At 34.1% G+C, this 144,179-nt stretch overlaps 1 protein-coding gene across 1 annotated transcript; it reads right to left on the bottom strand.

Annotated features, from left to right (window-relative positions):
* Positions 1 to 45,497: 45,497 nt before the first annotated feature.
* On the bottom strand, positions 45,498 to 133,339 carry LOC129806725 (protein dachsous-like). Its single transcript, XM_055855497.1, has 3 exons — positions 133,285 to 133,339; positions 119,558 to 121,395; positions 45,498 to 47,237 (listed from the first exon to the last, which is right to left on the bottom strand). Exons 1-3 carry the CDS (start codon positions 133,337 to 133,339, stop codon positions 47,196 to 47,198), a joined length of 1,935 nt encoding a protein of 644 aa, XP_055711472.1. The 3' UTR covers positions 45,498 to 47,195.
* Positions 133,340 to 144,179: the final 10,840 nt, after the last annotated feature.

Here is a 144,179-nt window from a genome sequence, read left to right as displayed (position 1 = left end):
AAATCACAGAGATTGAGAATATGGTCAGAGGATACGGAAATATTGACAACACCTGCAATCATTTCAATTAGCTCTTCTTTGCAGAACTTCTCCATCATTCTGATTATCCATTGATGTTTTGTCTCACTTCGTGGGGGTAAAAGGGTAAGAAAGACTTCTAAAGTACTTCCTTCTTTTAGCCTTTGTTGCTGATTTTCTCATTAAGATTTAATTATTTGGTTAACAGTAATGTCAGCCCATAAAAATACAGGAAATTTGAGATTATAATAGAAACAGATAAATTATGGTATTGCAAGGAATTGCTCAAGATAGTAGAGTTTTTAATCACTAAATTTTAATGGATTTTTTTTAAATTTTATACTTAGAAAATGTTTTATATGGAAAATAAAATTTACTTTATTAAATTAAATAGGGGTTTGGTTTTTCATCGTAAAAAACGTCTTTACGAAATACCTACTAATGAAACAATTAGTGTACTCAAAGAGCTAAGGTCCCTACTTAAGGTTGAAATCTCAAACCGTTTAATATGAACTAACATACCAAATAAACAATAAGTAAAACAAAAAAGAAATACGACTAAACATCGGGATGTATTTTCTATTAAGTAAAATCCTCAATATTTTGCCGTTCCTTTATTTTTCCGTGATCCTCAATATTATCAAAATTTGCAAGGACCGTTTTACTATATACTCCAACTTTTTTTCTTGTATTTTTTGTCCTGAAATGTTTTAAAACTCGATATGATCTTTTCAAAAAGGTTAATTTTGTTTGAAGCACAACTAAACCATAATGAATAAATTCTAAAACAAATTAAACCATAAAATCGAAAAAAGCATGTACGACATCGATCAATGCAAGAGACGACATTTTTATTAATATATCATAGAGTTACCAAATAGGAGAAAGTACTCTCCCTTCGAACATTCATAGCTTCGAATAATGTCAATTTTCTTTTATTTTTCCTAAGAGACTTACACATTTCCATTAATTATTAATTAGCTCATTTATTTATTGATAATTACGTGATAATTAAGTATAAAAGTCTTGGGGAAGATATAAGAAAATCACATTATTCAAAGGCATGAACGTTCGAAAGAAGAGTACTTTCCCCTAGTACATCCTGTGCTTAAAGTTTACCTATGTATGATATAAAGTTTAACCTTTATGGGATTTTAAGTATATGATACATCCGTAATCAAATACTATCTGTTTCATGCAAATTAACTTAAAATTGGATTATTGAAGATAAATGATCTATTAAGTTCTCAAAAAGCATTAAAATTGCTCACTGTTTAAGATTTTGAGACCCTCAGGAACTGGACTTAACCTCTAGTCTGAAGACTGCTTTAGGGATGTTTATCCTTACAGGTCAAGAAAACATAAAATTATTATTTTATTTCGACTTTCATCTCAGTTCTTCAGGTGCATTTTTATTAAGAATAGAAGAGTTTTTTGTTAAACAAATTTCTGAGACAATGCAAAATTTCGCCAATTGAGAAAGACCCATTGTAGCTTCGAAAACTTTAAAGAACATCTAGAAGGACTTTAACTCCTTAAATTCTCTTAGATTCTTATTCGGTCACAGTTAGAGGTATTATGTCAAGTAGAACACATGGAGACGTAGACCAAATGGGCCCACGATTTAGAATTATCTGGGACAGAATCTCGCTCTGGTCAAAGAAATAAAAATTAAAAAAAATTGTGTGATAATAATATTTAGACAAATAGTAAAGTAATAATAAACAAATTTTGTTGAAACTTTTGCGTAATGTATTTCCCTCTAAATTCGAAATATCTCAGAATATTCAGGTAATTTGATATTTCATTGTCGCAAGGGGGCTATAAAAAATTGTTAATAATCTTTCTGGCAAATAAAAAAAAGATTATCAAAAAAAACTTTAAATTTAAATAATTTATGTAGTCTTTTCAATGAGACGCCTTCCTGTAATTTCGAAAACGAGACATGACTTTCGAAATATGGCGAGTAAAATAATACAGGCTGTACTCGGACCTATTCTATGATTTCTAGATTAAGACCCTTTTAGACTTGCTTGAGAATTTAAACCCTAAATTTGTGATGTAAGCCATATAAACCCGGAAAACCGTATAAACGTAAAGACTTTTAAAAACTAAGTCAGTTATAATACCTTAAAAGTTTTGGTTCTGTTATTTATATTACTCAATTTAATTTTTAGAAAACAACCAAGTCAAATTTCTGATCTATTTATTTATTTGAGATTACGAAAAAGCTTGTGAAAATGCCTTATACGCGCCTGTGTTATTTGGGCAAGGCGAAAAGTAAATAAAATTATCCCTCAGGTTTTCTACAGTCTAATGGAAAGTCAGCTCATTTATAGAAAGATAATGAAGTTCATAATTTTGTAATGAACTTTTTTTACAACCACTTCACTTTCCAGTATAATTAGTGTCTGATTTCTAGGGTCGTGCTATTAATTTCCATCGGTTCTTTTATTTTATTCGTCAGTTGTAAATTCCTAAGAGATTAATAACCATCATTAAGCATAAATTGCGATTTCAGCGAGAAATTGCAGAGAAATGTATTTGATTTCCAGTGTAATGCCGCAAAAGGAGGTGTAACAATCCTCCCGCATTAACACCCCTTAGCCCTCCTTTTGGAATTAATTGAGAAATAGAGTGGCAATTTGAGCACATTTCCAGCGACTTTTATATAATTATTCAATTTGACCAATATTGTGTGGTCGTTTGAGGGCACCGCGAGACACGAGAGCGAACCCAAAGAGATTTCTCAAGTGGCAAATAAATGCGCAAAACTCCTTAAATGGTGGTTCATAGTATCAAAGGGTCATTTGATTTGGTACAGCAGAGTGTCTTGCATCTCAACTTCCTGGTGGGACATGTGAGAACAAAAACAGAGGTCCAAATTAAAATAAAATATATAGAAGAAAAGAGAGAAATCGTGAATTTCCTTATTCTTTGACCCAAGAAAGAGTTATATATTTGAAATTTAAAACCACAACAATACTCTTTCTTCTTGGCGTTTGCAATTGGCATTGAATGAATTATTTTGTACTGATATTGGGTTTTGAGAAGGAGGATACATATACCATTTGATTATATTCAGTAGCACTTTCATGTTCACCTCTAATTACCCTTGATTTACCGCCCTCCGTGTAAGAATCTTTGTGCCATCTTGAGCAACTGGTCAGTAAATAGATGATGACCAGGGAATAAAAGAGCCTAAAGTAGCACAGAGCGCCAGAAACAATTAAATATTTAATACATCTTGTCCGGACTGAAAATGGAGGCCTGGGCACAGACCATGTGCGTCCACTGAGACCATAATCCCAAAGTTATGCCAAATTTATTTAAATAATGAAGCATTCATCATGTAACATGAGTCGAAATGTGGTGTAACTTTTTATTTTTCTTCTCTCGATTTTAAAATTCTTTTCCCCCAGGCCGAGCTCATCTTTTTCTTATCCTCCAAAGAGATTCCAGTGTAGATCTTGAGCTTCAAATGTAATTTTATTGCACCTCTTTTATCTCTGTGACAAAACCACTTCACAGAGAGAACGGCCACCAAATCGCGGGGTCGTCCAATAAGATGGAGATTCTAAAGATATATTCACGAGAAATTGCTAAAGAATCGTTGCTAAAACGGCCTATAAATTCAAGTGAGGCAGCTAAATCCGGGGGCTGCTAACACGATATTTTAGTTGAAATTCTCTTAAAAGGTCCTTATTTAGGACCAAAATAGACTCAACTGATCCTTGAGATAATTTAACCTACAAAAATTTGGCAGTGAAGATTTATCCCAAAAATGCCATACACTGAGGATTTAGGATGATCGATTACAGGTACTTTGCATCTTCTAATCTTTTGCTGCCAAATATTACAGACTAAATACAGACTAATTACAGACTTAGTCCATTTCGCCCAAGATAAATAGAAAGAAGTTTCGAATAGTTTTAAAAACTGAAAAAAGCTTTTACGTAACCGTATCGTAGGAGTAGGGAAGGAAAAGCTTTCAGGCTTCGCACACACTTTAGCTTCTAACATTTAATATTGTCCATATTTATTTTATGAATATGACCTATATGGCAATATATTTTAAAAGGTAACCTTAAGTAAGACATTTCTTGAAAAAAAAAAAAAATAGATTCATTAAAAAAAGTATAGGAAGAGTGTGAGTTTTCAAAGCCAGAGTGTATGCGAAGCCTGAAAGCCTTTTACTAATCATAAATTCTCAAAAAATAAGTCTATTTGTATTAAAAACTAATTATGAAAAATTGCTTCATAATTATTTAAAATAGTTTCAAACATTTAGAATTCAGTTTTGATTTTAGAAAAATTGTTTTAGGGTTAAATATGCACTGTAGTCAGTTTGAATAACATCGTAAGTTTAAAAGTATTTTGAGTTTGCAAACTTGAAAAAAGTATTATTTTAATAAATTGTATTAATATCTCTTATTTAATTAAAATTACGTTAGAAACAAGTAACAAAAATATTAAAATATAGGGGGAGGCTTTGAACTTTCGCATACAAAAATGATGTTCAAGTTCAGTGATTTTTTCTGACTACCATGCAAACTGTATGGATTCTCCAACTATGCCAAAAAAATGTCTTACTTATAAGGTTTATAATCCCACCAAACAAAATTCCAGGAAATCCTTAGATTTTCCTCCAGAGGAAAATGAAAATTTAATGGCGATTTATCCGATAGATGAATCAAGTTTCTATTATCGCACACGATTCACGCCATCATTGAACACCCCATTTTCACCGTAAATTTTGCACCGGACACTAAAAGTTGCACATCATTGTTTAAAGGGAACTCTAATCTACTTGATTAAACCATTTTTATATAGAATAAAACATTTTAATATCACTTTTTTGGAACTTTTCTGAGAGATGTTTTATTGACATTAAAAACCATTTTTTTGATTGGTTCTACGAGAATTTCACTCCGGAAACGGTTAAATCTGATGAATACTTTCTTAAAAAGTCCAAATATCACCAAATTTACACGAATCAATAAGTTTTTAAAGCTAAAAATTGACTAAAACTCTGCAAGCGAGAAGACCACACAAGATTCCACCATTCCTCCACGGAGCCGGATATGCACAAAAACGTTTGAATGCGCATCATTGAAGATTTCTCTGTTCCTGCAGCTGCAGGAATCGGGATTTAGCACAGATATTGAGCTTCAGCAGGTGAACAAGCTAAAATTTTCACAAAACAGCTTCTCACGGACAATTTCTTTTCTTTGTCATGCAAAACAACACAATAGTGAGGTTATGTCAAAGATTGTCAAAAAACCAGTTGTAAACTGTATGAGCTTATTGCAGATGTGATTCTTTCATTGCACATTCAGTTTGTGCAAGCTTGAAAAATATTTTTATATCAAAGAAATGCAAAATTGCTTAATAATTACTCAACTGCAGCCTATTTGAGTCAAATTACTTCTTGTTTATCAACTTTACGATTTTTAAGTTTTCCTTTTTAGTGGTGGATCAAATCGGCAGATTACAATAGATGTGAATATGAGGGATCGTATCTAAAATGAAGTTTCCTGGAAAATATCTGAAAGAAGCAGTCTTCTATGTGCGATCGATGAATCTGAGTCAAGTTTGTGAATTTTGTTCCACCCACAAAAAGTGCCTGTTCAGCCTAAAAGATTTTTACATAAATCTGATTCCTAATAACCCTTCTACCCTTTGTGATAGTAGTTTTTCAGAAAAGTGATATTAATTCTGCACAATCGTATGAAATATTGCACAGCAACATTACAGTTTTGGACCTGTTTTTATTTTTTGTTTCCTGAAACTAGGAAAAAAGGATTAGACTCTCAATTTTTTCAGGAAAGATGGGATTTAAGGTTAGCTATTACAATATATAGCCATATGTGAGATTCATAAAGGAATATGGGAGAAATATGAAGTGTCTGAAGGTAGCGTATGTGCGAACGATCAAAGCCTCCCCCTACATGATTAAAAGAGCATTTTTTTCCAATTGTATACTCAAAAAATGTTAATGAATCTATGTTCCCTACACTACTGGTAAAAATGAAAGAGTCAAATTGATCCTTTTCCGAAAAAATGACTCATATTTGATCCTTTGAAAGATTCACTCTTGATGAAAGGTATCTCTTGAAATTTTGTATGAATATTTATCACGATAGATTATGTTTTATCGTAAACTTATTATTCAATTCATATTTCTGTCATCTGAGCGAGAACCAAAAATGACTTTTTCAATGTTTTTATTCGTTTATCCCGTTTACAAATAGGTGTCAAAACAGTGACCCTTTCAAAGGATCCTCGGTGACCTTTTTATTTTTACCAGTGGATATCAGCTGAAATACACAACATTTACATCGAGTTTTGAATTTACCAGAAAAACATTAGCAAGATATTCAGTGTGAATTTTGCCAAATTACAAGTATCTGTGGAGGTGCAAACCCCTCGACTTTGCCTCTCGTGTCTCAGGAAAAAAGAACAAGAAGTGGAGTAAATAACTCCAAATAGACAATTCTCAGGAGATGCTCAGAAGAACATGTTGTGTGAATCATGAAAAAAGAGTCACAATTCTACATTTTGATGTCATTTGAAGGAGATATAATTAACCCAACACGCACAGTAAAAAAAAACTTTAACATTCGACAATGGCAAGATCATCAAACTCTCGATGGCAAACGGAAGCACCTCAAAATTTCCTCTTACTCTCCACCCTTTTTTTAATTGGATCATTTAACTTCAATTTTTGCATGTCTTGCATCACTGAGGACCACAAAAACCCAAGCCAAGAACACCAAAAAGTCCACCTACACTTACAGATGAATTTGTGCAGCTTGTCGTGCCAGAGGGAACAGCAAAAGTAACGCCAGAAGGTAATTAGTGGAACTAAATAGTTCGGGTTGTTCACTAAATCTTATAACATTTTTTTTTTTAAATCAATTTTTGCCCATTCTTTTCGCAGCATCACCTCTTGGTTGCCACACAGAAATCGCTTCCCGTGTATCGAGAAAATTACTATTCTAACCATATCGTTGGGATTTTTATATGTTTTCAATGGTGAACCAGCGTCAATATAGCATTAATTTTGCTTAATTAATTAATACACTCCTGTCTGATGATCTTCTCTGGGAACAACTGTGTGCACATTTGACCAAAAGAAAATCAATTAATACACCAAAATCGAAGTTCTGAAGTGAGAGTTCCAATGAAGATCTGGGTGTGAGGGGCTATATTGTCTAAGAAAAATTCTTAATTTATTCAAGATCACATTTTGTAGGTGGATGAGATAAATTCTCTTTTAATTCTGGAATTGCTCCAGAACTGAAGTTATTTTTTGGTGATTTGTGTTATATCTTCAATAACAAGGATATTTTTTTACATATTAAAAAATAATTATACATGATATTAATTCCTTAGATAGAATCTTTATCAGAATTGGAATTGAAATTGTCAATTTTGCAGTTCATTCTTACAATTTCAATACAAATTTATTAAACTCAAAAACTTTTAAAACCGTCTGGAAAGGCCAATTAGTATTTTTTGTTGAAACTAATCATTATAATTATTATTAAATCAGTAAGCACCATATTACCTTATGCTTATTTTTTTTTAATCTTTTATTTATTAATATCATTCAAATATTCTTAACAATGTATTAAAGTTGAAGCAAATCAATGATTTGGAACACTTACAATGTAATTATTTTGTAAATGTACAAAAAGTAGTTCAATAAAATATTCTATAATAAAAATAAACTAAGTCTAAACACTACAAATTCTCAATAACTTTGTTAAACTTGATAGATAAAAAACTAAGATATTTTAAACTTTTAATAAAATCAAGATGATTTTTTAAAAGAATTTTATAAGAGAGATCGGGGATATTTAAAGCTATTTTTGCAGTTTAGCTTAAGGGCACTATTTTTGAAAAAACAATATACAATATTTACATGGTCTTTGGTATTCCATTGGGTAGTAGAAATAAATAAAATAATATATTTTTTAGTCATTATTACTATTATTTAATTACAATAATTTTTTTAATCGCTTTTTAAGGCTAATTTCTTAAGAGTTTTCATAAAGATTGGATTTGTTTCAAATTAATTTAAAGACATTCTAAATAATAAAAAATCGTCAAAAAACATCACCAAGATAAAAAATTTGTAGTATATTAGATCTTACAATTTTAAAATTGTCGCAAATCTATAGAAAACTCCTTCAAAAATTAGGCAAAAATTTCAAAAAATTCAAAACCTGACAATTTATATTGATTTTAAGAGAATTTACACAGAAAGCATTTTGTTTCAGGTTTTAGCCTCTTTTGCTCTTAGTAATAAATTCTTCCGTAATGCGTAATAAATGATCGTTCGATGTAATTTAACACCACATGAGTGAAAGACGAAGTCTATTGAAAAAATTCTTTCCACTCTTTTATTCTTTCATCCGCCAGAGATTTATGACATTTTCACAGGTTGGTTTAAAAGTTCTTGATCTCTCGTGTGGGTCTTCTTCTTTCAATGAAAAAAAGAAGAAGAGAATCTCTTGTAGATTGTACAAATTAAATCCCATTAGGTGTATCTCTTAATGGTTGATTAGAAACCCAATCGACAGTGACACAATCATCTTAATTTAATTAAGAGATTGCAATCAAATTTTCAAATATACCGCAGGAAGCAAATTCTTCATATTGTTCTACTCAAGGACTCTCTTTAGGGAGACTTATTTGCATGTAGCAGGGTGAGGTGTTTTATTTATTTATTTTTTTCTTTTTGGGGGTAACACGATTGGGCCTCCCAATCGAAACCTGTTAGTGTCAATTAGTGTCAAGACCACAAAGAGTTAAGCAGCAGTTCACCAATCAATAAGTTTCATCAACCCATTCATGATTGGATGAATAAGAAAATGAGAAAAAAGGGGGCAATTTGGTATTCCTTTACCTTTGGTGCCCCGTTTTTTTTTCGTTGTCGTAATTCTTAAACTTGCATCCGACACAGAATTTTTCTTGGGAACTACAGCCAATGCAGGAAGATCGAATTTCATGTGAAGGCACCATCATTGGCATGTCTTTTTGTCCCATTGGGGTTTTCTTGGCAAGAAATGCATGCGGAGTTTTGCATAAAAGAGGAGACAACGAAATGACAAGACTCGGGACGACGCGATGGATGGTGAACCTGAGATAAACTGTCGTCCTTCTTGTATTTAATGATTAAAAAGAATCAATTGTTTCAAACATATTTTACCTTCTTGGCAAAAGTGCTCTTGACTCTTTGGCCAATTATGCGATCTCGCCCAAGCACAATTGTGATCCCCCAGGTGACTTGTCCCTTCTTCAAATCGGAAATGGACAAAGAAGTGCAGGGTGGCCAGAGATTGGGTATTTGAATACTCCGAAACACCCACGTGAAAATTGCGAATGGGTCATATGGGCTCATAGAAGAGGTGTATTATACCAGGAAAGTTGTCTCTAATCTCACCAAATAGATCTCTTTTAGCATTGGCAAGAAGTCAATGGTGTGCATCGGAGGTGGCATTCTGGGATGGAAATCCAATGCCATGTACCTTGGGGGGATTCACTCGGGGAGATTGTATATAAACCTTCTCTTCTGGGCACTAAGAACATGCATTTGACGAAGATTGGTGCGCAGAATGCTGGAATAACCGAAAAGGAGTGCTTAATCAAGAAAATACGGAATTCGCGACTTCTAATTAAAGAAGGAAAAAGGCAGTTTTGCTGCGCGGGAGAGAAAATGAAATCCCCCCTGTTTAGTCACCAGCAAACAGAAATAACATCCACAAAATAGCTCATCCCACGATTTTGCTATTTTGTCTGCTCTTGCCCTCACGAGGAGCACCTCATTCCCCGTATCCTCACAATAGTTCTTTTTTTTGCTGCTTGATCTCAATAAACAAATCCATCCGTGATTTCAATTGCTGTTCACTTCTCTGCATTTTGTAGGCAAAAACAAAAAAAAAACAAGAACCATCAAGTCTCCAAGTCTTGTGAGAATTTGTCCTCTTTGTTAACGCAAATGAATTACTGAAGATTTCTTGCTCTTAACCATGTTGCTCTAAGAAGGATTAGTCATTCACACACTTTGCAATTGATCTTGGCAATTGCAAAAGAAATTCCACATTTTGTGTTAAATGTAGATGATTGAAAGGGGGTTCTTTGAATTGCATTCGAATAAAGATTTGATGAATATTTATGAGATGCCATTACTTATAAAAATTCTTAGGTAATTTACCTAGATTTTGCAACAATTCAGTTTGAAATATACAAAAAAGAAAACATATGCAATATGGCATAACCAAGATTTTTAAAAATACTTCAGAATTATTTGAATTTCAAGAAATCCTAATGAGATTGCTCTACCTACAAAGATTACTTATGAAAAGAAATCTTTGATCGGTAGGAATCAAATATTAAAAGTTAAATGCAATGAAGAAAATATGATTTTTCAACCTTTGAAAATAATGTTACCCTTAAACATTAAAATTATTTAAAAAAAATGAAAAAATATGTAATAACTTTATCCAGGTTTCGAAATTACTTAAAAAAAAGTCCTGGAAAACATAAGAACTTCAATATATATTAGAAATAAAGGTTTGCAACAGAAAATTGGTTATGCATTAATCGCTTTGATAAAGATATATCGGAATGAATGAATTTTATCTTTTTTAAAAGTTGTTTTTTAATTTTTTATTATATTTATGTGCGCCTATTTAAAATTATTTGAAATATTTTTCAATATTTGCGTAAAATCGATTTCGTAGTAACGTTAATATATAATTAAATTTCGGAATATCCATCTATTACCAATTTATTATCTATATAAATTTGTTCAGCCTTGTCCAGTATTCAAACCCTTCCAAAGTATCCAAAATAGATTTAGGGAAAGTGCCCATGGTTTGCACGGTCCTTGCTTCATAATGACTAATTTTTTCCTATGTTTCTGAATAAATGTGACTTCACAATGTATTTTCAAAACAGGACACTTTCCCCTGGTTTTTAAAATATTGGTGCGATGAGTCACATTTATTGAAAAACATAGGAAAAATTTAGTCATTATGAAGCTTGGAACCGTGCAAAGTATAGGCACTTTCTCCTAATTGCCTTAGATATAGACTTTCTATATAGTCTGTTTCATATCTTAACGTAAAGTAGACATTAACAGTCTTTGAAACTTTGTAACCCTGGCCCAGGGATAGCCTAGAACACGAAGAACGCTGCTCCCTTTTCTGTGGTTTGACCAAGACTGTATCGCTCTCCACACGAACGCTCTCTCTTCGATCCCATTCAGGTGAGGAGAATTAACTCGTCAATTCCAAAATTATGACCGTTACAACTTTATAGAAGAATTGACTACTTCCAATAAAATGTATTTTTGGAAGAGAAAATGAATAGGAAACAGCGTTCAGGCTTCGTTACATACTCTGCTTTCGAACACTTCATACTTTCTCATATTTTTTTTAATAAATCTGACTTAATTTTTGATTTTAAAGAAATGTATGACTTAATACAGCTATTAAAATATACTGGCATAGACCAGATCCATTAAAAAAAATATGGGAAAAAATAGCAAAGGTTTGAAGCCAGAGTGTATGCGAAGCTTGAAAACCTTCCCCTATAGTAGGGGAAAGTACTCTCCCTTCGAACGTTCATGCCTTCGAATAATGTGAATTTTCTTTTATTTTTCCTAAGACACTTACACATTTCTATTGACTATTAGTTAGCTTGTCATCAATTATTGATAATTATGTGACAGTCATGAGAAAATCTCTTAAGAAACGTAACAGAAATTCACATTATTCGAAGGCATGAACGTTCGGAAGGAGAGTACTTTCCCCTAATATCTTTTTCCTCAGATTTCGATTAGTAAATTGAATTGCATTACGTATAATTTTTTTTAAATAAATCACATTACTTTCTTAAAACCATTTCAACTTCTTTGTGACAATCTAAATTTAAAAAAAAATAGAATTTGAATAACTGTCTCTGTTAATAAGGAACTGCTTCGTACCTAAATTGAACCCCTTATCTTGCAAGGTCTGACCCTTCTTTGCATTTCCTAATGATCCAAATTGGAGAATTGTGGAAAGAAAGCTGCCCTCTGATACTTTCGAATGTCAATTACATTGACAATGGCATTGTCAACTGGGAGGAGAGTGTTTGACGCCAAATCTGCATGCAGCTTTTGGAATGAGGTAACGAACCAAAATATAGCATTTGACTTAAAATATATCTGCTATGCATATAAAATGGGCCACTATCTTTGTCTGGTATCTTCCACCGTGTGTTTTTGTGCTGAAGAGGCACAATTCATTTTGGAGGAGGACTTTCAGAGCAGATTGAAACAGGTCTCTCTTCTCGTCTTTTTGCAGGTGAGATATTTCTGCAGAAAATTGTAACATCGTGAAGAGTGTCGAAAAGAGAACTTTTGCCGTGTGTCATCCGCCATAAGAGGACGGGTTGAATGCTGTGAGAATTTGTGGATCTTATCGAAATCCTTTCTGTTTGGTTCAGTGTCATGTTAACCAGTTAATTAGGGGACACTCAATCCGACCAACTGGGTAGAAAACTACTCTTGGAGTAGGTGCTAAGAAAAAAAGCTTCACAATACTCATCAGGGAAATTGGAAGGAAGCCACTGTAAGAGATCTTTTTATTCTAGATTTAATGGACCTTAACCAAGAAGTGATTAAATTAATTCACAAAATTCCTCTTCCTGCTGTTTGGAATCTAATTAGAGGTGGTCTTTTTTTTTAGTATGAAGAGATAGCACAAAGTACAGTTACTGAGCATTACTTAGGTCTTGTTCTTTGAGAGTCTTAAATCTCATGTGTGGAGACACTGAGATAGTGCAAGCACCAACAAAAATTGGAGGGTAAAAAAAAGACCATTTAAATTAATTCCAATGTTCCCTCGACACGATAATAGGTGAATATTGTTGAATGCACCACGACTATCGGCAAGAAGAGTGTTCAGAAACATCCGATTAAGATTTGTAATGACTGTAGGAGTCACTCGAAAGTAATCACGATAATGCAAATTTAACTCTTTTCTCAACTTCTTTCACTGCGTGTTTGACACTATAGAGCAAAAAGCCTTCTATAGAGGCAATTTCCATCTTTCTTTACTTTGTCTCTCCCATTGGTTTTCCTTTTATATTGCTGTATTGGGTCCAATGGAAAATGCCATAATGTAATACCTTTAGGGGATATATACATTTGTGCTTCTGTTTTCTCTTAAGTGCAGAAATTTAACCGCCTTGGCCTATAGGAGAAAAGATGTTTCTTGTACGAACACAATGGTTTAAATCAAATGTTTCAATTTAAAACCGTTAAATGCCGGTACATTCAAAATTTTGAAATTCTTTTACATAGCTTTATACCCAAATTCAGATTTTAGGCAATCTTGTTATACAAAGTGTTATGCACAGTTTAAATGATTTTACGGTTAGTTAATATTTGACTTTGCAATCTTTATGATTAATTTTGAAATAAAAATTTCTAATATGATTTATTAAGAATGTTAAGGGTAAGTGGGGCACCTTCGAATTGGGGAACTTTTAAAATTAAACTTTTTCCCCTATATTTAAATGGAAATGGGTATCATTAGAATGTAATTTAGCTTCGCAATTGATTTGTGTAGCTAGATTATATCATAAGCTCCAGTTTAGTTTAAAAATAGGAGAAAAAGTTCAATTTTAAAAAAGGCCCCAATTCAAAGATGCTCCACTTCCCCCTATTTGAAGCAAATCACATCTTGAACGTCTAACATAATAGCAAGCAGACACACAAACTCTAGAATTATTAAGATTCAGTAGGGGGAAGCTCGCTGTCTTTGGACGACTCAAACTTCGAACAATTCAATTTTTTTGTCTATTTTCCTTACGGATTTCACCCATAGCTCTCTTTTTTAGAAAATTTGAGGCATTGGACTAGCTATTAAAATATAACATTATAATGGGCCAAATTCATTTATAACAAATTGAAAAAAATGACTTCTTCAAACCATATCGTCTGAAAATAATGTGCTTAGGTGTTTTTATCACTTCATTAAAAATTATAATAAAAGGGAGCAAATAGAGATTAAAATTACTAAAATTACATAGAATTGAGTAATACAAAAGATACTCTGTATTGTGTTATACTTTCTTATCAATTTTATATTTTGATTTATAGTGTGTCTAGAATCAAACTTAAGGGGTTACATGGGTCTAAAGACGACTAAAAGAAATATTACATTTTCTTTATTTTTTTCACTATATTTAAAAATTTAAATGATTGGAATAAAATTTATTCAAAGTAGTTCAAGCTTTAGTTTTAATCATTTGCTTAAGGAAATATTTAGTTTTTGGATTTCACATAAACAAATTCCGAACAATCTCGTCTACAGAAAAGTATGTTTTTGTTTTTCAAAAACGTCTCAGAAAATCAAATCACAGAAGCAAAAACTTTTCAATTTATAAATCAAAATTTCAGAAAATATAGTTTTAATGTTGTTCATTTATGTGTCTAAAAGCTTGATTTTTTTTTAAAATTCATACTGAAGAAAAATTACAGAAAAATATGCTGTTTTTCTTGTCTATTTTGACAAACGTTACCCCGTAAGCAGGGGCCCCTCGGCATTTCATTTTCCCATAAGTTTTTTCATACAGGCACTGAAGACTATTGGAAAGTTTTTTTTTAAAGAGAATTGATTTATCAGTCTGATATATTTCGAAATTGTGCATTGAAAACTATCTAAAAATACATATTTCATAATGTTCACCAAAATAATACAGGAACTACGAGCAAATTTGTTTAAGTCGCGGTGCAATATGAAAAATAGCGTCACTTTTTATTAGGCTTAATGGGCCCCTACCGTAAGCAATGAAAATGATTTCTCATTTATTTTCGACGTCATTGTTTTTCGTATTTAAGGGGTTACCTGTTGTTACGAATATTAAAACAGCATATAATTTCCCTGTTTTTGCAATATTAATAAAAATTTTATTTAATTTAAGCGCTTAAGCACATAAAAGTACAACATTTGAACATTTTTTTTCCGAAATATTTATTCAAAATTTTTAAAAAATTCTGCCATTGGAACCTGATTTTTGGGAACCTTTCTCGATAAAACTTTCTTTGTGGTAGTCACGATAACATATAGTTACACAAACTTCTACTTCTTTATGTTACTGTTATAGTAACATAAAGTATATTTATATCTCCATTTTTTCTTGGTCTGAGATTTAAGGGAAATGTCAAGTAAAACTCTTTTAATTTTTTTTAATTCTTTCACGAGCTCTGAGAAAACTTAAACGTTTTATAATGAGCGTATTCTTATAGGAAATTTACTGTTCTACAACATTGCAGAAGACTATTTTCCTCTATCTCGAAAGAAATGTGATTTTCGAATCATTTTCTAAAAGTCGATTTTGTGGAGATTCTCAAAATTGCTGGGGTAAATTTTGCCAGTCTTCGGATAATTTGTGACGTTTTACTTTCGCAAAAGTTAAAAATATCAGGTAGACATATTTTTATAGGAAATTTATTCCTCTACAACTTTGTCAAAGATAATTTTTCTCTATCTTAACGAGAAATGTGCTTAAATTGAGCTAATCAGTATTTATATTTTCTGTAAGCCAAATATTCCAAAAATAGGCTTCAAAATTTCATTATTTTTTATTTTACATAATGCTTTCGCGAATCCCTTGAAACTTTGTGATTTTATGAAGGTTCATGAAGGCTATCTATATTAAAAATTTCAAGCCTCAGGCTCTTTTATTTTAGAAAATAGTGAATATTGAAATTTTCGTTTTGACAAATTTTGCCCCAGTCTTCCCTACAATTGTTTTATCTATCCAAATTACGTTACTTAAATTAAACTTCATAATCGTTATGTGGAATGTGTGTCAGCTAAAATGAGTAAAAATAGAAAATGTCTATGATTGAAACATCCTAGATTTTATAGGTATCCTCGGTATCCTAATATCTATATTTCAATATTGCAAACTTCAAATTTTAGAGCACCTTGCCCAACCCATGGTTCATATAAGGAACTTTACGGTAATTCTGGAGATTTGAAATTCTTCTTTCTTCCTCCCATTCACCTCTGATGCCTAACACCCAATCTCTTGCTTAGGCACATTGAGAGACCATGTAGCGATAAAATGTTAAATAATATAAGACATCAATGAGGTGTATCGCATTCTCTTGGATTTCAGAATCTCAGCCATGCCACACAACCACAAGAATAGGTGCGCAAGAGAGAATCGGGGGAATGTCTTAGAATATTAGATAGACTCTTCTTAAAGACCAGAACATTGTCGCCGCATTATTATGCATTTGAGTATCGAGCAAAATAGAGAGAGAGAAAAAAATATAGAGAAAGAGACATTAGAACTTTGTGCGATGAAATGCGGAATCGTGAAGTTGCCAGAATATTTTAATCCTTGTGCACGCTTCACTGGAAACACATCCACCATCGTTAATCCTTTGGGTGTTGACTCTTTTTTTTTACTGGCTCAAGTCACTCACCTGGAAAGAGAGAGAGAAAAATCCGATTAGAAAAATCTCAGAAAAAAAACTGTCCACCGTATGTTTTGGATTATTGTTCTTGATAAAATAAAATTCTGTTCGAGAATATGTTTCATGATGTTTTGCGCCCAAATGTACTCAGTAAATATGACGAATGGATGATGGTGAGGCAGGAAACATTGGAAAATATTTCCAATATATGGGGATCAGTGGTGATAAGCGCCTTGGGACGCGGGCCGAACGCATGCTGCAATGTTGTGATTTCTTCCATTTGAGGGGGCAAAAATAAATATACAAGAGGCTCCCTATGGAGAACACTCCAACTTTGTAAGATGTTAACTGGCATTCTCAACTCAAATTGGACAATATAATGGAGGCCCTTCTCTCTGCCTCACATCACTTTCAGGCATTTCCTCTTGTATTTTCACAGTGCAATCTCTGTTAGTAACTGTGGTAAGTAGGTGATGGGAACTTTGTCGAAGAACATTACACCCTTTTGGGGATTATCATTATATTATTTTTTTAAATAATTTGCTAAACTATTAATTTAGTCCACTTTAAAGTATATAAAGCACAAATTCTTTAAATTTTCCATTGAAAATTCATAGCATTGTCCTAGACTTAAGTAACCTCTGAAATGCACAACTTGGATAAAACCAAAGATTTGTTCAAAGCATATTGTTTTTCAATTAGAAGAACAACCTGTAAGAACTTTTAAATAAACGAGAGATAAAAAAATCCCAAGAGTAAGTGCAAATTTATTATAAACCTCGCTGGAGATAATTTTTGTACAATGGGTTACTAAGTGTCGAATACGTCGTACTCTAACACTACACCATTGAGGATACAAGAAAACCTTCTTATTAGGAAATATTGTACACCGAAAAATATTGAAATTTAACTTTTTCTTCATTAATTTCTAGTTTTTAAAGACTTAAAATACCAAGACTTGTAATTTTCAAATTCAAATTTTACAATAATAAAATTAAGTCATAATGGCTAATGGTGAAATTGTTTTTCGTGTGGTCCTAGTAAATGACATGTAAATTTTGCAAATATTTATGTTTTTATTCTATAATTCATTTAGTCTCAATTTTGGGTACTTTTTTTTAGTAATTTTATTAAAGTTATTAGTATAGCTAAAGACCTCTGATCGAAAATATATATCGAAAATTTATTTAAAAAAGCTTAGTTTTTCATTATCTGTTTGAAAGTTGAGTAAATTAAAAAGGAACTGTATTCCCAATTCACTCAAAATTTTTTAACAACGACTTAATTTCTATCTTTATTGTTCTAAAATCTTTATTTTATATTTATTTATTTAATTATTTTTTTCAGAATAAATTAAAATTGCCCTATATATTCCTTTATGAAATGCTTAAGAACTTTCCTAGGCGTACCTTTCTTTATTGCGCATTTGTCTCATGAATAATTTCTAATACGGTTTTTAACGTTAAAAGATTTTATAATCCGTATTTCTAAACCGATTTAGGCAATTTTTAGTTTGTTGGAAAGGTCTTGGAATTTCTGATAAATTTAAATGGACTATAATTGATTATGCTTGAATAGTGAATCTGTTGTGAATCGAAGACTGATAGTAATTTTTGCTCCTAAGCTACTTTTGGCAATAATTTAAAGGAGTGTTTTAAAAATCTGTGAAATATGAAAGTTAATCTGAAAAATTATCTCGAAAACACGTTATGCTATTTCTTTATTTTTTGATATGTTTTGAAAGTCCGTTGAACCACTACTATAAAAATTTCTCAAAGCTAAAAAGTTTATAAAGGGTTAATTAGTTAATAGAGAATATTTTCAAGCACAGATTGGGCATATTGGAAAGGTACTTGAATCTCTGACACGTCTGAACTTCTTTCAAGCAATTATGAGTGGATTTTAAGAGGTAATTAAGATTTTATCCATATTGAGTTGTATTACTCCTACTTTAGGGTATGTTTGTGTGATCTATAATTTAGCTTAAACTAATTGTTAATCGAAAAATATAAAAATTAATGCAGTCACACAAAGTTTTATCATCCCCTTTTATTTTTCGAAAGAATTGTTTAACAATGTTTAAAATTTTATTATTATGGAGGGGCACCGTTGAAATGAAATATCTTTTTGAAATTGGATTTTTTTTCATATTTTCAAAGAGAATTTAGGCTTATTATAATATAATTACGCTTCAAAATTGATTTGTCAAGCTACGTTAGCACATGGTAAAGTCCAATTCCATTTCGAAATAGGAGAAAAGAGCCCTATAAGGTACCCCAATTCAAAGGTGCTCCACTTCCCTCTACTTCTCTTAACTTTATTAAACAAATGTCAATTTTTTCACAACAAAGTGCTTTTAACCCAAAAAGCTCACACAAAGGAAAAAAGCTTTATCTCTCTTCCAACACATTTAGTTTAATTTTAATTCTCTTTTCTGGACTAAATAACATCTTCAGCAACGATCAATGGCGATCGATTGGCCCAGACATCCTTTCCAATTTCTTTTTCCCTTTCTTACTTGCATCTTCTTCTTGCGGATGGAACAAATATGCCACCATTCGTGGCCTCTGCGGTTCAAAGCGTGTTATTATTTATTTTATAACGAAATTGTTGCAAAAGCAATTACGTTTTAATAGTAATCAACTGGACGGTGGAAAGGAGTCTCATTTGCAGACCGACACTGGCGTCCATATCATCTTCAGCAATTTACGTGTAAATAGCCATATTTCATGCTTGAGAAAATGGAAAAGAGATGGTGAGATAGGTGGGAAAAAAAGAAAAAAATACAAAATCTTTGGAAAATGTGAGAAAATTTTCAAAATTGGAATTTTGAATGACTTATTTATAATGGGATGATCTTTCTCTCCCTAAAAGTTGACAGCTCAATTGGAAACACCGTGTCTTTAGGATTTATGTCTTAGAATGGGGTAAAGACAGTGCAAGAATAAAGGTTATACGAAAAGACCATCCCATTGGCATATTATTTTTGCTGAGAGATGCTAAAGCCTTCCGTTTGGAAAGGCCCCTTCCTGCCCCGCATGAATCCCTGGCGCAAAATGAGTACGCGCGGTAAATCCATTTAGTTTTAATTAGATTTTATACTGATATCCCTCGAGTTCAATTATTGATTCCCATCGAATGTCAGCCATTTTCATTCTCCAGCTCCCGAGAGCTCTATATATTCCAGCCCATGCAATTAATGCTCATTGAAGTTGATTGGTTCTTCGTTTCGTCGTCTTCCCTTTTCGACATCATCGCGCGCCGTTTCAATGTGATGGGCTTCGTACAGAACATTGTGGCGATCAACTAATATATTCTGGCGCACCATCATCCTCTCTCTTCTTGGTCAAGTCAGTATGGCCAAGTAGCCATTAGACCACTAACACCATCAGCCAATTCAATTCCATACGCGATCGCCATCAACCATCCGCGTCGTACATATTTTTATTATTATTGTTATTATGATTATTATTATCATTATAATGATGATGGTGCGCAAGTGCAAATTTGTTTTGGATGCTCTTGGTGTTTCTTTTTTTCTCTTGAGCATCCACCCTTTGTAATTGCATCTCTTCACAGATTCCACCATCAAGGGTATATAATGCACACGAGATAGATTGTGAAAAATGACCGTTGCAGGAACAATTTCCTTTTTTTCCCGCCTTTTAGCAGCCAAGGACTGCAGATGGTATCGAAGACAAGGCAAAGATAGAAGAGAAAATGATTGGAAAACCAAAAAAGGGAGGGGAAAATGTGATTTCTCCCAGTTTTGCGGAAAAATCACACGATCTGTGGGAGGATGCAGATAGAGGAAGTTATTTGTAGCGCATCTTGCTTCTTGCTCACTGGAATGTTGATAACTGATCGTACGCGATAGCACCAAACGATTTACGCGCTGGAGCCGCAACCACAGGAATCCAATCGGCGGATTGGGTGATAGAATGGAGAGGAAGAGGAGAAATTGCATTTGTAAATTAATTTGCATGCCATGGAGGCGCCTGGTGTTCTCACACTCATTTTCACAATATCGCTGAACCCTATTTAAAGTATTTGTTGCTCACATCAATGGATGGGAAAAAGTTCCAGTAGGGGGAGATGGAGCTACTTTGAGCTGTGAGGCTACATTGATATACGGTTTTTTTTGCATATTTCTAATGGGAACTAGGCTTTAACGTAACGTAATTTAGATAGAAAAAAAAAAACAATTTCGAATCTAAATAAAATAATTGTAAAAACCCGCTTCCTATAGAAATATGATAAAAAATCATACATCAATGTATAACTCAACAGCTCAAAATATCCCCACCTCCCCCTAAGATAGAAATTTTTGACTCAGAATCCTTAGGAAGCTTTACAGTTTACCCATAGGATTCCGTCCGGATCTTACCATTTTTTTATATCCTTTTTCTAGGTCAAAGGTGTCAGGCTTATTTTGAATAATATCCGTTTTAACTAATAAATCAATAAATTACCAATTACCGAAAAAAGGAATTAGGGTGAAAGGAACGTCTATTGACACTTTAAGAACTCGTGTCAGCACCTATTGACACCCTACTATGTACCATTTGGGATATGATATTTGAACATCTCTGTTTATAGTGAAAGGTATATTACAGAAAAAACGTTATATTATTTATATTTTACTAGATACATTAAATAATATTCAACATTTTGACAAAAGTGTCAATAGGGGTTCCCTGTCGAACAGACGTTCCTCCGACCCTACAATGCACTTAGGAGGAAATGGGGTACCCTTGAACTGCGGCATCTATGAAATAGGATTTTTCTTCTATTTTTAAATGGAACTGAAATAAAAGCTAAATTACAATTATGATACAACTTAATTTTATTTAAAAATTGGAGAAGACCACTATTTCAAAGGTGTCCTAATTCAAAAATACCCCACTTTCCGCTATAAAACATTTGAATGAATATTGCCAGGTTACCAACTCTATATAAAATTAGTCCTTTGCAATACACCCAGAATCTTGATATTTACCATAGCAAGTTTCACAAGAATACCTGTGGAGTTGTCTTGCAAATTTTCAAGAAGTAATTTAACTATTTACTACTACGATATACTTTCCATTGTAAATCGAAAAACACAAAAAAAGAAGGATCTTTTTCTTGGACGTGGAGTTACATTCTCTTGCTCTGCCGTTTGTAAACTGCCGGAGATTTTTATGTTGTAAGGATTAAATTCATTAAAACGTTCTAAGTCGAATTACTGAAACTTCTTGCAAGTCGTCAAATATGTAGAACCTAGCGTTGTTCCTACTGAATTACATTTTCCTTCCTTTTGAAGTATTATGACCGCTTCTGTTCGATTTATCGCTCAGAATTAAATTATGGAGACGATGGAAATAGATGAAAATTGATTATTCCCTTCGAATCCCACCGAACATACAACAGAACTTTCCCCTAGGATCTTGCCTTTCCCGAAGAAGAATTTCAAAACAACCCGAATTTCAGTATTAATAAATTCCGGTTTCGAGTAAATACAATTTTAATTCAGTAGTTAATTTCATCGCATTGCGATAAAGACTGTTGAGCCTAGAGGAATTGGAGAGAGAAAGCTGGTCTTCTAATACCTTTTTTTAAGACAATGGTATTATTATTAAACCTATCCTATCTTATTATTAAACCTATTCGACCGTTATGTCACAGTGAAAATATCTTTTTCTAGACATTCAGATCTTTGCATCGGGCGGGACTCGAACTCATAACACTCTGAGTCAAGCCGGTGATCTATCCGCCCAAGAGCCAACGGTCTTGCCTATTGTGCCACCGAGATCCCCAAGACAATAGTATCAATCGTTCAATTGGGATGTTGTCACTGAAAGGTTCTATAAAGCCTAACCTTGGAGGCTATCATATAACTACTTTCTGCTAAGATCTGTGAGCGCCTCATAGGTTATTTCGAAAGTGTATATATATACGTGTCGGTTTTAGAGTCAGCCTTCATCAATAAAACTCAGAAGACAGTTCAGTAGCTTACTTCGTAAGATCTCCTGCAATGGTGAATGACGAAGAAAAATGTACCGACCTACGCCGGGTAATAGATCTGTACTAGCTTAAACGTCCTCTAGAGAATTATTAAACCCCCAATATAAGATTCTAAGGTACCACAATAAATGTTACCATGGATTGGTGGAAAATTTTTCATATGGAAATTCCTTTAAAAATCAGGATAATATGAACAACAAGAACTAGTCCAATTAAACTATTATTAAGTTTTATTTGTTTCTGTCAAGCCTCGCTGTCCCCTATTAGAATTTTCTTCTTATAAAAATCTTTAAATGCAATATTTGTTAGAATCTCAGTCAGGGTAATAACTAGTTAGAATAAAAAAAAATTCATCGATTGTACGGCACGATTCAAGTTTATATGGAATCTTCAGATTAATAAAAGAGAATTCATTTGGCAATTTCTGTGATTTACACCAAAAACCTATCAAATTGCAAAGTCGAAGCCATTCCACAAAATCCCATTTCCAGCCACATTGGCAATAAATTCTGTTGCTTGAGAAATTTGAGCTCTAGAAAGAGCAAACAAAAGGTGAAACTGTCCATAAACACATCATTAGCAGATCAATAAGAGGAGTTGAAGTGCACGAAGAGTCTCACTAAATTGACACTAATGTCTCAAAAGGACAAATCACCCGAGCTTCCACCAGAGTCAATTTCACGTCGTGATCTTGCAACTTCTCGGTGAAAATGGTTAAGAGGAGGAATCCATTTAGCCGTATAGCGTGAATAATATAAAATACTAATGTCACGCTGATGGTGTTAATGGGACACGCGCGATTCTTTGTCTTTGGAGCATAGAGATTGTTATATAGGAAAAAATCCTGACAAAGTTCTTCGAAATAGCTTTCCGTTGGATTTTTCCTCCCCATCGTGAGTCCTAAATTTGAATTAATTGGAATATCTATGTAAGATGATCGTATTATTTTTTTGCTAGAGAGCTTTCACCAGGCGCCTCCACTTGCGCGATGCGTGCATCGAGAGTTGCGTGATGATCTTTCTTAAATGCTAGAGAGGAAATATAAGTCGTGATTGAGAGAAAGAATGCAGAAATTATTCTTCAATAGATATAAAATCCACTTTTGGCTGAGATAAGAAATTAATGTGATGGTTATATAAGAGAAAAAAATGCTGAAGAAGGCCTATAAAACAGCAATAAGAAAAGCGTCACAAAGTCTTGATGGACAAAAAGTTTATCGTCTAGCATTGACGATCGAATGTCGGTCAAATGTCTCGTTACATTGGCTATCGATAAAATCATCTGATGCGATAACATTTCATTAGGGGAGATTACGCGATCTATGATGCATCTCCCAGGCTTAGTCCCCCGCTTTGCCTCCTGGTCCAAAAGCTCAATCCACATGATGCCCTTTTTGCAAAAGCCATTCGACTATTGGAGACGCCGCAAGCTGTGCGATCTTCTTCCATCAATCATCTTTTCCGCGCAAAATTGACACATTGATTTATCTGACACAGTTCGGACATGTATTACATATGTTATGGATGCTCTTTCACATCATTGGTGCTATTGCCGATATTGTTATTCCCTTCTATTTACACTAATAGCACCTTTTTTTCCACCATCATCAAATAGAGACACGTCTGAGACACACCGTGTGATTTAATAGTCGTCAATTGGATGCAACTATCGTCTATAAGATTTCCACGTCTAAAACCAGACAATTTTCCCATTTATGTCATCTTTGGACATCTTGTGCACCTTCAAAACTTCCCAACTTTTAGACATGGGAGACACCCCGTGGAAAAATATCAAATAACATAGCCAAGAGAGTGGAAAACATGCAATTTTTCTTCACTCTCCGGCAACCACAAAGTATAATAAATTTTTCACCAGTATTGGCCAATAATCTTCATTTTTCCAGCCATTGGAGACAGTCACTGCACATGGCATTTTTGCTTATATAAGGAAACACGATCGCAATTAAATTGATGGAACTTTCATTCATGCCTCATGTTTTTCGAGATTACAAATATTCCACTTACGCACAACTAAATGGGATTCAATTGAAAACAAGAGTTTTAATTGATGTTTTTTTTTCCCGTGATTTCCTTCTTCGTCTGGTTTGAGTTTTTTGTTCTATAGAGAGCGTTTTAGATACTCTTTCAAGATGTTTTTGAATAGTTGACATATTGTGTGAGAAAAAGGACAGATGGAATAGTTTGCACTGATTTAAAGTATTCTGAAGAACACTGGATAATAAATTTTTCAAATTCTAATCATAGAAATGTGAAAACTTCTTACCAATCAAATTTTGAAAATATTTTAAACCTACAAAATAAACTCTTAAATTGTTACCCTGATTGAAAAGACGTGTAATGAACAGTTTGGTATAAATTTGTCAAAGGGAAAGCGACCAAAAAATACTGGCAGTAATGTATCAAATGAATGTTTTCTTTTAATAAAATTTGAAAAGTCTTATCAAATTGGTGAAAATACTTTCTTATAATTAGTTTTAAGAAATTACATAACACAAGAAATTTTTCCTGTCTTTTTTCTATCCTCAAAAGTGATTTTAATTCTTTTAATTTAATAGTTTAAATCTTTTCAATAAAACTGGGAAAAGGTAAAGCAAATTCTCAAACGACAATTTAAAGTTTATTTCATGCCTATCCATGCCTTAAAAACATATCAGTTCCAAAATTAAGTCAATATACAATAGGTCTATAATAGTACTAGATGCTCACATTTGATGTCACTATAATACGGGTTTCAGATCCAAGACTTAGCCATAAGGCTTACCTTCCCAAATTTCTTATCAGTCGAAAATTTTTGGAGAATTCTGCCTGAGAAATGGACTATCAGGGTGAAGAATAAATTAAATTAGTTTTTATTTACGATTTTAAAACCTTCGCAAACTGGGCTAAACCTCTAGTCTGAAGGCGATCTAAGAGGTCCAAGGTTTGGAGTGGTACATCTCAGCTTCTGATGATGATAATTGAACGAGTGAAATATTGTTGAAAAGCTTGGTTTATCAGTTTTCAGAATCTGGTACATTGATGGTACATCGGCTTAACGTTCTACAGAGGTACTTAGACTTTCCCGTAAGGTGAATTCGGGACATACATTATTATTTTTTTATATACAGGAATGGGGTTATCAATCCCATTCCCGTGGGATCAAATGCACTGATGCTTGTTGGATCAATTCGAATACCTTTAAAGCCAGAAAAATTCCTGGTGACCCAAAGATGATTCGAACCCGAGACACTTGCATCATAGACCGAATGCTCTACCAGTGCCAGTGGGACAGTTTAAGGTACAAACTTTGTAAATTTAAAAGAGATATTAAAAGGAAAATTTTCTAAATATATTTTTAAATATAAGCTAGTGTCGAAGAGAAAATAATTAATTTTCTTAACTTGAACATAGGGTAAAGTTGTACAAGTTGGACAATAGTACAAGTTGGACAGGGCTTTCTTTCTTGATAAATTTAGTACTTCATTTTATTTGTATATTTTTAATGCTTTAGTTTTCTAATTTGGTTCCTTGTGCTTAAAAAAATTTAGTACTGTATTTATCAAGAAAAAATGCTCGTCCAATTTGTACCGGCGAATTGTCCAACTTGTAACACTATGTCCAAATTGTATCACTTTACCCTAGTTCATAAAAATTTGGCAAGAGTTTTCAAAAATAGTTCAGATATTTTTCTTTCCTCATCTGTCCCTAAGAATTGTTGATTTCTAAATGCTTGATTTCCAAAAAAAGAAGCGTGAAAAGAAGGTGACCTGCGTTATCTGCCTAGCATTCTTCTGATTAATTGGATTGATTCTTTCATTATCAAAATCACTAATTACCTTTATCATTTATTTCTTATGCAAATTAGAAGATTTTCTTAATAAGAAAATACTTGATATAGGAGAAAGAACTCTTGAACAATATTCTCTGACTTTTAACACCATGTAATAACTCGATCGGTCAATGGCGCATTTCAATGAACTTGTGTGATTAATTTAGAATATTTAGAAACTAATTGCTTGGCGAGGAGAGATCACGATTTTGAGAAGGGTTTGCGAGTGAATAAATATTAATATGCACATTGTTGCATTCTTGAGTGTAGTTCTCTCTTGTGTCTTCACCCAACCATTATCCCAGCTGGAAATTTCAGACGCAATAGGATACCCTTTTGAGTTGGTGAAGGAAGGGAATATAATTGAGGTGTCTTTTTATTTGCACCTTGTGAGCCATTTTATTGAAATTGCAACGTGAAAATAGGTGATCATGCGTTGCAAGATTTGTACTGAGAGAGAAGGTCTTTTGATGATGGTGAATGATGGTGAAGGCACGATTATCGCGGATGGGGAGAAACATTTTGAGAGCATAGGAAAAGAACAACAGGTGTGGGACGCCATGTAAAAGAAGTTAAAAGTAAGAGGGAGAGGATATCTCTCTGGCGTCTAATCCTTAATCTTCAATCTTTAATTAATTCTCTCCATCAGATGTGGCCTTCTTGAAGTTTAATACTGGGTAGATGTGTGCACATCAACATTGTACTTACACTGCATTATTGGCAAATGAATGGTGAATTTGTGCCGGAAATTAATGTTCAATTTAATGTTTCAATATGTTATTTTCTCTTTGCGTGAAAAACGATCAATTTGATCTGGGAGGCTGCAACGCCAAACATCCACCAAGTGCACCATTATAATATGAACACGATGTCCAATCAATTGATCTCTCTCTCCTCATGGAGGCAATATAACTTCTTCAGCCCCAACATAGAAAAATGTATACATGAGCAACATCGTGTTTAATTATTGCTCTCATGCTCGCACATGAAAATTGTTGGAATTTTTTTCATTGCACATTTATTAATAAAAATCAATAAATTTTAATTGATTCTTAATATGAAATAGAGCCACATTATTGATGTTAATTGGGGGAAATAGTGCTGAAAATCAATCAGTTTTGCGATGATTATGAACATTGTAAGATGGTGAAACTTGCTTCTGGCCATACTTTATACGATAAAATTTTTCATTCATAGAGCCGCTCACACTAATAAAAATTACATTTACTTTTCCTTATTTTTTTTTATTATTTATTTATTTTAATATTTGTGTAATAGTACTTTATCTTTTAAGGAAGTCCGACTCACCAATTATTTCTTTGATTTAATTATAAATAATCTCAGAGACACCCTAATTTGAACAGCCTAATATCTAAATTCGAACAGCCACGCCTATGAAAATATAAGCCACGCCCCCATATGGCTTTAAACTAACTTTTTAGAAAAATCTCTCTTTCTCAGCGTTTCCAATAGTCTTCGGGGATAATAAATTAAAATTGAAATTGGCGTTGTAACCTTTGTATTCATTCTTCTCATCCCAATTTAGAAGTAAGGACAAAAATATGTGGGTGGATCCATTACGAGTGACAGTTATATAACAAATAGTTTCCAAATATCATAGTATTGGTGTATTTCCCATCTGTTCTGCCCTTTTTACAATCTTTCGAGAGAGCCACTGAATAAAATTATTTTAAAAAAATGAGATTTTGAGAAGTAAAATCACGCAGCATGAAACATTTTTCATACAAATTGTAGAAGTTCAGAAGAAACATTATCAGAAAAATATATTATTCTCGTAAAATTTTTGCTTTAGGCATAGTTCTTACTATGTGAGAGTACATCAATATACAGGCTTCAGATTTAATGTTTAAAATCGTATGGCTTATCTTCCCTAATTTCTTATCCGGTAGGACCTTTGGGATTAAATATGAATGGCAAATTGTCCATTACAATTCGAAAATAAATCAGAAATTGATTGATTTTCCTCACTTCGCATGTTTTAAAAGATTATTGCAAAAGCTGGAGAGAAAAAAATATCGCTGAATATTGATATACAGGTATAATCATTTTAAGAAGGGCGTGGCCAATATTCACACGAGGGGTTCCTAAATAAATCCTCGCTGAATTGCAAAGATGGAGCTTTTTTTTGTTCATTAATTCTCATTCATTCAATTCATTTCAATTCATTCATTTTGTTCATTCAATTGTTGATTGTTAATGGAAATTTTCAAAATTAAGTTTATTAGGGGGAAGTACTCTCCGTTCGAACGTTCATGCCTTCGAATAATGTGAGTTTCTCTTACTTTTCCTAATAAATTTTCACATGATTGTCACATAATTATCAATAATTGATAATAAGCTAACTAATATTTAGTAGAAATGTTTAAGGGTCTTACGAAAACTTAAAGAAAATTCACATTATTCGAAGACATGAACGTTCGAAGGGAGAGTACTTTCCCCTATAATTATTCAAAAAAAAAGGATTTTAAAACAAAAATGTTTAAGTAAAGTGATTTAATCATTACACGAACATGTAAAAGTACACAAGAACTATTCCTTTATGTAAATTATCAAAAAGTCATATAAAAATTTGAGCAAATGTCAACATTTTTCACAGTGCATTTTTCACCTTTCCTCTTCAGATCAAGTCCAAAACTACTTCAGCCAAGTCAAAGATAAATTGATTCAATATCCCCTATTTGTATAAAATGGTCTTCTTATGAAATCCACTCTCAGTGATGGAGTAAAAAAAAAGATAATTGCAATTTTCCTTTTTATGGCAAAAGCTCAAAGAGACACACCAGAGTGCTATGGGATGGTGAAAAGCAGAACGTGAGCTCCACGAGAGTGAAACTTAAACCAAACGTGCAACTTCTTTTAAGTCAATTCACAACTATCAGAACATATGCTAAATGCTATTCAATTAATATTAGAGTCCCTATCTCTTACCATCAGTGTGTTGTAGATCAAAATCTGTCGTTTGGCCATTTGTGGTACAAAATACATAAATCTAATGAAAAATTCACTGAGGAAAAACTCTCCCTTTTGACGAAATGACTGCAAAATGATCACGCGAGATCTGGCTTTTTGCATTTCTTCCCAAGCCATTTAAGGCCATGGATTTCACGTGATGGAGAATGAATTAAAAAGCAATAAAAATATCTCTACAAAATGATCAATTCAACTCAAACTGATGCTGCATTTCACGGTGATCATATTAGGTGAAAACGCCACCATGGGATAGAGAAGAAGTTTGCTCTCTCGAGTGATTTTTTCTCAACATGAATTATGTCACCAGAAAAGTGATCTATCGCGTGATTGATTGAATGATTGACAGTAGAAGTATTAAATGATTGAGAAATGCTTGGATTTCAGCAAATACAATCTTGCATTCTAATGATCTTGGCAGTCAAATGTATGCACATACAAAACCCTAAAAAATGTTCCATGTCGCAGATAGAAATGAAATGGGAATTTTCATACTGAGGTAAGGAAATATCCCTGCTATCGTATGCAAGTAACCCAAGTGGCACTGCAGGATTTAAGGCGCGGCATTAAGTCATAAAGACGTCGTATGAACGCCTTTAGTGCTACGTCATTAGAATGGGTAAAATTTAAATAGTTGCGAAACAAGTATAATGGATTTGAATTTTGTACCGAATTGACGACGTCACGATGACCTCTTATGACGTGCTTTATGAGCACCAAAAGATTGGTCATATATGGTAATGCAAATCCACATAGCAAAATATTTTCTTTCCAATTAGGCTTAAGGTGTATACCAAATTTCGGCCAGCTTGCAATTTCGGCCACTTGTTTTGTTTCTCAAATTTCCATGAATTTTTATCTTTTGCATACAGAGATTAAAAAATGCAACAAAAATCGAAAAAAGATGTCGTTACCATCATTTTCTTTTACAAAGTATAAACAATGAAAAATTTAATTTGCTGACTAATTCTGCCCCGGTCTTCCCTATAAGTTAACGATTCACGAGTTTTACTAAATAATTACGTCGTGATGACTAAGTTATGCTACTTGGGTATATATATTACTTTAAAAATCACTAACAAAATAATTTACAATCATTTTCTTTCCAAGACTATAACCACTGTAATGACAAGAAAATATCCATGGGAATCTCCTGATAATTTGTACAGATACAAGCCCGCATGATTTTTCACTTTCGACTTTTGTTGCGGAACGGTAGGATTTTTAAGGAGTGATGACTTTTGTACTTTGTTTTCTTTTATTTTCTTGTACATCAACATTTTTTTAATCTATTTTACCGACATAAAAAAAAACATTTGAAAATAAGAGCTTTTATAGGTCTGCAAAGAATTTTAAAAGAAAAATTGGAGTACAACAATATGCAGTTTCGTGTACAAAGTTAATGCATTTTTTCGGATAACCCTACTCACTTTTGCAAATGAATTGAATGTGCTCTTACGTCTGGCATGCCATACATTGAAATAACTAACAAGTTTTCTCTTCATTCTGCTGACCATTTAGTTACTTATTAGCCCCTTTTCCATCTGTAGAGTGTGAATCACAAGATTACGAAAAGAAATCACCCAATTTGTGGTGTTACTTCTCTAACTCACACATCCATTTGTGGTGTTGGGTGAGAAATGGTAGTTCATTAATAAAGTTCGTACAGTGGGTTGGGATGTAGACTCCAATTGAAAATGCACGAGATTCATGCTCGCAAGAAATATTTTAATTGCACTGGAAAAAAATGAGAAATTGGTATAGGAAAAAGGATCCAACCACAGCCACCAACAATGGGTCCGATCGACATTGAGGTGTAAATTAAATAAGTTCCGGTCGGGGTGCTGTTGGATATCAAAAGTACCGCACTTCATCGAAAAGCGCGTGATTCAATCATTAAGGCATGGTGGTCAGAATGTCTGGCGGTGTTTTGGGTGAGAGTTCAAGGTGAGGAAAATCCCCTGCGGATTGTCTTTATTACTCTTTTTATTTTTTTTCTTCTTATTAGTATCGATTAGTCGATGAATGGATGCTATTGGCCTCTGGAAGTACTTCAAAACAACTTTTGTTTGAAAAAAAAACCTTTGTACATTTTTGCAGATGAAATGAAAAATAGCAGTTTATTGATTTCTCAGTGGATGTCGGTGCTAAGAAAGCCAGTTTAGGAGTGATTTTAATTTAATTAACATTTCGCCGATAATGCTTATAATTACATTTTGCTATAAATAATCATCGATTACCGCAAGATATTTTCAATTAAATTTTCCACCGACTTGCTCAGTGGTATTGGATTTTAACCCATAAAAAGATGGAGGTTTGCATAGAATAAAATGCAAGAACCACATGATTCTTTTTATCTTTTATAGGTAATTTTTAAACCGTATCTTTCTCTCTTATTATGATATTGCGCGCCCATAAGTTGTACTTTTGTTGGGTAGCTGTGGATGGAAAAGTGCAGAGAGGTGAATTCAGCCGATGATGGTGGTTGAGTTGAGAGAAAAAGTGGTAGTCGGGAGTGAAAAAGGTATCTCTTTGGGGTCGCATATAAAATTAATGTTGGATGGTAAAGGATGGATTAGTTATACCTGAAAGGCGGAGCCGCTGAAGCCAGTTTTATTAACGTTTATATACACTCCGAATAATTGCGTTTGAGAATTATTAGCCAGTTATCCGGTTGCAGGAGTTTTTGCGTGCTTCATTGATATTTTGGTTTTTACCAACTCTGCTCCCCCTTCTTTTTGTTATTCTGACTGGCCAACAAGGAGGGTACATATTGTAATATATTGTTACTTCGGTGGTGAAGATGAAAAATCAACAGTTTAAACTCTAGCACTTAAGAAATGCTTTGAGTTTATGGCATAGGAAATCCAAGGGGTAGATAAGTACATCTTTTATAGAACTATGTCGCTTAAAATGAAACCTAGTTCACTTAAAGTTATTTAGTATTTATAAATGGCAGCAGGAATATCAACTATTAACTGTACTCATTCGCAGTAGCGATAACTGTGGGGGTTTAAAAAATGTCAGAATGAATGACAGATCGAAAAATTGGCAGATCGGCACTATTTTGCTAAGAAATTGTCAGATCGGCATGAGATCGCAATTCACTTTGAAATAAATCGACAGATTGGCGCTCAAGTGAACCGTGAGCTCACAGTTATCTACCCCTTGTCAAAATCCACACAGCATTCAATGAAGACTAATCCCAACTGTTGCAGTAGTATCAATATTTTCGTAATACCAAACGTATTCGCGTAGGCGATTGACGCGCCCCCAAAAAAAATTATCGGAATTTAAAACGGACCTTTTAAAATTTAAATTATGCTCAAATAAAATTCATTGGATTTTACAGAGCTTTCAAGAGCTTTTATATATTTAAATAAATTTGATGTTCCAGAAATGCAATCCGATCAGCCTTACGCAATCTATCACGTGACTTTGACAAAATATCCACTGTGGGTATCGCTTCTTTGTCGCAGAAAATCACACATTTTCAGCATGATCACATGCAGAAAAAAGATCATGGTGAGGATTTTCAGAATGCAAGTACAAGAAGTGAATGGTGTTGGTATTTAGGACAAGATGCAATATTTCCATCGATTTACTTAATTGATTTTGAGCATTTGATCGCGCTTGATTGTCAATTTCAGTGCTTCTTAAATATCTCTGGCACTCACAATTATCCAACATTGACAATCTAAAGCAGTCAGCACTTGTGAGATTCTCACAGGCATTAGCGTTTAAGTTTTGTTTCTCATGCCCATAACCAATCAACACATATAGCTAATTAACCATCCACATGGCACACGGATGAACACTCGTTGATCGCACTTATTGGACGCAAAGATAGGAAAAAAAAACAACCATATAGAAGTGATATTAATGTTTAAACTGCCTATGTCTTTTACTTGCCGGATTATGGAAACACTCTTAAGGTAACCTCTAAGGTATATGGCCTCAATAGTTTTAGGATTCTACAGGTCTTGAGATCTTATGTATGAAGAGTTGCAGCAGAAATATCTTTTGAATTTGAAAAATTACTCAAGAATCAAAATGACTGTTTTTAAATAATTAAAAATTTTGAATTACTCTTTGAAAAGTGTGAAGACACCATTAAAAATAATTGATATTGATATTTTAATAATCAAAACAGATAGGGTAACGTGTGGTATTTCTGAACAAGATTCTTTTTGGGACATAATATGTGTGTATTGAGACACATCAAAAATCATATAAATATTTATTTTCTAATTATCTATAGTTTTATATGAAATATTATGCCCAACGCACAATAACTTTTGTTTTGTAAACATTTTTGACATTTCCATGAGAGTGAATGAAACCGAGATCTAGTTATCTTGCTCTCTCTTATAGGAAATTTTGAAAACGTATTTACAATCAAAAGTTATTGTGCGTTGGGCATTAAGCTCTTTACGTATAAGATAAACATAAAGCTTCTGAAATTTTATTTGATTTAAAGCCTGAAATACGCGTGAATTGTGAGTGTCACATTGCACTTTTTACAAGTTCTTCAGTATGGTCAATTTTGCAGATGTCAACACAAACAGTGCTTATTTTTTCCGATTTAAGTCAATTTAAAAGTGAAATTTTAACAAAATTTTCATGAAAGAGTGAAGTTTAGAACTTCTACTAAAAGGTAAATAATCAGACTCGGTGAAATTTATTTGCATAATAGCGACTTTTGTCTGTCCCGAAATACCTAACTGTCCCGAAATATACCACTCTTACTTCTTTACATTTTTTGCTATTTTTCGATAATAATCTTATTCTGGATAGCATAAGGAACATAAATAAATATCTGTAACAACAAAGAAAACAATTATTTGAGAAGTCGTTAAGCTGTTTGAAACTTGAAAGTGCTAGATTGTGTCCCGAAATACCACACGTTACCCTAGGGTCCGCCTTTCTTACATTGTTTGATTTAAGAAAAAAAATGTAATATAACAAAATACAGAGAAAATATAAGACAAATAATTTAGAATCAAGACACTTGTACAGATCCTAATTTTCTTATCAAAGTACTATTAAAGGAAAAAAAAACGAAAGGACCATTAGGGAGACTTTAAAACGAATCTTGGGCCTTATGGATACTTAAGGATACTAAGGAAGTTACAGTGGAACTTTCAAAAAATTCAAACAATTATTTCAAGAAGATTAACACTCAATTAATTCAGGAGAAAAACTCATTAATAAATTTAAAAATTTTCCAAGAGTAAGATCAGTTGTATTCCAGACACAAAAAGCTCTTCGAAGAGACTAAGCAGTTTATTTGGAATTAAAATGGTCTGTGTTTCCTATTCCCCAAAAGTTCTTTCAATTAACCGTATTCTCTATTAGTTTCTAGTCAAGTGCTACAAGTGTTTCCCGTACTATCTTAAAAGTTATTTGTAAAACTTTTGGATTTAAGAGAGTTTTCTTTCGATGTCTATGGATACTCTTATTTACTTCGCAGATGTGAGGACTAACCAAAAGATAGATTAGCGTTAATAATTAAAATAGATAACCAGAGATAGTGAACATAAAAAATCTTATATTTATATTTTCTTTTTAACCGTTGATAGCATTTCGGAGATCGATGTTCTTTTTATTATGCCAATACAAAGCATTTTTAATACTAAAATTCACTAAAATATTAACAAGCAATTTTTTTTGGTAAAATTGAGTCTTTTTTTAAAAACTTGATTTTGAGAAATTAGTAATAATTCTCAAGCTGAACCACCGGTTAAGGGTCATTGAGTACCGGTGTAGAAAAAATATTTCTTGGGTATAGATCAGAAGGAAGTTGGGTTATGTACTATATAGGTTGAAACTTGATTATTTAAGAACTTGAGGATCAAGTCTTGGAACCCCAAAATTAACTTTTAACCAAGACTAGGGAGTGAAAGAGACCATTCTGAGGATTGGTTTTCTTAGCTGAGTAAGAACAGACAGTGTCTTCATTCTCAGCATGCATACACTCTCACTGATGGAGCTCCAAGACACATCTTCCGAGGAAGACAAGACGACGGACGAAAGATTGGAATGCACTGCGCGTCTTATATAGGAATTGTATGTTTACCACAAGGTGATGATGAATATGATTTAGCCAGACTTTTTTGCCACCTTCCTCATAACTTCTATTTGAAGGATAGATTATTCTAAAATGAACTGATGTTAGAATAGCCATAGGGTTAGATTTAGCCCCTATACCCCTACCTAAGAGGCCTAAGGCCTGAAGAAGATACTGAGAAAACAGAACTTAATGATCATCCTGTATGTTTTCTTGTATCCAATAACACATGTCGAAGATTGAAAGCAGAGTGGAAGAAAAAGAACTGGAAGATCAAATCTCCATGGTATATTTTCGGCCATATGACCGAGTATGTGTGCTGAACCCATTTACCATTACCATCTTCTGTAAGCACATATCAACACCATGGCAAGTCTTTCCATATTTTCACGATCATCATTTTATCAATAAATATTTGGTATGTGATGGTATGAGTGTTTAACAGTTTTTCTTGGACTTCTTTTGCTCCTCTTTCCAAAACCCAATCTTCCCTGGTACAGCTTTGGTCAAGACGTGTTGTTACACTGCATATGTGTTATGGCACAAGAAGCTAATCTCGAGGCCGGTGCCCGAAGGCACAATAAAAAATGAGTCTTAGAGATATAATGGTATATTGCTACTCCGCCCCAAGTGAGTCCCAATATCGCAGTTGTTATCTCAGCACAGACCGTTTTCGTGTATTTGAGAATCAAACCACCCCGCACTAACCCCCTTACGGCGTCCTCAGCTAAATTGATCCTCACACTTCGGGCTCTATGCCATACATCTTTTTTATTCCTGCAGTTACCACATTCGTCAATTGCTGTGTTAAAATCGACACCAAGTACAGATTGATTGAGAATGAGAGGTTGGGATGAATTGTTGGACTTAAGAAAGAGATTCCCCCCCAGTACAATCTTTCATACACATCCCATTTTGCTATTCATTAACGCTAATGCACCCAATATCAATGGCAGCACAAGAATTTCCAACCATAATGAAACACATCCATTCAATCAATTAGCACCTATACGCCACATTCAATCAAAAAGCCTCGAGACTCGTTGTATCTCAATTCTTGCAATATCTCATGGTGTATTCAAGAAGGTGATGAAGAAGACGATGAAGAAGGAGTGTAGAAAAAAATGATGATCGAATAGTGCTTAGATGTGCGAAACCATTGAATTCTCTCCATTCAATATTAAATTCCTTTTTGCCATCTACTGTGAGAGTTAGATTACTGACTATACCATCAGGATATTATAGAGTACTACAGGAGAATGGGGAAGTTCCAGTAATATACGATGTTAGAAAGTCATCGCAGCATAAATACTAGTACCATATTTCCTTTAAAACGATAATAAAGATACAAGCAGGAGAACGTTTCCATCATTTTCTCCCAGACGTTGGAAAAACTTTGGAATTGTTAAAAATCGAATTAAAAAAATATATTGAATTAAAATGATTTAGTTAATAAACATAGAATGCCAAGTAAATAGATTCTGAATTAAAAAAAGAGTGATAATAATAAAATGATACAATCTTACCATCCACAAGTAGATCTTGACAAATTCGAAGATCTATTTGAAAAGCCAAAAAAGAGACATTCTTGCTTCTAGATAATTTCGCAAGGTGACTGAGGTACATCTTGTTCGAATTTTTAAGTGCTCAAGTATCAAAATGTGTCGCTCTTCACATTGTTGTGAGGAAAAAACATAACAACGACGCTTATTGTTCCTCTCTCATTATTTAATCACTACATAATCACTGAGTAACTCTTTTGTCAGCTTTTCAGTGTGATATTTGATAAATTTTCCCCACCTTGTTCGAAAATTTAGTATGTAAATTCGAAATTGAATTTGTATTCTTCGAACTTCAACGACTTTTTGTGCAAATAGAGTTCCCTTTGATCTTTTATCCAAGACACTACTGGAGAATCAAAATCCGCTTGTGTTTGTACCCAATGTCTTAAATATCCCACTTTTCCCCTATTTAGATCATATCGTAATCTTGATACATTTTATAATTTTAAAAATCTTTAAGAATAAACCAATTAGAGGAATAACTATTTAATTTTTAGATAAACAATATCCAAGTAAAATAAATGGTACTTAGTTCATATGAAAGCTGGGATGGAATGATAACTTTTCGACAGTATCGAATTGATAGTATCGATAAATCTATATCTGTTAGATTATGTGCATGTCGATTTTTTACGGAATGTTGGGCCATTCATTGCAACATTCTTTAAAGAATGAGACTATTAATAAACATCTATATTAGTTACAGGAAGTGCAGCTATTTTTTAAATCGACAATCGATAGTATCGAAAATAAGTTATCATGTTACTCCTGTTTATATTCATTAAAAAAATGTACAGTAAGAGTTTAGTTACGTAAACCATTCCTTCCCCTATTTAGCATAAAAATGTGTTTTTTTTATAAAATACAATTCTTAGCTCAAATTCAAAGATACAAAAATCTCTTGCAGTGTCAATAGTTGTTACATCTCCCAATCTTCTGAAAATCTTCCTGCAAGTCTTCCTTTGAATTGAGAGTGTTGAAGTCTGAGGGACGATATTGGGTCTAACTACTGGTTTGTATGCACAGAAAGATTTATTTGAGGAATTTACCGAAAATCCCCCAAAGGGGCTACATTAACACCTTCCCTAAGTAAACAAGGTTTCCCAAGGAGAGATAATTCAGTTGCCTCTCTAATTGCACAACTTCTCACCCAAAAATCCTCCAAACACGTTGGATTTTATTGTGGGTTATTGCATGAGACTTAGAAAAAAGAAGGATTGGTGCAGTTTCTCAGTCATCAATGGGGTATACGGCAAAAAATAAAACGAAACAAGAAGTGAGAGTTGTGAAGGTGCACGCACCAAACGACAAAATCCACCGAACATTGGATTTGAATGCATATTAAAATTCTAGATTGTGAGCGAGAGACCTTATGAGATCAAAGACATTTTGCCGCATGTGAATTGGTGAAGGGTTTTTCTTCAGCATCTTTGTCGGTTTTTCGTCACATCTATTCCCAAATGGTTAGAAGTTTAGTTGGCAGAAAGCCTGTATTCCCTCAATTGGGTCTTCCCAATGATTTTTCCGAAAGAGACACTTCATCGAACCTCCCTCCTGGGACTCTTGTTTGCACTCTGTGCTTATTTGTTAATCATCATTCCTCTGGCGACTCTTCAGAAGCTTGTGGTATGATCAATATGTACATTTTAATGCATTTGTTTAGTTAATGGATTTTATGGGTAATAAAATTGTTGTGTTTCACAACAACTGGACAGAGTTGAGTTTAGGATAACAATCTCTTAGCATATATAGTTATCTCAATATCTAGTTATCTCATCATCTGATATTAATGTGTTTTTTTTATAATGTGATATCATGACAGGTGCAGAATGTCCAAATGCATTTGACATCAATTCACTATCAGTGATCCAGAAGTATTCCAACAAATTCATCATAAATACCCTGCTAACATGACAAGTAAGTTCCAGTGGAATGTTTATTTAGTTCATCAAATGAGCATCACAAGGTTTCTCATCCCTTTGAAATGCATGTGATGGTCATAAAAAAAATTTGCAATCGCTTTTATTGACGGGTTAAGTGGTGAAACACAAAAGGATTTATTTTATGTAAAAATGTTACTAAAAAACAAAACATTTTCTGCAGACAGCATTAGTCGTTTTGAGTAAAGTCCATCATAAAATACGTATAATTTCGGGCAAAGCCCTGCTCATTAGGAGATACTTTGGAACATCCGCGACAAGCCACACCGAAAAATATAATTTTAAGTAGGGTCTTAAGGGTTCTGTCGGTTAATATCTACGTAAACAAACACTCCATTTACCACTTACATTGAATAACAAATTGCATAAAATTTTAAGAAATAGATAAAAAGAAATATTAAATTTAACGATAGTTAAAACCAAGTTGAAATATTCGTTGCCTCATCCCCTTAAGAGCTACACCTTTCAGTATGCACATTGTGCCCATTATTATTAATCGTGTCGAGGCATAAAATTTACACATGTCTTGCCCAATAACGGGCTACGTCAATGGCTAGAGGACTTGCCGACATTGAGTCCCCTATTCCGCATGAAGCAGGGGACAATGGACAAACACACAAGTAGAGGGTGGTTTGGATCACCACACAGTCACATTGTGCGTCACATTCAGAGAATCCCCAACGCTGCCTATTGTCTCGATCGCGCTACACTGGTAAAAATAAAAGGGTCAAATTGACCCTTTTCAAAAGGATGGATCGTATTTGACCCTTTGAAAGGTTCACTTTTGTATCTCTTGAAATTTAGTATGCACATTTATCACGAATAATCATGTTTTATTGTAAACTTATCACTGATATCATATTTCTCTCATCTGAGCGATCACCAAAGATCACTTTTTCATTGTTTTTTTATTCGTTTATTCCGGAATTAAATAGATGTCAAAACCGTGACCCTTTCGAAGGGTACCTGGTGACCCTTTCAAAGAGTCAAATATGATCCATCCTTTGGAAAAGGGTCAATTTGACCCTTTTATTTTTACCAGTGTACGCTACTTCTTAACCCATTCCTTACCATGGAATTATACATCATACGCAAATTGAGTGACTTTAGATGATTTATTCCTGGGCAATTTTTATCCGAATTTCTGTCGGGAATGGATTTTTAGTAACTTTAGTTCTTCAATTACTTGAGAAAAATAGTCCGACAGAGATGAAAATACATTTTGTTATTGTTTTTTTGCTTTGCAGAAGGTCATGCTATATTTTTGTTCAAAATGGCGTTCGGAAAATTCGACATCCTATCTAATTTGTTAAAATTGACCTCTTTCCTCTTTCCTCTTTCCTTATTCTTCCTCTTTCTTTATTATTATTATTATAATGAATTACTACACAGAATTTAAATTCAGTTACCGTTAAGACGTGTGTTTAACAGGTGCTCCCCGCGACCCCATAATAGATTAAAAAAAATTTCTTTTCAAAAAATTCATCTACTAATCTGTAGGAAACTAATCCCAAAATATGAACATGAACATTCTATCTCAAGTATTCCTGGTACATTAACTGAATGGGTTAAACGATTGAGAAATTGAGAAACTTTCACGTCGTCCAGTTTAGATCAGCATCAGGAGGAAGGCTTTTCCTTATTTTGACAAAACAGGTGAAAAGACTTCCTTTCACAGATTGGGTCTAACCTCCTCTGGAGATCGGTCAAGTGGTTTGACAGAGTAGCAAAAGCTTCTGCGAGACTTCAGCCTTGCTCTTGATTTTTTGTGACCATTATCTCCATCAAAAGAGCCTAGATAAGCTTATGGTAGCTGAGTTATATACAGGCAACTTCAGAGATTTATGGTAGAAGTGGAAGCAAATTCTTTTTTTTTTAATAAAAGCACTTAGTTTAGGAAAAACATTTGCAACAATATAATTAAAAAACACGAGATATCACTCCTTTTTGGATATCACGCAAACATTGAATATACGCAACATTTTCAATTCTCTGGAAAATTGTCGAAAGTACGAGTAAAAGGGAAAACTCTCAAAGTTTTATGCCCATCATCAAAAAAATCGCATTACTTAGAAATAATTCAATTGTAAGGGAGTCCGTGGTGCAATTGGTAAGAGCGTTCGGTTCTTGGGCGGTGTGATCCCTGGCTCGACTGTCACAGTTGTCTCGAGTCTCGCCCGGTGCAAATGATTGAAGCGTCTGAAAGGACATTTTTCACAACACATTGTAAACCGAAAAATATATTTGTAAACTGAACAATGTACAAAATGGTAAGAAAGCCCGGTACATCAAAATAAATAAATAATAATAATAATTCTATTATTTATCCAAAACCATTAGGAGGCGTGATCTTTATTTCAATACGTGTATTTATCTAAGAATCCTTTTGGTTCTATCTAAGATTGAAACATTAATAGTGCTCTCCTCAATTATCATTGTAGTATTACTTTTCGAACAGTGCGATAATGTAAAAATTTCAAATGAAATTTACCGTTTTTCCAAAAAAAAAAAATTTTTTTGTAGGGTCCAGCTGATTCAGGAAGTACAATTTTTTTAAGATATATCTTTCCGTAGTTAAACAGAATTGATGTCAGCTAAGTAAAGAATTTAATGAGTGGGTTAATCCACAAGGAAATTCAATTGCAATCCGTTTAGTGATCTCAATGAGGGAGGAGGATCTGAAAGGTGATCCAACGGTCAAAAATGTAATGACGGTGAGGCAAAGGATGAGGGAGAAAAGAGCAAATATTCACTTTGCTGAGAGGCATCTGAATACCAACAAACCACTGTGGCTGTTTGGTTGGAATTCCAGCAATTCTTCCAGCGTCGAAAAATAAAATTGAGGAGCCCTATGGAACGTGCATGGAGATCTTATGCTTGGAGGATTAAAGATGGACCAAAAAAAATCGCTCTTCTGGATGCTTGAAAGATTTAAGCGCGTTCCTTTGTGCAACCCATATTTGCTGATCTGCGATATTGCAAAAGAAAAATCCCAAAATGTGTCATGCTTCTGGCTAAAGAGTACTTTTCTCCCTCAATAACCTGGTGATCCTCCCCCTCTTTTTTTTCACCATCATTCTGAGACCTTCCACCAGTAATTTAGTGGTAGCTAAATTTCCACCCGAAAAATATGGTTGTTTGAGGCCCCATGAAATTGCTAATCGCTTCAATAGTGACCCTCGATGGTGCCCCAAAACACAAGAATAACCTTTTTAAAATGCATTTTGGCAGAGAATGAAAGAAGAAAGAAAAGAAAACCTCAATTCCGGTGATACATTGCATTTATTATTATTATTACTGCCTTGGCGATGACTGTCGACTTAACCAAAATCTATATTCCCTCAGGGCATCCATATGAGTCTCTCAATATTCAACTCAACACAGAGCTTTCCTTCTACCAGAGACCAAATAAATTTCCAATGGAGATAAAAGGGGGAGAAAAATATTAATTCTCAGCTTATGATTTCAGAGGCATTTGATTTATTCTTCCTTGGAAAGTTATACCCGTGCAATGGAATTTATTGACTGCATTTCTTCATGGATATGGTACATCCTGTCAGAACTTGCAGACCTCCGAAACACCCTGTAATGCATTCTGTTGCAGCATAAAAAGTATGCTTCAAGTTATTCTGAGCTTTGAAAGTATATTTTGCATTTTGAGGATCCCAGAATTCTAAGATTTAGCCGATTCTTACACTTTTACACTTTGAAATAATTTTGACTCTACTTCTTTTTTAATATCTGGGTTGGATAGAACCCTAATCTCCTAATCTTGATTTTGGCGCTTATACTATACTTATAATTATTATTACTAAATTATTAGATAATAAATTAAAAAAAGTAATGAATAGCATTTAGGAAACGGAACATGTTGTGCAAGTTACGCCCATTTTCCATTACTTACAATTGACTGATCTAGTAATATATTCCAAAAATTCTAAAGTATCACATATGTATGTATCAGGGAATAGGAATTTTATGTAAAAAAAAACAAAAAAAAGGTTTAATCAGGAAATTTTGTAAATTTGTTGCAGTAAACCGAGAACACACAATAAAACATAGTTGTATATGATACAGTGAACTTCTTGAGAAAGATTTTCAAAATGAAGAATAGAATTGTGAAAAAATGTAAAATAATAGATTATTTCTGTACTACAACTTAGTGCGATTTCTAATGTGCAGTGTCTCTTTTTATTATTATTATTCCGAAAAATACAATTTTTTTAAAGTTATGCATGCTTACAATGTCCCACCTCCCATAGTTAGATAAATTCTAAGATTTAATGATATTTTTTTTATTTAAAAGATTTATTTGGTATTTATGCGCATGATGCGCACACTAGGGGAAAGCGCGCTACCTTCAGACGATTCAAGTTTCGAATGGTTCATTGTTTTTCAATGTGTTTTAAATTAATTTTACCTTAGTAACAATTATATTTTAAAAGCTAGTCCAATGCTTCAAATTTTCAGAAAAGGGATGGCTGAAATCTATGAGGAACATAGAAAATAAATTGAGTTGTTCGAAGCTTGAGTCGTACGGAGGTAGCACGCTTTCCCTTAATTGCTATAGAGGAAAGCTCGTTACCTTTCGACGACTCAAGCTTCGAATAGTTCGATTTCCTCAATTTTTTTTTAATGAATTTGACCCGTTATAGTATTATATCTTAATAGCTAGTCAAATACCCCAAATTTTCTGAAAAGAAACATCGATTAAATCCATTAAGAACACAGAAAAAATTGATTAGTCCGAAGCTTGAGTCGTCCGAATCCGAAGGTAGCGCCCTATCCCCTATTACTTTTTTTATAATAAACATTTGTTTAATTATGGATTAATGGATTAAGGTTAGAGTTACCCTTATGAAAAAGAGATAGCCTTAAAAAGTTGTAATTATTTCCGAAAATATTCATTTTTGGGATGATAGTGATTATCTATGAATTATGTTAATTTTATAGAAATATGATTCATAATCGTTTAGCAAATGTATCTTGAAGTAAAGTTTTACTGCAGAAAAGTGCCCTCCCTTCCCCTAATTCTTATGTCAGAAATTGTTAATTCTACTATCTTTTTTGTGAGTGAACTGATTCCATTTAGATTTTTCACAAAATACAATATAAGACCCGTTAAATTATGTTAATAAGAACTAATTTGATGATTTTGATCATTATTAAATGCCTTCTTAGAATAGCAAGACCCTATAGCTTGACTTTTTCAAATTCAGCAATAAAAGAAAGATGTGACCAGGGACTTTAAATACAGGAATACAACAATGTAGTAATACAACAATGTCTGCGAAAAGAATGGTGTAAAGACACATTTTGATGTTTAATCATAAACTTTCTCGCTTAATGACAAAGAGAGGAGATTGATGACCTTCCAAGAACCCAAAGAAAGAAGTTCCAATAAATTTTCCAAGTGTGGGAGTTGGCAAACGAGTGAAAATTCACCATTTATTTGGAACATGGTGCAAATCTCTCACAGCAAAAAAACAGAGCGGCCCCAAATAAATGCGTATATGCTCAAGGGGAAGGATTTGAGGGATCGTAAAACGATGGGAATTTATGTATAAACTAAAAATTCACATAATTCATTCAACGCAAAAATATATCTGTTAGTTGGTCAGGAAAAAAATAACGACAAACTGAAACATCCCATATAAAACTCTTCCCACCGATGTTTGCTACAATGTCTCGTTAAGATCTGTGGCAAAAGATGGATAAGTTTTGTGGTGAAAAGGGGATGTGATAGGCCTCATATTTTTTATCTTATCCTCACATGGCCACGAAATTCTTCAACCAACCGTATACTTAAGAGTCGTAAAATTGTTATTTGGCATTGGAACAGTATACTATACACCGAAAAAAAGAAATGCATTAAAAATACAAATGGGATTTTGTACAGCTCTTAACCTTCAATTCCGATCTTTTATTGCAACTTTCAACTGCACCATTTTGCGTGCAAAATTAATAAATATCTATCGAATGTTTTGGTCATTTGGTATGATTATTTGTTGAGCTGAATCATACAACTGGTGAGTTCGATGCAACCATAATATTAGAAGACATATTGACGAACTCTGATCATAAATTCAATTTTTTACACTTTACTTGCTCAGTAATCACCAGTTTGCTGGGAGGCACCCTTTTTCAATTAACTAATAACTTTCTGCATAAAGAAAACCAGCTAAAATAACTACACTCACTCAGAGAAATTATTATACAAATTAAATTTTGGGCTCTTAAACCGAAATGTGAAAAGTTTTTCTAAAAACAAAAATTCAGTAAGTTAAAGTTACTTCTACTTCTATTAAAAAAAAATACAAATTTGGAGCCTTAATAAAGCCTTAAAATACTTATTAATACTCCAATTAAAAGGCAGACCGATGCAGCCGGGTTTGAAATTATAATACTCTTCCAAAAAATCCATATTTGGCCAAATCGGTTGAAAAGTGGGCGTTCCAAAGTGGTTGACCTTTGATCTTCAATAATTCAAAATGGTAAATTTCCCGGTCATAGGTATGCTTGGACGAAATATTCGTCTAGACTACTTCTAAAATTATACTACTATAAATCCTTCTTTTTTTTTATTGCTATTTTTTTTACTTGTTTTTCTTTTTCTCTTTATCACAATTGTAAGAGGAATGAACCCTATTTTTGTTATTGAATAAATACTACTATTACTAATACTAAAGCATATTCGAAAATCATTGAGAAAACATGGCTTTTAGGGAATATTAATTATAGGGGATGTAAAAATCTTCAAAAATTGACACTTAACCGGTTCATTACCGATGAATACCAATGCAGTCGGGTTCGAAATTTCAATACCTATCTAAAAAATCCAAATTTAACAAAATCTGTTGAAAAATGGGTTCTCCAAAGTGGTTGACCTTTTACCTTCAATAATTCAAAATGTCGATTTTTTCGGTATTGGTATAGCTCAGGTATAGTTTTCGGTATTGGTATAATATTGGTTAGCTTATTGTCAATTAATTGATAATTGCGTGCTAAATCTCTTAGGGAAGCTTAAAGAAAATCACATTATTCGAAGGCATGAACGTTCGAAGAGAGAGTACTTTCCTCTACCTAAAACTACCCCAACTTTCCTCTACTTGATATTAAAACGTTTCATAAAAATGTTTATTTGTTTTAAATAAAGTTTAAATTGTAAAACTCCAAATTAGAGGTGAAAACTTTCTAAAATTTTTCTCAATTCTTAGATCAAACTGTGCTAAAAAAAACGTGTTAAATTTGATACAAAATCTGCATAAGACAACAGTTAAAATATTTTACAGTATGACTCCAATAGTGTCAACGTATTTACTCCTTATATTCTATGTGTTTTAAGTTGTTAAAAATTGTATTACGTTATTAGTCAAGACAAGTAGTTTAAAAATTTGACGTTAAGCCTGTAATTTTACATAGGAGGAAGTGTGGTACCTTTGAATTGGGGTGCATTTAAACAGGGCCTTTTTCTCATATTTTAAAATGGAACTGAGGTTATCAAATTGTAATTTATTGGTTTGTGGAGCTATATTATTTCATGGTAAGGTCCAGGTGTACTTAAAAATAGAAAAAAGCCCCAATATAGAGGTACCCCATTTTAAAAAATGCCCCACTTTCCCCTACTTTTTAATTTTAATTAAAATTTTTATGGGTTGATAATATTAGAGTCGCACTGTACTTAAAATCATATTCCAAGACTTTCTAAAAGAAAAATAATGTGTAGAATTACCAGGGATCGCCAGGTTAAGAAAAATACTCTATAATTAGTTGAAAATATAAACCTCAAAACATTTATTGGGTGCTTTTGTAATATGCTAATTGGTATATTAATATTTTAATAAATTTAATTTTTTAATAATGATCTTGTTAAAACTCTTGGACCTTCTTGTTTTTTACTAAAAATCAGTGAATATTTTTATGTAAATGATAATTAAGGCCCTTTCAGTGGTTACAAAATTAAATAATTTGGATAAGTCATTTACAAGAAAATTTAAAGAATAATAATTTTAAGATTTAATCTGATCCCTGAGAAAAATCCGAAAATATTAATTTAATATTCTGTTCGTGATTGTTTTTCTCTTGAAATCGGTGTAAACCTCTTCAGGTCATTTGGGGTTACAGTTACCTCTCTTATAGAAAAAAAAATTTAATAAAAAGTGAAATAAAGTGGGGCGTAATTGATCAAAAATGTAATTCTCGTTTAACTCTAGAAAGATTACTATTTTATACGAGTTCTTTGTAATTACTTACACAGAAGTACATTTGGTAAAACCCTTTGCAAAACATCACGAACAATCTGGACAAAGACTGTAGTTTTTACAACATACCTGAAAAGAAAAGAAAAACAATTAATATATTATAATACCACGATGAAGATGATGGCAAGAGAATTTTGCATAAAAAAAGTGGATTTCTTAAGGTTATTGAGAGAAAACTCCAAGACAGTCTCATGGAACAAAGACATGGGAGAAGGCTCTATATCATGATAATATTTACAGAAAATTCGATTTGCATTTTAAAATACGCTGAAGTGATAGTAATTAAGAAACCTATCGATCGGTCATTAGCTCCGTGCGATGGGTAACTACCATGCGAGAGAGAATGCCACACAGAGATACTCGGAAAGAAATCCATTGGGTATCCCAAAGAGACATCCAAGATCCCGCACATTTGAGTTGGATTGTGGTTTTTAGTGTGGCATTACTGGGTGATTCTGACCGTTTTTTTTTTCTTTCTTTCTTTTCTTTTTAATTCAGCCACCTCCTCCTCAACCATTTCTGATTAAATAATATCCGTTCGATTTGAGAGAAGTATTTCCACGCAGTGGCGATCGTCTATTTTGCATATTACGCTCCAATCTCATTGATGCACATGTTGTGGAGCGGTGTTAATGGCCACAAAAGTCCACTAGTTGGACTGAGACCGAGAAATTAGAATTCAGCATCTTTAATTCTTTGGATGGTGCGGTCTCTTGGAATTTTTATGGCGTCCTTGAGTGCAAAAATCACCCATTGATTGTGGTCATTTGGAGTATTGGTAAGACAAGTCGCGGGAAATCTCCTCAAGTCACACATTTATGATGTCCAAGAAATTGAAAGTTCATATGCATTATACTTGTACTCAGGGAAATTTTTTTCCTCCCGACATATGGACTTCAGATCTAGGCTAAGCCATATAGCATAACTTTTCTAATTTCTTATCAATGAAAATTTTTGGAAAAACTTTAACTTAAGATATTAAGGGAAACTGGGGCAGTAGTCAACACGGGGCAGCTGTAAACATTGCGATGTTTTTAATTAAATATTGAATTGTTCCTTGAACAACTGGTCGACATAATTCCAAGTAAATTAGACATAAATACCAGTATTTACAATTATCCCATGTTTACTACAGCCCCAGTTTCCCCTATAGAGAAAAAGATCCATAAGATTCTGAAAAACCAATAAAATTGGTTTTTATTCAGAATTTTGAAATATTCGGGAACTGGACTAAACCTCAAGTCTAAAGACTGATTTATCTAGGATATCTAAGATGACCGGGACCCAGGCTCTAAGCCAGTATGATCTTAGATAAATCAGTCTTTAGACTTGAGGTTTAGTCCAGTTCCCGAATATTTCAAAATCCTGAATAAAAACCAATTTTATTGGTTTTTCAAAATCTTATGGATATTTTTCTCTATAGGGAAAACTGGGGCAGTAGTAAACATGGGGTAGTTGTAAACGGGTCCCAGTCAAAATCCCGAACGGCAAAATCCCGAACGCCAAAATCCCGAATTCTTAAAATTCGGGATTTGGCTGCCACCGTTAGAGCCTACCTTTTCCTATAAGGATAGGCCTTCAAATTTCTTATCTCAAATGGTACAAAATAGAGTGCCAATAATTCAGAATATGATTTGTTAAAGTGCCAATAGATATTCATTTGACCCTATAAGATTAATATCAAATATTCAAGGTGATCACTCATCTGAAAATTTAAGTGTTATACTAAACTTGACCATTCCACGGGCAATTTTGAAATTCTTCGGATTTGTAAGAGTGCAATGGATAAGTTTTCTAACAAATCAATGGTTCTGAAAGCAATAGAATCCCAAAGTCTTTTAACTTTCACAATTATTAATAGTTTGGCAGTAGACTGTAATGTTGGACTATCTCAATTTGCCACTTGTAGTTAACGGTAGCAAGTAGACAAAAAGGTAGCTCCAAAGGTTAAAGAATATCATTAATTAGTAATAAAATAACATTTCAGTACATTTAATATCCTGAAATTGTTAAATAGAGAATGCTGGATAATTTAAATTCCATGCGGATGGAGGATTTCCTTGTGTATCTCAGAACGATTTGTTCTCATTTTCCGGCTGAACTATGTATAATGTTCCTTTGCGTTGGGAAAAAGGTTCTTTTGCAGAGGAACAAAAAGTCATTTAAGATACGCACCGCCCTCTCTCTCTATCGACGTATCTTCCCATAGCACAAGCGTCATGATCATTTTGTGGCATGTTGAAAAACGATCGAGTCGAGTTAATAGAAATAACTGTGCGCTCAAATTATTATTAACAAGAAGCTATGCGCGTTTTATGAAATTATAGGCGATCGTATCTCAAGAAGAGAAAGATTCTTCGATGAATCGCAGTCCAACGTTGGGTGAGTGTGGAGCAGATTCCATTGGACTTTCTGCACAAACACTTCCCATGTGGATGATGGCCTTTTTCAAGTACACACAATATGCCCCCCATCCCTTCACTAAAAAAAAAACCAAGACTCAGAGAAAGAGGTGGAGAAATTTCATTAAAACAAAAACTTACTGCGAAATATTCTTTATATTTATGTGCAACATTTGCTCAGTAAGTTCATCTCCTCCCCTAAAAGGACGGGATCTTTCATTGAGATTTGATTGCAAATACTCAATGGATCGATATAAGCAATTGCCACGGTAAAAAGCTCTCAAAAGCTTTTTATTGAAGCTCACAAAATTTTATCTAAACGGTATACAGAATTCCTGTGATGCGTATAAAATACTTATAAGGGCTTAGTTATTCTTTAGTCAACAAATTGAGCAATTAAGAACTACACAAACTTTTGTAGATGTCAAGAAATTTTATATCTCGTTGATTGACATTTCGACCACTTTAACCCATCGTTGGACGATATAGAAAGATTGTTGAAGACTTCCGTGTAATATTCTTGGAAGAATGATAATTTTACTGCTGATCATAAGCAAAAAATCGGGCGACAATCTCCAAGAATATCGATCAACATGTGGAATATCACACGTTTGACCCAAATAAAGAAATTATTTGAAACACAAGACTATTCACTACCAGCCCTGAAGTTATTTTGTTAAAAGAACTCTGTTCTTATGTTGAATTTTCGAGGTTACCTATCTATCGACATTTCTTTAAACTATCCTTGAGGACGACGTCAGAATACATTAACGCTTTAAGTACGATTGGAACACCGGTGTCCCATAAAGAAAATAATTTTTCCTGACTACCAAAAGTTATTTTTTCCTTATGTTTGTACGTGAAATGGCGAATTTTTAAAATCTCATATTGAAAAATTATTTTAATAATTTTTATACTTCCAATTTTTTTAAGCAAAACCCCTTTTAAAAAAGAATGCTAACTTACTCACACGTAATATTTTTCAATAGACTGATTATTTTATTAATCATTGTTATTGTTAGAAAAATTACATAAAGATTTGGGCTATTTTTGTCCCTATTGCACGTAGAGGTAAAAAATGCACCGAATCTGACTCTGTTGAACTTTCCAAAGTTAGATGTAAATCGTTTCACAAATTTTGTTTATGGGTTTAATTTTTATTGTTGATTTTCGGTCTGTCAAAAATAATTCATCGTTAAAGGGTTAAGTGATTATTAAGAAATTTTCTAATTTAAAATCGTACAACAATCTGCTAGAATATCAATCCAATCGATAAGCACAATGGAAAATTTTTAACCTAAATCGAACAATTATTCACTCTTCTAAACTATTTGTCATCAATCCTAAGAGTTTCTATCACAAATTATTTGTTATCACTACATAGAAAAAAAATATTTTGTAAAATTGTTCATAATGGTTCGTAAATGTTTGTGAATTCCTACAGGAGGATTATCAATTCTCGTAAATCGTATAACTCACTAAAAAGTTCGTAAAAGTTTATATTTTTTCCACAAACATTGTTCGTAATATGATCATTTAACGAGCAGTTTTTGTTCTTTTACAGACACATGCTCGTAAATACACAAAACATTTTAGTAAAATTTTGTCATTTGTTTCTAAAGTTTTGTCATTCAAACAAAAATGTACGAACAAATGTTTGAAAAAGAACAAAAACTCCTCGTTAAGTAAATATGTTACAAACAACGTTTGTGCAAGAATACAAAGTTTTACAAACTTTTTCGTGTGTCATACGATCTAAAAGCATTTCGTTAGTGCCCAGTAGAAATTTTACAAATATTAACGAACAGTTTTATGAAATATTTTTTTCTGTGTATGAATTTTGGAAATTACCCATTGCATGTCGTTGAAATGTCTTTCGAGATGTAGCCAGAGAATATTTCGAGTAATTGTCACTAGCACTGATAAACAAAATTTATTTTCGACTCAAAAGCTCATTATCGAGCCTTTGGAAAAAATTCTCAAAACGATATATATGGAATACTTATGGCCTTAAGGCACTTTACTTGCGGAAATTTGAATTTGAAGAACAATAAAAGGCTTCCAAATAACGATAATCTACCCATTATAGCTAATTGACGCCTATTTCCCATGTGCTGAGAATTTAATCTGGAATTATTGCGGTGTGATTACCGGTCTTAAGCACTATGTGTATGGGCAAAAGAAATGGCCCAAGCTCGATGGAAGCTGGAAGTATAATTGCATTCGATGATTATTCGATTATTATATGAAATAATGAGAAAATGATCTCTGAGTGCGGTGATTGCAGATTGCCCACTATTGGATGGTTTTGTAAGAAACATTACAAACAGAGATCCGAAAAAAGCATAAATTTTCCCACTCGTGTGATAACATAAAATACACTTTCAGTATAATTAAGGTGAATCGATTATAATCTTTTAATGAAGTTTCGTCGTTGAAATTCATATATGATCTCAATTCTCTCTTTCCGTGTTATGAGATATTGAGCAAAATGTATCAAGATCGTAATTCTCTTCTTTTCCACTCTGCCCCCCATTTGCCTTTTTTTATGCCATCGCAATTACACATTTGCCGCTCTCACATCAAATAAATTAAAATGGTACACGATCAAGGTGAGCAAAAACTCCATCAAGTGAATCTCTCTGAACCCTGGGAAGTTGTGAGGTCCTTGAGGGAGACAAATTTAATGTCGTTTCCCTCCTCTTGCAGACAGTGCCACCAAAGCCATTCTGGGCACAACAATTGGATAGCAATTGGCTTTTGTTGAGACACTCAACAGTTACTGGAACCTGCTAAATTTGATCTTTTGGCGCCAAGTCAGCAATTGCTAGAAGACCTTCCTTATTGTCGTTTTTATTAATGGTTCAAATACAAACTCCTTTCAGTCTAATGGATTTTTTTGGTCAATTTCAAAGACAATTAATTGCAATGTTTTAAGTTTTATGAGTTTGCTAAAACTTTCTCTAGATTTTATGTACTGTTTTTGTCAACCTATTTGCAATCAACGAATAGAGATTTTGTACTTGTAAATAAACTCGAATGTTATGGAATGACAATTTATGAGAAAATTTAGGATTTTTTAATAAATCACCTTCGATTTATTGCGAATTCACCTGCAATTTGCTTTAGAATTCTAAATATTCTCATAAAATTCTCGTAATGCTTAGATGATATCCTTGTATGAGCATCAGACCTTGACTATGAGAAATGTTTGTCTTTAATGAAATAAATTACTTGCGTTTGTATGCGTAGAAAACTAAATAGGGTAAAGTGGTACAAGTTGGACAGGGCTTTTATTCTTGATAAATTTAGTGCTTCATTTCTATTTGTATATTTTTATTGCGTTAGTTTTATAATTTGGTTCGTTGTGCTTAAAAAAATTTAGCACTGTACCTATCAAGAAAAAATCCCTGTCCAACTTGTACCGGCGAATTGTCCAACTTATATCACTTTACCCTACTTCGTAAAATTGTTCGCAAAAAGATCGTAAAAGTTTGTACTTATTTCAAAATCATTATTCGTAACAGAATCACATGACCAGTATTTTTTTTTGTAATTTTACAAACATTTATTCGTACATTTTTGTTTGTATTGCAAAATTTATGACAAAATTTTAAGAACCTTATTTGTATGATTACGAACATTTACAAACAAGTGTTTGGAAAACAACAAAAAAGTGTTCGTCAAGCGATTATCCTACGAGCAATGTTTGTTGAAAAGGTACAAACTTTTACAGTTTGTGAGTTATACGATTAACGAGCATTTCATAAGTCCGCAGTAGGAAGTCACAAACATTTACGAACAATAGTACAAAATATGTTTTTTTTTTGTGTGGAAAATAACTATCAAATATGGACAAAAATTTCTCTGGTTTGTAGTGCAAGGACCCATTGGGCTTCACAGTATGATCTAGATGCTTTAATTAGAACAAATAGTCTTTTTGACAAATTTTTACCTTGTTACTGTATAGTTATAGCAAGATACTTAATACAATACTTTAAACAAGCAGTGTTTTTGTTTATAATTTAGAAAACCCGAACCCTTAGACTACAGAGACAAATTTATATTTGCGCAAGTGGAACTATTACGTTAATTCCTTTCATTCATTCGTGAATTGGATGATTTAACCTATATTTTAAAGATTAACTCATGAAAGCAGTCATAGGCTTTGTTTATAGTTGGTATGAGATGCTAGCATGAAGTATAGAGGCAAATTGAAAATTATTTGAGGCACGGTATTCGCCCTTTCCTTAGCATCGTGAAGCATCCCATAGGGTATGGCCAAAAGCAGGTTCACAACATTACGTTTTTAGAACGAGAGTTTCTGGAAAAATACTTAAAAGATATCGACTTGTGTTTTTTGCAATGCCACAAGCCAACTATAGGGGAAAGTACTCTCCCTTCGAACGTTCATGCCTTCGAATTATGTGATTTTTCTTATATATTTCCTAAGAGACTTATACACATTTCTATTAAATATTAATTAGCTTACTATCAATTATTGATAATCATGTAATAATTATGTGTAAATCTTTTAGGGAAGATAAAGAAATTCATATTATTCAAATACATGAACATTCGGAGAGAGAGTACTTTCCCCTACTTTTATACATTTTAGGAATGCCTTAATTTTTTTTTTCATATTAATTTCACACTTCATTGGGATCGGTAACAATAGTCATAACCAAGCAAAATTAATCCGATGCGTACTTAACTTATATTTAATTGTAAAATTTGAACTATTATATCAAATGCTAGTAATTAATGAATGCTACCAAAACTCTATCAGGGCTTATCTCTGATTTTCGTCTATTGTCCAAATGGAGGCCAGAAAGACACAGTCAATTGGTTATTCTTTTTGCTGTCTTCGGATCAATTAACTGGAGAAACCTTGATCTAATTGCACGACTTTTCGATCACGTCTCAATCGCTTCCTTATTTCTAAGAGTTTTAACCTTGTCTGCATCAACGACAAACCCCTCAGTGGCTTCATTTTGTAAAATCGCCGATGGAAGATCGCTTTACAATCTTCTTACAATACCCAGATCGACTGTGGCTCCAGAATCCTATTCCAGAGATTGCCACATGGTGTGAAAAGTGACTTGCGAAAGTATCTTTACATTGTACCTTCGAAATTGCCTCCTCCTCACACCTTTGAAACTTTTCTCTTGGTTTTTCCATGGAATTCCATCGCAATGGAATTATTGAATAGCAGCACCTGATTTTGATCCCTGTCCCTGGAGATTTCTGTGAGAAAGGGGGAATTTTCAGGGTGGAGTTGGGGGGGAGATATCTGTTGTCTGGGATTGATCTCTTGCTGTTATTTTTACATGGAAAAAGAAAAGGTCATGGCAATATTGAATTCATCCATGTGAAATGATCAAAAAGTAACTATACCCATGATGTTGGATGTTTCTCGATTTGTATCTTTGGAGAATGGTTTATTGGAGGCAATATACCAGAATTGTGTTATATTCTTCGCAGTAAGTCCACTTTTTGCCCCATCTTCAGTTACAACCTCTCACTCTGGTCTCCATCTTCAGTTCATCCCAATCTTTTTGGAACTCTTCTCCCTTCTGGCACGCACACAGACATTTAAGCAGGGAATTTATCTCTGAAGAGACTGATGTAAAGAAAAAGTTCTGTATCTTCACGCATTCACTTTTGAGATTTGTGAAGCCCACATACAAAAGAGGCATTTTTTTCTGTTGTATATGGATCTTCTGTTCTCAATTCAAGCCCAGAGATATTCTCCTATGACCAACTGATTGTCTTGGCGAGGAAATAATCTTTCGGCGGGAGTTTATGACGGTGTTGTTATGTAACATTTTTGATGAATGTGACTTTTGGCCCCGAAGAGTGCAAAATTCTCGTATAACTCTTACCATCTTAAGCGTGGTAAAATTCCTTTGGTGTCACCTGCCCAAAAAATTACCCACTGTGACACTGAGTCAAGTGCCCTGGAAGAGTCTATAAGGAATTGAAGGAGATCCTTTTAAATCAAAGGCAAAACTTTCAAACAAGGGGCAAACTTTATAGTCAGAAGTGGTGTACAGCTAATATCAAATGCATAACATACGAAAATTAAATGAAAATTTTAGAAAGTATGAAGTTATACATTTTTGGATATCTCAAGATTTAGTAGCTTGGATCGCCAATTATCCTAACTTGCTTGACCCCTAAATCAGCAGTTCTTGTGGATCTTATAATGGTTCGATTCCAATCAAATATGAACATGTTTATTCTGGCATTTTACTTTTCTCAAGTGCTGCTGTATTATCGACTTTTCTCGATGTTGATTCCTTTCTCGACTGTTTTTCCTAGTCCTCTTCATGTTATAAAACCACCAATATAGTCGTGACATGAACCAACAATAAATTTTCACAATAAAAATCTTAAATGCTAATCACATGAACTAAACTAATTTCTTTTTGATCTTTCAATAGAATAGTAGGGGAAAGTGCCCATGCTTTGCACGGTCCAGTACGGTCAATTACAGTAGACTCTCGCAAATTCGGCTCTTTTAAGATCGGGCTACTTTTTAATTCGGGCAGCGGTTACATTTGAAAAAAGTTTGTTGTCATTTTTCAAGTTTGATTATGATTATCAAATGAATCAAATATGCTCAAATTTGACATGGTTTGTCTTAGTTTTGATGTGATTTTGCATTATTGAGGGATTTTCATGCAATTTACGTTATATATGAGTGTGTAAACTCAATATCTATATGCACATGAATAAAAAATCGTTGCATTTCAAAAAGTTTGTCGCCCGAATTTCTGTCCAATTCGGCTGACATTTCGGTTAAATATGCCCGAATTTGAAAGAGTCTACTGTACTAGATTTTTCCTATGTTTCTGCATAAATGTGACTTCGCAATAGATTTTAAAAACTGAACAATTTCTCCTAGTTTTTAAAATTTGGGTGCAATGAGTCATATTTATTGAAAAACATAGGAAAAATTCAATCATTATAAAGCTTGGGACCTTATAAAGCATGGGCACTTTCCCCTATTTTAAAAGAAATTGATGAAATAAGTAAAAAGAGAAGTAGTATCTGAACTATAAGGAGGCGTTAGTGAGGATTAATGATACGTAATCCCAAATTCTGACCAGAGTAGAGACAGGCAAAAGTCCGGAATATAATACATTCAGAATTGAACTGTGGACCTCATTCTGTCTAGGTAAGTTCCAGATATCAATTCGTCGGGTGCATCAACCATTGTCGTATCTGCATTTATGTTATGCTAGCGTTTGATGCAAAAAGTGACGCTATTTATCGTCTTTTGCGCCAAATGTTGACAATTTTTTTGACTGGATCTCTATTCTACATATGGTAAGGATTAGGGATTGGGTATCAACTCGTCTTAACTTACGGTCTTCAATACACTATTCAACAAGTTGAACTTAAGATTACAAAATTATTCACAATATTTGAATTACGTCATATAGAATTACTGTGCAATAGAATGTTGAAAAATCTACCCTAAAATAGTCCTAAACCGTTGAACACTGAGAGAAATCCGAAAAAGTTAAAATAACATTCGGGAAATGTTAATTTTACCCTGCAGTATTGATCCGAAATCGGTGTAAATATTACCCTTTTTAGGTGCATTGAGGGTTAAAGTTACCCTTTTTCGTGTTAATTTTATCCTTAAAAAGGTGTAAAATTAACATTAAAAAAATGTTGATATATTTTTACACCTAAAAAGTGTTAAAGTTATGAGGAAAAAAAGTTAATCGCACCCTCTTTTTTTCTCAGTGAATGTGTGTGCGTGCTTTGCATATAAAGAAATACCTGAAGCTGGTGTACAGGATTTCAGTCAAATCATTCCTCCCTTGCTTTCGGAGTGCAAAAGTGCGCTGAACAGTCGTTGCAAAGTAAAACATGGAATTGATCAAATGCACATCCAGAGCTAGAAAGACCGAAATTGTTACAGCCTTTAGCTATTATTTCGCAGAGGTATATAATTTTAGGTTAAAGAATGGCCTTCTCTCGAAATGTCTGATATGTTTCCATGGAAATTGATGATGAAGCCCCAAAAATTGGCGTGATGCTAATTTTGGGCATGGTGAAGCGAAAAAATGACACAGAGAGTTCAGACTCAAGACAATCCAATTATTCCATGCTACTTGTGCCAAATATGACAAAAAAAAGAAGATCCTTTTGCCAATTTAACGGCTACTTCTAATGTGATTGTGGTTGGAAACCCTTCAATTGGAAATGCTAATTTTAGCACACAAAAGATCTTGTGATTGCAACAACAACAACAAAAAAATCAATCATCCCACTAGCACGAGAACCTAGGGTACAAATTGCATTTTCTAATAATCTCCTTTGAAGCTGAAAAGAAGGAATTAAGACAAGAAGTGGCATAAGGGATAGGCAGAAAAAAGTAGAGAAATTGCGGTTTTGCCGTGCTGAATTCCTTCTATTCCGAGTGCAATTCCAACTTGAGACCTTCCCTTTGTAATTATGTGAATCAGAAGGTATCATTGTGGTTTATAAGCGCGAGATGGAAGAACCAGAGCCAAGGAGGTGGAAGGGTCCAGCCAGAGCCATATAGAAGAGAAACACCCAGACAGAGAATTGCATTGTCTGATGCTTTTTACAATTTTCAGCTTCCATTGGTATTAAAAGAATAAGAGAAAAAAATAAACATTTTTCTAGTTTCTCGCACCATAAAAGCTTATATTATGCCAAATGATAGTCGACTTTTCTTTCTATTTCGAAAAAAATACCCGCAATGGTCAGTGCTGAAGTTTCTCAAATTCATTGGATTGCCAAGAGTGTGATCCCAAATGACGGCACAAGATGAAGGTGAGAGAGGATGGGAAATAGCAGGTTTACCTCAAGACATTCTTCAGGTTGATTTTTGTGTATTTCTCCGTATCTCTCTTCTTCGAAAAATCAACCCATGACGCCGTGGAATTCTTCACAATCTTTTCACACAAGGAAATCTCTTCAACATTTTGACGATTCCATCCACCGAAATCACCTTCAATAGATTTTTCTCAACACCTTCTCCCTTATATCAAGCAAATCCTGCTGAATTTGCACCTGCCATTTTGGCCCAAAGAATCCTTCGTCTGAAGTTGATATCAATCAGATGATTAGGATCTCCATTGCTGGAAAGTCTTCGGAGTTAATTTCCATAGAGCACAGTGGGCAAGACAAAAAAGACATCCCATTCGGAGTTATTTACTTAAAAGACATTGCGTGTCTTTAATGTGACTCTCTTGGGCAGTGGAGAAAATATATGAGACAAGGATGTCAGCTTGATCGCAATGTGAGGTTTTCTGTGTGGTATTTTATTCGATTGGGAGATGAACCATCAGACCCTCCCGGGGAGATGAAGAAAATCTCGGTAATGAGGCATTTATACTTCTAGATTTGCTCATAAGTAAATCTTATGGGTTGCTCACAAGTTTTATACATTACATTAAATTTGCATCATGCTTAACTGAATTGGACAACTTCATAATATTCCAAAACTTATTACTATCCTGAAAAACTGATTTTCAATAAGTTATAGATTTATTACATAATTATACTGATAAGTAAAAAAGAAGTTTGGATAGTACATGATGATTATGATTATGATTACCCTTAAGCCCCGAATAGACTCAAACTGATTCTCGAGAATATTTAGTATGTAAACGCGGTGGTAAAGAATAATGGTGCTATGATTATTTAATCACTTTGCTATTCTCATGTGCTTCTGTATTATCGACTTTTCTTTGTGTTGGTTCCTATCTCAACTGTTTCAAAAAGAAAAGTCAAAAAAGGTCAATTTTTTCCGCCAATTGCTAGATAATTTCAATCAGATCGAAATCATAAATCATTTTAGTATTATACGGGCTTTAGACCTAAGGTTTCGCCATATGGCTTGACTTATATAACTTTTTATCTATCAAGATTTTTCATAAAATTTTGACTTAGAATTGTATTATTAAATCCAAATAATCTATTGGATTCTAAAGAATTAAATTAATTGGTTGTTTTTTTTAAATTTTGGAGACCTTCTGGAACTGGGCTAAACCTTTAGTCTGAAGACGGCCTTATTCATTTATGCTTACTAAAGCTTTTAGTTCAATTTTGATAGGAAAGCATCATGTGGATGTAATAAAAGTTTTGATCGCTTTTAAATATTTTAAATCGTATTTTGTGATCAGTTACAGCTGTGAATGCTTTAAATTTAAATTCTTTATTCATGTACTAATCAATGTATTGCGAAGAAACTAATACAAGCTATGCAAGAAAAAACGAAAAGCTATGCAAGCCGTTGTAAGGAGACCTCGACCTCGGGGCAGACCTAGGACAAGGTGGCTGAATCAAATTCAGAATCCTGCCTTGCTCAAGAAACAATTTTCTCTTAATATAGTCTTGTAGGATTCCTTAAGTAAGACACTATAGAACCAAAAATCTTTTTACTTGCTTATAACGCTCTTGGCTCCATCACTGAGATTACTATAAGTACAGTGGCGCACTCTTAAGGATCTTAAGAACTTCTATAGGAATTTCAAAAGAAAATTATCACTTTAAGTCTTTTAAAAGTGCACTAAAAGACTTGTTTAATACTTGGTTCTATAAGGCAGCTATTTTGTTTCTTGGGTGGAGCGCCTCGGGATCGAACCTGCCCAAGAAGCAAAATAGCTGCCTTATAGAACTAAGTATTAGACAAATCTGTTAGTGCACTTTTAAAAGACTTAAAGTGAGAATTTTCTGTCTTAATTCCTATAGAAACTCTTAAGATCCTTAAGAGTGCGCCACTTTACTTATAGTAATCTCAGTGATGGAACCAAGAGCGTTATAAGCATTTAAAAAGATTTTTGGTTCTATAATGCCGTACTTAGGGAAGTTTACAAGACTATATTAAGAAAAAAATGCTTCTCGGATGAACATCTTCCTGAAATGGCGGAGGATGGACAGGCGTGGGCTGTTAACCTTGATATCATAGACTTGCGACTCCAATAGGCATAAGCGATTGAAAATGATGATGACAATGATGATAATAATATTTAAAACAAAAAATAAAAATTTATGTGTTTTTAAATTCAATTTTTATCATTAGAAATATCCATATGTAAATAATTACATTATTAAATTATTGAATGAGGGTCATGTTAATGGTCCCATGTTTGATTTATGGGGAGTCTTCCGAAGGTCCCAAGTTTCTATCTTTAACCGTTTGGTCTCTATAAGCGCGGTAAATACCAAACGGACAGACGGACAAACAGCGCGATATTATATCTCAGAAATACATCTGCAATGCAAATATATGTCGAGTTATATGTTGAGTAGAAACCAAGCCTATGTAAACAAAAGGATTAATGTATAAATCATGTGTTTGGCCATATTTGCCACAATTGTTTTCTTGAGAATTTCCACTGAATAAACTATAAGGAAAATTGTTGCAAATCTACCAGATCTGAATGAACGACGAAATGAGAAAAGTGTCAGTTTGACTTCAAAAATTCAAATCCGATGGATGAAAATTTGTATGTTCAAAACGTTCAAGACAACCCGACTCATCCTCAATTTTTAAGGAAAAAGTGTGGCATTTTTTCCTTCAGCTCGCTCTTCTGCAAGTCATCTCGTCAATTTGATGTGATTGTCTCAAATTTGCCTTCTTTAACTCACTTTCAGAAAATTTCCCACAAAGTAATTATTTGAATTTTTACTGACGAAAATCAACTCATTTCAATTATGGCAATTTCCCCTTGAGAGTGCCTTCCCTTATCTCCGAAAATTGACTTTTAATCTTCCACATTATCGTCCTTTGTCTTTACAGTAAAACTCGCACCCAAGCTTGGTAATTAAATGCCATTAGGCCACCGACACATAAAAACAATAATTTTTGTGCTGGAAGAATCGACGAGTAGGATAAAAAAAAGCGAGTGTACAATTTCTATCAAGAGTTGCCTCGTCATATAATCCCAACTTATAAGAGTGGCGAATGGTATACCTTTGGAATTATTGCTGTCTGATGGAATATTATTAAAATCATTTTGTTTCCATTGGTAATTGGACTTTAGAGAACTTTGCTGCTAATTTTCTTCAAAGTATGGGCTCTGGAATGGCTTATGCTTTTTTTTTTGCTCCTGATCGTCATTTCGCGCTCTCTTGCTCCTCCCGATCTTCATCATCCTGGGTGTCTGTGGAGTTTCTTGGAGATTGCTGAACGACGAACAGCAGCAACAATGAACAATGATGGAGAATTGAGCTATTGTTGGGGAGCAATTTTAGAACATTACGAGAAAGAGGCAATTTTTCTCCATCATTGATTAGACATTCTTTTGCCCAATTCATGGCATATTACCCAGTTTTACTCACGATATATTATGAGCAACTTATCCTCAGATGAAGTTTCGGTCTGATGGGATGTATAGCCAGATAGTGGACGGAAAAATAGGTAATTCTTTATGTTTTCTCTTTAATCTTTCTTTTTTTTCTCATTAAAGTCTATTTTTCCGTCCACTATCTGCTTATTCCTGAATGTTCTCAAATGGGCTTCGAAGTTGTGGAAACCTCATTTTTTGTACATATATTGAAGTAAATTATAAATTGTATAAATTCTTACAACAACTAACACTAGAAAGCCATCAATATTTCAGGAACTAATCATTTTAGTTAATGGAATGAGGACGAATGTCACCGATTAGCGTTTCCGTTTTAGTTTTCAATTGAACATGTTAATTGATATTTTTAGTTTTCATTTGGAATATAATTATGCAAAAATAAATACAAGTGCAACGTTTTACTTAAATATATTTAAATCTTATATTTTGCAGGCTATGAGTATTTAAAAGTTCCACCCAAAAGTAATATTAGGCCACGCCTCCTTTACACATATTTGAATTTTTGAAATTTAATGTTCAGTTTATTGCCCAAGAAAACCAGAATAATTGGTTATGCGAACTGTAAAGATTCCCGAGCACTTAAAAAAAACCCAGATTGTAAAGAATCTTAGGTAACCAACCACACTGACAATAAGATTTGTATGTAATAAGAAAATAATAGGCAAGAGAGGGGTGGGGCAGTTACACAGGTGATGATTTTTTAAAGACTCATTTGCAAAACATTTGTAAACTACATTTATACTAATTAGATCCAGTTTATTTTGCATGGGAATTAGCTCATTGAACATATACAGCACATGTCCTATAATTAAAATTTTATATTTTCGAGAGTCATCATTGTTTGAAACTGTCCCACATTATCTACTAACATTAAAAAATTTTAAGAATAATTTTGAAAAGTGTTACACTTTCTTGTACTAAAATTAGTTAAAATAATGTTTATTAAATATTCTAGGAGAAACTAGGGCAGTAGTAAACATGGGGTAATTGTAAGCACCGCATTTTTTAAAATAGATATTAGCCTTCAGAGGTCGAGACCTACATAAATTTATAGATAACTATAGGGCTCTTGAAGGGCACTCAATCGGTCAAGTGGTAAAGTACTCCTTGTATGATACAAGTGTCCCGGGTTCGAATCCCCTTTAGGTCACCAGGAATTTTTCTGGCGTTAAAGATGTTCGGATTGAATTTAGTGAGCTTCACTGCACATGATTTTACGGGCATGGGACTCACAACCTCAACCCGTGTAAGAAAAATAAGTAAAAAAAAATAATGCATGTCTAGAAGTCCCTTTGCGGGAAGGCCTAGTTCCTTCATGGAATGTTGTGCCAGCATTATCATTTATTATAAGGCTCCTGTGCACTGAAAAAAATGTTAGACAAAAGTGCAAGTAGTGTAGACATTAAAATGGATGTTTACAACTACCCCATGTTTACTACTGTCCCGGTTTCCACCATGTCTTCTAGTTTATGAGATAATCGCGGAACCGATTCGTCTTACGTCATAAAGTTTTTTTGATTTTTTTTTATAACAAAAAATTTAATTTTAACCATGTTATTTCTCAAAATTTGCACATTTGAACGTATTTCCAGAATTATTTTGATTGATACTATTTTAAGTATAACTCCTTAAAATTTCATAATTTTATATATCTTTTTATCTTATTTATCTTTACAATGTGATTTTACTTTAGGTGGCCAAAAGTGCTTACATGGCCAAAAGGGCTGACTCTACCCTACAAGGAATATTTTAGTTTATCAATATCGATATGATTCTAAATTAATTCAAATTATTCATTGAGAGTATTTACTTCAGTTCTATTTATTAAGCATTCAAAAAATGATAAATGTAAGTTTATTTTGCCATAAGATGCAAAGGGAGCGTGGCCTAAAATTATCTTAGAAGAGCTTTATAGGAAACTCAATATTGTAGCTATAAACACAACAGCTTTCTGCAGCTTTTATCATTGCAACATTAAATTAAACTTTTGTCACGTTCTGCTGAATAGCCATAAAGTTTGGAATTAAGTCAGTTTTGGTATATGTTACACTGCCTCGTAAACTGTAAATTCGTCGCTTGGATCAATATTTGTCATAACGCATACTCGTTACCAAAATCAGGAATTTTCATACAGTCTGTGTGATTGTATATTGTTGCAAATTTCGCTAAAATAGAACGCGCTTTTCAGCTTTGGTCACTCTAAATCGAATTTTAAAAGTCAAAATTTCTTGATTTCACTTCAGAGTGTGACTTTTTATAGATACAAGGCTTGTTGTATGATTAAGTATCTGATGATATGGCTCTAGCTGTGGAAGACAAATAGGAGATGGCAGGCAGAGAAACCCCTCTGAGACAGAGAGGGTGACGATGGCAAAGTTACAGAATTCATGTTCATCTCATCCCAAGGATTGTATTGATTACATCTATCCTCATTGTTGCTCCTTGTGCATGGATTTTAAATTCATACATGTCCAATGGAAAATAATACAGCTCTCGCGCAGAGCATGAATCTCAAATCTTCCTCCCTATACCCATCCCAAATGGCAAACATACATATATTTTTCAATCTGACATTATCGGCAAGTTCGAGTACTTATCTAATTGGCTTTGATGTATACACATAGATGAAGGCGCAAAATAATAAAAAGCCATCCTGTGTGGACTCCACATGTGTCTCTTGTGGTGGAGGCCCTTTCCTTCTTTTTTTTCTTCTTTTCCATCTGGCTCGTTTTTTTTTCGTTGATCCCCCCTGCTTCATCTTGCCCCTTGCTCGATTTAGTTTCTTCTCGCGCAATTGCTGAAGAAAACACCACGGTGAGAGATGTAATTCAAATCAAGAGGTTGGGTACTGAATACTCGGGTGTATTATGTTTGGAATTCCTGCAGATTTCCTCACTCTCTTGTGCCTGGGCTATTATTTATTTTTCCATCGCGTCATTCTTGGCCATCATTGTGTGCATAGTAGCGAGGGGATGGCAGGGACAGTTGATGCTGGCAAGAACTTGAATCGACCGCGAATCAATGCAAAACCAAGTCACAGGGAACGACATTTCGGTAATGAGATGCAATAAATCGTAACAATGCAACCGAAGAAACTCTCATGGGATCCATGGGATTTTCACTCCTTTCATCTCACCCCGACCGCTATAGCAACCAATTCGGGGGCTGATCAGTTCCACAATGAGTTGGGACCCATTCAAAGAACCCCAAGATTTCTTAGGAGACCGTACGGAAATTATTGAAGTTTGCTTTAAGTCATAATAAGATAAACTTTGTAATAAGTTTGTACACTGAGAAAAAAATGAGGCTACCATTAACTTTTTTTCGTCATAACTTTAACACTTTTCGGGTGTAAAAATATATCAACATTTTTTATTGTTAAATTTACACCTTTTGAGGGTAAAATCAACATGAAAAAAGGGTAACTTTAACCCATAATACACCTAAAAAGGGTAATATTTACAACGATTTCGGATCAATACTGTAGGGTAAAATTAACATATTCGGAATGTTATTTTAATTTTTTCGGATTTCTCTCAGTGTATAGGTAACATCGGTTTCCGGTCGGAAGTATAGCTCAATTCTTAAAAATCTCTAAATTCTAAGTAACAAAAATTGGATTTTGTAGATAATTCGACAAAATCGTAAAATTTATATGAGAAAACGTGCTTATAAATTAAAGTTGTTCACCTGAGTGTATGCAAATCTAATCGATGCTCTTTTTACTTTCGTCTGTATAACTTAAAAAATACTTTGAATTGGCTTTTGCAATTCTTGCGATTTTTAGATATTTTTCAATCTCGTTATCGATTTTTTTACTTTGTCTGGTGATGCTGTGCTGTTTGTATACTAGTGATGCTTGTTCCAATCAACTAATAGTATTGGCTTGCTTTAATATCATTAAAGCTTTCCATAGTTTTTTTATAATTAATTTTTTAACTGAAGCTTTTGTTACATCCTTCTATTTAGTCAGATTTCAAATTTAAATCCATCAGGATTTGAAAGTACAGTCAAGTTCCTCAAATCTGAACTTTTGGGGGGTATAAATGACATATTTCACTCCTCGTGAACAATATTTTCAAAATCGTAACGGAATTCATGTAAAATGCAATTTTTTCTAAATTAAGAAATATTTATTTAATATTTTATTTATTAGAGAATTTATCGTTATAATTTATTATTAAATAAAAGAAATTTATTGAGAAAATTAATCTAATACGATAATTTTAAACAAACACCAGATAAAAAATGATTCTAATTCAGACTTCCCGCTAAACCTTCTTCACATAACCTCAAATTTTACGTTTTGAATTCAACGATCGTTCATATTTGAGGAGTTCATATCTGAGGAACTTGACTGTATACCAGCATTGTGGTACTTATCTACCCTCTGCGGCAGAAGCTACGTGAAAGAAACCCAGTGGACGAGAGAGCACAGCTTGACGTGATGGGATAGATTTTTGGGCAGAAGCGCAGAAATGAGACAAAAGAAAGGGAGAGACCATTAAGAACCTATAAATTGTCTTCCATGGAGAACTTTGGAGGCAAAAAATTCAGCAAAGAAACATCGCCAGGGCATTTGCATGGTAAATTCTTCCGCAATGGCATACGATTTGGGGAACCTGACAATTGTCACTCTCTTTTCGGCAGTTGGAGGACAAGAGTTTATAAGACAAGACATGCGAAACCTCGCCACCAACACAATTGTCCTCTGCCGAGTCGATGCAAATCGATTCATCAATTGATATGCAAACAATGAGAGTCTCGATGTCGCTTTAATGATCATTCTTTGGGTTGATTGGCAAAAAAAAATGTCACTGACGCTCCTTCAATTTGCGCGGAGGGCTCCTCAAGACTGACAGGAGATTGAGTGGGCAAAAAGAAAGCCACACGGACGGGTGTAATTAACAGGTGAGCAGAGGTAGACGCCCAAAAATCCACTGTGGTGTCAATTGAGTTTGGGGTGAGGAATGAAGCTTTTGGGTGCAGAAATCTCTCGCGAAAGAGAATCAATCGTCATTGCTGACGACAATTGGTCCATTTAAAACATTCCCTTGAGTCCAACTGTGAACACAGTGAAAAGAGCACAGGGAGAAGAGATACCCCAACCTATAACAAGAAAAAAAAAGAAGGAAACCTTGGTCTCGTGATGGTTTCTGTATACAAATCAAAAACCCGAAGACATCACAAGAGATATACATCTTCCCAATCTTTGGGCGCACTTTTTATCTTATTGCACCAAATATTTCGGGTTCATCGACTTTTTTTTGCTTCTCTCACCCATCCAAATCCCTCTAAAATGTATGTGCGAGACGGAGGAAACATCACAGGGCAGTCCATCTCACTTGTCGCACAAAAGTCAAGAGGCTGAGGTATTGTGTTGCCGAATGAAATTTTTGGTGTGGTTAGCGAAAACTTTTATTTCCTCCAGCGTCCATCATTCTCGTTTCGTCGCGATACATCAGACCCAATACGGCAGCGTTAATCAACAACTGTCGTAAATTGCTAAGCTGAGCCGGTGGTATTATATTTGATATTTGTATGTATAAATTAGGCACAGTTTGTAGTATGATCAACGTAAGACTACTTTTGTCAACTTTTGTTTAGTAAGCATTCAACACTTTCACAAGATAAATTAAAACAAAAACGATTTTCTGTTCATAAAGATTTGCCTACCGCCGACTTACTAATATCGACCTAGCCGGAAAAGCCGATCGTATTACTAAATATAGATATAGAAGTATAACAGATTAATCAGTATCGATTTTTTCACGCATTGTGGGCCCATTATATAGTAATACTCGTGAGAGAATGGTAATGAATAGCTACATTACCCAGCGAGCACACTTAGCTGAAAAAAGTAGCGTTTTCAGCATATTTTTGCTGAATCGACTAGCAAAAATTTGCTGACTGATCAGCAGTTGTCGAACAAAAAGTGCTAACCAAATATATGGAAATGGCACTGAATCGCCAATTTTGTTTTAAGGTTAGCAGAATTCAGCTGAAAATACATATGTTTTCAGCTGAATTGCAATCGGTTAGCATTTGGTGCTCGCTGGGTAACAACAAAACTTTTCAAAGTTTTCGAAATGCACATACTGTTAGAAATATTTGGTTTTATAAGATGAATCTATTCGGCAGCTTAAAACTATATCGTTATTATGAATCCCTAAAGATTGATTGGGTACGCAATATGCCTTTTTCCTAGAGTAAACGCTCAGAGTGAAAAGTAAAGGGAGTGAATCTTTAAAAGGTGTGTTTGATTACCATTACAAATACTAGAAGACCAATAGACAACAGGGTAACATATGTTACAGTTAATCTTGTTTATCCATTTGATTTAGTTGTCATAACCAAATTATATAGAAGGAGATAATTTCAACTTCTTTAGCAGTTATTATATGTTATCAGTTCATAAACCGTATAAGGTTGCGGTATTACTTATGATATGACCTATCCATACTTAAGACCTCCTCGCAAAAATCTTCAAGTATTTATTTATTTATTTTGATGTACCTGGCTTGTATTGCCATATTGTACATTGTTCAAATTACATTTTTTATTTAATTTACAGTCAAGTCTGAAGTCACACCCCAAAAGAGCCGAACTATCTTACCAATTGCACCACGTATCCCCCCTCTCTACGACATATTTTACAAAATGATTTCTAAGAATCATAAAAATAAAAGACTGTCTACTAATCACCACGAAGCCGGGTTAGAATGACACAAGAAAAAATTATCAGAATAAGAATTATATAGGTAATATTATGATCTTTAAGATTATATCAAATATTTTTATTTTTTCTGAGAAAAATTAAGATTTTTGTAAGGAGACTATAAGTATACAGAGCCATAAGCAATGCTATTACGCTATATCATCTGTAGAATAAAGGGATTCAGATTAATCTCTTTTTTTTTAATTACAAAATTTCTCGTTTTTGCAAAATTTTTGTACACGTTATTTGCTGCAAACCACATAACGTACTACTAGGAAATACAGTTATCCGAGTTGCTGAACCTGCATAGTTTCAATTCCATAGTTTTGAAGTTTTATATGTTAAAACCTTAAATTGCCACCTTCAAAAACAACTAAAAGTTAAATTTATTCATATTACCTTCACACAGTTGAAAACTATACTTTAAAATAAATAGCTAGTCAATTTTGGGATCTCTTTCACCACTGATTCCAACAGAGAAGGAAAATTCATAGGTAGTTCTCGTTAACTTTCTGGTACAAAAGATAGAATATCATGAATATTTTATATAAATAAGAAGTATTTACAAATAAGTATTTACAAATAATAAGCATATATTAATTTATACTTCTGGTTGACGAAAAAATTAAAAGAAAGGTCAAACAAGGAAGTATAAAAATTTCTATCTGTTAATAATATTGTAATAGCTTGACTAGAACTGGTTAAAAAAGAAGTAAAATTACTGTTGTAATTATTACTGATCAAGCAAATAAAGGTGTATGATCAAGTGTAATTCCCGCAGCTCATATATTAATAATAGTTGTAATAAAATTTAATGTCCTAATGTTATGTGCAAAAAAATTGTTTATTTTGTTATGAAGTTAATTACACACAAAACTTAAGAAAAATTATATTTTTCATCATCCTGATAATTAAATTGAATATTTATTAATTCTTTTTTCACGGATTCAAGTATAAATTTTCGTGATTTTTTCATGTTTTTAAATTATTTATTCCAAATATTTTAAAATATGTATGTTCTTAAAATAATGTTTAACTGAGCCATTTTTTGTGTTTTAAATTCTTTTATGTTGGAAGTGTTGTACAGATTTTGAGATTTTTTTTCAAATAAATTTTAGAAATGTTGAATAAAATTCAGAAATTCCGGAAAAGGTGTGCGTCATAATATACACCCCTTGCTTATAAGATCTCTATAGATTTCATACAGAACGTTTGGTCCATCTATTGAGTCTCATGAAGCATTTTTCTTTAATATTCAAATCTGAGTCAGGATATCGTCGGTTAGATCAGCAACTGTGCTAACTGCATTTGTTTTGTGTCAGCATTCTTTGTAACCAACGTGAAAACACAAAGTTATTATAAATAATGAATTCTAAATCGATCAGATCCATTTGAACGTTCGGAAAATATCTTATAATTTGGTCAAAAGATGTTAAAAATTGATCTACTGGTCTGTAAAGGGGACTTTAGTGAATCAGCGGATGACTGTGCGAGGTTTCAGGTTTTAGCCTAGGCAGCTGCACATTGTTCAGTTGGATTATTAGTTTCTATTTCCTCCAATAATGATTGAATGAAAAAGTAATGCTAATGCATGGACATTGAACCACTTGGTATAGGAAATAAGTTTCGATATGCAGAATTCAATCGAAGTCCAGATCCACAAACCGAGATTGGTCTACCGTGATCCAAATAGGTATTGGATATAAATAGCAGGTTCACTGTCTTGAAGGTTAAGATAGAACTAGGAGAATGGCAAGTGCATAATGGGCCTAAATAAGTGGCTTACATGCAGCGGTTCCGAAAGGAATATAACTGACCCATAGAGAAATCTTAATCTTAAACTTACTGGTCTGTAATGACCCATATAGACTCAAGTAATACTTCAAGAATGTCAACATAAATTAAATTTATGCAAAGGATCTCTAATCGATGATCCTAGATTCTAGGTGTATGATCGTTTTGGATAAATTTTTAGTACCAAAATTTACAGGGAAAGTATTTTCGAGGATCAACCTTCGACTATTTGGGCTTTTTAATATTATAAATCTTGAATATGCGCAATTTTTAAAACTGTATTCAATCTATCATATTTAACCAGTAACAGTCGTGTTATGTTAATCAAATGACAATTGCAAATATAAAAAAAGGAATAAAACTTTCTTCCGACAGTAGCTGATGCAAGTGTCAACAAATTTTGTTGACTGGATGAGAAAAAAAAGTAAGAAGGAGCGACGGAAGAGGATGCAGCACTGGCACGATGTGTTGTGTCAGGGCGCATCAGTTTCATCCCAAAGTGGAGAGTCAGAGATGGGATTGAAGCTGGTGATTTTTATATATATGGCAACAATAGCAGATTGTTCCTTTTCTTCCACATTGATCGCCAGTTTCTCCTTCGTCTCTTCCTTCGTACACACCAAATTGAAATAATTTACCGAAAAAACAAAACGAGAAATTCTGCAATCGATGCAGTGTGGAGGAGATCTCAAGACAATAAAACAACCCAGTGCACAGTTGAGGCTATTTTGCCCACAAACTTCGTCAGACCGGAGGCTGTTAGGGTGAAGAGGGGCACATCTTGGGGAGAACAAGAGAGAGAATTCACTTTTTGGCATTCAACCGCGTTTTTTATGGATGCCACATTTTCATTTGGTGCAAATAAAAATGAAGAAACTTTATGTGCTCCTCTTTCCTGTGTGCCTTCTTGTTCCCGATCTTCGTTTCAAAAATCGCATTTTTTTTTGCTTTTTTTTCAGAACCTGGGTGCCCTGCTCTCCTCCCTCTGTTCCTCCCTAGCCCCGATGAGGCCCCCGACGAAGTGTATCAAATTCAAGAAATGAGGAGGACACAGGAGGAAAGTAACGATCAACAAATGGAAATGTACACAATGCAAATTTTCACGTCTGATTTGGCATGTCCAGAGGTAGCCGAAAGATACCCAAAAATTTACCCTCGTCCACAGTTGTCATTAAATGCAAATATGTTGGTTTCAGACGAGCCTTTGCTCGCACACTAATCGGCCTCAGTGATCTTTGTCTTCTACCATCAACCAAAACATTATAGCCATATCGATAAATTTGTGATGAGAGTGATGCGGAAATTTCAGTGAATTGTGTCAAAATCGTAAATTTTGCAATAAGAAAAGAACACATAAATTTTTGAGGATTCCAGACAAGATTTGTTTGTTTCCTCCAAAGAAAAGAGAGATAAGATTGGTAAATTATTAACAAACTTACAAATATTTGAAACAGTTTAGATGTGATCTTTTTTGCAAATGAACAATTCTTGTTCTATAGAATAGAGTTTATTGATAACAATTTATTGAGAGTTAAGATAAAAGAATAGAGCAAAATTAACGCCTCTATTCAAATGCTCAAGACATTTGAATATTCAAGAGGCTTTAGCAAAATGTTACTAAATTCAGGCAAAACATTTATTGTCGTTTTAGGAATAAATTAGAATTGCGTCAATCTTATTAATTCCCGATAGAGATCTTATATTGAAGTTAGCTTAGTTAAAAATTCCCTGTTCTTTTTCAGTAGTTCTAAAAATATCACAATGACAAAATTTGGAAATTTAATACATTAATTAATGCTGAAATGTTAAAAAGGAGAAGCTGAACTACATATTTTATAGTATTTATTATGTTACTTAATACTATAATCATGTTTTAAAATGATACAAAACCTTTTCATATAGGAGAAAGCGCGCTACCTTCGTACGATTATATTAAAAACTAGTCCAATGCTCAAATTTTCAGGTGTGAAATCCATAAAGAACATAAAGAAAAAATTGAATTGTCCGAAGCTTGAGTCATCCGAAGGCAACACGCTAAAAATTTTTATTCTCTATTATTTTTATTTATTAAAATTGATATTAATATTCTTTGCATAGCCTCTTCAACATCTAATTCATTTTAGCTTGAAAAGTAAATACAATAAAATTAGCATTAGCTGTCCCGTACTATGTATAATTAAGTAGGGGAAAGTTTTAGGCTTCGCACACACTCTGGCTTCGAACACTATATTTTTTCATAATCCTTTAATGAATCTGTTCTACATTTTATAAACTGGGCAATTTTATCTAGTTTTTAAAATATACGTGCGATGAATCACATTTATTGAGAAACATAGAAAAAAATAGTCATTACAAAGCTTGGGATTGTACTAAGCATGGTCATTTTCCCCTAAACTTTATATTGTTTAAATGTCTTATCACTATTTCCTTTAAATGTTTATCAATCTGCAATATCTTAGGTTTCATTCATAAACAGTCTGCAATACCATCGACAACCAACATCTCCCTTTCTTTTATACTGCAATTAATCCAAAAAGAATTTCCTCGAGAGAAAGATACTCTCTTCTGAAATTAAAGTTTCACATTACCACTTTCTTTCTTAGTGACAATCCTCCATGAAAGAATGCATTTCTCAGAGTTAGTCCAAAAAGGGGGAGAGAAAGAGATGGAAATTCTCGAATTGGTGATTGATTGTATCACCCAATAAATATATTTTGTAATTTCTTTCACTGAATTTTCGCGAGAAATTCGATGGTTGGGAGAGATGGAAGAGGAACGAGAGAAAGATGGCAATTTCTTGCATCGCCAAGTCATCTCAGAAGCAAATAAGAAGAAGCACAAGTTTCAGCATCCTCGGAAAACAACCACATAGCCATGGCAAAATATATGTACATGGCATTACATAAAAATAAAGAGAAGAAACGTTGCATTTACTTGTCTTCGGGCTCAATTTACTGTTGGGCAAGATAGACATCTCTTCTTTTTCTCCATCGTCTTATTCTTCTTCTTGTCTTCAGCATAAACCAGCAAGACAAGTATAAATTTATTAAGTAAAAATTCTTTCTAAGGTTTGTGTGGAGAGAATGAGACAACCACTCAATTGCTTTTGGGATGAGTGAGAGTTCCAGGATGGGATGCTGATGGTAGTAACAACAACAAAAACTGCTCTAGATTCCTCCGCGAAATCATCTTGTTAGCATTTAATTAGTTCACCAATTGCAAAGATCCTTTTTTTCTTCACTTTAAGTTGAAAAATGGAAACGTTTAAATTCAAATGCGGTATTTGATTCTGCGTGCAGAAAAGCTGCCAGATATTCATTTAATTATCCCCATGTTGCACCTCCTAAATTGGATGTTGCAGCTCCACATGTTCAAAATTGACAAGCTAATTTCTGTCAATTTGTGCCGAAATTCCTGTAGAAAGGGGGGACCTCAGTGAGGACTTTGCGTGAGATTTCACGCGAAATTCATCAATTTCAATTGAGAATCCAACTGACACATCCTGACATCTTCTCTTTACCAAATTAATTTGCTCCCATACAACATTGTTTCAAGAGAACCATCAAAACAATTACCCAGAAGGCTCCTTTCGGCACTTTTGAGAATGGATTATCCCAATGCATGGTTCTCTTTGCCCGTGTTATTCTTCCGTAATCACAGCTATTGCAATTGTGCTGTTTCATTTAACCAACCCGAATCCAGTTCTATATTTGCCATATTTATAGGGGCATTCTCCTTCTTTCCATATGTTTTCATTGTGCTAAATAATCTAAATGCCATGTTAATACTTAACCAAGTTAAAAATTAATACCCAAAATTGTATACCGACGTAGATTTTGTAACATTTACTTGAAATGATACGAAAGTAGAAAAATTTATTTTAAAAAATGTCGCATTTTGTCAAAGCTAATCTCAGCCCCTTGGATATTTACAAGGGGTCCCAGGATTATACACATCGGAATTATACATGTAATTAAATTATACAAACACACAGATCCAAATTTTTCTACTACTGAAGGCTATTTTTTTGAAATTATTTTTTTGAAATACTCCTTAAGGCATGAATTTTTTTCGAGACGGTAAATTTTAAATGCATTTCTTTTAAACAATTGGTGCTAAAAATAGCCCGAAAAATTCGCGCCAACAATATTTTGTATAAAACACGACGTTTCTGTAACTTTATCGAAAGATATCTTAGAGTCGAATGAACACCTCTTCGACAGAGAACCGCTATTGACACTTTTGTCAAAATGTTGAAATTTATTTAATGTATCTAATAAAATGTAAGTAATATGGTGCTTTTTCATTGATCTACGTTTTTCGATAAGAATAAGTGTTCAAATTTCATATTTCAAATAGTACAAAGTAGGGTGTCAATAGGTCCTGACACGACTTCTTAAAGTGTCACTAGGTGTTCCTTTCACCCTATGCGAGTATGCATAAAACCATTTCGCGCGGTGTTTTTTTTTTTGGAGTTTGTAAAGAGATACATCAACAATCTTTAAACCCCTGCTGCTCGTTTCGGTTCTGATTCAACTTTTTATAAAAGAACATTTTGAAAATAAAACACTCAAATAGGTTTTCACCTTTTTTATGATAATTCCAGAAACTAAAGTAAATGAAATAATTTAAATAAGATCCACTATTTCCAATAAATTGTATACAATTGCAAAAATTCTAGCTGTTAAAACGTTACTAATTAAATCCGTTGCAGGGTCGCTTCTAAATTCTAAACCGCTGCGGTGTCGTTGCCTTCCGAGTTTTTTTTACTATTCCTATAAGTTGGAAACCCGAGAGAATGATTCTGGTAAAGAGCGCCAGAGAAGAAGGATATCTGGACTTGGGGTTGTCGAGGAAATTTAGCTCTTTGAACCCGTACGGGTTTCAAACCTAAGGCTTAGCCAGGTGACTTAACTTCTTTAAACACGTATCAGTCAATAGTTTTTTGGAAATTTTGACTTAAGGCGTCTACACATTGGGAGCAATTTTCGTCAAAAATAGCGTCTTTAACAGAAATTTGACGTTTCCCCCTACAACGCTGCAGGGAATTTCCTTCACAAAAACAATTTTTGACAGAAAATTCTCCCAATGTGTAGAGGCCATTAGAGTTGAGTAATAAGAGTAAAGTTTAAAGTATTCATTATATTGTAAAGAAATCATTAAAATGGCTCGCTGTTTAGGATCTTCACACATTTGAAAACTGGGCTAAATCTCTAGTCTAAAAACGGTTTTACTTATTATTACCTTTCTCTGCGTAAGGCTTTCGAAGTAAGGCGTGTAGATTAAAAATTTTGGTCAACGCTTGACATGAAGTCATTCATAATAGGTTTTGGATTTTATTCTTTTCTTATTTGTCACTTCAAGAGAATTTAATTAGCTCTCATATTGTAAACTTATTATTAAAAAATATTGATTTTTGACTGAGTAATTACAAAAAGATGGAGAGCATGTAAAGATTAAAAGTTGATAAATAATCTCAAAAATCCAAATGCGAGCTATGCTAAAATCGCGAAATTGATCGTGAAGTGTTCCGGTTCACGGTCCGAAGTATTATAATTCGGTTCAAGGAACTCAAGATTGTTGTTCAGAAACCAGGAGAAAGTGACCAAAAGCCTGAAGTTCAGGACAAGAGGATGGAAAAGAAAGTCCTAGAGTTATTCGAAAAGCAACACAATAATTCGGATATGTTGGCAAAAAATGAGAATACCTTGAAGCATGGTTCATAAAATCAAGAAGAGGAATGGTTTAAACAATTTAAAGAAATTTTCAACAAAAGAATCACAGCTCTCATAAACTAAAACAAACTTATCACTGTTTTTTTTTCTTTAAACTTCTGATCCTCTGAGTCGAACTTAAGTTTTGAATATTTCAGCACCTCACTTCAAGAATTCTATTGGCACCTTCCAGCCCATTTGAAATTCATCAGCAGAACAGAAGAAGTAAGAAGCAGTTTAAGGGAATTTCAGAAATTTTTGTCACGAATTTCACGCGAAGGCCTCTGGTTTTGTGTATTTCCCAATGGAATCAAAGAATTGTGCAAATTTAGCATTGGTCCATCGACACATCCAACATGCTTAAATTCCAAATAGGAATAGACAATTTCTTGTATACCCAACCAACAACCCCCTTCGTCCTCTTTTGAGTACTTTCTGTTCAGGGAATTGCTTAGAAAATGAATAAAATATACACACAATCGAGCAATTGTTGCAAAGAAAATATCCATTGGTAGTGATTTTGTCTGAAAATTCAAGTCACACGGATGGTGCAATAATGGACCCTGTAGTTGGATGACAATCATGATGATATTTTTATACTATTCTCCCCCCCCCCCCCCCCATCTCCAGAAGATACTCCAACAATAGCACTAGCTGACGATGATATCAAGAAGAGACAGAAAAATTCCAATGTCTCCGTGAGATGGAGTAAAAAGAAACATAAACCATAAATCCAGACCCCATTGAGTCTATAATGCTCAGATGATGGTCTAGCGGTGCATCAGGTACAGAATTCACCCGGATGGATTCACACCCACGCCTCGAGTGGCCCACAACGTTGGCCCAAAGGACATTTATCATATTGCAAACAAATTCTTTTTGTCTGCACAATTCCTTGGAGCACGTGAATAAAATACCCAGGTGTGGACTCACAGCCTTTCGACCCCGTCTGTCTCAAGCTCAACCCCTCGTGGGCTGGTTAATCCCATCATACAGAGACACAAGCATTTTCAGTCTCTGACTTGACTGACTGATGGGGAACTCTTTGTTTGTCCTCGAGGAATTTCTTTTGTGGAAAAGATTAATATATAAGTAAAGACATACCACAATTGAAGAATTTTTGGGGAGTCCCAACAACATTTAAATGTTCTTCGGTGTCCAAAAAAGGCTTTCCTAAAATAAAGACAGTTTCTCCAGGCAAACTTTTAATGCCCTTATTTTTCCAAATTTCAAAATTTTACGGTAAATTGACTGAAAATTCGTGTCGATCGGCATTTTAAAGAAAAATTACACGAATTATCGGCTCTATAAACATTTTATTTACAATTGGTTTTGATGTTATAGAACGACCCCCAGAGTTATATGTATGAAATGTCGATCAATAAATTCTTAATCTCGTTAAATTACCGAAAACAAAAGTTTGTTAAAGAATTGATCAATATATTTGTAACAAAATAGAAATTTTCCTAGCTTAACGAAAGGATAAACTTCTGGAAATTATAGAAATGAAAAAACTAAATTCCTGTAAAATAAACCCTTCAAATAGAATCACTAGAAACTAATTGTAACATAAGAATTATCAGTTAAAAAGTGTAGATATTTCATTAAAACTTTAAGGTTCTTGATAATTATGATTTTGAAAAATCCATTTCAAAAATTGGACGGAGATTTTATACTTCTCGTTTACTTTGCAGGCATCATAGAATATCCTGTTCGAATTTTGAAATGTTACAAATGTTAATAAATGGTCAGTCGCGGTTTCTAAATAGTTATGAAGAAGACCAAACCAAAACAATTTTTTAGTGCCTAATATGGGCTTCAGACCTATGGCTTAGCCATTTGACTTAACTCCTCTAATTCCTTATCAGGCACGATTTTTTTAAGGAAATTTTTGTTTATAATTGGACATTGGAGCAAAAATATAATTGGAGCAAATGATCCATTAAATTCGAAAAAATTATCAAAATTTCTTGTTATTTAGATTTTTGAGACCTTCGGGATAAATCTCTAGTCTGAACTCGGCATAAAGGCTCATTAGTAGAGGGATGTTACCAAGTTTAACTAAGTTTTATGCAAAAAAAAAATAAGTCGACTTTTCAAAATTCAAACATATGCTGTCCAAAAATTAAAAATGTACAGTGATGAAGACCTCACATTTCTTTAAAACAAGACAGAACTTCAAACTATTATATTAACTTATAGCTACATGATTTAATGATCGAATTTCGTAGTGTCCCAAAAGTATCATCATTTTTATAATGATTTAGCAGTATATCATGCGCAAATTTTTTTGAATTTCGAAATTTATTTTCAATTTTTCGAGCATCAACGATTATTGTGCTAATTACCTTAACAGAGACACTTTTAAATAATCAAACTTTAAATGTGTTAAGTACGAATAATGGATTTTCGAATAACAAATAATAACAGCTCTCAAACGACAGATACTGAAATACATTTTTGATTTTTCTAGAGGAATTCTATAATTTTGTTGCATTTTACACGTAAGTTCGAAATCTGACATTGCCAATCGAGCTCAAAATACAGACCATCTTGATCGATTCATTATCTAAAATTCATTGTGTTTTGAACTTCCAGAAATCTTAAATATATGTGACTTCTGACATTACCAAATTTCAAGGTCACGGTTACAGAATCACATTTTCGAAAAAATCTTCATGAGTTTCGAACGAAATTTGTCATGTGGTATTGTCAGAGTGTTTTAGAATTCCCTTAGGGTGGCGGCATTACTTGTGGCCTGTTTTTACTTATGGCCTCGTCGAATTTTTGTCAGAAAATGATTCAGAAAACAATAAATAATGTTAAGTGTTATTAAAACACATCAAATACTTTTAATTTTGAGGTTTTTCGTAATCATTTTGTGACATTGTGAAATTTTTTGCGAGGAGGCCATAAGTAAAGTAAAAAGGCTACGAGTAATGCAACCATCCTATATACTAATATTATTTTCGGCCAGCATTTCGAATGACTTTGCAACTCCGTATGCTTTATGAATGCAAGGAGTCTATGAATTTTTCTATTTGAAAAAGATTCTAACAAATTATTGTATGTATAAACCCGAGATATTCCTCCTAAATATGGATCTGTTCTTCCTGCCACTCACAGAAATCTCATAGTGAAAGAGTGAGGAGTGAGGATTCCCAGACGGTGTTACCGCGAAGGAGAACATTTTCACTATCAATGGGTGTGGGCTGATTTGCTGGCGCGGCAAATAGTTAAAGTCCATCGACATAGGCAAAATGTGTGTCTCTCTCTCGTATATGCAATTGAAGAAGAATCGCCATAAGATGCATATTCTTAAAGCATTTGGATACTAGAAAAAAAAGAGGCGTACAGGGAGGATGTGAGAGACAATGAGTGAATATGGCATATTGCATTTGAAGTGAAAAGTGCAGAGACTCTTGGGAGTGTGATATCAAAGCCATCCATCAGATGATATACTGTTCCCTCCTGACATTTCTGTGTTTCTCTCGATATCCCCCATAAATACATCGCACCGTTGGTATGGCGATTGACCATTTGACCAACACCACGCTCCACCGGTGGACCCACTCCGCCGACCATCCTCTTCCGCGGGATACGCGCGCGCGCGCCAACGTCTTATGCTGATGTGCCTTCGCCCCATGCAATAATGCCCCATGCATCACAAACGGAAAGCAATAAACCATAAATTGAATATCTGCCAAAAGATCACCACTTGATTGCTCAAATGTTACACCTCTTCTGTCTATCGACAAGAATGTCGCGGGAAAATCCACAGTTGCTGGATTGTAAAGAAGCCATCCGTCTTTGGATTTGTCTTTCGAGATTTATTTCCCATAGATTTATCTGGAACATTACTAAATTGTATGGCAGAATAGGGGATTGTTTCTACCATAAATTTCCCAATCATTTTACATATTCTTTAAAATTAAAATATTTAACAAAAGCTTCTCAAATTGAAGAAATTAATTGAGGGCAGAAAATTAAAATCAAGGAAAATGTAATTTTACAAACCATGATTTTCAGTCTATATTGAAAAAAATCTAAGGCTTTCAAATTTTCGATTTAAAGAATTTCTGAAAAAAAAATTGACTATATGTTTTAAAAACGATAGTAAGTATTTGACTCTAAGGTAAGGTAACTAGGGTCGAGCCAGTGTTAGGAGGATGAGCTAGTTATCATTAGGAAAGTCCTACCGACAACGGCTTCAAAATACTTTTTTTGGTTACCCCTTCCTTTTGATTCCCTTGTTAAGGTCTTAGGCCTTAGGTCTATTTTGACCGATATCCTGTCCAATATAATGCCTAGCGCACAATAACTTTTGTTTGTAAACATGTTTTCAAAATTTTCTATAAGAGTGAGCGAGATAACTACATCTAGTTCTCACTCACTCTCATTTAAATGTCAAAAACATGTTTAGTAAACAAAACTTATTGTGCGCTGGGCATAATACCTAAAAAGGATCAAACTGTCAATAAAGGTGTCTACACATTGGGAGCAATTTTCGTCAAAAATTGCGTTTTTGACAGAAATTTGACGTTTCCCCCTACAACGCTCCAGGGAATTTCCTTCAAAAAAGCAATTTTTGACAAAAATTGCTCCCAATGTGTAGAGGCCATAACTCAAAAAATAAATAATCAATAAATAACGGAAACGGACTACAACACACTTAAAATCCACTTCTATGAATTCAAGATACTTTATTTTCATCGAAATCAAAAAACAAAATTTTGTGGTACTGAACATCGAATTTTGAAAATTGATTTTGCATATTAAAGCCCGGGGCGTATGGTCGTATGCATTTGAAATGTAAACGAAAATTTCGTTTACATTTCAACATTTTTAAATGATTCGTATTGCATACATGAGAATCAAAATATAATCTATTTTATATTATTATTCTATATTCCATTCCTCGATGCATTATAATGCAAGCTAACAAAATTTAGGGGAAAGTACTCTCCTTTCGAACGTTCATGCCTTCGAATTATGTGGATTTCTTTTAATTTTCCTAAGAGATTTACATAAAATTACCACATAACAATCAATAATAATTGATAAAAAGCTAGCTAATATTTTACAAAAATAAAATTCTTAGGAAAAATAAAAGTAAATCCACATTATTCGAAGGCATGAACGTTCGAAGGGAGAGTACTTTCCCCTAGTCGTTTTATTTACTCAGTTTTATTTATACAACAAATCCGTAATAAGGTTTATAATACAAATTTATAGCACACAGAAAATATATTTTGTAAAAATGTTCGTAAATGTTTGTGAATTCCTGTGGGGGAGTTACGAAATGCTCGTGAATCGTATCCCACAAACAAGTTCGTAAAAGTTTGTACTTATTTCACAAACATTGTTCGCAACATGATCGCTTGACGAGCATTTCTTGCACTTTTACAAACATTTGTTCGTAAATGTTCGTAAACTCACAAATAAATATTCGTAAAATTTTGTCATTTGTTCGTAAATGGTCGTAAAATATTCGTCAGATAAACAAAAATTTACGAACAAATGACAAATTTTTACGAACATTTTTTGTGTGTTTACGAACATTTACGAACAAATGTTTGTAAAAGTACAAAAAATGCTCGTCAAGTGATCATATTCCGAACAATGTTTGTGAAAAAAGTACAAAATATTACGAACTTGTTTGTTTGTTATACGATTTACGAGCATTTCGTAACTCACCCATAGGAATTCACAAACATTTACGAACATTTTTAAAAAATATTTTTTCTGTGTATTGTAAAGAATTGTTTTTTGTTTAAAAAAATGTTTTTTTTTTTAAATTTTGCATGAACGAACGAGATAACTATGATTCGTTTTCAGTCTCTCTATCTCCACTAAAACCAATAAAAAATGTACATTTTACAATATAAGAGGAATTATATGAAGACAATTTTCTTAAGTAACAAAAGTCATCCAAATTAAAGTAAGTTCTCGCGAAAAATTAAGATAATTTGGATCATTCTTGGCTGTGCAGTCTTTTAACTCTACCCTGCGTGGTGAATCGCAGAAATAATTTTGCCATCTACGAATTGATGGTATGGAGGTGAAAGAGAGATGCAATATAATTGAATTTATACAGAAAATAATCATAAAACACAAATAGACACTAAAACACATACTGCGAGAGCCCCCCGCTGACTCTTGATGATGATTATGTTCGCAAATATGCGTCGAAGTTGAGCACCGGGGCTTAAGGGATATTTGAGGTTGGGTCTGGGGGATAGAGAGGACGTGGGCAAAAGACATGCCAGATGATTTTCTTTCCTCACCTCCCCCTTCCTGACCATCAAATCTTAGGAAATTTATAATTCTAACCACTTGCACCACATGGATAGGATGGATTTTCATAGGGAAACTGATTACAATCATGACGATGGGGACGATAATGATAATTATGATGATGATTGCGTTGGTCAAATCAAATTATCTCAATTTTGTACGCAATCTAATGATTGCCGTGGATGAATTCCTGTGGCTGGCCGTATACAGTATCATCCACAAAAATCTATATAACCAAGCCAAATTACCCAGCGTCTTTTATTCCGCCAGAATGCTCTTTGTCTCTTCACCCTTGTGCGATGCACATCCATTGGTTCTGGGTGATTTAAGGCATATATTGGCCATAGGTTTTTTTATGATGAAGAGAATGGAAATAATGGAGTTCGTCCATCAGGAACCAAATTTCTCAAAAACTAATAATACCTCCAATGAACATCTTTTTCTACCTTTGCAAAGTTACCTCCAATTTTGCTTGGGGTTTCAATTTTATTGTACTCAGAAAAAAGGAAACTATTCAACAAAGGGTCTGTAGATGTGAAAGTAATTTAGTAAATTAGCAAATGTTGGAGGTAAAAATTTGTAACTTGTACCGAAATTTGTTTCATTGTGGTACTTTGTATAAAACTTTGTAAGTTTAACAAGTTGTTTTGTAGTTCAGGGCCCTGACAAGCCCGGTTGGTTTGCTTTAGGAAGACCTTGCAGATAAAGTTTTATAGGTAGTCAGAGAAAGCGCATAATCAAATCACATGAAAGCAACAATTGCAAAAAGAAAATTTAGAAAAGTAGCAAGAAAACTAATTATTTATTAGTTAAAATCTTCCCAAGTGATTAATGCTGATGATGATCCTCTATTTCTCCAAAAATAACGAACTTCAGGAAATTAAAAAAAAATATAGTCTAGTCGACTACTGAAGAAGGTCCACATCCGAACCGAAAGCTCTGGGCAAGACAGAAAATTTGTTTTTCTTCTTGAGTTGAAATAAATTTCTACTGGCGATTACCGGAGGCGTCCCCATAGAATAAAGTTTTAGAGTTCGTAAGCTTTTCTTTAAATCAAGCATTTAAGGATAGTCATCATCGATCACACATGGTAGGTCGGATTGGCGTAGACCATCCTTAAGTGATGGAACTAAAGAAAGAACGTTACGAACAACAGAGGGAGGCAAAGGCATACACATTTGCTGTATCAAATTTATTTGTAGTTCTTGTTCTTTCAAAAGTCGATTCGTTTGACTTTGTTGCAAACCCCTTGCAACTTTCTTCCCATATTCCAGTCCCACCTTCTTCCCACTCCATTCCTTACTCCAATTTCCCTCATTCACTAATTAATATATTGACAAATGAATAAAAATTTAGTCTTGCACAACCAGCCGCATCATTCACTTCGTTGGGCTACATTTTTGGTGTTTTCGCCCATTTCGGATCGATGCAATATATATGTGTATGAAGTATAAGAATTTAAATTTAAAGTGATAAGCAAAAAAGTGATAGTAGTGAAGTAAAGAAGCAGAAAATTCTTGGATGAAGAAAGGAGGAAAGCAGAATCGGAAGAGTCTTCATTTGAGAACAAGAGTTGTTGTTATCGAACCAGACAACTCAAGAACTCTTCCCAGAGACGAAGGGACATCATTTGGAACACCAGGACTGTTGGGAAACCGCTCAAACTCCATCGCAGGAATAACCCCTCTTTTAGAGGAGATAAGAGATTGGCCTGTTGTCACCACACCAGAATTTCCACGAAGGAATTTATTCAACCGGCAAAACACACTTGATTGGGACTTTTCTCCAGCGAGTTCAACGAGGATGCCGCTAAACAGGACACCACCAGAAACCAATCAAGGAGGACTTCTTGGGAATGGCGGTGGTACTGCAGAAGATTCAACCAACAATACCAGCTCCAACACAGATGGCCCGATGCTGAGCTTCAAAGAGTACTTCAGGAATATTCCCATCCTTACGGGTGAGCCAAAAGTAGCTTCTATTTTCTTCTCATTATGTGATATAGCTTATTCACGGTACTTCGCGACACCCAATTTTGCCAAAGACCCAGAATTTATCGGGATTATAGCACTCAAAATTAGCCCAGATATATTTGTGCGCGTGCAAGGCTCAAGCTTTATAAGATATGAAGATTTGAGAACGGAGTTACAAGGAGCGATCTTTCCCGACTTAAGCATAAATGATTCATTGATAGCTTTGCAAAACCTTACCGCGAAACCGCGTGAAAATTTAAAAGATTTTGCTACACGAGTGCAGGAAGCTTTGGATGTACTTAATCATGCGTACTCAGCTAATCTTGCGGGAAAAATTACACCCATGATCTTAGAATCAAATACTCGGTTAGCTATTGAAACATTTGGGAATGCTATAAGAAATATTGCTGTACAAATCATGGTAAAATCCCGTCAATTTGATACTTTGCAATCAGCTCTTGTTTTTGCTGAAAATCAAATTAAAAGAATGCAGCAAGTAGGGAATTATCACCAAGATCCGCAGAACTCTCAAAATCATGGATTGAATAATTTTCAACAAAATTCATATAATCAGGAATCCCCTCAGGGTATGACCTTTGGTGAGAGAAATAATAATTTCGGTGATGTTCAATACAGAGGAAATGGACGAAATTTTAAAGGACGCAGATGGCGTGGCAGAGGAAATAATTCAAATCCATGGTCATATTCCACAAGATTTCCCTCACAAGAAAATGGCGCTTTATTTTCTAATCCTTATCAAAATTCATATCAGTCGCCTTTCCCGAACTTTCAAACGCAAGGAAATTTTCAGAATTCATTCCCTAATACATCTCAGCAGATGAACTATTTTCAGAATCCATTTGTAGGTTCCAATACAAATTCTTTCCAACAACGTCCGCAGAATCCAACGAATTTTAACAACTCTGGTGGATCAAATTCATTCGCGCAAAGAAATCCAAATGGTTCAATGAGTGTTGATATCACTCGGGGGAATAATTCACAAAGTTTCTTTCAACCCCCACTGAATTCCACTTCATTTCCAAGAGGAAATCAATCAATGATCGCACCAAACAGAAATGGATCATATTCAGGCGTTAATTTAATCGATTTAGGCCCTCAGTCAGAAGAATCTACTGTGTCAAATGACATGGGAAACTGCGAGGGGTCGGCACCCTAACATCCCCTGTCGACCCTCAATCCTTAGAATATGTTCATCATTATTTAGCGGGAGAGCTTGATAATACACCAATAATTGATGTTTTCACATCCGCAAGCCCCCCAAATATTCCGCTGAAATTTCTCGTAGATACTGGAGCGAGAAGATCATTCATAAAGAGCTCATGCCTTTTACCAGATACAAAAATTATGTCATCTAATTCAGTCCCCGTAGGAGGAATTGTCTCTGGAGTCCTCCATACCCTTGGCACATCCACTTTAAGCCTCGGTTTCTATTCTACCAGATTTCTCCCGATTGATTGCCAAATTCAAATTTTTCCTAAGTGCAATCATATCTATTTTGATGGAATAATCGGTCGAGATTTGTTGCAAGAACTCGATGCATCAATAAATCTCAAATACAGACACGTAATTTTCAATAAATTAAATATTTTGGTACCATTTACCTTTGACACGCTGAGTCATTTTAAGAAGATCGAAATGGAAGATGAAAAATGCGACAAGAAAAATCATGGGATCAAGAAAAACGAATTAAAAACAGAAATGTCTAAAGATAATGAAAATCGCGAAATTGAGAATATAGATTTAATTAGTTTTAAGGATAATGATATAGTAGTTAAGGAAATAATGGAAATAAAAGTCTCAAACGACAATGAACCCTCCTCCGGTTCTCATGAAAACAACGGAAATGCACTCTCCACGAGCTTGCCCAATGACGCAAATAGACATGCAAAAAGTACCGATTTCGCAATTTTCAAAAATGATTTGTCAATCGATCCCTTTCCACAAAAACAAAATGAACCCTCTTTGAGTTCATTAATTGACGCAAAAGAAAGTTTCCATTACACACATGATTCAGCGCGAGCGCGAAAAGAAGATGACACCGTGAATAATAAAAATTATGCAATTCGGCCAAAATATACAAAACAAATGGTGTATGCATTGCTGGACAACGTAACACCATATCTCAGGGCAACGACACATAAATTGCCATCTCACTCGTCAACAATTATAGAAGTCCCTATTTTAAGTGATGAGGAGGCAGTTTTGTGTTTTGCTCCAGAATTGGGTCACGAGGTTCACATTCCGGACTGTCTTGTATATCCGCGAAATCACAAAGCAAAAATTTTGATAAGAAATGTGAGTGACGATGAAATCGAGATACCCTCTTTCATCCCACGCACTATTTCACTTAAAAATTATGATATTTATCCCGTACAAGATCTGATTGGAAATAATTCAGTTAATGATGAGGATAGGATAGAGAAGATCATGAAGGACGTGAAAATAAATGGCTCTCTCTCTGCCGATCATCGCGATATATTAAGGAAGATCTTTAAGAAATATCAGAATACCTTTCACTTAAAGGGAGATTTGTTATCCTATGCGAAGAGTGAAGAATACGAAATCAGGACAATGCCTGGCGCAGGCATCGTTAACGAGAAACCGTATAGGTTCCCATTTCATTTAAGATCGGAGGTGAAAAAGCAAATACAAGAGATGTTGGATAGCGACATTATACAACCCTCTTATAGTCCATTTAATTCACCTGTCTTAATTGTGCCGAAAAGACCTGATTCGGGAGGAAACCCACGTTATCGAATCGTGATAGATTTTCGTAAACTAAATGAGATCACGGTCCCGGATACATATCCGATCGGGAATATCGATGATATTTTTGATAGCTTGGGTAAAAGTAGATGGTTTTCAACATTGGACCTCGCGTCTGGATATTTTCAGATGAAAATCGCAGAATCGAGCAGACCGAAAACCGCTTTCAGCGCTTTGGGCTCACACTTCGAGTTCAAAAGACTGCCACAAGGGCTTTGTAGTGCCCCTGGTGCATTTTCAAGAATGCTGCGTAATGTTCTTGGGAATCTGTTAGATGGTATTTGTATGTCCTACTTGGATGACATCATCATCTACTCAGAGACCTTGGAGGACCACTTCTTGAAAATTGCAAAAGTTCTTGAAAGGTTATCGGACTTTAACATTAAGCTGCATCCAGAAAAATGCGATTTTGCGAAGACTGATCTGATATATCTAGGGTTCCGAATATCAGATAAAGGACTCGCTTGTGATCCTGCTAAAGTTGAAGCTATCGTGAACTATCCAGCCCCGAAAAACGTCAAAGAGGTTAGATCTTTTATAGGTCTTGCTTCATATTACCGTCGGTTCATACCACAATTTTCGGATCTTGCCTATCCCATTACACGTCTAACGAAAAACGATGTACCATTTGAATGGACATCCCTATGCGATAAAAATTTCAAAATTTTGAAAGATAAATTGTGCTCCTATCCAGTATTACAATTTCCTAATTTTTCGGAAATTTTTACACTATCGACTGACGCGAGTAATCATGCATTAGGTGCGGTCCTCTCACAGAATGGACACCCGATATGTTATGCAAGTCGAATTTTAAGCCCTTCGGAAAAGAATTACTCCACGATAGAGAAAGAGGCGTTAGCAATTTACTATTATTGTAAATATTTTCGAACATATTTGCTTGGACGTCCCTTTCTCATTGAAACTGACCATAAGCCACTACAGTGGGTCTATAGTATTAAAGACCCCTGTTCAAGAATATTGAGATGGCGATTGGCATTACAGGAGTATCAGTATAAAATCGTTTATAAAGCAGGTGCTAAAAATTCAAATGCAGATGCTTTATCGAGAATACCGCAGGATAATCAGGAAAATGTCAATGTCGTAACACGGGCACAATCCAAATCAGCAAAAATAAGTGCCGTTGACTCATATCCACATTTTTCATCGATAAGAGATATAGATATTCCCAAAGTTTTGCTGGAAATAAAGTCTGAAAATTTAAAACCGAATCAATCGGGAAATATATTTTATTTTATTCCCGAGGATAGTTGTCCAGATGATTATCCAAATATAGAAAAGTCCACTTTAAATTCAGTTTTAAACTCAAAAGAAATTTTTAAAATCTTTACACATCAGACCCAAATGAGTCTTGTAATTTTGATGAAGATGCCCTCAGTAGCACGAATTTCATATGAAACGCTTTTCATGGCTTTTTCTAAATTAAAAATATTTGTTGAAGAAAACAAAATTCAAATAATAAATTTTGATAAAACGAATTTGGATATAAAGCATTTGGAATATAATATTATTAGACGGATTATAAATTATATTTTTCGTGAATCCAAAATTGATCTCAATATGTATTTCCAGAAAATTAAATATTTACAAGATCCAATCAAAATTCAGGATATCATTAAAACTTTTCATGAAAGTCCTCTTGCTGGACATCGGGGTATCAAGGGCACATATCTGAGGATCAAGCAATCATATTTTTTCAAAAATATGAGACGCATAATTTCAAGATATGTCCAACGGTGTGAGGCCTGCCAAAAAAATAAGATCCGGCGAAACACGCGAATGCAAATGGCTATTACATCGTCAAGCCCGTATCCGTTTTATAAAGTCAGTCTAGACATTGTAGGTCCACTATCGGAGACACAAAGTGGAAATAAATACATCTTGACCGTGTACGATGACCTTACGAAATATTTGGTCGCGGTACCCCTGAAAGATCAAAGTTCAGAAACGGTCGCGGAAGCTTTCGTAGATCGGTTTATTTGTCTGTATGGGGTCCCAATTCAGCTATGCAGCGATCAAGGTGGTTGTTTTGTTTCGGATATTTTTAAGAAATTGTGTCGTTTATTACAAATCACGAAGATTAAGGCTAGTAGTTGGCACCCTCAGACGAGTGGGGGAGTTGAGAGATCACACAGAGGTCTTGGAGAGTATCTGCGTATTTACACTAAGAATAATTCTCAAGACTGGGATACGTGGATCGCAAAGGCTGTTGCGGCCTACAATTCCTCTGTTCATGAGGCGCACAACTACACCCCACACGAATTAGTATTTGGGGAAAAGTTTGATATGAATTCTTTGATTTCTCAGGAAGGTGTACCAATTTATACTCCTGATGATTATATAACCAATTTAAGAAGGAAACTTTCGTATACTCAGAGACTCGCCTTGGAAATGATTGCCAAAAACAAGCAAAAGAGTAAAGAGTATTACGATTCTAACTTAAATCCGGTTTCATTTAAAATAGGAGATAAGATACTCATTATAAATAAGTCACTTCCGAGACAAGGAGAGTCCTCTAAACTGCTACCCAGACGTAAGGGATCATACGTGGTTACTAAAATAAACTCTCCCTTGAATACTACAATCCGAATTGGTAATCGAGAAAAAGTTTTTCACAACAATTTGTTAACTAAATTCATAGAATAATTTTCCTTTAAATGTTTAAATTGATTTCATTGCTGAAATCTATTTCTTTTATTTTATCCGATATTAAATTATTTTTGCGGTAGTTGCAGGATTGTTTATACTCCTTGCGGTCGGTACGGGAGCTCACGGAAATACGACAGACAAAATCATGATCACTCAGCTACAGGATTCAGGAAATTTTTACGTTCAGGAATTAGGAGAGACTTGTCTTACTGAAGGACACTGGACAATCATCGCCACCGTACATTTTCCGGATTTAGAACTTAATATAAACAGTTTAGAAAGAAATACCGTCAGGGTTGTAAATGCATGTGTTCAGCTGCATAATGATACTAAAGATTGTAACAATTTTAAGGCAAGAATTAACACCAGGATAGGTCAAATTAAGGAAGCTTTTGGAATTCTTGATCATCTTCTAACTTCTCGTAGGCAAAAGCGTGGCTTAATGAATTTAATAGGTCACGGTACCAAGCTTCTCTTTGGTACCGCAACCGAAGAAGATGTTGAAGAGATGAGATTCAAATTAGATATTGTCCATAAAGAAAATATGCGAATGGGTGATCTTGTAAATACTCAGACAAGCCTCATTTCTTCCACTCTTACGGAACTAAATAATACGAGAGAAGGACTTTCAAAATTAGCTCTAAAATTGTACATACTTTCGCAAAGAGTGAAGCAGATAGATACAAAAATATCGATTTTGGAACTTTTTAGCGATGCAGAAATTGAGTTTCAACTGGAATCCGGAAACATTGAACATGAATTAAACAATTTGTTACAAATAATTACTACAGCCACTTATGGGAAATGTCATCCTCTTTTGTTGTCCCCAACAAAATTAGAGAGAGCGATTCAAGAAGTAACGTTTCGACTTCCGGAACATTTTAAGTTGCCTCCTTTATCAGTGTCACAGTTTTATAATGTGGCAAAATTATTTATAATTTCTAATAAAACTCAAATCACAGCTTTGGTAAATATCCCATTGTGCGAAAACAAGGAATTTCGACTTCATAAAATCCTTGCTTTACCTTTTCGTGAAGAAAATCGTAGTCATATCGCCAAATTACAATACAAATATATTGCGATTGATACTCTTCAGGAACAATATACTCTCTTTTCGGATATTCAGTATCAAAAATGTACTAAAGTTAATAGTCTCTATATCTGTAACGCACATATACTCTTTTCGTCAATAATTCCATCTTGCGAAGTATCAATATTGAAAAATAAATCTGATTACTGTGTCTTGACAAATTACGAATTTGACCATAGTATTTGGATTTATTTAAAACGTAACACATATCTGTATATTGTTCAAGAGCCAACAAAAATTCAAATAATTTGCAGGATGGATAGAAATCCTGTATATCGTACAATAGAGAGAAAAGGTGTAGTTGAACTGAGAACAGGTTGTTATTTAAATGATAAAGGCATTCAGCTTCATGCAGCTCCGAAAATTACTCTTTCTTCAACGCCATATATCTTTCACAAAAATTTAAAATTTAGTCAAATTTCTTTTAAAGAATATTTTATGAATAATACCCCTGTAACTCTGACCTCGAATACAAATTCGGAACACTTGCAAATTTTAATAAAACGAACTAACGAATTTAAAAATAAAATTGAAGAAGTTCAGGAAACATTTTCGGATTTTGATGGACTTGAAGATAACAATAACATATTAATTCCATCCCTTACAGTACCATCTGTACTTGTGATAATTTTAATTGTTTATTTCTTATATAAATTTTTCAAAAAATCTGTTCCGAAAACCGAGTCTAATACGGTATTACAGTCTCAGTCTTCTAATGTGCAAGTAATGCCACAGATTGCCCTATTACCGAGCCAAAGTGTCGTAATAACTGAGCCATCGATTTCGCAACCACCTCATACACCTGTAAATGATTCATCTAACGCAGTTGTAGATCCATCTCTCCGTCAACAAGTACCAAGAATAAATTATGTCACACTATAGAAAATTATATATTTGCATAGAAAAGCTACTTTTGGTAAACCAATTACTTTTATATGATTTAAAAAAGGTTTTTTTTTAAATTCATTTTTATATTATTTTTGTATCATTTATTAAAGGGATTTATTCATTTTATGGGTAAAAATTAAAAAAAAAAGAAAAAAAATAGAAAAATAGAAAAAGAAAAAAGTTAAGGAATAATCTACTTCAAAAAGGGGAAAGAAAAAGTATTGAAAAAATTAAAAAATAAATAAATAAATAAATTAAAATAAAATAATAAGTAGATATCATTAAACAATGTCAAAAGAAATCTATAATACAATCAATTATAATTTTTTGATAAATAAGGGTTAATTATGAATGACTATAAACAGGAATTTTTAATATTGATTTGGGTAAATTTAACTTCAATTTATAAAACCAATGTATTTGTATTGTAAAATTTGTAAGACTAACCAACTTTTGTATTGTATTCCATCGCACCCACTACACTACGATTTCCATTCGATTCCATCTACTACAATACGATTTCCATTTTTTTTTCCACAACTTTAACATTTGTTTCCTTCGGAAACTCCCTATATGGGGAGGAAAATGTTGCAAACCCCTTGCAACTTTCTTCCCATATTCCAGTCCCACCTTCTTCCCACTCCATTCCTTACTCCAATTTCCCTCATTCACTAATTAATATATTGACAAATGAATAAAAATTTAGTCTTGCACAACCAGCCGCATCATTCACTTCGTTGGGCTACAACTTTAAGCTTTGTAGGCAAAGGTTTGTAGTTGGTCTTTGCGAATCCGATTTGTTTGATAATCAAGATTGAGGGTGAAATTTTGTAACTCATCAAATTAATTTGTATTTCAAAGACTATTTAAACTTTGTTTAGTAACAGTTATTACAGGTAAAGATTAATAGTTCTGACAAACTTGTGGTTCATTTCCGTGATAAACTTATTATTTTAGAGTTATTAGTAATTATTAATATTTTGGTTTGTGATATTAAAGAGCTACAAACATTTACCTCCAAAACTTTGTAGCTTTGATCTGAACTAAATTACAAACTAATATCCCAAACAACAAGTCCCTTTTAATAAACATAAAGTTTCAGTCAATCTTTTGTAAAAAAATTTATATAGAAAGTAGAAAAACTTAATCCCTTTACTGTACAAATTTATTTTGAGTGTAGAAGGCTATATAAAAAGATATTTTCTCGGGAAGGGGAGCAAGAAGTGGGTAAAAGACACCCGAAAGACTCATTCGAAGAAGAAGAAACAAAGACAACTTGTGATTGTCTTGACCAAAAGAATCATCAGAATGGAAAACTGACACAACCACTATAATTATCTCCTGCTCTTTTCTCCCTTTTTGTAGCAGTGTATAATGCGAGAAAAAGGTGAAACAATGGAATTGATTTCTTCCTTATTGTCACACATGCAAGACATTCCTCAGGAGGAGAACTGTCCAATGTAGCTAGAGAAGTATATGAAGAAAACTATTTGACCAACTCAAGAAACATCTCACTCCAAAAGAACGATTTTGTTGTGCACCGAGAAAAAATTGGTTGATATTTTATAAAATTGTTGAATTTACAAATTTTTCTGTAATGGTTTCGGCACACCTTTTAGATCAGGAAATATTCATGAAGTCGATATTCTCATCCCTTTTTTGTCAAACCCAATGCATATGTCTCTCTTACTCTGTCATAAAAAAATTAAGTTTAGCTCAACAGAATTTGGAGCTCGAAAGAATAAGATATACCATACGCAACACGTTTGAGAAAGGAAGAAATGTGAATTTTGATTTAAATAAATTTTCCTGATGTAATGGGTTTGCCGGAACAATAATAATCCTGTTTATTTGATGCAGTTTAGATGTCATTACAAGTTTAAAAATTTGTTTTGTAATTTATTTATGATAGTCCTTATGAGCTTATGCTCTTCAAAAAAAAAATTAAACCGATACAGGTTATTCAGAAAAGCATGCTTAAGTAAAGCGTCTACCGGCGTCTTAAAGTTGGTACCCAATTTCGAAAGTAAAACAGTGAATAATCTCTATTTTGGACTGTATGATCACTAAGAAAAAAGGAGGTGCGATTAACTTTTTTTCCTCGTAACTTTAACACTTTGTAGGTATAAAAATATTTCAACATTTTTTAATGTTAATTTTACACCTTTTTAAGTGTAAAATTAACATGACAAAGGTTAACTTTAACCCATAATACACCTAAAAAGCATAATATTTACACCGATTTCGGATCAATAATGCAGGGTAAAATTAACATTTCCGGAATGTTATTTTAACTTTTTCGGATTTCTCTCAGTGATCCAACATCGTATTAATTTTTGATATCCAGACATTAAAATGTTCATCTCGTAAGGATTGGTAAAATAATTCAAATATCAATTCTAACGTGACATTTCAACTAGAACTTAAATTGTAAAAAGTTGATAGTTTTTCACAATCAAAATTGTTTAAATATATTTTTTCTCAATATACCCCACAGACTGAAAAATTTAAAATTTCAAAACTCACTTTGAGAAAAATCACAGCAATTTCCGACATCTCATGTGAACTCTACATGCATTTAAATTATCCAACACGCAGGAAAAGAGCACTCAGACACTCAATATTTAGATTAATACACCATGATAACGCAAATTTAATTATTACTTTCTTCAAACTTGAGTGAAACTTGTTAACATGTTTCTCAAATTATTTCACCACTCAGCCTGGAATGGTGATGGTGGGCTGGAGTGGGATGAGGGAGGACTATATCTAACACATAGATTGTCCCATCAATCAAGTGACGTGAAGACAAATCTGAGGAGGGGAAGAATGGTTTGACCCATGCAGAGACCGATGGAATGCAGAAGAAATGTAACTCAAATACTCCGATTATTCAAATATATTTCGAAGTTTGTGATAGATGTCATATCGATAGGCATCTAATAAACACAAAATATTAATTTGAGAGGTGAGAAAAGAAAAAAAAAAGAACAACAGTTGGTGAGAAGATTGAAGAAATTTCAGGTTCGTCGCCTAAATCTATTGAAGTCTTTCGTTTAAACTCAATGTTGGGGCTATTTCAGCACGCTCTTTCAATTATTTTAAATGCAAAAACTAAAAATTTTTCACTTTCATCCTAATTCCAATATTCCTGAATAGATAATGAGTTTCGTCTAGTGCCGTAGGGTGAAAGCAGTTAAATAACAATAAAATGGGATAAAAAAGTTATTATGTGTGAAGCAAAATAAGTCTATTTGAAGTGAATATTAAAACGCATTTCTGACTCAATTTGTGCACTTGGAGAGACATCAAAAGCCCCACGGGCAGCAATTCATGCTTCTGCAAAGTTATTATTGCAATCCACACTGGCTAATCCGATCCAATCACGTCATCGATTGAGAGTGACCCAATACTGCGTAATAAAAACACCCATACCCCTGTCCAGGTGTAACAATCCGGAACCAAGAGTAATGGCTGTGGGAGAATCTATTTTTGATCGATACACATATTCATTTTGTACCAATAAATCCACTCTTTTCATCGGACGTACAAGGATTGCCCTCGGCCATGGCTACCGAGCCACCGTTGCTGCACCAAAAACGGCAAGAGTACACTTGAGAATGCCTCCTCTGGACACTCTTATGCTCTCCAAAGTGCGTGGTGGACAAAAGGGGGCTGCTTCTTGGGCATTTTGCACACACGCAATTTTCGTCGTTTCACTTGTTTGCCATCTCCGCTGCGCATTTGGTGCACAATGGACAGAAAGGGTTCACCATTTGAGATACAGGGAGAAGTGTTATGTGCCATCAGATCATCGTCATTATCGGAGGTATGATCAGGGCAGAGGAGACAAGCGCCTGAGAGGTTGATCATTGAACATTTTCAAAGCTAGCCTTTTTGCTGATTTTTAGTTAATTGAATCAATTAATTGGGGTCTATAATATGTGTGGAGGGGGTAATGCTATACACAGTCTCTTCCTCTACTCAGGTGAAATATAAAAGATTGGGTAGCCAACCCCAGTGGTAGGGGAAAGTGGCCTGCCTTTGAATGCGGCAGCCTTTAACTGCTTAAATTTTTCTCTTATTTCCCAAAGCTAAAATTCCATTTTGTTAATCGAAGTTAATAGAAAATACTTATTAGTATTAACTATAGTTCACAAAATAGAATTTTTGCTTTGGGAAATAAGAGAAAAATTGAAACATAGGCTGCCGTATTCAAAAGTAGACCATTTTCCCCTAACCTATAAACCTGAGACTAACGAATAAAATGGTCTCCGGGATAGAGGTTAAGCCTAGTTCCGGATAGTCTTAAAATCTTAAAAAGCAAAGAATTTTATTGGTTTTCTGAATCTAAGAAATTTTTGATCCTTAATTCAATCATAAATTAAATTTTTCTAAACAATTTTTGTTTATAAGAAATTAGAGCAGTGAAGTCATATGGCTAAGCATTGGTTCTGAAGACTGTATAAGGGATCTGATCTTCTAGAGACGAATGGGTGAAGCAGACGAAGCACTAACTACCTTTCTCCGCGAAGTGCAGAATTGTAACGAAAACTTGAAAAGAGCCTCGGATAGGACGAGCTTTATGGCAGAGATGCTCGACTGAATTACAAATGGAAGAATGCCCAGGAAGCTACTAAATAATAGGCGTGAAAAGATAAGAATGACAGAACACCTCAGACTACGATGGATAGAAGCAGTGAACAATATCGATGAAGAGCTGGCGAAGCTAGCGAGAATTGTCAGAAGTGTAGGTCGTTAGTATGAGATCTGCTGTCCCCTTAACCCTTTAAGTATGAGAAGGTCAATAGATGGGGATCAGAAAAAATCATATTTTGTGACTGTTTAGAGATAAACATAATTTTAAAAGACCGTAGGAAAAATTTCGTTTTTGGGTCATCGATGACCCAATCGGCCTTAAAGGATTAAAGACGTTACAGTCACCTCTGAGTAAGTAAAGAAGTAAGTAGTACTTGTTCTCTGATTTTGGCACTGGCAAGAAAGGTGACCTGAAACAATCAGGACGACTACGTGCCGTTCAGAACAGGAATTTCTGGAAGGATAACTTCTGAACATTCTAAGATGGGTAACGGATTCAAGTACATTTAAGTAAGTAAGTAATCAATGACATCGAATTACTTTCCCAGCTTTGTTTTACTTCTTTATCCGCATATAGTGTAGTAGAACTGTTGAGCCTACAGAAGTTGGAGGGAGAAAGTCCGGAAAGTCCGTCCTAACGAAGGCTCTTCTAAGCCAACGGTACCAATCACTGTTCAGCTGAGGTAGTAACTTTGAGGGGTGCTATAACGGCGGCTAACTTCAAGTTACGATATCGTCGGTTGCGTCTACCTCTGTCGTATCTGCATTACTTTTGTGTCAGCATTTCACGCAAGAGGGGACGTCTGTATTGTAGCTTACACCGAGTGCAGATATAAAATAAATTTAGATACGACAGAGGTAGATGCAACTGACGACGATATGGCTATAGTTCCGCCAGATAGTCTTCACCAGTGAAGCTAGGAAGACGCTGGATTCTTGGCTCTCATGGAATGGGCAATGGGGACTCACTCCCGGAAACAAGCGATTAAGGGTGTTCCAGCGTGTTCTGGTGTGGGGCCTGTAGCATTCATGCAACAATAGTTCTAACTATCAGATTCATCTGTATTTATCGACTTTCTAGAACCCTTTACAATTTCTTAGCTGAACACACTTACGATTAAAGCCCAAAGAAGACTAAACTCGTCCAAAATTAACCCAATTCTTGTCCCACTACTAATGGGGCTTTGCATACAAAACAACCTACAAAAAATAACTTTTGAAGGTTTTTATGCATATATTTTTATTGCAAAATACATGTAATCTATTAGGTAAGATTCTTACCAATCTCACCTATTTAAAATGAAACTATTTGCAAATTTATATCTCAGTTCACGAGTAATTACTATTATTTATTCCAATTATTATATTTGTGAGTTGGAAGTCACTTCACTACTTAAATCACTTTATGCGATTCCTGTGAATTATTCTTGGTAATAATAATAATTACACGTGAATTGTGAAAGAAATTTCCAAGTAAAATTAATTTTCAATGGAGCACTTATGCATTTTAGTGGAAATATCACCATTTATTCATATAAGCAAGTTATGTTTTGAAATTACCAGAGAATGCTAATCCTCTTTTTTAAGTGTGTCAGGAGGTACTAACTTTGGTCATAGGTATGTTCAGCACTTTAAGTTCCGTCATATTTCTTCGCTAATTCAATGAATTTGATCTATTTTTTTTTTTCAGGAAATATGTGGCTTAAGACTGGCTACTAAAATATATTGGTACAGACAGGTCAGATTCATTAAAGGAATATGGTAAATATATGAAGTGTTTGAAGGCGCGGTGTGTGCGAAGCCTAAAAGCCTTTTCCTATATCAGTAAACTATAAGTTTAGGGGGAAGTGGGGCACCTTTGAATGTGGGGCAGCTTTGAAATGGGGGATTTTTCTGCTATGTTTAAATGGAACTGAGCCATATCATAATGTAATTTAGCTTCTCAATCTGTTTGTGCAGCTAAATTATATCATGATAAGGCTCAATGTTATTTAAAAATAGATGAAACATTCAAATTTCAAAACTGCCCCACATTCAAAAGTGCCCCACTTCCCCTTATGGGAAAGTAACTTACTAAACAGAAGTTTTGCACCCCCTTGATCAACTATCACCATGAGTTTGATGGTATTTTGCGTGTGTTGATCATGTTGGGTAACAGGGAAGCAATTTTGCGATCTTGTTCTTCACTGTCTCGCACTGATAAGATTGAACTGATATGACACAGTGTATGAGCCAATTATGATGACCGCGGACTGTAATTGTTTTCTTGATGACTTTTTAAATACCCGAGGACCTCTCTTTGGCTGGCTACTCCGTAGCCACTCTGAAAGATATGGAAGAGCGCTTAATCAAATCTTGTCATCATCATCTCCTTCGTGTCTGTCTCCACTGACGGAAATACTGCCAACATCTCTTCCATCGTGGTTGTTTATTGGAATTGTGGGCAACGTGGGTAAAATATTATTTCCCATACGCAAAGGCCACAATCACCTCACCAGGTAGTGTTTGGGCTGTAAATAAAACCACTTTGCGCGCCAATTCATTGCATTCTTATCTCTTCAAACTCAATGTACACATTTCTCCCATGGAACTCTCGCTCTTTCATACTCTTCTAAGTCCCAACAAAGGCCCAATAAAGTGCTTATGCCATTTATCAAATACACCTCATGGAATTTTTCGTTAGTATTTTTCGCGATTAGAAACTGAACGAGGGGGAGAGGGTGTATAAAGAGTAAGAGAATTATGAGAAAGACTTTCCACGGGACATTCTGGGGGAGATGTATTGGTCTCATGCCATTTTACACCCATTAAAATACCACACTCCCATAAGAGACTTTTTACTCCAGCATACTTTTCCAATTAGATTACTCATTTGCACGTGCTTTTGCAACCAATTTACGGTACGATACATTGGAGAAAGTCCTCTCCAACCTTCTCCAATGTGGCAATCACAAATTTGCTTAATTAAATGACCAACGATACCATCTCAACCAACAATTTTCACTCCTAAGCTCATCCGTTTACATCTCACGACAATTTGGCATTTGAAAACCATTTTCGCCGTAGGTTCCCTTCAATATCACCCACAATCTTACTTCACGACAATTGCACAATTTGTTCCATTTTTTTTGCTTTACTTAAAACACCGTTCGTATAAGAAAGAATTAACTTGACTTTTTCATAGGAAAAATCGAGAAGTTTTACCATTCGACAAAAAAATATCTCAGAATATCACCACTATCGTGCCGATCTATTGAAATGAAAATCCTCTTAATTAATAATCCCATTGTGGTGCGAAAAAAAGTCTACCTGATTGTTTCAGAAGGCCGAAAAAAACTTTAACAAAAAATCGGTCAATAACACTGAAAGAACTGAGTCTTGCAAAAAAAATTATAAACATGTTTGGATATTAATGGATCTTAGTAAAAATTTCGATGAATTGTTTTAAGCCACCTTCACAATGAAATTACTACTTATTATATAAAAAAATTCAATGATCCGTTTTGATAGATATCAGATCCTATTTTTAACATTTAAATAGACTTGGACTGATTTTCGAAAATATTTAGTCACAGTTTTTTGAAAAAATATCTGTATAAGTACATATTTATAAAAAAAAAATATTGCTGAGAATTCTTACGATGATTTCTAAGCATGTTTCACTATCGCTTACTAAAATCCGGAAATTATTTGGAAAACCTACTTTTAAAATTGTTTTCAAACTAATTTCATTTGAGAAACTCCGAAGTATAACGTTGAGTATTCAACTCAAATTAAATCAGATTTTATCTCAAAATGTGGTATACATCTACTTTTAAGAGAAAGTTTCTTGGAGATAATTTAAAAGATTTTAAATAATATATTTCAATTTATAAATAAAAGCAAAAAATTATTATTACTCACAATGGTCAATATTTTGAAGATTTTTCATGAGATTCTACTATTTTGGTTGTAGTTGTAATAAAATTATGACGTACCTGAAAAGAAAATAAAATAAATTAGAATTCAATTAATTAATAAATTTAAAGCTGACTAGCTCTTAAAAAATATTATAATAAATGTTTATTATCAAAACAGTTTTTTTGTCGCTAATTTCTGCAGTAAAACATTTACATTTTTTTGTAAATTTCTTAATTTTTTTAAATATAAATTTTTATTATTTAATTTTAATATGAATAAGAGTTTTCTTTATCTCTTCAAACACTTATTAATATGTCTTAAATCAACCAAAATTATCTAATTGTTCTTTTATCAAAAATATTGCACTATCCAAACTCTTACCACCTACGTCGATCAAAAATTCTGTACTATAAATCATTAATCCTATTTACTGATTATAAGCTTCAAATGATGGCCATAATCTTCAATTTTACCACTTTATCGAGTTATAATTTTCCCCTTTTCTGCATTTTTGCATTTTCTTTGTTTTAATTTTTTTTCTATTATTTCTAAAAGACTCAGATAAAACATGTTGTTCTTGAACCTCGTCTGAGTATCTAAACTTCTTTCCACTCTAACGGTGTGCAGTCGAAAACCAAACATACCGCTCTATAGTTTGCAATGTTAAGAATCATCTTTGAATGATTCTCCTTTTTTATTGCTAATATTGTAATTGTTAAAATGTAATAACCTACTGTGCATTGTAAAAATGGAATGTGTATATAAATAAATAAAATAAATAAATTTGTATGCATTACCATTTAAGACTTTCTGTCTTATACACATAAATTGCCAAGTTTCATTTTAACTGACCATTTTATAAAAAGCAGCCTAAATTTGTCCAATCCTAAATACTTAGGCATCATCGATCATGGGGTAGCTCCAAACACTGACTCTTATTTCTTAAATTCAGTGGACAAACTTCCTTCTAATATTTATGAATTCATAAGGGTATCGTCAAATGAAATATACTTAAAATCCCAGTGTTCGTTGCGACCCCGTGTACGGTGGTGCCCCAGTTTCCCCTACAACAACCTTCATAAGACATTTTCAGAAAACAAATGAGCTATAAAAATAAAATTTTGGCAATATTCTTTTTGAGAATTTTATTTGTCAGAAAAATAAAATTAAAAACTTAAAATTTAAAAACCTAAATTTTACTTCACAAAAAAAAAACAAAATAACATCAAATTATGTAATACTAATTAGCATCTAACACCTTTAAGATGATTGCAGGTAAAATGCAAAAATCTTTAAATCCCTTTGCCAAAAGTTTCATGATAATTTTACTGGTTTTAAAGATCTAAAATGAGAACTAATAAAATTTAATTTTTTGCTGCCGAAATTTAATTTTTTACTGCTCATTTGTACAATGCCCATAACATTTATTACACTGAAGTTTTGTATTTAAAGAAACGAATGCTCTTGGGGCCTTTATGGTCCCGGAAATCGTCAATTGTGCCCCTTGGATGTTTCAGACAGGAAAAGAGGGTGGCATCGTGAGGTAACTGTCCTGATTCCCCTGGAGTATGATCAATTCCCAGAAAAGTGACAAACAGTGAGAGAGGCCAAGGGACAAGAAAAAGTCATATAATTTCCACTCTCTCAACACTTATGTGCACCTCCCCGAAATATTGTGTTGTTTATTGAACATGGGATATCCCCTCTCCCCTTTGCAACGACATACAATGCAACAATGGACACCGGAGTCTGCGGAAGAGAATTGAAAATTGTATCGATGCTCCAGCTCTCGTTCCATTCTTTTATTATTTTTTTTAATGCTACCACAGCGGAAAGTGGAGATGTCTGTGCAGAAGCTGCAGCTACCAGAGTTGCATATAATAAAGTGTTGGGCGAACTTAAAATTACATGAGACCCTGCGGGCTGGAGCTTCTCTCTCTTCTCAAGTTTTTGAATCTTGAGCAAAGTGGGGACTTCTTTTCTGGCTAAAAATTTCTCATTGAATTTATCACCCCGCTGAAGACACTCCAAGCTACTGTTCTCCCTGAAATGGAAGCTTTCAGCATTGAGCAAGATCGGAAGCTTGGAATATGCAGTACTCCTCTTTCTCTTCTTTCTCTCACCGACCTATTCTCTCCGTCATTGACTTTTTATTAATTCACGCTAATACAGCTTTTGCCACTACTTTGTTATTATATTTCCTCGAATTTCGATCAATAGCCACCCGTGTTAAAAAATGGAGAGGTTTAAAGAGAATTAAATAAAAAAAGAGTGGCAGAGGAATGAAGATATGCGCGATGGGAACACAAATACAGCTGAGAAATTCTTCAGCCAAATATGTGACGGAGTCAATGACTCCCGGAGGTGTTTCTTGCCAGCAATTTGAATTCGAGAAATTAGGAAGTTAATGAAAATTTAATTGGCAGCTAAACGTAATTTTGATAATCTTCCATATATACATTGCTGTAGCTTCACTGTGGCAGAGGTCCTCCAAGACTTCCACACGTTCCCAGTGGGGCTTGTGGACATGGCGGGAAAAAAAGAACAGGAGGAATTGAAAGAGTGTGGCAACGTGGCTTTGGACATCTTCAACACTTTTGCCACAGTGTTGGAACGAACTGAGAAACCGCGGGAATATGGCAATGGCCGCTAGCATTTGGCCGCGAGAATCGAGATGCAAAGAATTTAAATAAGAGGTACTCTGTACGTGTGTGCGACCATCCGCCATGGTGTTTCAACACACGCCACAACAAGTCCAATATGTGGCCTAATATGATATTTTCTTCGGGGCAAGATATAGGTTTGTATCTGTGGCCTCCTTTGTGCCCCATTCTACAGCTACAACCTTAGAATACCTCAGTGGTTAAGGCCCAACTTATGTATAGAGAGAAAATTCTGACACACAATCACCACACTTTCACAAACATCTTCTTCAAATCTCAAACACTGAGAGAAAATTACCAAAAACCGCAGAAATAAGAAAATTAGAAAACACGTTATTTTTTCCGTTAGAATTCAAATTCAAATACAAAAATAAGCCTAATTTTTTTTCATCATATTAAATATTCAGAAGAATTAATTTATGGATTTAAATGAGAAAATGAAACAGAGTGTTATAATTTCGGTTTTCACAACATATCACTCATTCAGGGGACTCTCGACATTTCATTTTTCCATACGTTTTTGCATAGAGGCACTGAAGACTATTGGCAAGTTTTTTCCTAATGAGAATTGACTTATCAGTCTGATATATTTCGAAATTCTGCATTAAAAGCTATCTAAAATTACATATTTCATAATGTTCGCCGAAATAATACAAGAACTACGAGGAAATTGGTTTAAGTCGCGGTGCAATATCTGCAAAATTTTTACAAGGAAAAGTGAAAAATATCTTCACTTTTTATTAGGCTTGATGGGCCCCTGACTCATGTCATAAATCAAGAGAATAACATGGAACTGGTCTAACCAAAAGTCCACTCTGCTGAAGTAAAATAGAAACATAAAGAAGGAGAAATATTTTTCATCAATGTAATGTGCACTCCCAGTCTGAAGTTGAGTCCCTGTATTACAAATTGAAAGGTAATAGTAGTGTTCTACGAAGGTTACAAAGAAATTCCCGGAATAGAGCCTCCATTGCCCTTCGCGAATCACGAATCTGGCTTCCTTTCAGCTTCACTGGTAGTGAAGGCCAACTGGAAGAAACCGAATTCGTATACGTCTTTGAGATATTCCGTCAGTCCTTCACTACCCAATCTATCCGCAGAGACTAACAATATTGTGCCTCTGAAGTTATCCTTAATAGCACCACCCTAACTGGACAGTGATTGGTACCGTTTTGACTTAAGGGGTCTTCAGACTTCAGACTAGAGGTTTAGCCCAATTCCCGAAGGTTTCAAAATCCTATATAGCAACCAATTTTATTGGTTTTTTGGAATCTAATAGAACATTTGCCCTTGATAATTCAATCCTAAGTAAAATTTTTCCAAGAAATCTTGACTGATAAGATATTGCAGCAGTTAAGCCTTATGGCTAAGCCTTTTAGGTGTGAACCTCGTATTAAAAGAGTCTTCGGTAGGACGGATTTTATCTCTCCGATTCCTCTAGGCTCAAGAATCTTACTACAGTCGTCAGTTTTTAGCATTTCCAGAAACTACCAGTGACTTTAAAGAAGCATTTCATAATATCTACTTAGTAATATTAACACGCACGGAAGCGCTAATAATAGAATAGAGAAAGCTAGTCGCATATTATTTGGCAATGAAACAAGAGGCTCGAATAGTTTTGTATTTGATGTGGGAGCAAAATTAGTCACTTCTAGAAAGGTTATTGAAGATACCATAAATCCTTATATATTCGTCTAAAACATATACTTAATTAATCAGAATTCCGAAATTTTATCTACGTTTGAACGCCTGGTTTGCAAGAAAGTCGTCTTGATCGTTGGAGAGTGTTCAAAAGTAAGCTCCTAGTCCTGGGCTTCTAGAAGGCAAAGCTGCTCTAACCTCCGCTGAACCGACGACGTAGACCACAACACCAGAATAAGAGGTGCGAAAATAAAGAATAGTAGCGTGAAAGATTTTAGTCTTTAGTCAGACTAAGACTAGCAATTGGTTGAACCAGCTCGAAGTAACGAAAAAACGAACGTGCCAGACGGAACGATAGGGATAGGATGGGCAGTCAGACAAGGTAAGATGGATAAGTCGATTGGAATGTATGGGACGGTTGAGTCGGACAGGATGGTTGGAACGGACGGGGCAGACGGGACAAACGAGACAAACAGGATTGACGGGACAGACTAAATTGACAGGACCAGGCAGACGGGACAGATAGGACGGATATTACGACCATTGTTGTCGGGCTTTAGCCCTGAAAGATTCCTTAGGGAGACCAAGGCTTATCGCGGCCAATTGCCCGGCGGCGACCCAGCTCTGTGTCCCCATCCGTACTCTTCCAGGCCATGTTACCGACTGACTAACAGTGTCGCCTGTCAGTCAATCCCCCACACGGCGGGCAACAGAACTATACCACCAGTAAAAGGCCTTGCTTGGAGCGAGAGGCGGGAAATATGAATTTCCCGCGAACAGGGAAGGGAATCCACCAGCCGGGCTCTATTTCGCTATCAGGTGGAAAATCTCGACTACACCATGAATATCAATTTTTATCAGGTTAAGCGACATATGGAGTATCAAAACATATTCCTATAAAGATTGAACGTAAACGGACGAGAACGACATAAAACTTTAATATTTTTCACGGAAACGTCAAAAATTTCTCTCAGTGTATGTACGGAAGATGCTGCAAGACAGCCGCCACGGTGAAATTTCTAACCTACCGGCAGGAGTATGATGCCGTGGTGTACAGGCAAATGCCCAAGGAATCATTAGGAGTGCATGTGAGATGGCGAACAAGAGAAACTCACCAACTGACCATACAATACGCGCGTCAAAAGTGAAGATATGGCTAATCTCGTGTCATAAATCATGCAAAAAAAGCAACCAACATACCATCATCATCAGTTTGCAACTGCCCTGGGTTGTTGGCAACGCAAGAGGCCCTACACTGAAATCTGGGAAGAAAAGGGCGGCCAGAAGGGAAGAACATGAGTGGAAGACCATCAAAATGGCACTTGGTGATGCAGCAGTAGTTCAGTGTTTTGCTGCCCCCTCCCCCCTTCTCATTCCCCCCATTTCGAATTAAGTTATTAAGCACTATAAACTGCAATGATGGTTATCTCTCAATTATTCTGTGTCTATCTAATTGCTTCCCAAGCACCTCCATATGCAATATAAAATAAATACAATCCCATTTTATTTCTTATCACTTTTTTTCCTCACCCAACAATTGTTGTACATCCAAAAGGGAAGATGGGGCATCTAAAGAAGGTAAAACACATCATCTGTTTGGTACGTCTTTGGACTCGTAAAAAAACACAGTACCAAAGCAATTTCCTATACAATCTACATGGGAGACAGTAAATGTGTTAAAAGGGATTCTTGTATAATTACGAGCAATTCTCTGACCAAGAGATGCGCCTCCGGAATAAGATACAACCCCCGTCATGTTGACGTGCAATGATGTTGAATTATTGCCACTCATGATGCTTGATCAAAAATTGCGAGGTGCACGAGGAAAAAGATCATTAAAGTGTACAAGAGGAAATTGGAAAAATTAACCCGAGCGAGGAACATTTGGATGTGGGGATTTTAATGGAATTCATTCAGACTTTATCGCCCCTAATTTGAGATCATGCGTTGTTTCATTATTTTATGCTTAAGCTTAATCGATCCAGCCTCTCAAAGAATAAGGGATTAAAAACTAAGAATGGATTTTTAAAAATTATACATATTGTGTAAATATAAAAACAAAGAAATAAATCAGATAGTTAAGCACTGGACTTTATAACAAACATAATACATAAAACTGTATCAACCTTGATATTAATGTCCTGTAAAATTACGAAAAGGAATTTAACCATACTAAAGCTATTTTACTCAAATAATTGAGCACAGATGAATAGGAACTTTCAGGCGCATTCTATTTCTCATCATTCGCTGTCAGTTTTGTTAATTTACTTTATAATCAAAAATCCACAATTACTCAGTCCAAGTCTGAATCACTTCGAAATTTCAAATTATCTTTTTATTACACATAAAAAATCGTTAAATTGCTCGTAAATGCTCGTAAATCGAGTAACGCACAAATAAGTTTGTGGATTTTTGCAAACATTTGTTCGTAAGTGTTCGTAAACACACAGAATGTTCGTAAAATTTTGTCATTTGCTCGTAAATTTTTTCCAGACAAACAAAACTGTTTGTAAAAGAACAAAAATTGCTCGTCAACGATGATGTTAGGAACAATATTTATGAATTTTTACGAACTTTTTAGTGGCTATTTACGAGTATTAAGGGTCCTCATTAACACTTCACAAACTATTACGAACAATTTTACGAAATATTTTGTTTCTGTGTAGGAAGAATTCAGTTTGAGAATTATTTCATTTCGAAATTAATTATATTCAATTTTGAATATCTGAAAATATTTAAAAAAAAAATCTAGCAAAGTATTTTAAATCCAAAGGTTTAATTAAAAGTGAATTAGCGAAAAGGCGACCCAGTTAGTGCATGCTGACTTATTTCAGTATTATCGTTATTTTATAAATTTTCTTTAATATTTTTAATATTTTTTTTTAATATTATGTTTCCGAATGAAACAGTGAATAATTCTATGGATTTAGAAGAAGTAAAAAAGAATTTCATCAGTCCAAAAACAAGCCTTTAAGTAGCACTCTTCGGAAACGATCCAGTTACCCCACTTTACTAATAAATATTTCCTCATCAAATTTTTCGTCTTCAATAATTCCGAATCCGCACAATTATTCCGAATACTTCATCTCGAAACAAACTGGTGTTTTTTTTTTTGTATGCCATCTTCTCGTCTCAGAATTTTTGGTCTTCGAATTTTCAGTTCGATCAATACGTTCGATCAATATCAATATACTTACACAGCCTTTCTTTTTTAGTATTCAGCCTTCATTAAACAAAGTTCTCGCGTAAACTAAATAATGTGGTTTGAAATATTTGACTGTACCCCCCGGTAGAGTTTTACGGAAATGTTTAGTACAAGATTATTACCAATTTTGTAACAGTGACTGTCCCCTCGGGAGAAATGCAAGCAAAATTCACTTTCCACGTGAATAATGTGAAGAGACACAAAGTAATGTGTAGGGAATTGTAATGCATGGAACATTGGACAACGTTGTATGAAAATGAATGGGCAATACTGAGGAGATAAACATGAAGCATGTGTGATTGAAGACGAGGGGGAGGACGACGGCGAGTCATAGAGGAAGAGTCTCATAAGTAAATTCATGCTGGGAAATTAGCATAACTAGAGATGAATTGCGGCATTTGCAAAAGTGTGTTTTATGCAAATGAATTTGATTGCACACACACATAGAAATCCAAATGCGAATTGCCATCTTTTCTTCGGCATCGGAAAATGCTGGAGTAACTAGATGGAGGAGGATCGGGAGGAAGGAATCTGTTTGCATGCCTCTGAAAATGCATCTTCCTCGTGAGTAGAATAAATCCTTTTTTATATTTCATCTCATAGGATTGAAGAATTTATTGTTGGGGCTTCGAACGAGTGCAAGATCATTTTCAATCGATTTCGATTAAAATTGGGAAAACGATTCAATAAATACACGATTCCATCTCGAACCATTGCCTGGTAACTGTACTATTGGCAGGTGTTTTCGTGTGATCGTGCGTCTTGGAAGGCAATTCAACAATCGAATGGAGCATATAATGAACATGGTATTATTGTGTGCTCTTGGACAATTTATTGGTCATCTCCATGGTGAGATCTCACCTTCATCTCGTGCTCGGTACACTAATGCCAAGAGAATTTATATTATTTAAATATACCCTCACTATTGATTGCCACGAAATGCAAATGCATTCCACTCTCACGTAATTTCTGCACATGGTGGACAACAAGAAAAAAAACTATCACATTTGTCCTGTTCCAGAACATTTCCGGAATTCAGTATTAGAGGACTATTGTTTATTTACATGGGAGAGCATCAATTTCATGAGTTCGAGGATTCTCCTAAGTGCTTTCCACTTCACTATTCCTTTATGCCTTTTCTGATTTTAAATAGATTTTAAAGAGAAATAAGAGTTAGTAGGGGAATGTACGAATGGTTCGCACAGAGTCAACCTACAAACGATGTGAATTTTCTCTTTATTTGCAAAGAGCTGACTTACCATTTCTCATTTCGAATCATGTGCTTAATAATTTTCTATCTTATGGCTAAGAAATGACGAACTAGCTCTTTGTAAACAAAGAGAAAATTTGCGTTGTTTGAAGGTTCACTCTGTACAAACCACGCCAACATTCCCCTACATGTTAAAATCAATTTTGCAACACCAATATATAAACGATTTTAATTGTCTTAAGTTAATCATTAAGGATACGCGTATAAAAAAACTAAAAAAAACAGCATGAAGGTACAATTTGAAAAATCGTATACTTAAGATTCAACTTCAAATTAAAATTTTAATTTAATTTCATTCTTTTCTTGGCGTAAAACACAGCACATTCTCTCTCAAAAGTCGAATAAACATTTAAACGTCAGATCAAAGCAGTTGGAAAGTCGGACATAGTGAATAATGTCAAAACGTAGAATACCAATTTTGATTATTTCCTAATCAACTAAAATATTTAAATGATTTTCATCAAATTAAAAGGAAGATGTGCGAATTAAGTACCAGTAGGGAAGAGCTTGCATGTATGAGACGCGGGTTAATTGTTTGATTTATTTAAATAAATGTGACAAAAAGAATAATCGAGTTATTTTAATAAAGTGTACTAGTAAGTATAATAAACGATATACAAAAATTTCAACATAGCTTTCTGAGTTTTGGAAATAATGCCTTAAAATTCAAAATATAAAAAGTACCTCAAACATATTGGCTCTCCCCTATTGCTTGATCCGACTTTCAGTGCTAGACATAATTTCAAATTGTACCTCATTTTTTTCCGAAATTACTTAATTCAAACTCTTAGGGATATAAAAGTACATCATTTAAATTTTCTAAAATTTCTATATAGATTTTTAAAAAAAACTCAACCATTTGTATTTGTTTTTCGAAGATATTAAAAATGTTACTGAGCGATAGGGTAATATTGGATAATTTGGAATCATGTCTAATTTGGAACAGTGAGATTTATTAACAACATAGATTGAGGTTGCAAAGACGAGAACATTTCCACAAAAAAATCTCTAAAGTGTCAAAAAAAATCAAACAAGTTTTTCTTGGGTAGAAAATTCCGATAAAGAAAACAATACGCTTTTACGGTGTTTAAAATTAAAAATTTAATTTAAATTTAATCTTTAGGCAGATTTTGTAAGCTAAAAGCTTGCAAAAGCAACAAAAAAGGCTTTTCCTTGAAGTACATTTATTAAAACTGGAATGGAAAATGTTCTTCTTAGAATCTGAAATGTTTTTTTTTTCAGTTATCGAAAGTTCGATTCTAACCCTATTCTAATTATTTTGGGGCCTGATCTGGAAAGCTTTAGCTATATATTCTCCAAATCTCTTTCAAAACGTCATTAACACTAAACCTACCAAGACCCGAGTCGGTAGGTTTAGTGTTTAAGCTTTATTTAAATTAAAATTTCACCAAAATTCTTTTAAAAGCTTATTTTGAAGAATTTAAAAATTAGATTTTAATGCTTTTTATCGACATTTGTAATTTATCGATTGTTAATCCAATTTAAAAGATTTCAAGCTTTTTTGGAAAGCTCAAAAAATTCAACAAAACAATAAAAGCGCATTGGATGAAAATGACATTAAGGTAAGCTAAAACTCAATATTCTTGCATTATTTTAGATTTTTTACTTTGAATTTTTTTAATTTTTGAATTTCGTGTAGAGGGGACCAATGGCCTCTTCCTGCCCCTCGTTCGCTACGTCCTTGTTTATTTTTTAATCAGAATCGAATAGTAAATTCAAACTTTTAAATCTGCAATATTAAAGGGGACCGAATTAATAAAATTCGTGTCTTATGAGCTCATAAAATATATTTAAAAGAACTGTCCGGTGGTCTCGCCCGGAGTAACAGCCCTGTCAGCGCATTGCCTCTGTGCTACCCCCTATATCCGCCACTGCCCGCATCTAGGGTAGTGAAAATAATTTTCTATATAAAAACTAAACCAATAATTTATCCCATGATAAAAATAGTGAATAAATGCATTATTGTCCAGGAAGACGGATCTAGCTTTTAAAAACTAGCACAAATTACGCACGAAGGGTGCTTTCTAACCTCAGTTAAGCTTAAATCAATTCAAATCGCTGAGTAAAATCAAATGTCATCTAAGTATTTGAACTTAATTTAAAAGTGAGCTTATAGCAAACTTTTACAACTAAACCTTTTCGGAAATGATATTTTATGAATTTCAATATTAGTTTATTTTATTAATAAGTTGACTTGTAATTTCCATTTCTATATTCTCTGGCTAATAAAGTACAGTGAAAATCATCTAAACATCCAAATATTAATGCGAGAAAACTTGCTGGTGACCTAATAAGTATTTAAATCCGGAGCATTACTTCGTTATAAACAATTTAAAATATGTGTTATTTTGTGAAAATTACGATAAGAGTTGAATTTTCTCTTTTTCGAATTTGGTATATTATTAGGTGCACCTTAATGGATTGGGGCAAAACTTCTTATTAAAAAGCGATAATTTTAGACATCTAACACTAAACCCATACGCTTATACAAATACAATAACCTCGGCTTTGTCTTCCAAAAAAGGAGGATTATTAAATTCTCCATGTAGCATCATCCCACTTGAAAGTGGTTAAAGTGAGACATTTGAGATAAAGTCCCCTGGGAAGGAGCTCCCTGTGACTCCAGTTGCTTCTTTTTTATTTTTATCAATTCTACCGAAAAGCCAAGAGGTCAAAATCAAGACACTGCTGTCTTAATGCACAAAGTGATAATAAGTTTTGTGTGGCCTCCGTAGAAGACAATAATTTGAAACGATTCAATTCCCAAGCAACTGACATGAATTCATTAAGGTGAAATGTATGTGTGTGTATGTTGATCTGAGGAATTAAAGTTTAAAAAAAAAGATGAGAACGATGCATGATGATGATTTTGTTAATTAACATGAAATTTAACATTCCTGTTTGTTTTCTCTCTTTCACCCAACAGCTCTTCCCACCTTCAGCGCCTCCCCCTTCAAACGTGTCTCATGGTGCCGACAGACGAAAACAGTTTTATCTTAATAGTTTTGAACTTTGAGTCACTGGTTGCGTGGTCCAAACACAGCACTATCAACATCTCATGGCTATTGACGCGGCTCCCGCGGAAGAACGAGGCGCGCGAGCTTTACAAAAAAAAAGCATCCATAAAGACAGCAGAATGTCATCGGAATCATCCTGTATCGTTGATCCTAAATGCAAAAAATAAGTCTTCTTCACAGACATCCCAACCCAAAAACTTGATACCTTTTCCAAAGTTATTTATGATTGTCGTTGCATTTTTTTTCCTTTTGACATTATATTGATTTTGTTTACACCAAAAGATTTTATTGGCTGATAATGAGAGTTTGAGATCGTTTCGATCTTTTAAATGTTGCAGTTTTTTGGAGCCAAGAAAATAGTTAAAACTTTTTTTTTCTTTAAGATGATTCAATGGAGAAAAAAGGCAAATATTTCTGAGATTATTTTTAGATAGAACTCCACACATCGTGAGATCGCAAAAGCCATAAAGGAGTGAAAGAATTTCTGAAAACAGACAGTCCAATAGTCATTCAAAGATAATTTTAATTGCCGAGATTTTATATATTTTTCAGCTATAAATACGCACTATATGAGCAAATGACTTTTTTTCACTACAAACCACTCCTAAACTGTCCTCAAACACGTGGGATTTTATCAAAATATTTTTAATCGACAAATTACCGATAAAATCAGAAAAAGGTCTATATGGGGGTAAGTGGGGTACCTTTTAATTAGGGAAGCTTTGAAACTATTTTTTCTCCTATTTTTAAATTAAACTGAACCTAATTATAATATTAGCTAAACAAAGCAATCAGAAAGCTAAATTACATTATAAGGCTCAATCCTATTTAAAAATAGGAGCAAAAACACAATTTTAATACTATCCCAATTCAAAGGTGCCCTACTTCCCCTACAGTTTCCTCTTCAGTACTTTATTTAACAATTAAATCAATAATGTTTTTTGATATTCCAAATGTATTCATTTAATTAATTAACTGAAAGTGATATGCTATATAGGTTTTTAATATTGAGATATATCACACTTCCAGTCCAAGCTTTATAATCATAAAGAAGACAAGTTTTTTATAATTATCAATATCAGCTTGAAGAAAAATACCAACTTGATGAATTATATCCACAAGTATATCCAGGGGTGGAATGATAACTTTTCGACACTATTAAATCGATACTATCGATAAATCCATATCTGTCAGATTAAGTGAATTGCAACCTTTTATGCATTGTTAAGCCATTTATTGTTACATTCCTAATAGAATGTAACTGATGATAAATATTTGTACGCTGAGAAAAAAGTGGGTGCGATTAACTTTTTTTCCTCGTAACTTTAACACTTTTTAGGTGTAAAAATATATCAATATTTTTTAATGTTAATTTTACACTTTTTCAAGTGTAAAATTAACATAAAAAAGGCTAAGTTTAACCCATAATACACCTAAAAAGCATAATATTTACACCGATTTCGGATCAATAATGCAGGGTAAAAATTAACATTTCCGGAATGTTAATTTAACTTTTTCAGATTTCTCTGTGTATTAGCTAAAAGAAGTTTTACTGTCGTTTATAATTTTCAGAATCGACAGTCGTTTATATGTCTCATAAGCCAAATGGATTGAGATATCCGATTATGGTTTGCAAGGATACTCCTGGTTACTCCAGAATTACAATCAAAATATTGTTGAGATTCTATATCTAATTTTCCGCAAGAAAAATATTTCTCGTTTTAAGGTTAACATTCTTGTGAACAACACGCATTTGCAGTGAAATATTTCACTCGGGAGCTTGAGACAGAGCTTGAAATTTTACTCCGAGACTGACTAAGAGTATTCTCTCTCCTTTAAGGTTTCTGGATATCGTCCCGATTTGTACGAGTTGGGTTGGGATGATTAAATGTGACATTAAAAAACCAAAAAACTATTTTAAAATCAAATATAAAATAAAAATACTTTTGGGGTTGGTCCCGGAGCAAAAGTTGTTAGCTTTGCCAATACCTATTCGATGGTATGAGTCTCATTCGTGGCGAAAAATTGGACCATTTTGCTCACAATCCTTTGACATTAAAAAATACTGATGTAATAATCAAATAAAAACTATGTTATTAAACATTTTTTTAATTCAAAAAATTATTCTCTATTATTCAAAATTCCACGATTTCTGTTGATAAATGTTTTCTGTCAATGTAGCCGTCGCATAAAACATCGCATTGGTGTACAAGTTACTTTACCCAATTTTGATTAATTATTTTCTCCCCTCTTAATTAACTCGATTAAACCAAACAAAGGCGTCGAGAAAACTTCAGTATTGCGTCAAAAATTCCTTGTGAGCATGCTTGAGGAATTTCAATCATTTTTTAACGTTTTATTGAAGTGCCCCTTCAAAATTCCAGATCAATATGCTGAGACTTTGTCAAGAGAAAATCCCCAGGAGCTTTTCACATAATCTTCGAAAGAAGGTTCTCTCTCTGAAGCATTGACGACAATATTCCGTTAAGACACTCACGTGTTGAGCCGGTAAAAGCCTCTAGAGGGGGATTTAACTGTCCATCGAAATGACAAAACCCCCCTGAAGACATTGATCACCAATTGAAGGTGCTATTGAATTGTGTTAATTCAATTCACTAATTAGCGCTGTGTCTCTTGATTTAGTCTAATTGCAGCATACCCGGGTGGTTCATGAGAGGGTCCACGGCATTCCTCATGGTCACAAGAGTATCCAAAGCAATCATAACGTGTAACATCAAATCTAAATTATCGTCTCGCATTTTGTACATTCAGAAATGTTTCGGATTTTTTTCATTGTATTCCTCACATGTTTTTTTTTAAATCTTTGGGGCTCTCTTTCTCAACTTTTCAACACATATACATGAACTTGTGTTACTCCCTTTTCCATTTAAGATTATTTCTGTGAGGCTCTTGGGCCGCGGTTTTTTGTCGTTTGCCATCTCAGTTGTTGCTTTCATGAAACCAAGATCTTCGGGAGTGATTGAGTGAGTATGTGTTGTACCACGAAAATTTCCGCCACATCCAAATATATCCCCCTTCTCCCCAATATTTCTTAAGAACGCTGTAGTTCACTGTATTTGGAACTACAGGGTGCTCAATAAGGAATATTATAAAATTGTATCATTGTAAATTTTAAGTAGATCAATACAGATATGCTTAAATTCAATATAGTTCAGCTGAAGATTTAAGCTTCAGATCTGTAGATCTTTCAGTAAAATTGACACTAATCACTTAAAATCATACTAATCGAACTTTTGCAAATATTTTACTAATAATTTATCTTTCAATAATCTCATCGATTGTGAATCATTCGCAAACATCATACTGATATAGCGATCATCACTTGTAAAATATAACTTGTCTTCACAAAATTATACCCTTATACCACCATTTTATTGTAACCATCGCCGTCTTAACTTCGAACTTAACTTGCAGAAACACTAAAGTTTTTTATAGGTTGCATGATTTTCAATCTTGCAATTAATAACAGATTTTAAATACAGGAAGATAATATTCAGTGAAATTGAAAGCTAAGTCCAAAGCTGTAGGGCAAACTGGGGCATCACCGAAAACTGCGATTTTTTAATTAGATATTACACTTCAGAGGATGAGATCTGTATGGGATGCTTGTCTACCGAAGAAATATTCGCCTTAGCGAAATCAGTGTTCGGTGCTACCCCATATTTGGTTGTGCCCCAGTTTCCCCTACGATTTGTTATAAATCAGAGACAATATCTGCAGTATTTATCGATCCTAAATCTCTCAATCTTCACTGGCTATGTATCTACTAATGCGTTAACTATTGTAAAAATAAAATAATAAAGATCTTTATGATTTTAGGTCTAAGGTCAGAATCACATTTACAGTAAAATGCTCACCGTGTTTCGTTAATTTACGCATTTTCATTACAATTCTTACGCAAATTCTTGAATATCATATTACCTTATCTCATACTCGGTGGCACTAGGTGAAAATAATAAAAGAAAATTGGAGAAATAAAACTAAAAGAAAATACGATAAACGGTGAGCAAAAAAAAACTGTAAGAGAAATTAATCGAACGGTTTTTTTTGCTCACCGTTTATCGAATTTTTGTTTTATTTCTTCAATTTTCTTTTATCATTTTCACCCAGTGCCACCGAGTATGAGATAAGGTAATACGGTAATGGAAAATTTTCGTAAGAATTGCAGTGAAAATGCGTAAATTAACGAAAGACGGTGAGGCTACGGCGAGCATTTTCTTGTCAATATGATTCTGCCCTAAGCCGTTTTAGATCGTTTGCGAAAATCGTGTTGATAATCGATCTTCACAAGGATTGTATCAATCTGTCGAAAGATGATACCGATTTGTCAACATTTACAAAATGCCGTAACAGTCGGTGAATCAATCGAAAAAATTGAAAAAAGTTTGGTGATCTTTTGAAAAAATCACTTCAGTTTTTGATTTTTCGAAAAGATCGTTTTAATCTGTCGATCTCTCCCAAATATATTATGAACTTTTGATTTCCAGAAATGAATTTATGTGTGATAATGTTTCGAAAAAATGGTTACAAACTGCCGCTCTTTCAATATCGATCAGTCGGTTTTTCGGCAAAAATCAGCATCAGTTTCCCGATTTACAGTGTACGATTCACTGTGAAAGTAACTTATTCATTTCTCGATCTTGATCGATTTTCGGTTTAGAAAATGTGTGTAATCCTTTAAGTAAACATTTTATTTATTTTTTTCTGAACCCCCCTATGCAACTCGATGAGGGTTTTCGGGATGGAAAATACACAGTGCTGCGTTGCTTCATAAATGGTCTCACAAATTTGAAAATAATTGCCTCCAACATGAAGAATGGATGACGACTGTGAGGTTTTGTTGTTTGACGAGATTTTTTTTTCCTCCTGAACCAACCCAATGCTCCTTCACCAGAATATAATTTCTTTCATGGTGCATCATCACCTTCAGGAGGTGCACCACAATAATCCACCCAAGATGAGAAATACCAGAAGTCCAGAGGAATGGGTGGCTATTGTTAGTAGATTAAACAACCCTTCTAGACAAATTTGCCCTGAAGCATTTGCTAAATTCCATATGTGAAAGGAAAATTCGCATGGCAATAAAAGTAATTAAATTCCTAATTATCCACACTCGATGATTGCACATAAATTGCTTTTTGCTACTTTGTACTGCCCTGTTGTGTTTTCTTTTTTTTTTCTTCAGAAAATGACCAAGATGCAAGAAGGCAATTGTTGGTGAGAAATAATCCCGAGCGTCAGACCAAACAATAAAAGAGCCCCAAAGAGAAGCATGAGTTTGAGGAATCTCTCAAAAGCACCCAAGAAAAGCATCCCAGATGGATGGATCGACTGCGAGTCTATTAATCATTTTATGTCTATTCTTTATACCATCTTCCAACACGCTGTCTTATTCATTCTCACGTGCCTGAGATTGGACCTGAAGAAGATGGGTAACATCACTTTTCTTCGACAATACTTGTAGAGTTTATAATTCGATTCTCTTCTGAGAGAGTTCTTGAGTGAAAACAGAGAGATAAATGTTTGATTTTTACCATAAGGGGAAAATCAAATGAAGGGGTATTTCAGGGCAAAGCCCCTATCCAATAGTATCCTTTAAGTCAATGAACGGATCTTCCAATTGATGCAATTTTCTTCAACATAGTTTCCCCATGAGATCACCAAGTTTTTGGCACAAACTCAAATCAACCTCTCGAACCTCATTCTTGGATCAACATTTGCACTGTGACTTGACTACAAAAGAGAATGACTGCCTGACAATTTCAAACTCAGATGATGAGGATTTCTTTTTTGTGTAGTTGTTTTGAGAACCTTTCTTCGTGGTACCGAATGAGAGAGGAATCGATCAAAATGGGTGCATGAGTTTGCGACTATTAATCATCGACATCGGAGACTTTGGCGAGATGGGCTGGGAGCTCTCCCTGGGTAAAAACCTGACTTGTTCGTAACAACTGAGCCACGACACGAGTAAGAGAAACATGTGAATAAGTCGATAGAGTTTCAATACCAAACTCCAATTGCTCAGTGCCTCTCAAACTTGATGTTCTGGGAGGGCGAGTTGCTTCGACAATCATGGAATTCTTCAACAGCAATTAGCCAAGCACTCCTTCCGGATGTCTTTGGCATGGCATCTGTTCATCTTAGCACGTTTAAATAAATGAGAATCACCCGGAAAGGTACTTTTCTAAGAACAAAAATTGAGAACCATAAGTCTTTCTGTATAAGTGAAATCTTATGATCGACTGTATTATATGAAGATACTTCCCCCGCGAACAAGTCGCAATCTTCGTGTGTGTGTGTGTATTTGTGGATACAAAAGATATTGTGTTTGCATTTCTTGTTGGTTGTTTTACCGAAAAACACACGTGAGAGAACATACCAGGGGTCAAGACCTCCAATTTTTTGATAAATACACAACATATGTTTCATGCAAGATGCTGGAGATATCTCAGAGAGTTCAGAAGAATGGTTTAAGGGTAGGTTTAGGGCATGGATGAGTGATGTTGCAATGAAGAATTAGAGCTACAGCACACTAACCGTCAAAAGTAAAATCTCCGTAAAAGATTAAATTAAACTTAGCAAGGATTGCGTAAATTTCTTAACTTTGATAACGTTCTAAATAAATTGTTCAGACAATTTTATTTTCAATGTTTTAGTATGTAAGGTTTCTAAGAAATAAATTGCCGTTGATGCAACAGTGGGATTATTCAGAGAGAATCTCCGTCCGGATGCGGCAACACAACTGGTGGAGTTTTCAACCCAGAATCAAAAACTAAAGTCTTCTACCAGAGCTTTCGACACGCTCCGTGTCTTCCTCAGTGATCGAGTGTGTCAGTGATCTTTGGGTTTCGTTGGGTTTGGGGATTTTTGTGTTTGGTGGGAGGCATTCAGTGTTTTCACAAGGAATCCTGGATGGACACAACACACAACCTTCAATCATCCGGCGTCAACCCGGTGTGTTGTCAAACGATGTGTTGTCACCGGATGATTGAAGGTTGTGCGTTGTGTCCATCCAGGATTCCTTGTAAAAACACTGAATGCCTCCCACCAAACACAAAAATCCCCAAACCCAACGAAACCCAAAGACCACTGACATACTCGACCACTGAGGAAGACACGGAGCGTGTCGAAAGCTCTGGTAGAAGACTTTAGTTTTTGATTCTGGGTTGAAAACTCCACCATTTGTGTTCCCCCATCCGGACGGAGATTCACTCCGAATAATACTACTATGTAAGGTTGCCTTCTCAAAAATTATCAGGTGTTTCGAACTTGGTACTTTTGTTTGTTTGTTTTTTTTATGTTTTCCTTTAGCAAACACTATAGTTCCAATTTAATGTTAATAAAATTTAAAACGTCTTACCTTAAGAATGCAGCGTCCTTTGGGTTCATTTTCAGCCACTGATACATTGTAGAAGCTCTGATCGAAGATGGGCTCATTGTCGTTGACATCGTGAATGGTCACAAAAACACTAACAGTTGAGGAAAGTGAAGGATGTCCACTATCCTTTGCCACTACTGTAAGTTGAGGTACAGGTTCGGTTTCACAATCAATATGCGCACGTGTAGTAATAAGTCCACTACGCGAATCAATTTGGAACCACTGAGAATGAGTATCAGGTGTGTCTAGGAGGGAGTACATTATGGCAGAATTGTTGCCTTCATCGCGATCCACGGCAACCACTTGGATAACAGAGGTACCCGGGTCTGCAACCTCCATAACATTGGCATGGTAGGAATCACTCTCGAATTCAGGAGCATTGTCATTGATGTCAGTTACGCGAAGGTAGATGGTTTTGCTAGCGTGTAGAGGAGGGTTACCAGTATCCGTAGCTACAACACTTAACGTATAATTTGGTTGAAGTTCACGATCGAGGGGTAGAGAGACAATCACTAAGTATATGATGTTATCGCGCGTTGTTAAACCGAAACGACCGTCACCACCACTTAATGTCACATTCACATTTGAGTATTCAGTTTTAGAGTCTGGATCGTTAACACTTATTCTGGCAACAAACTCCCCTGGTTGGGCAGATTCCGAAATCTTGGGAGTGGCATCGTCACTCAGAAAGATTACATTGATGATGGGCTGATTATCATTGACATCCGTTACACGAATTGATACAAAAGCTGTGGTTTCTAGTGGTTGAATACCATGATCTTTAGCCACAACAACTAGTTCATGGAGTTCTTTCGTTTCAAAATCCAGGGGTTTGTTTACGGAGATCCAGCCAGTTTGTGGATCTATCCTGAACATCTGTTCCTTATCGCTCTGACGACGATTTATTGCGTACTCAACCAATCCATTTTCAGCCGCATCTGTATCGGTGGCAAAAACTTGAAGGATACTGGTCCCAACAGTTGCATTTTCAGGAACACTGGCAAAGTATCGGCTTTGATTGAAAATAGGTTGGTTGTCATTGACATCTTGTATTGTGATATTAACGGTCATCTGGCCCCTAAGTGGTGGTGTCCCACCATCTAGGGCCTCAATCACAAGACTATATGCCGGTATGGTTTCCCGATCGAGAAAACCGTTGATCTGTAAATCTAGGTATAGTACCCCGTCTCGTTCTCGATGCGAAGATAGTCGGAAAGCATTGTTTACGTTTCCCGATACGATGTTGTACCTTTGGGTATTGTAGCGACCAAGATCGAGGTCCCGGGCAGGATTGAGTGTACGCTTGACATCACGAGGGGTGTTCTCGGGGAATTCAATGTTCATGACAGGTGTGGGGAAGGTTGGAGCGTTGTCATTTTCATCTAAGACACGCACAACAACACGCACATTTGCACCACTTAACGGAATTGCCACGAGCGAATATGAAGCACGCGTTTCACGATCTAATGCCACTTTGGTCCTAATTTCACCGGTTGTATGATCGATGGCAAGATCACTGTCCACTGCACTGCCCGGCACCGGAACTATTAAGTACGGTGGCCCACTGTCCAGGCCATGCAGGAATTCCCCGATGAAACCTATCTGGTGCCCTATTGGCACTCCCTCTGATACTTCTAGTTCGCGCACATGCTCAGCGCCAGTGCCGATCGCGAGCAAACATAGCGCAATCCAAAGCATGATCAGCGGACGCTTGGAGGATGCCTCTGCCATCCTACCAACATTCCTTCGTCGCACCATCACCGATTCCAGCGTCCCGAAGCCATGCCCTGCTTTACACAATTTCTTCACTCTCGTCGTGGCTGCAAAAGTATAAAAATTATAAAGTTTTGTAAATTTTATAAAATATTTTATCTCAGTGTAGAACTAAATTGTCTGTGATTGAGACTTTTCTACGAAATAACCCTCCTAAAGAACATCATCTTACAAATTTATTCATCTGAAATTCCCCACAACTTTCAACACTCCATGACAACCAACATGAATTATGAGCAGAAATAATATGGAAAAGAATTTCACGAAATATTAACCACGGAATCTTCACATTCCCGCATACAAATTGCAATTTATCTAGAATTCCTTCTTTCTGGGTCAGTTTTATTGTTTCTGACGAAAAGGCATTTAGCATCCTTAAGCAAATTTTTTCTAACACTAAAATGACCCAGAAATTTGTGATAGTATCACCATCAACTTGACATTTAATATCTCACGTGGAAACCAATGCCTAAAATGCGGGAAAAAGTCATCAAGATGGAACATTAAGCCATAATTTTCCCGCAAAAAGATTCTCTCGATCTCAAACTTAATACTAAGTCACCACGCAATTGTTGGCAATCTCTATCACGTGCAAGAGGCAAATAATTTGTAGATTGGGTTAAAATTTAAATTGACTTCTCAGGGGAGAGATTCTCTGGAAAACAACCTCGAGAATTCAATTAGAAGAGAAAGAAGAACATTTTTATGCAAATGCTATTTAGTTCTTGAATGGTTGAAATTCTCGCAATGGATAGTTACATAATTTTTTAATTACTATGCCTTCTGATGGGGAACTTCAGAATGAGATCATCAAATAGAAATCTTAAATTTGCACAAATCTTTTAACCGAGGGAAATAACAAAAATATTCAGGAATGTGTGGTTTTGAAATATTACAAGATGATTGTTCTATTATTTTTTTACGATCTTGCAAAAGTAATTTAAAAACAAAAAATCATAAAATATTACTCCCTCTTTTCCAAAAAAAAAAAATCGTACGTTTGGGAAAAAATGCAGATTACGAAATTATTTTATGTTTTTGATAATAGTAAATAATGTATGATTTATTCTCCAAATTCATTGGTGATATTGAGGCCCACCCACGATCTTAAGGAATTGGTATGTTAAAAATCTCTTTTTTCGCTTTTTTTTTCGAAGAGCTCTGGTATGTTAAATTACAGAACGTTCTACTGCAATTAACATTGTTAACTACAATTTCTTTTAAGCTTTTATTGTACAAAGGGATTGATAGTTCTTTTTGTTATGCTCTAACTATGGTTCTAACTCCATAAAAAGAGCAATAAAACCAATTTTTCTCTTTTTCTATTAGTTCGGTGACTTGAATGCTAACGACTCCTCCATAAGACGAACTGAGGATCATTACTATGACCTTTCTTATGCGCCCACCCTTGCCCTTCCTCTCCAAAATCATGATCTTTATGATTACGAGGAAATAGATCGTGTATTATTTTTTTAAATTTTAGAATATTTCCTGTTCATTTCCGATTTAAATCTCTTTAGAATTGTCAGGAATTGGAAGACCTTACCAACGATAATAAATTTATCCAAAACGGTCGGAAAATAAGCTACCTAGAGCCTTTCTGACATTTCACCTTGAAAATCGTTATTAGGAATAATTCAAGGGTATTTTAATAGATTCTAAGACAGATGATCGTGTATTATTTTTTTCTAAATTTTAGAATATTTCCTGTTCATTTCCGATTTAAATCTCTTTAGAATTGTTAGGAATTCGAAGACCTTACCAACGATAAAAATTTATCCAAAACGGTTGGAAAATAAGCTACCTAGAGCTTTTTTGACATTTAACCTTGAAAATCGTTATTAGGAATAATTCAAGGGTATTTTTATGGATTCGAAGACAGATAAAACTTATTAGTAGTTCCTTCAAAATATTGAAATTTATTTGATGTAATTTAAATAGGAAAAAAAGTTTTACCATGAAAAATTATTGTAAATCAAGAACAAGACTGAAATTCATGATTAACAACTCGAAATAAAAAAAAGAATAAATAAAAAGTTTTGGATCACAATTTAAAAAAGAACAATGTTTTTGTGTTTATTCAAAACACTATATTTTCATCATTAAAAAACTTTCTGATATCCCCTATTATTTAACTCCAACTCAGTATCACAATATAGCAAAATTTTGAATTTCATAACCTTCATTTGCCACAGTCTGTAATGGTTTTAATAAATAAAAATACATTTTACGATTCAATCACGATAGCAAGTTTTTTTTTGTTAAATAAACTGGGCTATTAACGAATCTAATCGGCACAATAAAACCATCAATCAGAGAAGCATTTCATATTAATGAAATAAATTTTCAGTTTGGTAAGCGTGAAAGTTCAAGGATTTTGCAAAGTACAGAACGCTTTGGTTGATACTTGGAAAATAGCAATCGTTAAGATCAAACTGTTATCTTCAATAGAGATAGTCCGTTGTTCTTCAGAGACAATTCAAAAGACGGGACTTATGGTGGTGCAAGATGGTCAATCTGCCAAGAGCACCCATTAAGAACTTGCTCAATTTTCCTGAATTCCACTTTATCTAGAATGTTACTCTATAATTCCGACATGGAGCCCTTTTCTTTGCCGCAGCATCATTTTCGACTGGCTACGAGGAAGAATCTTGGTCATAAGAGGAACTGTATGTTGTCTTTTTTTTTCATCCTCTATGCACTCTCTCCCAACTCGAACATTGTATTACATTTCTTGGGCCTTTTGCTGGCTTTAGGAGTAGGTCAAGCAGAAATTTTCTAATCCACGATGTTTATAGTGCACGAGTGAGATGGAAGGTATTCTTTAACGACTCTTGGTCTTCCTATTGATTCTTCTCGGGCTGCCGCGGCTGCCACTGCTGCCGCTGGTGATGATGACCATTCGACGGACAGAGAACGAGTGTAATGTTAGATAAACAGCATAAGAAAACTGGTCGCATTGAATACTCCGCCGAAAGGTCTTTCACGTTCAATTCCAGCCTCACTTGTAGTGGAGTCTCCGCACATTTCTCTTTTTGTCCACGATCCCCCCTCCCCCGGAGTCCCTCCTTAGGCCCCCTCGTGTGCCCATCTCTCTCTTTGAATTCCCTGATCACACAAGAAGACACAATGTTGATGTCTGTGTGTTTATTAGGTGGAAAAACGGCGCGCGCTTTTGGCTTAGATGTCGACGGGGATTGAAGTGGTATTTTGCGCCTCGCAGACATCTTCGGATGGGCAATAAGACCAATCCAGGTGAAAGAACACACACTCCCTAAGAGCAAACCCATTGTCAGTCGAGAGATGTTATTCAGTTCTCTCTATTAATTCCCGATGCCAGAGAGCTTTGTCTCATCAGGTCATCGGCAAAGGAGATTACCACAGCTACCTCCCATCCTAATGATTGAAGCGGCCCATTTGGCCCCCCGGCTGCCTCTCAAAATCCCTCACAGCAATACGATCCAACAGATCCAAAGAGAAAGAAGAAAGTGCAAATCATTCTCACCCAATATTCCCGCCAAAGAATTCCTCTAAATCCAATTTTATTTGCCGTTTCACATTTCAGACCACGGAATTCCCTCTTTTGCTAACACATGGCAGAATCTTTCAATCTGACTACAACAGCTAAAAAAATCATTTATGTTTACAATAATTAATAATTGTTCCTTGACGAGAAAAAAATCCATCAACCGTTCAATGATAGTGCAAAAAAAATTGGTTATAGGTTTTACTGTAAGATTCTTACACATCTACTGACACTATCTCTGGAATTCTTATTTTATTGAAATAATGTACATCTATCGATATTCTCTGAGAATGTCGAACGATTTGTCGTTTCCAGAAAGAGAAAAGTATTTTTTGCATATCGACATGCGGAATTTTTTTTTCTCGGTAATGTTTGTTTGACGATGTCGAATGACGTAATGAAAGAAAGTTAAACTTTTCCTATTCAGAAACCAGATAATATCCTTGATTTAAAAAAAAGTTCTAACCAATTCTAATTTTATTTTAACTAGCTCGAATAATTAAATGTATTAGGTACATCAGTTAATTATTAAGAAGAGGGCTGGGAAAGCATTCCAAGGGACGAATTCTTTAACAGCATGACAAAGTCATATGACAAATTTCAGTCGCATTATTCTGTAAATTCAGGAGAACTTTTCGAAAGTCAATTCAGATCAGTCACTGAGGACTTTGTGCAGTTTTTCTGCAATAGCTAATCGATTTTCTGGCCTTGATTGAGATTTAGAATGCGGAAACGACTACGAAAATTTGTCATATGACATTGTCATACTCTTACAGAATCCCCTTGCAGGACTTGTGAAGGTACTTGCGCATCATTCAACGTTTACTGGTTCTCAACCGTTTTGGACCGAAAATTTGGAATCATTCAAAACATTTCCAAAATTGGGTTATGAGTAATATAATTGAATTCCGGATAAAAATTAGTTATTGATTATGAACCAGTTCATAACCGATTGGAATCATTTTCGGATTGTCAGATATTCCAATACCTTTCCAATGAACCTAAACATGTTACCATTCGGTTGAGAAATGCGCTCTCTAAAGCCTTTTTGACCTTTGATTTCGAAAAACCATTATTAGCAATGATTCAACGATATTTCCCTATATGGAATGTCCATCTAGATGATCTTTAATACATATCCAAAATTGAAAAAATCGCACACATTTTCGGGAATTCTTAAAAAATGGTTTTGGAACAGAAGGAGAGGGATAAGGGAAAAATAAGGAGTATATTAACCGTATTAACAATCCTTAGGTCGATTTATGGGCGACTTCCCCTAAAAATCCCAAGTCTTTATCTCTAACCGTTTGGTCTCTAGAGCTGGCGACAGCGTGACGTCGAAATATATGTAACTCAAAATCGAGTGAATATAAAATAAATTCTCATAAAAATGGAGAAAACTAAGAAAACAAACCCCTAAATAGTCATGGAGGCTAGAAATAGCGATAAGATTGCGCTGATTTTTCACGGCTCTCTCCTTATATTAAGATTAGCGCCGAAAAGATAAGTGAATGAAAGGTCTTAAAAGATTGTATAACGAATGTAAACATGTAATATCTGACCACATTTAGTGATAATGGTAATTAAGAAAAAAACATGAATTTTGGGAATTTAAAGTCCGAATAACAATTCCAAAAATGCCTATTTCAGATCTTCGTAGTTTTAGTATTTAGTGGATTTAGTGCCTTATCTCAAGACCTTATGCGCTAAAAATCAAACTCGTAGTCAAAATCTCTTTAGAATTAAGATAATTGCAACTAATTGAGATAAAGTCCTAGGTAGTGCCAATGACTCAAACTGTAAAAGAAGCCTTACTCATGATTGAGAGACGAATCTAAAGATTAGTTTGCAGCCTTGTGTGGCCACTGACTATTGAACCAGGTATACTGCACTTATAGCCGGCCATTATAGTCAGCCATCAGAGTACACCAAATTGGCTGAGCTAATGAACCAAATTGTAGATTGTACTATAATATTGCTAATTAAGCTAAACCTAAAGAATAACGCATCAACACCAACGTTTGACTAGTTGAAACTATCACTCATCACATTGGCTGAATATTTTTGAATTAAAAAAAACATAAATTAAGTATTTTAAAAATGTCTGTGATTCCAATCATTTTTGTCCATTCAAAACGTATTTCGGGAGTTTTAACCCTTTGAGGACGAGTGGGGCACCGGTGTCACAAAAACAAAAAAACATTATTTTTTTTGACTATAAAAAGTCAATTTTTCCTCTAAATAGTAAGAAAAATTAGTTTTTATTTTTGGGACACCGGTGTCCCATTCGTCCTTAAAAAGTTAAAAGTATTCATCGTATAGAGGGATCCCGGTCAAAATCCCGAATTCTCATAGTGTCATAGCTACTCCCACGATTGCACCTGCGCTTGCTGGAGGCAAAGGGAAATCTTCTGTGTTTTGGGAAATTATTCTAAATATTTTCCTCCCCATAATTTCATTCCTTTCAGGATTTTGAACATTCGGGATTTTGGCTTTCGGGATTTTGGCCTTTCCGGGATTTTGTCTTTCGGGATTTTGGCTTTCTGGATTTTGGCTTTCGGGATTTTGACTGCCACCGTCTACGAGATTCCCCTTTTGAAAAGTGAATTAACGTATTCTGGTATCAAGAAAATTTGACCATCAGCGTAGGTGAATTATTTTAAACAATAAGAGGAAGTTGGGTAATTCTGATTTGGGGCTGCCTTGAAATAGAGCTGTCTTCTCCTATTTTTAAATGAAACTGGATTTTACCGTAACATAATTTAGCTCTACAGACCAATTGTGAAGCTAAAATACACTAAGATAAGGCTCAATTTCAATTAAAAATTGAAAAAAGCCATATTTCAAAGTAGCCTCAATTCAAAGATACCCCATATCCCCTATTAACCATTCTTTGAGTACTTCATTAATTTTTTTTATTATTCTTATTGTAAATAATTATACTTAAATTATGCAAACATATGTTTCTCTTTCGTGAACTCGCATCAAGAAAATGAGTAGTTGTTATAATATTATATTGTGTTCTAATGATTTTGATCATTTCGAAGGATATTGAAAACATAATTTGTCATAAAATTATATATGTTATGCTCTAATATTATACTAAACATCCCCTTCGAACAACCCTGAGAAACCTTCAAAAGAGAAGAAATAGAAATTAAATGAGTCTTGCAATCAGTGGAAGAAGCAGTTGGTTCTATCGAAAAGCGAACAATAATTATGGTTTCGGACTCAATTCTTCGAACTCCTCTTCCTGCTATGATAAAAAACAGCTCGTTAGGATGAAATTAGAGACTATTAAAATGCATTTTTTTTTGCGAACTTAAGGCGGATTCTTACAAGATGCTGGAGACATTTGCGATTTTAGAGCATAAAATATACCGTTCCGTGATATATTCATTAATGAAAGAATCTCACGAATACTGGAAGCTCAAAAGGGGGTAATTTATGATTATTTCAGTGTGGAAATTTGATACTTTAATTCTTTTCTTCTCTCCACTAAATTCTCTTTTTTTTCCTCGCTGCTCCAAAACCCATTCACTCACAATTTCCTTTTTCAGCTTTTAATATTAATTTATCTCACCCGAATCACGCATGTAAATCGACAATTATTTTAATTCGATACTTTCTTCGGATGAATTGATAAACAAGGAGACGAATGGATTGCTTGTTGGGCATTTTTTTTGGGGTGGTGTTCAATTGAGGAGAAATTTTTCCCAGAAAGGATTGACAGGTCTTTAGAAAACTTTCTCACAGATATCGAATCTTCCGAAATCCGGATGGGAAATTTTTATTGTTCGTTTTGGTTAATAAAATCCAAATTAAATATTTGGGGATTTGTAATTTTTTACATTGAGTGAATTTTTTGGAAGAGAACAGAAGTGAGATGACGATGAACTAGCCCATAGAAGAGGAGGAAGAAAAAAAAGACCATTATTTTGTATTATGTTCCTTGAGAGTTTTCGACAAAAATGTTGTTAGCATTATTAGTAATAATAATAATTTAATACAGCTTCCAAATCCCAGATCTTTTCTAAGCCTCTATTCACTCTCTTATCCAAATGGGCTTTCTTGGGATCCAGAGGAGACGGCCAGACAAGAAAAAAAAACATCCCATGGTACAAAAGTCTATTGAGAAAACCGAGGAGGATGGAATGTGCTGAAGCGAAAGAAGGCTTCTCTGTCTCACCTTTAAGTCGTGCCCAAAAATAGAGAAGAGGCCTCTATTGTGGAGCGACCGTGGGTTGGAATCTCTCTGTGCGTGAAGCATGGAAAATTAAGGTGAGACACAGGTACAAAATTATGTTGATGCCAAAAAATCTAATGGACCGACGGTGACCCTCTGAGGTCCCTCAAACTCTTCCCTGGCGTCATTGAACATTAGTCTTACTTGAAGTCTTGCATTGGTCATCCTGGCGCATAAAATCCCTAAAAGATTTGCAATTGCATTCGGAACATCTCTAACAATAGCACCAAAGACTAATTGCTGCGCAGTGATAAAAGAGGCGGAAAAATTTAGGATTTACTACTCGAAAATCTACTATTTAAAAAATGGAAAACAACGGCCTTAGATTTCAATACTTGTCTGAATCTATCACCATCGTTCATCAACCGATGCCGTATAAGAAAAGACAATGTGTTTGGCTCTAGCGTACCTGTTGGTGATGTTCCAGTGTGATAGATCGAGGGCTTAGCGAGAACATTCTTAATAAAATCACATATTCAAATTGTCACATTCAGAAAAAAAAAGATTGACTGTTCCTTGGGACCTTGATTTGAAGAATTTTTCAAGTGGATTTTCACAATAATTTTTGAAAATTTTCTTTTCATAATTATTAAATAGGCTAAAGCATTTTGGTCTATAATGATGACTTTAATTAATTTGGTAAGTGAAAAATAAATTTTCTATGTACATCATAAAGTAAATAATAAAAAAGCGTTAAATACTAAAGATTAAAAAAAACCTTTATAAAGGAAAAATGAGAGAACACGAAACATCTTTAGTATTTTAGACCTAGTTAGAGTATTTTTTGTTCAATTTTTAAAAAGTATGTAATATATTTTTGACTATTTCGAATTTATTACCAATCAATATGAGTTTATTACTATTAAACAATACTTTAAAAGAAGTTAATAAATTATTTAATTATGTAATTAATTAATTTATTATTAATTAATATTTTATATAATTTTCCATATTAACGCAAGTAAAATTAAGAATATTTATTAATGAAAATTAAAATTTTGTTATTTGAATAACAATTGAGAGTAAAACGCATTCTCAAAATCTTCATAGGCCTAGCCTGAGTCCGATACGATGATTGTATAGTTAGTATAGCCCCAGATATAATTGACAATGCCTTATAATGTTTTTTTTTTGTTTCCTAATTAAGTAACAATTTTTGCTGTAATTTATACATTAGGCCTAAGGTCCAAGTAGACTCAGGGTGGTCCTCGAGTTTACCCTATTAAATGTGGCAGCAAAGGATTAATTTAAGGGGTTACGTGGGTCGAGAAGAATAAAAAATACTCTTCTCTCTATTTTTTCAGCATAATAAAAAAGAAATTCAATTCAAGCTCTTAAGAATTTAAAAGTACAACATTTAAACTAATATCCTAAAAATTTCATTAAAAAATTCAAAAATTCAGCCATTGAGATCTGATTTTTGGAGATTTTTTATTTAATTAACTTTCCAGTGGATACGATTTTTCAAAGTCGGTTCATCTAAAATCAAAAACCCAAATATTTCCTGTTAGTTGATTAGTGAAACTGGGTTCCTGAATAAAGGATTTTATGTTTACTCGATCACAAAACTTATTCTACAAGACGAAACGAATTGTAAAATACGTCAAAAATGGTATATTTTGAATAAAATTCTCCCAAAAAAATTCATATAACATTTTTTTTTCAAAAATACTTCATTCTAGGACAAGTTCAACTCATCACCTAACAGGAAATATTTGGTTTTTGGATTTCAGATGAACCAATTTCGAAAAATCTTGTCCACCGAAATGTCTGTTTTTTTTCAAAAGGAACTCGAAAACCAAATTTTTAAAATTTTAAAATGAAGATTTCAGAAAATATAGTTTAAATGTTTTACTTTTATATGCCTAAGAGTTTTAATTGCATAATATTTCATTATGTTAAAAAAAATGAAAAAATATGCTGTTTTTTTTGTATATTTCGACCCATGTAACCCCTTAAAGAAATTTATGCATAGCACCTCTAATCGATGATCATAAGCCCTCAGTGTATGACAATTTTTAATAAATCTTTACTGCCATTTTATGGACTTGATATTCTCGAAGACTAGCTTGAGTCTATTTGGACAGTTAAAGACCTTTATCTTACAAGTTAGGGCAGAATCACATTGACAATAAAATGCTCGCCGTAGCCTCACCGTATTTCGTTAATTTACGCATTTTCATTGGAATTCTTTCGCAAATTTTCCATTACCATATTACCTTATCTCATACTCGGTGGCATTAGGTGAAAATAATATAAGAAAATTGAAAAAATAAAACGAAAATTCGATAAATGGTGAGCAAAAATAACTGTACGATTAATTTCTCTTGGAGTTTTTTTTTGTTCACCGTTTATCGAATTTTCGTTTTATTTCTTCAATTTTCTTATATTTTATTTTCACCTAGTGCCACCGAGTATGAGATAAGGTAATACGGTAATCGAGAATTTGCGTAACAATTGCAATGAAAATACGTAAATTAACGAAATACGGTGAGCATTTTACTGTCAATGTGATTCTGTCGTTAATTTTGAAAGCCACCGAAACAACATTCTGGTCAATAGCTTGTTTATTTTGCTCGAAAACAATGTTTTACTATTTCTCTACCATAAATTCAGAATTTGTCAGAACAGTTTTCAATATTCTGTGGAAAAATATCCTGAATATGGAGTTGAGATAGAGTTCATTTTGATAATTTTATAAACAATTGAAAACTGTCTTTCAAAATGCAAAAAAATCATCCAAATGTTAAAAAAAATAATTAGATTATTTTTATAGAAATATATTTATTATTTAAGGAAAATAAATTTTATTTTATTTATTTTCCTAGGAATGACCGATAGGATTACTACGCCCAAAAAAATACTTTCTCATGTAGGGTAGAAGTAACACCTGATCGACAGGGAACACCTATTGGCAATTTCGTTAAAACATTGAAATTTACTTAATGTATATAATAAAATGCAAGTAATATGACATTTTTCATTAATCTACATTTCCTACAAAGATAGGTGTTCAAATTTTCTATCCCAAATTATACAAAATAGTATGCCAATAGGTCATGATACGATTTCTGAAAGTGCTGATAGGTGCGCCTTCGACTATAATTAATCTTCAACAAAAATGATGGCATGATCATTAAATAAAAGTCAAAACAACAAATTAGTATGCAAAATTCCATTTAGTTTTGTCTGTGTACGACATTGCAATCTCTCTGTAATCTTTCCCACAAATTTCTCTGAGTATTTCTTGATCTGAAACCACCAAGACACATTGAACAAAGAAGACATATGGCTTCACTTTCTTGCAATTTTCTCACTTTAAACTAAAAACGTGCAATTGTGAAATTCTTCCGCTGATGAAAGTTTCCTTCTGGAGTCAGCACCTTTCCCCCAACAACATTACTGAGAAAGTGATGAAAAGTCTCCCTGAGGAGGGAGTTCACCTTCTAAGCATGTGATTGATGGCTTCAACGTCTTGGACTAAAACATTGAAGAATTTCTGCATTTGGGCACAAGATCTTTCCCTCGCTGCAGACTTTTGCAACAAAAAAGAAAGAAAAGTGGCAAGAAATCTTTTTGCCGAAGTCGGGTATCAATTCGTCAATAGACATTGGGCAGAACATGCACATGATGGACATCTCAAAAGAGATGGAAAATGCTCCCGGGAGGCTCTCGTGATGGCTTAAGAAAAAATCAATGATCCCCAGAAATGGATGTGTATTTGGGAAGCTGCCATGGAATTAACAATGTTTTGGGGCGCGAGTAGAGTATGTGTGTACCAAAAGTCTTGCACGAAAGGCCCTCCTTAAGAGAGACGATGGGCAAAGGGGATCACACAATGCACATAAAACATTTTATTTATGTTGGGAGAGAGACCTACAAGAACAAAGTGAACAAGAACAGATGCGTTTTTAAAACAATTATGAATTCTAGCGGCATGGCTGATGGACTGGTTCTGCTCCTCTCGAGACACCCATTGCAAAATGTGAGGAATCCGCGGGGTGTGTGGTAGAGGACCTTTCGGGAGAAGAGTGAAAAGAGGTGGAAGATCGATTTGTGGCTCGAGATGCCTGTGGCCGGTGAGATTTCGCACAATACCCAATATAAAATACCCTTCTCTTTCGCTCCATTGGACTTTCTGATGCTCTGATGCGTGAGCTCTACCAGTAATCACATCACCGGCCAGCAGATTTGCCCGCACCGAAACCATTAGAAGCATTTTCATAAATAATTCGTCACCATGGAATATTCAAACTAACAATCTCTTCGTGCAAATGAGGTCGACTAGCAAAGTTTTCTGATCGTATATTAGGCCTCAATCCGGATGGAATTTCAGCAACAGAAAGTTCTTAATTTTACATATAGCTTGGGGGTATTGTTTTTACAAGTTGAAAAAATTTTAATTTTCAGACTTGCAATATTAAAGTAGTACAGGAGAATTTAATGTTCATTTTTGCTGTAACAAATACTAGAACTTAAAAACGTTAAGCACATTTATTTTTGAAAAGAGAAAATTTAATTTTCGAATTACAGTCTCTGAGTAAAACAATAAATGCATTTAGTCTTTAACTAATTTTAATAACAATTTGATCTATTTGATTAATTAATTAATGTAATGGTTTCACTAATGAATGCGATTAAGGACATTGAACTTTTATTATATTTACATACGATCGATATTTGTTTCTTATTTTCTTTTATATCTTGGCTAACCGATTGTTTTATAAAAATAAATATCCATAAATAAATTATTCTGATACCACAGAATAACGCCACTATTTTCTTCAGAGATTATAATATCGAAATTCTATTAATTTTTCTTAAATCGTAAGAGTAGGACTTATAGTAGTAAGAATTCTAATTTTTAATGATCAAATCAGTCTGATTGAAGGTTTCAAAAATTACCTATCATTTCGACAGAAACGATTTTTAAAACGAATAAAAATAATTTTCATTCAACAAACAATATCACTCATAAAAGTTTGTTTAAATTATTCAAAAATAACATAATTTTGGTTTTGAAATTATTTTTCAATATATCATAGTTCAAAAAAATTATATTGGAAACAAATTTCCATTTCTGACAAAATAAGAATAGGGGAAGGCTTCCATGCTTCGCACACACTCTGGCTTCGAAGACTTCATATTTTTCCCATATTTCTTTATTAATTAATCTTGTCTAATAGCAATTTTTTTTAATAAGCCAGCCTTAAGTCACATATATACTGAAAATATAGGCCAGATTCATTGAAGGATCATGGGGAAATACGTAATGTTCAAAGCCAAGTACATGCAAGCCTGAAAGCCTTCTCCTATTTAAAAACTTACGTTTTTTTGAAAAATAGTTAGAATGCATTTCATCTGAATGAACCACTGAATTATTTATTTCGTTAAAACATATTTCTGAAAATTTTTAATATATCCAATACATGGAAAACTTTACATTGCACAAATTAACAAGGTTTTTTGAGAACAGCAAATATAAAAATGAAAATTTTATTAAAAAACTCATTTCCATTTGATTTTTTGAAAATGCTATTGAAAAATTAATTTATAAAAAAGTCTGTAGAAACTGGTACTAATTGCTTTTCATATCAGAATAGATTAACATTTAAAAATTATCAAATTATAGCCTTAGTATTTGTTTTAAATAAAGTTACGTTTGAAATGAAATGAATTTATATCAGAAAACAATTTCCTAATTAGCTCCCATTGGCATTATAATGTCTTCTACTTATAATTTCTTTTCATACAGTGCTCTTTGATTTGTAAAATAATTAAAAACTCATGAGTTTCTCGTGTCCCGAAGCCTGGATGAAACCAAAAAAAATACAGATTTATAATTTAAATAAATCACAATACTATAAATTTCAAAAGGGACATTTAAAATAGGATCTATTTTTTTTAAATACATTGTTCTAAAATTTTTAAAGTTCACTTATACCACAAATATTTCATATTTTTAGAATATTTGCAAAATCATCGTCGAAAAAAAATTAAAGAAAAAGATTATAGATACTCAAGAAAATATTAATTTTCGATTTTTTCTACATAAAAATCATCGAATTGAACATAGTATTAATAATACTATATAATTCTAAAAAAAATGCCTTAAGGAACCCCAATCATGCCTCAGTGGTTTTTATACATGAATTTTCGTTAGTATTTAATTAAATTTACCCATAAAATATTAAATTTATTAAGAATAATTCATAATCTATATATATCATCTTGGCAACTTTGCAATTCTGCATTTCTTATTGACAATTAAGATTTTTGATTATTCAAATTCTAATTCACTACCCCAAAATATTTATTTGAATCTAAAAGTACAGCCTACAAGGAGTTCGAGGACTTACATGAACATTCTAAACTATAAACTAATTATAATGACCTTAAACCCTTTAAGGACGATTGGGTCACCCTTGTCCCATAGAAAAAATAATTTTTCCTGGCTACCTAAAGTAATTTCTTTCTAATGTCTGTACGTAATCACAATTTTTTTCACCTATTTTTAAATAAAATTCAGCCTAATCGTGATATAATTTAGCTTCTCAATCTGTTTGTGCAGCTAAATTATATCACGATATGGCTCAATTTTATTTAAAAATAGGTGACAAATCCCAATTTCAAAGGTGCCCCACTTCCCCCTACACCGAATCAGACTCTGTTTGACTTTCCAAGGTTAGATGTAAAACGTTCCACAAATTTTGTTTATCAGTTTCATTTTTATTGTTGATTTTCGGTCCATAAAAGTGTCTCATCCATAAAGGGTTAAAGGTTTTGTTTTGGACTAAAGCTCTGAGATAGAATAATTCTTTTATAACCGATACTATTATTCAAATTTTCATTATTATTATTTTTTCAGTAGAAATTGGAGGGTATCAAAATTTATCATAACGTCGTTTCACTTCTTCAAATAGGGGAAAGTGCTCTCCCTTCGAACAGTCATGCCTTCGAATAATGTGAATTTCTTTTATTTTTCGTAAGAGATTTACAAAAAATCATTACGGAATTATCACTAATTGATGATAAGCTAACTAATATTTAATAGAAATATGTAAGTCTCTTAGGAAAACTAAAAGAAAATTCACATTATACGAAGGCATGAACGTTCGAAGGGAGAGTACTTTCCCCTACATCACAAATAAATAATTTAAATCTTCAAAAAGGCCTATATAAAGCTAATGTTTAGCTAAGTCTAGCTTCTAGCTTTTCTAATAAATATTCTTATTTCTAAAGTCTGGGATTTATCCAAATTTTTAGGCAACAACACAAAATCTTCACAAAGTATTAAAAGGGAATATTAGGGTAAGTGTGCCAAATTCCGGCCAGCTTACAATTTTGGTTACCTTTTTTGTTCCTCGAATTTCCATGAATTTTTAATTTTTACATACTCTAGAGATTATACAATGCAAAAGAATAACAAGAAATGTAGTTTCGACAAACGAGATGGCGTGAAAAAGATATTGGAAGAATTCCCGAAGGGCAAGGAACTATGTGAATGAAAGTGGCCGAAATAGGGCACCAAAGCTATGTCTACATTTTTATTCATTTTAAAATGTATTAAGAATGATTTTAAAGTAAATAAAGACGGTAAACTCTTTACAAGTTTCCAAGCAACACTCTTTCAGAAGAAAGAATAAAAAATCAATTTGAATTTAAAATATTACATTTCTAACTTAAGACTTTGACGTTTGCACGCAACTCTATCGAAATTTGGCACACTTACCCTAAATATAAAAAGTCAGAGGCAGCCAAAATCCCGAAAGCCAAAATCCCGAAAATTACAAAATTCCGAAAGCCAAAATCCCGAATGTTCAAAATGTTTAGAATGATTTCCGTTTTCCTCCAGCAAGTGCGGATGCAATCGTGAGAGTAGGCATTACACTTTTAAGAATTCGGGATTTTGGCTTTAAGGATTTTGGCGTTCGGGATTTTGGCGTTCGGGATTTTGGCTTTTAGGATTTTGACCGGGACCCGTAAAAAATATTTAAAAAAAAGTGTCACACGTTTTTATTAGTCTTGATACATGTCCAAAGCCTATTGGCTTATTATGACCAAGATCTCTCTACAAACAGAAACATTTAACAGTTTGAAAATAAGTGAATATCCTTAAAAAAAAATCTAACAATATCTGATATTTTCTAACGTGATTATTGGAGAAAAAAAGAGAATCTTCTTTAAGGGTACTGGCAGCTTGTGATACACGGTCCTAAAATGTCCTTAACACAAAGATTAGGGGATATACGGCTCCAAGATTTCACCAGAATCTTTTCCGATTCTAAGGCATGGAGAGAACGTGATCAATGTCCTCATGTACATTACGAACCTGACATAGTGGGTCCTCAAAACCATAGTTATATCACCAATGATATTCCCACAATTACAATTAAAAATTCTCGTTTTTTCGCTTTTGAAAAAGTGATAGCATTTTCTGATAGAGACTTTCTTAAAGCACTTTCTACAAATTTTGCATACAATATAATCCATCTGGCGATGGAATGCACCGAAACAGAAAGAAATGCCATTTCGTGCTTTATGATCTGCCTTTGCGATATTCCAATTAAATTATTAAATTCTTACAACACCCAGAGATCTGACTTTCCGGCCTCCACCAGATAAAGAAGAAGAAAAAAAAAAATATCCCATCTCGATCTCATGAATGTACATATATATTTCTTGAGGGAGAAAAAGAAAATTTATGAATATGTCTTGCAGACAAAAGAGATCAAATTCGACAATCAAATTTTATGTTGTTTGGGGCCCAGGAAGAAGTTTCATGAAATCTTCCCAAATTGAAAAATTTATGTTCAATTTGCTTTTAAATTGTTGTTCGTTTTTGGTGGATGGCGGAACCGGGAATTGCACACGGTGCGAATGCAAGAATCATTCTAGCTTTTGGGGTTTGCGCTTTTTTGATGTTTGATATCTTTACGACTTTGCAAGTCTTTTTTTTTTTGCTCTGTGTACAGGGGCATGAGTAATATTTCACACGATCATTCACTAATTTATGATCAACCGTCGGAGTTTTGGTGGGAAAAAGGGAATTCATCGGAGGGGCGATCAATCAAATGACAACGTGGGCAGTGTCACAACATTTCACTGAACTATGAGACAATGTGAAGACATTGCCATTGATTGAGGTGCATCAGGTGCATGGGATTCACTTTTATTGCATTTGAAAGTGCGAGTTTTTTTTTCGTTTCGATCTCAATCACAGAATTTTGTTCTGATCTAATTCCCCTGCTATTGTTTACCTTGCACTGTTTGTTGTTCACTTTTATAGATATGCCTTGTTGCTTTCACACATCAAGTGTCTGTCTGAGATGTTCACGAGATTTGGCTAGATCACTGGTAAATCCAATATGATCACCTCAAAACCATTCTTCGGGTAGCTTCCTGGGAAATTATCGCGCGCGTGTTCCTCAGGAGCTAAACTTCTTCACTTTTTTTTTTTAATCACTGTGATCCAAAATTCTTCGAAGGACTCTTGTATAAGCCCTAATTTCACTGTTTGATGATACTGTTGATCACTTTTTTTTTTGCTATTCTTAAGAGATTTGGTCAGCAAAATGGCAAACACTATTACACCAATGCTGGAAGAATCCAAGAGTGGCGCGTTCTTCAGAAATCACTCCACACCATCCTCCACTAATAAAACGCGTTTTATTATTTTGTGTGGATGTTAGACGGGTAATTAAAAAATTGAATTCACCATCATTATAAGTGAGGTGTGTGCGTTTGGTCGGGTAGGGATCTGGTTGGGGAGGGAAATAACAAGAAACTCTATAATTAGTTTTTTTTTGTTGTTGTTGCTGTTCTCTCTCCTCGAGACTCCTTTCCCAAGAGTTCTTCACAGTATCATAGGTTTTTGAAATGAAGGTAAGATGGCAACGTTGATGTGCACTTCTTTCACAAGCATTGGATATCCAAGCATTTATTGATCTCTTGGTCCGAAAACAAGAGAGAATACCAAAGGGAAGGCTTTTGTATTATTTATAAGACATTTGTCGTCTTGTTCTCTATAATATACTCTTGCAATCTTTCCCTCTCACTCTTGCAACACTGTACTCTTGTAAGCACAAAAGGCCCTCAATATCTTTAACACAGGCAGCAACACCTTTCAACCCCAAAATAACTTGGCACAAATCCTTAATAGATTATAGGTTGCAATATCCAGAAAACACCGGAATTTCAATTAAGAAACCAAATAGAACTTGCAAGAACTTAATGATTTCAGGGAGAACCGTTCAAAGGTTGTTCTTGTAAGAAACTTCTTTTAAGAAACTTCAATGCGCGACCGTGTTTGAAGCTTCTTTCTTTAACCTCACCGTTCGAGCAACTGACTTCGTTGGCGTTCGACTACGATGGAAGTCGCGGTCTAGCCGATCATGGCTCAGGTGTATGGGTGCACCAGCATCTCAGGTGTGTTCCATACATCAACAAATTCCCCGGTGAATGTGAAGGAGGGAGAGTGTATCAACATCCTCAGGTACAGCAAGTATGGATTGGTGTTGGATCTACACGTATTTGGCTTAAGTGTTGGTGTTCGGAATTCTTAGTCCTCTTCTTGGTGGATGTACTGCTGGGTGACCCAAACAGGTTTCTTGCACTCTGTGTTGGTGTTTTTGCCAATTCATCCGAAGTACCATCGAAGAATCCCGCGGAAGAAACCAAGATCCAGCATTTGCTGAGAGAAAGAGTGAGAGGGCCTCTGAAATCTTGTGCATCCGCGATGTGAGTGTGGGGACAACTTCTTGTGATCTCTATGCTAATGATGCTGGTGGAACAGGTAGATGGTGTGGTGCAATTTTTGCATATTGCCTTAGAAATTACCCAGTGCGGATGATACTCGTCGAGAGGAAGATGGCTTTAAAAAGAAGTTTTGCGTCTGTTTGTCTTGAAGATTCCAACCCAATTGCTGTCTTGTCGTCGCGGATAATTATGATGACCGGTGGTTATGTGACTCCCATCAACCAGTTTAGGGCATCAACACACTCACTGGCCAAACTCCCCATGCAGATCACCCAAAAAGTTTTTCTTTTTTCCTAGCCCCGTGATAAATGCTCCACGCCGTCAATTGATCACATTCGCCCCTCAAAACACAAACATCCCAGTCAAAGCCATTAATTTACATCAAAAAATCAAAACATCTCAAACTTTCACTTGTGCCTCAAAATGCCAATAAATTAATCGTGGAAATTAAAACGACGGCATGCCGTCAACGGAATGGAATTAAATATTGTGAGCAGAATGAACTGTGAGAGTCATACTCTAGAGGATTTGTCGATTAATGGATCTCTTCATTCAACTCTCTTTGCCAATTGATGACAATTAAACGTGAACGTGCTTAGTTCCTCAAACCATTTGTTTCTAAATTGTAAACTGGTCATTACGATTTTTATTGGATAATATTTTAATAGAGCCATTTCGACAATGACATTAGTAATTTTGCCAAAAGCACTAAATACACGGTAAGAAATACCTTTTAATTACAAAAAGCTTTATATAAGTTTTACTGTTGGGAGACTCAAAATTTCACTTTTGGATATTACATTTTAATTAGTTAACAGTATCCTAGACCAAAGCAAAGTACCCAGCAACAATGTACTTGAAAGATTGATAATTTTAAGAAAAACAAATTAACTAGGGGAAACTGGGGCACCACCAAACACGGGGTACCACCAAACACTACGATTTTTTAATCGGATATTTGATTTCAGAGGATAAGACCTATAGGAATTTATAGGCACTATAGGGATACTTGTCCACTGAAGGAATGGTCGAGATAGTCCAAGTAGTTTAGAAATCAAAATCAGTGTTTGGTAGTACCCCGTGTTTGGTGGTGCCCCAGTTTCCCCTACTCCTGATGGGAAGACGTTTTAGTTCACTTTATCAAGCAATTGTCTTATAAAATCAAACATAAAATTTTGTCCTATCATAAGTCCTAACTTTGGAAGCTACGAACCTGCCTATATTTCAATACAATAAGAACCTAAAAAGTTCTTGATGAAAAAATGTTGCCTAAAATATCAATAAATTGCAGTTTAGTGATATTTTTAAAATATCTTTGAATAATTAACTCGAAAGGGGTGGCAAAGCGTTCAGGACTTTGCGAAGTACTCGAACTCATGACTTAGATACTATCCCTCAAAAGTAATTTCGCATCATTTACCGTTTACCGGTTCTCAACTCGAATGATTTAAATTTAAATCGATTTGTAAATCACTCGAAAGATTCCACAAAATATTTTTAAGAGTAAGAATATTGATTTTCGGACAAAAATTACTTACAGAGTCAGAACCTTTTCATTACCGGTTCACAATCAATTTGAACGGATTTATAAATCACTTGAAACATTGCCCAAAATAACTTAGGATAAGACTAATACAATTGAATTTTGAATAAAAATTAGTTATCGGTTATGAACCATTCAATTATCGGTTCAAATCAAAAAGGAATCGGTTCAGTTTTGTTGAAAATTCCAAGACCTTTCCAACGAGCCCAAACATGATCCCATTCGCATGATAAATGCGCGTTCTAGAGCCTCTTTTATTCTTTGATCCTGAAAAACCATTATAAATAATGTTCTCCTCAATTCTTCCGGTGTTCGTCAAAAAATATTTCCTTTTCAAATTAAAAGATTCGTGTTTTTTCATTGTTACCCTGTAGGGATTTTTGGGTCACCGATGACCCAATTGTTCTAAAAGGGTTAAACAATGATTTCGTATTTTTTGACTAACATCTTTAATTTGAACATAAAATATTTAACTTAAAACTTTAGCTTTCTTTATGTAAGAATTGAGTGCTATATCTACTTTTGTATAAATTCTGATGTTTTAGAGTAACTAAAATTTAATATCATTAACCAAATATTGAAGATCAATTTATATTAATTCGGAAAGAATTTTGAAAAAAATAGGTTGGGAAAATGTGTCCTCATACCGCTATAGCTTATCACGTAACGTAAAATTAAAATTCTTTAATTGTCTTTATCAATTCCCTTATCAAAATATTTGATATAAGGTACATACACTACTTGCCCTTTCTGTGTTATTTCTTGCGAGAATTCTATAGAGAACGACAAATAAAATGAACCAGTAGAGCACAAAAAGGCTCTTTTTTGAGCCAGGAGACGCATGTTCAACTTATTTCTTCATTGAGAAAACCACATCTCAATGCATCGTATTATTTTGAAAAAAAAACTTGGTTTAGTTTCCGTCTATTATATGAAAAAAAATCATCACTGAATAATTGAGCAACTGCAGAAACAAACATTAACATTAAGAATGAATTTTATTTTATTTTACAATACAAAGAACTAAAAAAAACAACTATAAAATTTTAATAGCCTAGGGAAAGGTGGGGTACCTCTGTTTTGGGGCACCTACAAATCTTTTCTCCTATTTTTAAATGAAACTAGACCTTACCATGATAAAATTTAGCTCTACAGATCAATTGTAAAGCTAAACTACAAACAAAAAAAGGAAAGTAGGATTTACAGAATTCCAATAACACTGATAGAAATCCGAAAATGTTAAAATAACATTCCGGAAATGATTATTTTACTCTGCAGTATTGATCCAAAATCGGTGTAAATATTACCCTTTTTAGGTGTATTACCGGTAAAATATACCCTTTTCATGTTGATTTTACCCTTAATAAGGTGTAAAATTAACATTAAAAAATGTTGATATATTTTTACACCTAAAAAGTGTTAAATTTATGAGAAAAAAAGTTAATCGCACCCCCGTTTTTTCTCATTGAATATAAAAAAACGAAATTGAAAGTTACGTAAGAGAAAAAAAAAGATAAGAAAAGTGCTTTCTCAGCCCGAAAAATGCTGTTTCCAGAATTAATACTTATTATATTTAGATAAAACTTTGTAAAGCCCATCAAATATCAAGTGCACTGAGAAAAAGAGGCTACGATTAACTTTTTTTCGTCGTAACTTTAACGCTTTTTGAGTGTAAAAATATATCAACATTTTTTAATGTTAATTTTACACCCTTTAGGGATAAAATCAACATGAATGATGGGTAATTTTAACCCATAATACACCTAAAAAGGGTAATATTTACACCGTTTTCGGATCAATAATGCAGGGTAAAATTAACATTTCCGGAAAGTTATTTTAACTTTTTTCGGATTTCTCTCAGTCAGTGTGTATTAAAACCCTCAAAAGTTTAATAGGGGAATGTAGGCATGGTTCGCACAGAGTGAACCTTCAAATGAAGTGAAATTTCTCTTCGTTTGCAAAGAACTGACTTACCATTGCTCATCTCGTCTCATGAGTTTAATAATTTATCTATCTCATAGCTAAGAAAAGACGACCTAGCTTTTTGTAAACAAAGAGAAAATCTGCGTCGTTTGAAGTTTCTCTCTGTGCGAACCATGCCAACATTCCCCTGAGTTTTCTTACAAATAAAAAAATATATTGAAATTCCTTGAAGATCTTGGAAGCTTTAAAGCTTTTGGAGGATTTCTTGTAATTATGAACAGTAAGATAATTAACAAGAATTTTCTTTATTAATTTAAAAGAAAATACCCTTTCATATATTATAAATATTTTAAACATACATACTGAAATAATGAAATTACTAAACTTTTTTAGTGTGATCAGTAATGTTTTTTCAAAGTTTATATACATATTTAAATAATCTTAAATATCTTTATTTAATTCTTCCATAGCAATTTAGAATTAACTGAAGTTTGTTAAACACATCACAGTTATGTAGTGTATTGAGTGTATTACTATATGAGTATATCCTTCTCAATAATGCATGTTCAACAGTTCCCCAATTGCAGAAAGATCGATGGCTAAGACCATTCTTAAGTCACCCTCATTAGAGTGATCTGTTTGTGCTGATCACTGTTCTGGGGATTGTTTCTGTGTGGAGTTGTGAGTATTTGTGGCTAGGAAAACGAGAGGGATAATTGTGTAAAATAAATGAGTAGTGCAGTTCTGGTTCTCTTGAGCCCCGTCATCAGTGATCAATGATGATGATGGGGTCTCAAAAGCAGTGACTCCGTGCACATATCCATTTGTTGGCAAA

The sequence above is a fragment of the Phlebotomus papatasi genome, chromosome 3 (genome assembly GCF_024763615.1).
Source record: "Phlebotomus papatasi isolate M1 chromosome 3, Ppap_2.1, whole genome shotgun sequence".
Classification (NCBI taxonomy): Eukaryota; Metazoa; Arthropoda; class Insecta; order Diptera; family Psychodidae; genus Phlebotomus; species Phlebotomus papatasi.
The sequence above is the reverse complement of the archived record's forward strand: the minus strand, read 5'-3'. Positions and strand labels throughout refer to the sequence as shown.

Bases quoted from the DNA above. Each gene is read 5' to 3' on its own strand.
- LOC129806725 (XM_055855497.1), bottom strand. From the start codon at position 133,339: ATGCTTCTAATGGTTTCGGTGCGGGCAAATCTGCTGGCCGGTGATGTG. The intron at 121,396-133,284 runs GTAGAGCTCACG...ATACTTTTGCAG, and splicing joins GGCCGGTGATGTGATTACTG to CCACGACGAGAGTGAAGAAA. The intron at 47,238-119,557 runs GTAAGACGTTTT...TTTTCTTTTCAG, and splicing joins AAGGACGCTGCATTCTTAAG to GTATGTTGTAAAAACTACAG.